Below are 144,179 nucleotides of genomic sequence, written 5' to 3' on the forward strand. Positions count from 1 at the left end.
CCACCGCTTTTCCTCAAGGTTGAGGGAATTGAAAATATTGTTAGCTGATCAGCCATAAAAGCTGATGTAAATCATATTTAAAATTTTGTTTTTCTGGTAACATAAGACTGTTATTTTTACAGGAAATATTTACTCTTTTATTCCTACTGTTCCTGAGTTACATATTCTGAAAATACCAGTAGGTCAAATTCATCTTTCTGACAGTTCAGATCAGTAATGGGATACACATTTCTTTGAAATTTTATTCTATACTGTCTTTCCTTGCTGTGTGTTATCTGCAGTTATTCTAAAGTTCAGAAAGTATGGCCTGTGTATATTCATGAAATTTTTATTTTATTTTTATTTTAATTCCATTTATATCCCGCCCTTCTCCGAAGACTCAGGGCGGCTTACATGTTTAGCAGTAGCCTTCATTCTATGTATATGCCTGCTTATTAGGGCTTTCACACACACCCCAAGCGGCATTATTACAAAGTCAGCTTAATTGCCCCCAACAATCTGGGTCCTCATTTTACCTACCTCGGAAGGATGGAAGGCTGAGTCAACCTTGAGCCTGGTGGGACTCGAACCTGCACTAATTGCAGGCAGCTGGTGTTACTTAAGGAGGCATTAGCCCACTGCTCCACCAAGGCTCAATGCTACTCTGGATACATTGTAACTCTGTAATGAAATTGTGGGTCCACAAGGTATGTTAGAAAGCTCAGCATTGTCACTTGTTAGGTTGTATTTTTGATATAAAACTTCATTTTAAGATACTGCAAGGGTATAATCTGCAAAGCTGTCTGCCTTGGGATATAGGAGGCAGGAGTATTAGTTATGCTTGCTGTTTTGAGTTCTGTACATATAAAAAAATAATGTTGGAATAAAATAATTCAAAATAACCACTGAAACAAATTGAGGAACTTAAATGTTAACCCAGCACATTAAAGTGTTAACTAGCAATGCTAATATCAGTAGGTAGATATCTACGTTAAATACAATCTCCATTTTGATGGTCTTAAATAAAGATGACAAAGATACAGCTAACTCTATACTGATTTTACACTTTTACATTCTGGGTAAATAGTAATTAGTAAATTTATGACTATTTATGGAGAGCCATTTTCAACAAATTGTACTTTCTACTATGATTTTTAGACCAATCCCATTAAAATCTGGTATGTGTTCTAATACCGTACAATGTTTGTTATAATAATTCTTAGTAAAAGTGTGACATCATTTTTATAGTAAAACTTTAATATCAAACAGATTTTCCATAGTTGCTAATTTGGTTACAAAACAAACTCCAAAATTTTTCAGTGTTAATCTGCTGAACACCATAAATTGGGTTCATTTGAGAAAAGAGCCATAACTTTGATATAAATTATCTACAAAACCCAGTATAAACATAAGCTCTATTCATATCAGCTCTACAAATATTAGGCATGTTTACAGTCTTATAAACATGGGTACTGTTGTCCTAAAGTTCATTTCCGTTTACAGATTTTTGCTGCTGTAATCTGGCTTTACGTAGTGCCTCCAATTGCTTTGCTCTTAGCCATCTCTCTCTTGATAGTGTTGTCTGCCCAGCACTGAGAGAAAGGAACCTGTGCACAAGAAACAGAGATAAACCTCTTTAGTATCTATATCAGACACGTCAAACACAAGGCCCGGGGGCCAGATCCGGCCCGCGAAGTGGTTTCATGCGGCCCGTGAAGCCATCCTGGAAACAGTGAGGGAACGCCCCCCACTGCCTTGGCCCTGGCCCAGAGACCCTCCTTCTGCCAGAGACCCTCAGATCTGTCCCACTCCTGCCCAGGCCCCCATAGGCACCCTTGATGTGAATGATCTATAGCTGGCCACGCCCACCCAGTAGGCCATACACACTCTAGCCACGCCCACCCAGTAGGCCACGCCCACCCTGGCCACACCCACCCGGCCCCCTGAGGGTAACCGCAATGCTGATGCGGCCCTCAATGAAATTGAGTTTGACACCATATAGTACTAAAACTCTTGATTCCTTTAACCTTTAACTGGGCAGAACAGTGCACCATAGGACAAAACTTTGAACCAAGGTACTTCAAATGAGCTAACTTACAGAATGCATTCCAAATCTAGGAGCCATGACTCCTGTGGAATTGAAATTTGACTAATTTTATAAGAGGTTCCCTAGGCGATTGTTTGACTATGCTGTAGAGTTCAACATGGGCCATTTTCAAGGCAGATAGATACATCTCTGAATGTATCCCAGATTTGCTGGTGAAGGCAGTATATCAGAAGGTTTGTCATTCTTGGACACGGAGGAATCTGATAAGGAAGTATCTCTGAAATGACCCAATGAGGAACAGGTTGTGTAGTACAAACGAAAACCTTTACTATAATCAAAATGAGGCAACTATAGGAAGCATATAAATAAAATCTGTGTACAGAGAAAGTCATACCCTGAAGCTCATTTAAGGATTGCCTCAAGTCCATTTCAACTTTTGGTGAGTACAGGAACACTTGTGTACACTTTTCTTGGCACCAAGTGGCTTACTGTTTATTCCTGGGACTGGTTCATGATTTCTTGCCTAGCCATCAGCCCTGGAATTCCCCGGTAATTCCTTCTAAGTCTAAGTCTGAAAATGTTTTAGCTAAGGTAACATTTGCTAGATGCTGCCGTTGGTTGAAACAAAGCTCCTTTGGGCTTTACAAATAAACTCATCTTGGAATCAGATACTTAATGGAGCCCTGAAAAACAACCTGATGAATTCATCTCATTGAGTCTCAACATAGCGTCTAAGAAGACTGCAACATGGAATGTTACAGGGATATATGGTGAAGAGTATGAATTAATAAAATAAAAATATATCCATTCCTTGTTTAGTGGCTACCAGGTTTAGCAATGGTATGCAAACATGAAAATTAAAAAAAAATCATTTTCTTGCCAATAGACACATTTAGACCAAATTTTTGCACCCGACAAAAACCTTCAGGGTGAAAGTGATTAAAGTCTGTTGAGTTTCAGGCAGTCCTGTGAGCAGCTGGGGGAGTTCTAATCTAATCAAGGTCACAAAGCCGAGCTTGTTAACTTGCAGTTAGCACTTTTAGGGAAGTGCTCTGCGGCAGAGAAAAACAGCTTAGAATCATTCCACTCTGCCAGAGGGCCAAAAAAAAAAGGTATACTGGCTAGACCTCTTATCTAAATGAGACAGCAGCAACATTTGTGGATCTCACTGAGGGGGAAAGAAGAAGGAAAGGGCTTGCTCTTTAAATCTCCAGGCTGATTTCCAGGAAACAACTGGAGGATGAGGAAAGGAATGTCTTTTCTCTCACTCTTCCTGTGGCATGGATGAGAAAAATTCATGGTGTTAGCCATAAAAGCCTGCTGGGTAAACTTGGGCCAGTTACTCACTCTCAATCCAACCCACCACACAGGATTGTTTTGGGAAAATAAGAGGAGGAAAGTGCATTGGATGTGTTCACTATTTTGAGTTATTTGTAAAAACAACAGTTGGAATAAAAAAACCCCACATCCTTTCCAAACCTTCTATAGATTTTTCTGTGCAATCATTCTTTAATGTTATCTCTCACGTTCAAAAAAATCAAAGTCTTGTTGGAGGAGGATTATTTGTCTTTCTACCTTCTTTCTGCTGTTCTAGTCTGTTTTATTTTCATGATTCCTGGGATGCATTTTCATTAGCCAAAGACAGCTTGGTTTCTGAATTTGGGATGATGCTTCTACATGCAAAACCTGACCGATCCAGATAATAACTGGGACAAATTGTCCTATTAACTATTTCATCCACACTGTGGTTGTACGGCTGGAACCATTGTCTATGTTGGTCCCATCACTTGGTCCATAAGCCCTTACTTCTACTTGTACATTATTATGCCTTTTCTTCCATTGAAAATCAAAGCTTGAGCTGTCATATCAGCATAAACACATGTCATTGTTTTACCAGGAGCAGGGAAGCAGAAAAGGGACAGAAGATTGTATTATCTCCAGAAAGTTTTTATAGCTTACTGAAGAGGAAAAGAAGGGAGTTTTGCTCTTTCTAAAAAAATCTCTACATCAGTTTCAGGGGGAAAAAAGCCACCTCCACCCCCATCCAAACAAAATCAAATAGGATAAAACAAAGGGCTTTTTTTGTCTTTTTGCTTGACTACAAAAATTAATGGAAAAGATGAGTTCCCATTTTCCAGACCTTTCCATGTGACCTTCCTTGATTATTTAATATATTCATGGGAAAATGTACAAGGAAATGAAAACAGAGTTGTTAGTTGGGAACATGGATGTTATTTCTTTTTCAGCTAATACATTGAATATTAGATGACATGATGTATCAAAAATAATTGATCTTAATGTACTGAAGGCCAAGATGTCGGACAGAAAAATGGAGTGAATGATCAAAAAAAATTAGATGATTTAAGGTACCTTGGCATGTTCATTCAAAACTAAAATGTGGATGCAGAAATTTTAAAATTTGCAAATGCTGGTTTTAAAGGAATGAATGCTTGTCAAAAGAAGTGAAAATGGCTGTGTATAAGATCACACGCTTTTGCAGAATATGATACATGGGAGTTCGATATGTCAAGAAATATATAAAATAACGTGAATATATTGGAAATGGCTTGCTCAGTATTAGGTTAGAGTTCAACTCTGTGCTAAACAAGAAACTCTGCAATTCAAAATTAGGAAAGAAAAGGAGTGATTACTTAAAAATAAATGAAAGAAAAGTAAATTAATGAAGTTCCAGGTGGAAAAATGCATGTGCTAAAGTGCTGAGTCCAAGTCTGTGATCGCTTTAGTAAGTGATAATTCAGCAAACTACTTAACATTTGTGCCCTTACCTTGCTACCAGCAGAGTTCTGTGAAGATCATCTGCTGTTATACTCTCAGGATCGTTTTTACGCATTTCTACAAAATCATCTTCTACTGCCTGTTGAAGAGATTGATTAAAAGCATTATCACTTAACTTAGATTTGCCTAATTTTCTCCCTTCAAATGCAGTGGTTTTGATGTGACAGTGCCATAGTAAAGCAATTTTCTACCATATGAACATACACTCTTCAGTCATAAAATATTTTCATATCCCACATATTTCCATTAAAAGAGGCAGAGTTTACTAATTTATATAGGGTCAAGATCCAGCTGTGATTTCACAATGGTCAGGGAAGAACCATACAATAAATTTCCATTACAACGCAAGGACCATATGAGGAACGCTTGCTTGATGATGATTAAAAATGCTAAGTTCATTTTTTTTAAAAAAAAAATCATTGTCAATGACAAGAACTAGTTTTTCAGATGGTGTGCCTTTTCTATCCAAAATTGGCAGTTTTTAAACATTTCAAGTGTTCCATGTTCCAATGGAGCAAAGCTAGCGTTTTAATGTTCTACCATAGAGTAACAGAAATTCAAAACAAGCTTCTTCCTCCTAGCAGTTTTGTTCCTACACTAGGCCATCATCCTAATCCTAAAAGAATTATTTGTCCCAATCTGAACACTTAACCAGGAAATGATGATTTCTATACCTTTGTGACTTCATCTGATATGCTATAATCCAGCAGTCTCAACAAGCTTAGATAGATGCGGAACTTGTTGAGGATTGATGGCAGCACAGCTGTGAGAAGGCTGTTCATGTGCTCCTCCATATTAGGGGGAATGAGCTCCGGCTGCAGATGAATTTGGCAATCTGACTGTGGAAATAAAGTTTAAATCATTATTTCACACTTCAGTTAGTAATACTAAGAAAGTAGCAATTTCACTGTGACTAAACACCAAAACTATTAAGGGTTTTTTTTTCATATTGTCTCTGAAATTGTCCTCATGCTAGGTAGAGTTGTGTCTGAGAAATTAGAAAAGAATTCAAAAGTCTTTTTAATCCAATCGGTTTAAGGTAAAGGTAAAGGTTCCCCCGCACATGCGTGCTAGTCGTTTCCGACTCTAGGGGCCGGTGCTCATCTCCGTTTCAAAGCCGAAGAGGACGTCTCTGTGGTCATGTGGCCGGCATGACTAGACGCCTTTGGCGCATGGAACGCTGTTACCTTCCCACCGGAGTGGTCCCTATTTTTCTACTTGCATTTTTACATGCTTTCGAACTGCTAGGTTGGCAGAAGCTGGGACGAGTAACAGGCGCTCACTCTGCTACGCGGCACTCAGAATTCGACCCGCCAAACTGCTGACCTTCTGATCGACAAGCTCAGCGTCCTAACCCACTGAGCCACCGCGTCCCTAATGCAATAGTATCCTAATGATTGAGGATTTTAAAAATAATATCCAAAGTCATACACTTTAATGTTAATTGATCTATATATGAATGTTGTTTAGATTATTTTTGTTCCTTCCAAAGTTTACAATGCCAAAGTTTCATAGAAGAGCAATGTATTGCTCAAGTACAGTATCTAGTATGAACCACTGATGTACAGCACGGTTATCTTTGTATCCTTTCATTCTTCTTTAAGAAATTACGAAGTAGGAAGGTCAGGGAAGCTTTGCTATACCGGTAGGAGCGATCTGCCCTCTGAAGTGATAAGGACATTAATGTTGCACGGGAATTCCATCTGATGGTAACTGAAGTCATAATCCACCTTCTGCCAAGTTATCAAATGGCCCAGTGCTTTCACATTGTGAACACCTAAAAAATACAACAGTGAAAAAAGAAAAAAAAAGATGGTCTATATAAAAAAATTCAGATATAAAATAAAATATAGCATTTTAATTGTTAGTCTTCAATCATTCTGCCCTATGAATTTATATGTAAACCTAGTTCCTAGGTAAAATTCCTTTAGGCGTTAGGAAGATGAGCAAATTATCATTGGGAACTAGGAAAAATTCTGCAAAAATGCATTTTTTGCTTGCACAATCAAGTACGCAACTGTAATATTAATCAAAGAGGAAATTATAAATTATTACAATAAATACAATGAACATTACAATGCAATACTCTTAATATGATGTTTTAGAAGTTAAAAAATTAAAAAGGGCTTCCCTCCCCCTAAAAAGTAAACCTTATTGTTAGATCTAGGGTTGCTGGTCTGAAAGGGAAACAGCAACCTGGGTTAAATATAATTTAAAGAGGAGAATATCTTTGCAGAAACCTTAGTAAATTGATGTTTGTTTTTCTTAACTTGCTTCCAGAGTAATTTGACATCAAAGTGACCAACATAAGATTATTCTTCTAACTGGGAACGTGGCTGGATGGTTTTCTGAAATCCTGTTTCACTTCCTTTCCCACCATAACTATGTATTGACTCAGGAAACCTGGACTGCTGACAAACTGATATTAAATGGATTTTTTGCATTCTTAATTAGGGGCAGAACCAGGTGTAAAACACAGAAGAGTGGAAGGAGGCCTGGGGGCTCTATTAACACCACTCCATGTGTCATATCAATATCTTCTGCACTACCTTTACCACATCATTACCCAGGCCACACAAGACAGTTCTAGAATTCCCAGCTGCTGACAGACACTAATCCTTTTACAAAATATATTGCCAGGTTCTGGCAGCAGTATTTAAATCTGTCAGATGATGACCTGTGCCACAAACCAGCTTTATTGTTTAATTTGTTAGTTAAGAGTCTTTTGGGCTGTGATAGATTTAATTAGCTATATATTAACTTTTATGCCTCCTCTGCATTTATTTAAAGTACTTATGTACTTTGTGCAACTTTTGTTTTTATATCTTTTAACTTTTTAAAAATTGCTTGTATCCCATTCATCTTATGCTAGCTTGTGACTATAATAAAATATTTGGTTGGATAAGACCGGAAGAACGCCATGTGTTGTTAAACCATTACGGTAATTTCTCTCTAAGGTTATATTTAGTATTTTTATCTATCAAAGACAGTAAAATCAAACCAAAACATTAAACATGGCTTTTAATGAGTGAGAAATAACTTTAGTTTTTCTTAAAATAATTTTTTCCCCAACTATCTAAAATAGATTCAATAGCTGAGAGCTGTATTGCAGAGAAAAGTTAGCAAGATGTGCGTAACTGTTCACACTTGTAATGCCTTACTTGCTAAAGACTGAATATTAGACTTTAAAATACATCGTATGTTCCTTTAATAGTCCTTTTCGTCTAACAAAGGGAAGATTTTTTCTTATTATTTTCTTATCCTAAAAAAATAAGAATAAGAAAAGAATATACCATTCGGTGTATTTTTGTTTTGGTTCACTGTATTTAACAAATTGTTTCAAGAACGTCTCTGTATGCTTGCCAGAATGTAAGTTAATAATTAATAAGCTATGGAAAGCATGCCAAAAGCAGTTTCTGGATCTTTTCCTATTACCTTTAGTATAGTACAGGGGTAGGCAACCTCGGCTTTTATGACTCATGGACTTCAACTCCCAGAATTCCTGAGTCAGCTATAGCCCAGTGGGAAAAATAAGGGAAATTCTATGCAGTCAGGTCTGGGAGGATGTGACTAGGAGAGAAAGCTTAGAATGGAACAGTTGCCAATATTCCTAACAGCTACCCAACTGTCTATCCACAGAGATGTGTTGTTGTTGTTGTTAGCTGCGAAGTCGTGTCCGACCCATCGCGACCCTATGGACAACATTCCTCCAGGCCTTCCTGTCCTCTACCATCTTCTGGAGTCCATTTAAGCTCACGCCTACTGCTTCAGTGACTCCATCCAGCCACCTCATTCTCTGTCGTCCCCTTCTTCTATTGCCCTCAATCTTTCCCAGCATTAGGCTCTTCTCCAGTGAGTCCTTCCTTCTCATTAGGTGGCCAAAGTATTTGAGTTTTAGCTTCAGGATCTGGCCTTCTAAAGAGCAGTCAGGATTGATCTCCTCTAGGACTGACCGGTTTGAACGCCTTGCAGTCCAAGGGACTCGCAGGAGTCTTCTCTAGCACCATATTTCAAAGGCCTCAATTCTTTGGCGCTCAGCCTTTCTTATGGTCCAACTTTCACTGCCATACATTGCAACTGGGAAGACCATAGCCTTGACTATACGCACTTTTGTTGACAGGGTGATGTCTCTGCTTTTTAGTGTGCTGTCTAGATTTGCCATGGCTTTCCTTCCGAGGAGCAAGCGTCTTTTAATTTCTTGGCTACAGTCCCCATCTGCAGTGATCTTGGAGCCCAGGAAAATAAAATCTGTCACTACCTCCATTTCTTCCCCATCTATTTGCCAGGAATTGAGAGGGCCAGATGCCATGATCTTGGTTTTCTTAATGTTAAGTTTCAACCCAAGTTTTGCACTCTCCTGCTTCACCCGCAACAAGAGGCTCTTTAGTTCTTCTTCACTTTCTGCCATTAGAGTGGTATCATCTGCGTATCTTAGGTTGTTGATATTTCTTCCGGCAATCTTAATTCCAACTTTTGAATCATCTAGCCCTGCCTTTCTCATGATGTGCTCTGCATATAAGTTAAATAGGCAGGGCGAAAGTATACAGCCTTGCCGGACTCCTTTCCCAATTTTGAACCAATCAGTGGTTCCATGTCCAGTTCTCACTGTTGCTTCTTGACCCGCATATAAGTTTTTCAAGAGACAAATAAGATGGTCTGGTACTCCCATCTCTTTAAGAACTTGCCACAGTTTGTTATGATCCACACAATCACAGGCTTTAGCATAGTCAATGAAGCAGAAGTAGATGTTTTTCTGGAACTCCCCAGCTTTCTCCATGATCCAGCGTATGTTGGCAATTTGATCTCTAGTTCCTCTGCCTCTTCGAAATCCTGCCTGTACTTCTGGTAGTTCTCGATCCACATACTGCTGAAGTCTAGCTTGTAGGATTTTAAGCATGACTTTTACTAGCATGAGAAATGAGTGCAATGGTGCGATAGTTTGAACATTCTTTGGCACTGCCCTTCTTTGGAATTGGGATGTAAACTGATCTTTTCCAATCCTGTGGCCACTGTTGAGTTTTCCAAATTTGCTGGCAGATTGAGTGTAGCACTTTTACTGCACTGTCTTTTAAGATTTTGAACAGCTCAGCTGGAATACTGTCACCTCCACTAGCTTTGTTGTTGCTCAGCTTTTCTAAGGCCCACTTCACTTCACATTCTAGGATGTCTGGCTCGAGGTCAGTGACCACCTCATTGTGATTATCTGGGACGTTAAGCTCATTCTTGTATAGTTCTTCTGTGTAATTTTGCCACCTCTTCTTAATCTCTTCTGCCTCTGTTAGGTCCCTGCCATTTTGGTCCTTTATCATGCCCATTTTTGCATTAAACGTTCCCTTCATCTCTCCAATTTTCTTGAAAAGATCTCTGGTCCTCCCTATTCTATTGTTTTCTTCTATTTCTTTGCACTGTTCATTTAAGAAGGCATTCTTATCTCTTCTAGCTATTCTCTGGAATTCTGCATTCAATTGGGCATATCTATGTTTTTCTCCCTTGCCTTTCGCTTCCCTCCTTTCCTCAGCTATTTGCAAAGATTCCTCAGACAGCCATTTTGCTTTCTTGCATTTCTTTTTCTTTGGGATGGTTTTGGTTGCTACCTGTTGTACAATGTCGCGAACCTCTGTCCATAGTTCTTCAGGCACTCTGTCTATCAGATCTAATTCCTTAAATCTATTTGTCACCTCTACTGTATATTCAACAGGGATATGATTTAATTCATACCTGAGTGGCCTAGTGCTTTTCCCTACTTTCTTCAGTTTAAGCCTAAACTTTGCAAGGAGAAGCTCATGGTCTGAGCTACAGTCAGCTCCTGGTCTTGTTTTTACTGACTGTATGGAGCTTCTCCATCTTTGGCTGCAGAGCATATAGTCAATCTGATTTCTGTGTTGACCGTCTGGTGATGTCCATGTGTAGAGCCGTCTCTTGGGTTGTTGGAAAAGAGTGTTTGCTATGACCATCGTATTCTCTTGACAAAATTCTATCAGCCTGTGCCCTGCTTCATTTTGTACTCCAAGGCCAAACTTGCCTGTTATTCCGCTTATCTTTTGGCTTCCTACTTTAGCATTCCAATCCCCCATGATGATAAGGACATCATTTTTGGGTGTTAGTTCTATAAGGTGCTGTAGGGCTTCATAGAACCGGTCAATTTCATCCTCTTCAGCACTGGTGGTTGGGGCATAGACTTGGACTACTGTGATATTGAATGGTTTGCCTTGGATTCGAACTGAGATCATTCTGTCATTTTGAGGATTGTATCCTAGTATTGCTTTTCCTACTCTTTTATTGACTATGAAGGCTACTCCATTTCTTCTGAGGGATTCTTGTCCGCAGTAGTATACCTGATGGTCATCTGAATTAAATTCACCCATTCCTGTCCATTTTAGTTCGCTGATACCTAAGATGTCGATGTTCAGTCTTGTCATCTCTTGTTTCACCACGTCCAGCTTTCCTTGATTCATGGATCTTACATTCCAGGTTCCTATGGAGAAAAAATCTTTACAGCATCGGACTTTCCTTTCACCACCAGACACATCCACAGCTGAGCGTCCTTTCGGCTTTGGCCCAGTCGCTTCATTCTTTCTGGCGCTACTAGTACTAGCCCTCTGCTCTTCCCCAGTAGCATATTGGACACCTTCCGACCTGAGGGGCTCATCTTCCAGCATCATATCGTTTTGCCTTTCGGTACTGTCCATAGGGTTTTCATGGCAAAGATACTGGAGTGGGTTGCCATTTCCTTCTCCAGTGGATCACGTTTTGTCAGAACTCTCGGCTATGACCTGTCCGTCTTGGGTGGCCCTGCACGGCATAGCTCATAGCTTCATTGAATTACGCAAGCCCCTTCGCCACGACAAGGCAGTAATCCATGAAGGGGCCACAGAGATGTATTAGGGATTTTTCTTCTGGAATATTTTCCTCTGCCATGATATAATGTAGTCCACTGTTGAATTTTTGCCAGTTTTCTTTCCTACACCAAGTTTTATCTTGCTCTTCCCTGTTTTCATTAATTCTGGCGAGTGACAGAGAGAGATGGGCATACAGTGTTCCAAGACTATTTACATAACTTCTGTCCAACATTCCATTTAAATGGAAATATTCAAAAAATATAAAAAAGAGATAAAAGCTGTTTAAATATAGACCTTTTAATTCTTATGAGCATGAATAGGGATCAGAATGTCCTGACTGACCAGTGACTCATGCCGTGAACACCACCCAGTTGCATAATTCCTACACACATTTCATGAGGCTGCCTTTGAAGATGATCCAGAAACTGAAGTTAGAAGGTCTTCTCTGCAGAAGGCCCCACCTTTTAAAATGTACCAAGAAGTAACTGCTTTATTAAAATTTGATGAATCAAACTGTTTTATTTCAACATTCTTTGGGTAGTCTCTATCTTGGTTTTCAGATGTTGGATTTTCTCTTGTGGTTGATTATGATGACTTTCATTGATTTGATGTTCTGCACTGTTGTGAATTATAAGCATAGTGAATCATCAGCATTAAGACACAAGTGGAAAAGCAGAAAAACAGCCTAAGAAAGGTTTAGGTCTCTGTTGATAGCAGGAGAAACTAGGAAGCAGCTAATCATCCTGCACCTATAGATGGATGAAGATACCACTTTTTTAGATAAAAAAAGAGTAACGTCTTGTGGGTAATTGAGCTAAAAAGCAAGATAGGTTTTATATGCCTACAGTATTATTCCTGTGAAGGTTCTGCTTTTCTGTGGTTGTAAGATAACTGGATTTCAGAAGATGAAATTGGTGTTAAATCTGCAAAGATGAAGGAAATTTTATCTGTGTATTAAATTGGGATTAGTTTATTTCCAATTAGATCAATTTCTTTTCCCTAAACTCACACAATACCCATAATAGTAACTACGTAAGCATACAAGACCTCCATCTAATCTTATTTCTTGCTGCACTTAGTTGCTTCAAATACTTACACTGTATATATTGTTTTGCTCCTGTGGCTTTTTTGGTTTTCTCAGTTTTTAATTACAGGTAAGCAGAAAGTGATTTATTTTATATAATGCATTTACAATTTTATTTAACATTTATAACTGACAGTCTCAGATGACAAGCACGTATATGCTTATATAATGTAAAATAAGCAGAATCAGGGAGGCAACTCTCTTTTTGCTTCAACCATGTTTTTTTAACATTTATTTACGCAAGATATTTGAACTGAAACTGTTATCCATGAATACTAACCTTTTGTGTCAAGCTGTCCTTGCTGCAACAGGGTTTCATCTATGACAAAAGAGGTACTGTTGGCCAGCTGTAGTATTCCACTGACTAAACGATTAGCTGTGTAGTCCTTGTGTGGGTTAAATGTTAAGCTGTTCATATTCTCTATGGTCATCTGTAGGCGATATGACTGCCAAAAAAAAATATGGCTATAATGAACTGTCATATGGAACATGTACCAAATGAAGAATTAAGCTACTACATTTCACTAAAAATGACATAAGAGGTTAACGTTTTAATAAAAATCAAGGAATCATGTAATTGCAGATATTCCAACTAAAGACATCTGATTCTTCCACAAGAAATAAACTCTTTCGAAACACTTAGGTATTTTCGAAAATCAGAAGTGTAATAAAATGTATGCAAATTGGCTTCAAAAGACAAGAATCTTAAAAATATTCCATTATCCTTGAAAGCATCAAACATATATGACATTTCCCTTAACTACACGACATTGCTTGAATATATATATATATGTAAATAAATCATTCAGCCCTTGCTCTGATGATGTCAACAGCTTGTTAACGAAAGCTCAGCAATAAAGAAGAATTTTCTCTTATATCTCGGAGTTCATCGTTTTTATTTTTACTAACTTCAAACGTCTACACCCGGGATTCCAGTTTTTAAATTTATTTTATATATACAGATATCCAAACACTGGGATAGTTTTAATAAAATCGAGCTTTCGTTGGCCAATTGCCAACGTCGTCAGGATGGAATTGCTGGAGGGGTGAAAACCACATTTATATCATTGGCGCTTTTGCGCTCCACTCATGGTCTGTTTGTTTCTATTAGCTGTATTCTCTCGGACTGCTTCGCACTCGTTTTAATGCAATGCGGTTGCATCTGGATGCTCGCTGTCAATGGGGGATTGCTGTTTGTTCTTCCAATCACGATTGATGCCCTTGTAATTGCACATGTCCTCATGCCAGAAGCTCTTGGGGATTGCTCCTCCCCCTTCCTGCTTTTTGTAATGTGGGATTGCTGTATAGCCGTACAATCTTGAACCTGGCTCAACGTTATACTCTGTGAGTATTCACGTTGTCTGTGCCGTTCCTCTTCCCAACTCCTGAGGGCTTTTACCTTGTTCCAGTGTTTGGATTTCTGTCTTAATTTCAATGCCTGGGATTCGTAGCAACACACACACACACACACACACACACACACACAGAAAGAATGTTTAATTACACTTTTCCCCTCTTGTCATTAAACATACTAGCAAATAAGCAAGGGCAGAAACTGTATCATTAAAATTATGGCATCTATATTCCCTTGAGTGATAGAGGAATTAGAAATAAATTATCTTGTTGGGTACAGATCCATCATTCTGGATATGTCATGGGAGCCTCACAGGAATATTCTTTTCTGTGAAGGATTTGGAGGGGGGATGAGGACGAGGTGAGCCTTTATACTGTTGTTTTTTGGCCCCGTGAGCCCTGAACTCTCCGTGGTTTGGTTTTTGTTTTTTTTTCCCATCTGAGCCCGGAAGAGTTTTAGAGGCCTCAGAGGATATGGAGGAGCTGAGCAGCGCTTTGTGCTGCATGATCAGCTGTTCGTCGGACCAGCTACTTGCGAACTTGAATGGAGGCTGCTGGAGTGCCTGGGAGTGCCTGATCAGCTGTTTGTCGGACCAGCTGTTTGTCGGAAGGCTTGCGGACTTGCGAACTTGAATGGAGGCTGCTGGAGTGCCTGGGAGACCAGATATTCTGCGGAGCTCTACTCTAAGCGGCGCCGACCAGCTGACTACGGATCCGGGAGGCATTCTCGAAGCCTGTGGAGCCTGGGACATCTTTTTAGAGCTTGGTGGTGTCCCGGAGCGCCCTTCAGCTGCTTGGGGGAGCCGCGTGTTGATTGATTAACTACGAATCGCGGCTTGGAGCAGCGCTGGCGTGGAAATGTTGAAGTGTTTGTCGGCTTTTTGGAGGGCCCCGGCTGCTCGGAGGAGGTTTGGGAGAGCCGTGTGGGTCCGGAAGATCTGACTGAGCCCCGTGTTGAATTTCTTGGTGCCGACCAGCTGACTGTGCTCTGCGGTGCCGACCAGCTGTCTCCAGTTGCTCAGGAGCCGGATGTTGGTTGAGTAACAACTCCCATTATGAACTACGGTTTGGAACAGCGTCAGCGTTTTAAGCTGGAGTGGTGGAGACGGCCCTGGTTGGCGTCTGAGACGGTTGGCGGTGAGGGGGTTGGAGTGCCGCGACCGTCTTGGTACAGTGACTATGGCTGGGTGGAGTATGGACTTTTATGCCTGGACATCTGGAGGCATGGACTATTATGCCTGGACATCTGGAGGCATGGACTATTATAGTTCACTGGACCATATCCTTGAGCCCCACTCCGTGACTTTATGGGTTTTTACCCTAATCCATCTCGCTGACTGGTTTCGCCTATTGTCCTCTCCTTTCCTTTCCCCCTGGGCTGTGGAAGGTGCCGGGTGTATAACCACTGTGAGAGAGTGGTTAAGAGTTAAGAGCTCCATCTTTTCCGTCCTAGAGGTGAGAGCTCTAGGCGGTATCTCTCTCCCCGGCTGTATATCTCAGGCTGCTCCCCGGTTCTGACCGTTGTGAGAGAACGGGGATTGTCCCGGGGTTACCCTGCTCTAGTGGCAGAAGAGCTGGGTTTGCAGTCTGGATATTCCCCTTCCATTTTTAAGATCCTCCCCTTTTTATTTATTCGATCTGGGTCTGTTTTTGCTGTATTACCCAATTTTACCATGGCTTTGAGATACTCCAGCACGGTTTTACTCGCTCTCAGAGGTGCCCCCCCATCCTGGGAGCGACCCGCCTTACCTTTTAATTTACCTCTTGATGACGGGTCCGACTGTTGGGACCCTGAGAGATGGCCGGGCAGAAACAGGGGCCTAAGATATAAATTTAACAAGAGGCCCCTGATTACTTTTTTAGCTAAATTTTTTGTAGGGTTAGGGAGGGGGGAGGGTTGTGGTTGGTTGGAGAGAGGGGGCACTCTGCCAACTGCTGTTCAGACCAGGCCTAGTAGAGATCGCGTTGAGAGGGAGCCGGGGTCGGTCATCTCTGGAGCTCTGGAGCGGGTCGTGGGAATGCCAATTCCCACGACGATAGGGAATGGCTGCAGGTGTAAGATCAGAGGGCTGTATCGACCTCCGGGAGGGCCTCTCCGCTATCTCCAAGCGGTGAGGCGCTCCGACCCTCTGCCTTTGACCCAAGGCTCTGGGAGCGGGGATGTGCAGCCACCTGAGCTCCGACTGGTGTACCTAAATGCCAGGTCCGTTGCTAATAAGGCTCCCCTCGTCCGGGATTTAGTCGAGGGTGAGCAAGCGGACCTGGCTTGCATTACGGAAACCTGGTTGGGCCCAGAGGGTGGTATCCCCCTGGTGGATCTCTGCCCACCAGGCTTCCGGGTGCTACACCGGCCTCGGACTCAGGGTAGGGGTGGGGGAGTGGCTGTAGTTATGAGGGAGACCTTATGTCCGCAGGAGGCCACCGTTCCTCAGATAGTCGGGTGTGAATCTCTCTTATTGAGGTTTGGTCCTAGGGCGCAGTTGGGCTTGCTGCTCGCGTACCTTTCGCCTAGTCGCGTAGCAGCAGCCCTGCCTGAGCTTCTCGATATCCTCTCAGGGCTGGTGATTGAGTTTCCTAAACTAATGGTTTTGGGAGACTTCAATCTACCATCCCTGGGAGGAGTATCTGAGTTAGCTCGGGAGTTCATGGCTTCCATGACGGCCATGGACCTGACGCAGGTAATTCATGGACCAACCCATGAGGGAGGCCACACCCTTGACTTGGTTTTCTTATCTGGTCGGTGGTTAGATGATCTTGGTGGGGGCTCCCCAATTGTTATGACCCTGTCATGGACCGATCATCATCTCCTGCGGCTGGTCTTCCGTTTTGCCACCCCCCACCGTGGGGTTGTTGAGCCAACTAGATGGTTCCGCCCCAGGCGCTTAATGGACCCTGAGAGGTTTCAGGCAGCACTGGGGGCCCCACCTGCCTCCCTTGCTCACAGCTCGGCGGATGCCTTAGTGGAGGCCTGGGAAAGGACGGCCACGGAGGCACTTGACCGAGTTGTACCCTTGCGGCCCCTGACCCGGCGCAGATCCCAATGGGCTCCATGGTTTTCCGCGGAGCTCCGGGAGATGAAGTGTCGGAGACGGGGCCTAGAGAGCGTCTGGAGGTCCACCCGATCTGAATCCGACCGATTGCGACTAAGAACCCATATTAGGTCTTATCTCGCTGCGATGAGGGTAGCGAGATCTAACTATTTCGCTGCCCTCATCGCGTCCGCAGATAATCGCCCGGCCGCCCTGTTTAGGGTGACCCGCTCCCTCCTCAACCAGGAGGTCAGTGAGGATCCCTTGCAGGGGCGTGCCGAGGAATTTAGTCAACATCTGTCGGACAAAATCGCTCGGATTCGGACCGGTTTGGACTCCGACTGGGCAGTATCGGACGATCAGGACACGAGTGATCTTGTCGATGTCATCTGGGAGGAGTTCGATCCTGTGACTCCGGAGGAAGTGGACAGGATCATGGGGAGGCTGAGCTCCACCACATGTTTATTGGACCCGTGCCCTTCCTGGCTGGTTTATGCAGCCCGGGAGGGGACACGAAGCTGGTTCCAGGCGGTTATAGCTGCTTCTTTGAGTGAGGGCAGTTTTCCCGCCGCCTTGAAGGAGGCGGTGGTGAGACCTCTCCTCAAGAAGCCTACCTTGGATCCGGCTGTTTTGAATAACTTTCGTCCGGTCTCCAACCTTCGCTTCCTTGCGAAGGTTGTTGAGAGTGTGGTGGCGCATCAGCTCCCTCTGGTCCTGGATGAAGCGGATTATCTAGACCCGTACCAATCGGGCTTCAGGCCTGGGTACAGCACGGAGACGGCATTGGTCGCGCTGGTGAATGATCTCTGGAGGGCTCGGGACAGAGGATACTCCTCTGTTCTAGTCCTATTAGACCTCTCAGCGGCTTTCGATACCATCGACCATGGTATCTTGCTGCGGCGTCTCAGGGGATTGGGAGGCACGGTTCTTCAGTGGTTCTCCTCCTATCTCCTGGGACGTTCGCAGTCGGTGTTGACGGGGGGGCAGAGGTCGACCGCGAGGCCTCTCGCTTGTGGAGTCCCTCAGGGGTCGGTCCTCTCGCCCCTTCTGTTCAACATCTACATGAAACCGCTGGGTGAGATCATTCGTGGTTTTGGAGTTGGGTATCATCAGTATGCTGATGATACCCAACTTTTCATTTCGACCCCAAACCACCCCAGTGATGCCCTCGACGTGATGTCCCGGTGCCTGGAGGCGGTCCGGGTCTGGATGGGGAGGAACAGGCTTCGTCTCAACCCTGACAAGACGGAGTGGCTGTGCGTACCGGCATCCCGGGATATTCAGGATATCCCACCCCTCATTATGGGGGGTGAGTCATTACCTCCTGTAGATAGGGCTCACAACTTGGGAGTCCTCCTAGATTCACAGCTCTCTTTAGAAGATCATATTGTAGCTGTAACTAGGGGGGCGTTCGCCCAGGTTCGCCTGGTGCGCCAGTTGCGGCCCTATCTAGACCGGGATGCCTTGCGCACGGTCACTCATGCACTCGTGACCTCTCGTCTTGATTACTGCAACGCTCTCTACATGGGGCTACCCTTGAAGACCACTCGGAGGCTCCAGCTGGCACAGAATGCAGCCGCGAGAGTTGTGTCGGGGGTCTCCCGATACTCCCGTGTTACACCTTTGCTCCGCGAGCTGCATTGGTTGCCAGTTGTCTTCCGGGTGAGGTTCAAGGTGTTGGTAATGACCTACAAAGCCCTCCATGGCATGGGTCCAGAATACCTTGGGGAGCACCTGCAGCCGGCGTCAACTTCCCTCCGCCCAGTACGCTCCCACAGAGAGGGCCTCCTCAGGGTGCCGCCGGTCAAAGAATGCCGACTGGTGGCCCCCAGGGGGAGAGCGTTCTCTGTGGGTGCACCGGACTTATGGAACCATCTTCTGGTAGAGCTCCGGATGGCGCCCGACCTCCGCTCCTTCCGGCGCGACCTTAAAACCCATCTCTTTAAGGAAGCGGGCCTGGCCTGATGGGATGGGGCGGGTTTGTTATTATGACTTTAATTTTAAATTTGTACTATGGGCATTGTTTAATCATGTTTTAATAATTTTAACTTTTGTATCTGTCTTTTACGTATTGCCCTGTTAACCGCCCTGAGTCTCTTGAGAGAAGGGCGGTATATAAATTAAATAAATAAAATAAATAAATAAATAATGCAAGCAGTCGTGCATTGGTGACAAACAGGTAGGCTTATGACAGCAATTGTGGGATCAGAATTTCCACTGCAATGCAATGTGCCTGTAAAATATGACTGCACTACAAAGCAATGGCAATCCCTGCAGTCTTGGTTGCCATTTAATTAAATCCCAGACAGTCCAGTAGATGGGGGAGGGCATGAGGAGGTGCAAGAGAGGCATGGTGTGGGTGTGCAAAGATATAGTGAGAGTTGAGGAGGGGGTCAGAGAGGTGTGATGAGAATGCAGTTCTGTGAGATGGAACAGTAAAGCTTGGGGAGGGTAAATAAGAATGGATAAGTGGTAAGAGAGGCGTGGGGAGGGTATGTGGGGATGTGTGAGTGATTGGTGCAGTGCAAGGACTGGGAGAGGATATGTAGGTGGAGAAGGTTTACTCCAGAGACTTGAGATCCTGCTGTCTTCCCAATGACTTTCTGGGGAAGCTGATAGGAAAGGTCACAAATGGCTATTACGTGGCTGTGGGGTACTTTTAAGTGCAAGACAGTTGCCAGCAGTGCACCCAAATCACAATCATGTGACTGCAAAGGTGATAGGATGGGAAGGATTCCAAGGACTGCTTGTAATCACTATACATTCAGCACCATCATAACTTTTTTCACTGAACAAATGGTCATAAGTTGAGGACTATCAACCCTACAAAGGACTATCTGTATACAATGAATACTAGTTATTCTCTCTCTGTCTCTTTCTCTCTCACACACACATACAAAAACACATACACACCATTTTGAATTGTCCATTTAGGACTCAATCAGAAGTATGGCAAATTGATTAAGCTATGAGTGAACAATTTTACACATAGCATTATGACATAAACAAAAGGCTGAAAGACAAATTCATTACAACTTAATGTGACAGGTACTGACGTGAACGAGCAGTTAAGGTACACAGCTTATAAATGTAATTCTTACTGCAGGAACAAGCTGCTGAATAATACGGTATACATGCTCTGTGAAGACACTGTTTCTTGGACAGCCACTTAAATTCAGGGCAAATTTTCCCAGAGGAAGGACATCTCTTCTTGCATAGCTAGATAACACAAAAGATAGAAAGGTAAGGTTAAGAGCAATATTGATACTTTGAAAGCATACATACAGTGAAATTACTAGAACAATTATGAACAAGCACCAACAAAGATATAGTATTTGAAGATAGCTTAAAACTGTAATAGGAATATAGTTTTGGAAATATATTCATGTCCATACTGGAAACTATTTTAAAATCTTGAGCTCCTTTCCATTGATATTTCAGGCAGCAGAGAATGTTGAAATGATTTAAAGTGTTGAATTGATTATTTTTTTTAAAGACCACAAAAAGACCATGGGGGAATGAATTAACTGCTATTTTAAATTGTTTAATTGTCTATGCTCTCATCAGTTGTCTGTTAAGGCAAATACAATGTGGATAAAATTGCTTGCTTCTGCACTGATGCAGTGCACAGAAGTGATAGTTCTTGTAACAACTTGTAATAACTTCTTGTAACAACTTGTAATTTTTGTGTGTGCAGAATTTCATGCACTTAATACTTAAAATACAATGCTAGTGTCTATTGGCCTTTGATCATATTCAGAAGATCATCATCCACATCAGCTGAAGAAAATTACCATATCTCACTTGAGTTGCTGCAAAAATAAATATATGGATATTTGTGAATTTCAACTCTTTAACTGTTTATTGCATTTGCCTCTTCTCCTGGCAAATATTCTTCTTACTTCCAACATGATACTTGTGTTAACATCTTAAGAATTGTTGATTTAGAATACTACCATTTTGTATTGTATAGATACTAAAATGCCAACAGCCGTTACATTAAAAAAAATAAAGATCCAAGAAAAAATTAAAAAACACACCTCTTTTTTTTGGCCTTACAAGCCTACTCTACATGTTTTGATTGAATACATTCTTATTTTTATGAATGTATAAATGCCATTTAATAATTTTTCAGTGTCATTTTTTAATTTTGAGAGGCCTTTAAAATTAAAGACCATAAAATTCCTTCATGGCATGGGTTCAGTTTATCTGAGGAACCATGTGAGTCGGATGAGATTAGTCTGTCCCACCAGCATTGGCAGAAGAAGCTTGCTGTAGTCCTGGTCAATCAAGGAATTTTGCCTGGCAGGGTCCAGAAAAGCCTTTTCTACCATGGCACCCATACTCTTGAACACGGTGCTTCCAGAGGCAAGATCTGCACCCACCCTGTTGGTCTTCTGGTTTGAAGATTAGGCTCTGCCAACTGGTCCAGGGCCTCAATGGGGGAGTGGCATCTTGGAGGTGGTTAATGGATTAGATGTCCAATCTGAGGCCCATGGCCTGCATGCAGCCTTGGATAACTAGTGATGTGGCCCCGTAAGATCGTAAACTTTTAACATTATTATCTGATTTATATACATTAACTACATTATATATTTTATATGCACGTCAATTCCCCTTCACTCAAAGTGGCCCAGACAGAGATTGGGCACCCATGGATTAGACCAGGGGTGTCAAACTCAATTTCATTGAGGGCCACATCAGCATTGAGGTTGCCCTTAGGGGGCCGGGTGGGTATGGCCTGGGTGGGTGTGGCTAGAGTGCGTATGGCCTACTGGGTGGGCGTGGCCAGCTCTACATCATTCGCATCAAGGGTGCGTATGGGGGCCTGGGTAGGAGTGGGACAGATCTGAGGGTCTCTGGCAGGAGGAGGGTCTCTGGGCCAGGGCCAAGGCAGTGGGGGCCGTTCCCTCACTGTTTCCAGGATGGCTTCGCGGGCCGGATCTGGCCCCCGGGCCTTGTGTTTGACATGTCTGGATTAGACAGACCACACGTCCTCCCTATGTGCACTTTGTTCCCTTCCTCTCCATCTTGGTCAATTTTAAATTTACGGTGTTTATTTATTGCTTTAATGTTTTATGTGATATTTTTTTATTGAATCACTGTAAATCACCTAGAGTTGCCTTGGCAAGATGGGCAGCCGACATCTAGAAAGTTTTTGGTTTAATTAGAAATAAACACACAGTTGCTTTCTAGGACAAGATTTATAACGGGCAAAATTGCCAGGAAAAGCACTGACGCTTTCCTTTGTGTTTCTGTCTGGATTGAATTAAAGGAGCAGGAAGACTAAAAGAGTGATTATCAGAAGAACGTAGATTCACTGGATTACCCCAGCAAGAAGGATGGATCCACAAAGTATATTTGATGGCGAAGGACTGAATCATGACTAGAAAGAAAAAGCCATGCTAGAAAATATGGGAATCACAACAGAGCAGACCAGGGAGCTGGTTCTCCAAAAGAGCTGAAAAAAAGGAGATTATTTTTTCTTTCTTCCCCTCCTTTCAATTTAGAACGGCTATGAACAGGAAACTAAAGATAAAGGAAAGCTGTCTAGAAGAAGTTAACATTTTTATATTAACAATTGTTATGTTAATTCCTTCTAGACAGGTGTTGTTTTTTTTTTACTTTCAGCTCAATGAATAAGTGTAGCAGTTCTATGGATAAGAAAATGATGCAAACTGTTAAGGAACGTCAAGGAGATGTACTTACCTTAGTAGACATAACATTACCACACATTGGAAAAACAAACACAAATTATTTACTTTAATTGCAGTATGAAAATTAAAATAATTTTCATTTTTAGGTTGCAGAATAATAGTGTATGTTTGTCTCAATTAAATACTTTCTCCCTTTTACCTCTTCTCCCGCGAGATAAGAAATGTTAAACAGACAAATTTGTTACTTACACTGTGGAAATGAGATGTAATATAACATATTCAGCAGCCAAGCTGTCTCCCAAAAAGGCGTGAGTGAGGAAGCCAAGAAGCTCTGCTCTAACAGGTGATAGTTCAGACATAAAACTAGAAACAACTAAAATAGACAGCATAGGCAAGAATCAGAAAATACAAATGAATTTTTCTATACAGGTAGTCCTCAACTTACAATCATTTGTTCAGTGACTGCTCAAAGTTACAACAACTCTGAAAAAAGTATTGTTATGACTGGTTTTCACAGTTATGACCACTGCAGAATACCCATGGTCACATGATCAAAATTCAGGTGATTGGCAACTGGCATGTATTTATGACAGTTCCACTGCCCTGGGGCCATGTGATCATTGTTTGTAACATTCTCAGCTGGCATACAACAAAGTCAATGGGGTAAGCCAGATTCAGTTAACCATATGATTCATTTAACAACTGCAGTGATTCATTCAACAACTGGTACAAAAAAATTGGGGTTCCATTGTGCTCGTAAGACTACCCGTACTGTGCAGATAGCTCTCAACTTACAACTGGTCGCTTAATGACCATTCGAAGTGACAATGAATCTCCCCAAAGCTACATACAATCTATTTTGATGGTTGTCCCCTTGGCAATCATGTGATCACATTTTGGGGACAGTTGATAACTGGATCTTTTACCAAAAAAGGTTGCTGTCAATCCTATTTGCAATTCATTTTCCTTGAATTCTAAAAGCAATTTGGATTATTGTAATAAATTATATTTGAATAATGTATTTGAAATAAATGTATTTGAAAATAAACTGTTCATTTTAGCTAAGAATTTTATAGTAAAACATTAATAAAATGGTATGGACATTAGCAAATGTTTGTTTAGATTTAAAATTATAGAGATCAATAATAATATCAATCTAGCTACGGACACATTATAAACATACATTAATACTGCCTGTACATTTCATCTGCCTCTCTTCATTAGGTAAAACTGCAAAATACATCAACTCATCTACTATTATTAGAGAAGTCAGTGGCTGTTATACACTGTGACAAACTTATGGTATGCATGAATTTAAAAATACTGATTTGGGAAATGTGTTTGTGAAATATTTCAACAATCTTTTAGTGAGGACGTTATTAAAATGTACAGGTTTAGACACTAAATCCAAAATTTAAAATATAAACTCTCACAAAAAGACAACAGAAATATAAAAGTCTTAAACGGTATTCACATATGGTATTCACTTTATATTTGCCATGAAAGAGAAAATAAAAAGTCTATGCCATATCATTTTTTTCTTATGGACCTCCCTGACTCAAAGGAGGAGAAAAATGGCTTATACAACATTTAGCAATGTACCTTTACGCTTAAGTATTAAGGATGCTAGGACCAAACTGACCTTTTTGTGTATAAATGGAAACAATAAAATCTAATACAGCAGAGGTGTCAAACTTGCAACATCACGTGACGTGTCACGACGTATCGTGACTTTTTTTCCATTGCCGGCAAATGGGGTGGGCGGGGTTTTGGCATGACGGATCCACCCCGTGAACTGGCAGTTTGACACCTCTGCAATACAGGCATTCAATAGTAACAAGGTAATCTTTCTCTAAATAGCTGAAATACTTACAGCTCTTGCTTTCTTCCTCATTAAGGCAAGCAGGTAACAATGGATTTATGTGCTGAAGTTTCTGTGCCAGAATTACATGGATTCTGGGAACTAATGATGCTGGAGGACTATGAACTCTCTGTTCCTCCACAGTATCCATACAATCCATAGACTCCACCGGAGAGGAGGAATTCTCCCTAAAATATAAAAGTTGCTCTATTTAGGCCCGTTTAATCTCTAAATTGCTCGCAAGATTTTTTTCCTGTCAAAGAAAAAGGTACTTTATTTAAACATAAAATGTCAGTATGATAAACAGTATAAATAAGGTTCTTGAATTTATTTCATACTTTTGCAGCAATCAAAGTAAACTTTGATCAGTTATCTCTTTTAAAAATGCTCCTGAATATAAAGAACGGACATCACCTTTTTATTCTTTATATGGTACAATGAAATAAGTACTGTTTAGAATTGGGACAAATCTAGATCTCTAAAATTTAGTTATAGATTCAACCAGGGCTTTTTTTGTCATAGAACACCCAGAACGGAGTTCCGGCACCTTTTTTGGATGGAAGGGAAGGCAAGTTGTATGATGTGTGTGAGTTCCGGCACTTTTTTTTTTTTACAAAAAAAAAAGCACTGGCTAGCATTATTCTTCCAAAAAAAGAAAGAAAAAAAGTATTATTTTTCAGTTTTTCTGAAACACACTGACAAAGAAGAAAATTAAATGTTGCTGCTAATGTTTTATAGAAACTTTACAAATTACCTATTATTTGTGGACCAAATATGTGAATTTCTTCAGTCACAATGATGGCAAACTTGCATTTTATCATCACTAAAATGTTACCTTTCTTCATTGTTCAGCATGTTCAGGACAGGATCGACAGACAAAATCCCATACACCTCAAGAATATCATTGACTTTGAAACTGTCCCCATTTTCATATATCTGCCACAAACAGAATATGTTTAAGAGGAGAAATTGCAGTAAGACAATATGAAGTACTGTAAAAGCAATAGCTACTTGAACATACTAATAAATTATAGTTTACTACTATGGGAGAAGGTTTGTATCATAACTGTCTCTCAAAACTGTCTGCTTCAATAAAAAAAGTAGCTGCGTTCCAAATCCTAACAATATACAGTGGCTCAATATACCCTTCAGTGACGGGCTTTGTGCAACTATCAGACTATTTTTACATCAATAAAGATTGAAGCAATGTGATATATAATTTAATATAGGTAGTCTTCAACTTCCGACCACAATTTAGCCCGGAATTTCCATTGCTGTGTGAAACAGTTAAGTTTATTTTGCCCCATTTTATCACCTTTCTTGTCACAATTAAGTGAATCACTGCAGCTATTCAGTTAATAAATTAATCTGTTAAGTGAATCCAGCTTCCCCATTGACTTTGCTTGTCAGAAGGTCGCAAAAGGTGACACCGGGACACCATCATAAATATGAGTCAGTTGCCAAGTGTCCGAACTTTGATCACATGGCCATGGGGATGCTGCAACGGTTGTAAGTGTGAAAAACAGCCATTAGCCCCCTTTTTCAGTGCCGTTGTAACTTAGAACGAATGAACTGTTGTAAGTCGAGGACTACCTGTATATTGTACACGGCTTTGGTTCATGTACCAGTTCTAAATGTAAATTTCAACACATCTCCACACTTCTAACACATGTCAAAGTGATTCTGTTTCAGGTGCTGCTCAAGACATTACCTTCACAAGACACGCAGGGCCCTTTTCTCCTGGGAGTGGAAAGTTCAGATCGAGCGGAGATGAACAGTTTAAGGAAAACATCTGATGTCTTGCAGAAGCTTCTGTTTCTAATCGCTTTGGCTCTCCACTCCCTTGGATATCAGGCACATTTCCTAGAATTAAAAAAACAAACAAGTTTCAACTACCTTAAAACTCATAATTTGAGATTAAAACTTATTGCTTTTTGAAAAATAAATGTATAACGTGCTGAATCAAAAGTGCAGTTGCAAAAACTTGAGCTTAGATTCCTTTCAGAATAGTAATTCCCCAAAAGTATTAATTTACAAAAGGGATACGGATCAAACCAAGCAAATGAGTACTCTCTTCAGAATACTATGAAGGGTAGGAAAAGAAGTGGAAATGACTAGGAACAAAGAAGAGGGAAGCCATTATTTTATTTGTTTCTTACACTTTTTCTCTCTCCCTGACCTCAACATCCGGCATCAGTGGACTAAAGTGCTTATTTGTGGACATTATATATGAAGTGTTTTTAAAATTATGTTAGAACTACAAAAATATAGAGGACTCTGCAAATGGCCCACCTCTGATCTAGCTTGCAATTTTTTTCCCAATAACTGCAAGCCAAATAATCACCAAGTTCGCAACCACCTTCATTATTTTTTTTGCTGCGTCTAGCATTCAGTTATATATTGTCCTATTTATTTTCATGGCTAACAATATATCATCTCTACATGAGTTTGCTCTTCCTATAAACCAGAATCATTTTCAAGAGTATACTATTTGCAAATACTGGTCTGTAAATCATATATCTGTAGCTACAAATTGACCTATGGGTAATACATCAAGAACTTCAGACCAATGGTACAGTCTTGCTCTTTTTGCAACTATCACTGAACTCATCTAATTATTTCCAAAAATGAGATAATGATATATAAGATCCTATTCTAAAAATATTCTAAGTCATCAAGGCATATATCACTTCAGTGCAAATGGATACACCACAATATTAATTAAGAATAGTAAGTGACTTTCAGGAGAAAGACAACATTATCTCAGCTGATACCCATATGTTGCTCTCTCTGTTTTGATGGATGCAACTCCATGTCTTCATCATCCTCATAACTCCTCTTATGGCGACTTGGTGTGTATGATGTTGATGGACAAACTCGAGCTTGACTTGCACTATTATAAGCGTAAGTTTTAAGTTAAGGACAGAATGAATGAATAAAATTATCTGGAAATTTAATTAAACATTTAATTTAAAATTAAGGCAATGCTATCCTTTCCCAAGCTGAATGAAAAGATAATAGCATTTTGTAAGTTTAGCATATAACTACATCGTGTAATGTTTCATAATCTTATATAATTTTAAATAGTTTTGTACAAATATTGAAGAATGAATGTAAAGAAATTAAAAAAGAATACTACACCAATACTAGCAGACTATATGGCAATAAGGAAGGAGCATGATTTGGCTTACAATAGCAGGTCATTCATCTGTAGATGTTATTGTATATACGTATTTATTTATTTAACTTCCTTTTGGCAACCCTATAATCCCTTAATTCAGGGTATGGCTGCCTATCTTAATATCTAACCTGGAGCAAAAAGCAATGCAGAAAATAATGCAATCTGTATAAAAAAATACAATAAACAAGGTACCACACTGATTGCAGCTTAGAGATGCTGCACTATAAAAATTTCATATTAGAAAAGTAATCAAAATGTTGCTAAATTGCTTAATACATGCTATTTCTCTATAAATTATCTCATTTCCTCCTTATTACAATTCTTTATCACTTGATATAGAAATATCTCGCTATCACAATCAGCTTGGAAGAGATGTTCTCTGTCTCAACATATATACATGATCCAAACAAAAATAAAAACCTGTCCCCAAATATGCTTTCTTTATTGTCAAGGATTCAGAAAAACCCGATTCTACTACAGTTTAAAAAAGCTCTTTAAAAAGTTACTTTTATTGACAAACAGACTTCTTCAAATAGCCATTTTGTTCAGCATCTATAGCAATTGTTGATGGAGTCAAAAGATAAATTCTGAAGATCATACTCTGATCTATCTACATCTACAAATATCAATGTTCTGCAGGCAATGATCTTCTCTGTAATACTCTGTGGAAGCAAACATTGAAGAAGCAGTATAGAAATCTGCTTGCTGCTGAAATATACCATAACCAGGAAAATAAATGAATGGATCATAGAACAAGTCAATCCAGAATTCTCACTTGAGATGATAACAATGCTGAAATGATTATATTTTGGATCTATGATGAAAATACTTAGCTGCCCCAAGACTTCTTATGGTGGGAAATCTGGAGAAGAGTCCAACCAGAAGCAAGGTGGCTGGATTTAATTACAACAGCAATGGTTGCATTACTGGAAGACATGAAGGATCAGGATGGGAATAGAGGAAGTCCATCTCAGTGGTCATTACAAGTTGATACAAATTGATGGCATGTAATCAATCAACCAATCAATTCTTTTCTATTAAGTATTAAAGGGTTTGCACTATTATCACTAGTTTTTTTATAGTTTTTATATATGAATGCACAATATTATAAGCTAGAAAGGATATTTCTTTTACCCATGCTGATTCTCCTGGCACTGGAACACAGTAAAAAGTCTGTCTATCTGCAGTCACAATTTGTTTAGGATTTAAATCTATTTCTTGATGAGGCTAGAAGAAGAAGTATTATACTTCATTAGCATACTGTAAAAATAAAAAAATAGTGTAAAGTTGTTATAAAAGTGAAATACATGTGATTTTTTCTCTCTAAAGGGAAGTAATCTTAAAATAAATTTACAATTAGTGTGCTAGAAGGCAATATCGGTATTTATTCTAAGGAATTATAGGGAAGGAACTCTAATCTCTGTGGATCAAAAGTTCCAGTAACAACTTTTTTTGACTTATATAAAATAATGAAAGCTGATTTTGTTTTTTTAATATCAACAATAGTACAGTGCTAGTTTGAACTTTATCATTTGAAGCATGACATTTCCTTGTTGGCAATATTGTATTCAAGTAGGAGCACTAGTGAAAATGTATGGAGCCAAATTTAAATTAAATCCTAGTCTACACAATATTTATTAATATATGCTAATAATCAATTCATTTTCCAAGTGTTTTAATGTTATCACTGCAGCACCAAATATCTATATGTAAGGGATATAAGCATATGAATTGCAAGGTGTGACCCCCCAAAACAAATTCTACAACAAAACTATATGGAAGAGATCCCAGAACACTCCTAGCAACAGTAGAATAAATACACAGTATGTTTGGAAAGGGGAGAAACAGACCATCCCCCAAAAAGGCAATAATTGGCATAGAGACCTTCTGCACAGGAATACATTATAAAATGTATTTACTATAACTTGTATGCTGCCTCCATCTTAAGATCTGTTATCCAATCTCAAATGTTCCAAGCATTGTTAAATCTTACAATGACAATGCTAAAAATACACATTCATACTCCTTAATAATTTATTTGTGTTTGCCTTAGTTTAAGTCTACTTCATGACTCTGATAAAGGTGAACTTTTCTTATGAAAGCAAAAATATAATATAAAATTATTTTTGTGGAAACAGACTAATGTTGTGCAGCTTCTCAAGTGTAGACCCAGACATACATTTGAGTGAAAAGTGAAAATATTAGAATGTGTGAAGGGCTAGTACTTTTAAAAAACACTGACACTGGCATTGTTGCCTTGTACATTCAAAATAGAATAGAGGCACATATTCTGCAAAAATACATTTAGGAGGACTAGTTTTGTCACTGATTCAATAAGTGAGGATATATCAGTGCAAATGAATGTTCAATTATATTAATTAAAAAAGAAGCACTAGAGAAGGCTCTGGGAGGTACATTCCATTCCATTCCATTCTATTGTATTCTATTCTACTCATTAAAAAACAAACTATATTTTGATGCTGTGTGATTTATTACTACAAAACTTGTATCTGTCTCCATTTCTTGATTGCTTATAGTATTAATTACGGAAGCTTTAAGGCAAAAATCAATTAATACAATTGTATCTAAAAACTCCAATGCACCACCATTTGGGCTTGCATGAAAAAAATAATAATCTCCAAATGTCTTTTTGAAAAGCCACGTTTTTCCAGTTCTCCAAAAATATATCCATAGAAAGATAAAATAGAAAGAAAATGATAAATATTATAGTAACTTAACTGCATTGCCATTATTTCTATAGCTGGACTTACCCCACATTCTGCTACATCTCTATATTTTCCAAAATGCATAACCTGTTAAAAACATAAAATCACAATTGTAATCTATACAATTTCTTACCATGCTCATTTTGGGGAGATTTGGGGGGATTTTTTAAATAGTTACTGTTACTTCCTCACAATTAACTTTTCTATGAACATAGTGGTTCTACTCGTCAAGCTCAATATTTTCTTTATAATGTTTCGTTCTGGAAAAGGTAAGGGTTGATTCATAATATTTTATTGGTTACAGGCAAAGCATCTGTTCCCTACAATATATATATGAGCAGAATTGCTAAGGAACTATTATCAGATGCGGATTGTTGGTATTTCACTTAAGAATACACATAGAAAAACCTTAAGATTACCTTTATTTCATGTGATACTCTTACAAAAGAAGTACTAGCAAGTCCTTTGTCACGTGGAATAAAAGGGAAATGATGGACCTAGCACAGTGATGGACAAACTTTTGTTGGGCAAGACCAAACTTAACTTGGAGGGAGGACAGACTCACGAAGGGGGTAAGGCCACAGCACAAATACAGTAGTCCTGGAATTGGTTTGATAAGAATTTGAGGTTTTGGAATTTGTTTTGTTCCTATTTTATACTACTGTTTTTTTTCAATGTAAGCATCAATTTATATAAAATTATTCTCAATTTTCAACAATTATATCAAGAGGAATAAGAACCATGAAAGAAACAACATGGCTGGGAATGAAAATAGGAAATAAGAACCCTAGTGAAGAAACTAACTTACACGTGATTTACTAACTGTGTCAACTGTTTCATAAATGTTCATATAAAATTCAGGATCAAACATATCTTGAACCATACAGCGAAATTTTACTAAGCTATTTGGCTTCAGATAATGTAGGGGGACATCATTCATTGATGGTACCTGTAAAACAAAATTCAATAATTATCAGCTTCATGAGGCAAACAGAATTGTATATCTTTATTTTCAATGTTATTAATTTAATTATATTTTAATTTATGTAAGTCTGAAGATCTAATACCTACACAGAAAGGCTGATAGAATTTACACTGATTTTATAGACATTTTCTTAGTAATCACTGAAATATGATTTAATTCAATCATGCATATTTCAGATTTAGTTAATTGACTAAATCCACTCTATACATTCCATTTTTTTGAACGCAACAATTCCAAATTCATTTATCTGACTCTATGCTTAATTTGTTAGAATCACAATTCAATGATATCACCACTGTAAAAATATTTTGCACCTAGATTTGGACCTGTAAGATGTTTGGCAAAAAATAAAATGTGTCAATAAAACTATATTTTTCAAGCAGCTGGTCAGTTACTGAAATAAAATGAATAAATGATTATATTCATACCATACAATTTCTAATGAGCCAAAATTCAATTTTCTGAATGCCTAAGTTTAATTTGTTCATCTCTTGAAATCAGGGCTGAATTACTAAAAATGTGCTGTATTCCATGCCTCTTTGGTATTCTTTTTCCTTATTCAAATTAAAATATCATTTTTTATCATAAAAATATGACAATGTATTCTGTAGTCAAAAATGCATCATCTTTAGGTTAGGGAAATTACTAAATAAACACTAATTAAATTATACTATCACATACTATTGAACGTGCAGGAAATTTGCTCAGAATCAAAAATTTAAAGACTATACATTTAGAGATCCTATATCCAATGCCAATAACAATGTCCCGTTTTATTTCTGTACTAATATCCTTAACTAAAAACTCAATTTATTTTATAATTCCTTTTAGCTCTACTGTATGCATTCAATGCCATGTTAGCAAAGTTGCCTAAAGATTCTGAAACTCATCATCAAACAGTTTAAGTTCTGATAACTAAACATAGTCTTACCCAGTTAGTTGCATTATTTTCTTTTAGTTTCTCTTTGAAGTATTCAGTTACTTTCCTCTCCCATTCAGGGTTTAGACTATTCTGAGCTAAACAAGACATAAATCAAATCACAATATTTAATTTGTGAAAACTATAGTCTACAAATGTAAAATGCAGTAAAGTACATTTAAAATTTTACTTTGCAAACACAGTATTATTCAATAATTAATGATCGACTAGTATTTTAGGCTTTTTTTCTAAAGCAAAAAGCAATTAAAAAAGCAAAATCTTCCTGGACTAAATAATTTTGATATGTGTAGGAGTATCTGCAATTCTGACTTTTTCAGATAACAAATATAGGTTAATAAAGGTTATAACTAGTGTGTTGCAAAGTTGCACAAAGCATTTAAAACAGATGCTTCAGGACCATTTTTGCATAAATGTCTTCTTCCTGGTTTCAAATACAGACACACACACTTATGATAATTAACAGTTTACTGACCCCCAAAGTGGTAACAGTAATCTAGGAATGAAAATCAAAACCAAGCCTCTGACAGATACTTGCTGGAATGGTTAGTTTTTAACAGGAGCATCCAAATCTAGTTCTGGGTTCCAAGAGCCAATCATAGCTGTCAGCTAATTCAAGGATCAGGCTTTTATAGACAGGAGCTGGATAACAGACAGGTGCTTGAAACAAGGGATCATGGATCAGGGCCCTCCTTAAATCAAATTGCAGCCAGCTGTAACTAATTAAGAAATTTACTCCCTTGCTTGGCGAGGAGCCTCAAAGAACATCTCTCTCTGTGTTCCCTTTCCTACTCCCCTGTTGCAGGAGCTGGGTGGCCTTATGTCATTCTCAACTGATTGCTCCAATTGCCCAGGTAGTTTTTTTTTGATTAGCCTCCTGTGATACTTGGCTTGGGGTCTCCTGAGGCTGACATTCTACAGCAGACATGTCAAACACAAGGCCCGGGCCGGATCCGGCCCGCGAAGTGGTTTCATGTGGCCCGCAAAGCCATCCTGGAAACAATGAGGGAACGGCCCCCACTGCCTTGGCCCTGGCCTAGAGACCCTCCTTCTGCCAGAGACCCTCAGATCTGTCCCACTCCTGCCCGGGCCCCCATAGGCACCATTGATGCGAACGATGTAGAGCTGGCCATGCCCACCCAGTAGGCCATACGCACTCTAGCCACGCCCACCCAGTAGGCCACGCCCACCCAGCCCCCTGAGGGCAACCACAATGCTGATGCGGCCCTCAATGAAATTGAGTTTGACACCCCTGTTCTACAGCTTCAGCTGAAACAGCTTATTCAGAATTAGATTCAGATTCTGAACCCTGGGCCTGGGCCCTAACACTGAGGAATCTTTACTTAACGCATTAAAGCAGACGTATTTTTAGAAGACTAAAACTGGAGCCGATGACTGCAGTAGAATGAGGAGCTGGTGAGTAGAACGGCTTTTCATAATTCTCCAAATGAGAAGACTTGGGATTGCCCACAAGTGCTCAAGACAATTTCCCCTTACAAGGCAACTACATGAGAATAGTTTGTGGCAGGTTTAGAGCTCTGGGAAATGAGGGGAATAGCCATTTTCCTCAAACCATCTTGTTTTTTTAGCTGTTAGGAACCTTTGAATCAAAAAATCAGGAGAGTTTCCTTCAACGCTTCGTGAAAGAAATTTGAAATACAGGTAGTCCTTGACTTACAACAGTTTATTTAATGGCCGTTCAAAGTTACAACAGCACTGAAAAAAGTGACTTCTGACCATTTTCACACGACTATTGACACATGATCAAATGCTTGGCAACTGACTCATATTTATGATGTTTGCCGTGCCTTGGGGTCATGTGAACAGCTCCTACAACCTTCTGACAAGCAAAGTCAATGGGGAAGCCAGATTCATTTAACAACCGTGTTATTAACTTAGCAACTGCAGTGTTTTAACTTAACAACTGTGGCAAGAAATGGGGCAGAATTCACTTAACAAATGTTTCACTTAGCAACAGAAATTTTGGGCTCAATTTGAGTGTAAGTCAAGGACTATCCTATACAAGTTTTAGCTGCAGGGTTTATTTTTAAATATACAGCAAAAGGTTCATTAAAACTTTGATTTTGGAAAGTTACAAACAGTCTAAGAGTCCAAATGTACTTGAAATAAGATTTTGGAATTAATTATAAAAATACTTCTTGTGGGAAAATGCTTTTTTAAAAAAGAACATAATAGGATGAGACTTTGAAGGAACCAGAAAGAATTAAAGATTACAGTCAAAAATATATACTTAAATTTGACTTATAAGAATAAAGCAAAACATTTTAACATGGAACAAACTGAAGATATTTTTGGACAATGGAAGTTACTTTTAAGAGCGTCTGCCTCCATAGATTGTGCTTAAAAGATTTTATGGTAAAGAAACAAGTTTTACCTAACAAGAATGAGATTGACCTGAAAGTGGATTTAAAAATGACCAGCTATAAGAATTATTAAAAATATGCAATACTGAATTAAAAAAAAAGAAACTGGGCGATGCCTTAATAATTAAAAGGGATATACACAAAAATAAACCAAGAGACTCACATGAATAATTTTCCTACATTGTATTTACAAAATAGATTTGTTGAAATTTTGAAGAATTTTGTGAGAAGGGACAAAGAAAAAATGAAAATAAATGAAGTTCTAGATCATAATTTGAATGGACTAAAGATCAAGACTATTAAAAGTAAATAATATATTATTTGTAAAACATAATACAGCTGTTAGCTTTGATTTTTAACAGATAACTACTTTCCTAGTAATAGAAATGTCAGGTTCTGTGCAGGATTAACAATGTCTCAAATTATGATATTGATAAAAAATCAAAATAAAACTATAAAAAGTCAATTTAGATAATGGTAATTTACTATAGTTTTATTCCCTCTTCTAACAGTACAGTATTTAGCATAAATCTTTAAACCATTATAGAGACTGTGGAAAATCTATGTTTACTGTTTTTAACTATGTTCCAGATCTCAACTATAATATCTGTTTTATATTAATAGATAAGGACTCTTAGCAAACATTTAGAGTACAGAATATGATGATTCCAAAAAGAAATAGGTCCATATACATTCTATATTATCCACTTTAATGAATCCGTATTTCAGACATAATTACTTTACGGTATAAGATTTGTTTCTTTTATACATTAGAGATTTAAAACTTTATAGATGAAAAAAAAAGTTAAAGGGCTTGTTTCAGAGATTTCTGATCTCAAACTTCCATCTCAGTAGTGGGAGATACATGCCAATTAATGTTTAGGGTAGAGTCTTGACTGAATTATCACTGAAGTGGCCCATTATGTAAGTAATAAATATTCTGTGGTTGTTACATTCAGATAGGTAGTTATCAGTGTATGTAGAATGCTTTTGTACCTATCCTTGCCAATTCTAGCTTCAGCATCTTAAATATGAGCCAGCAGCATGTAGCAGTGCAATCAATCCTAGGTTGTATAAGCAGAGGGATAGAATCAAAATCATGTGAAGTATTAGTACTTAGTAAGACCACACCTGGAATACTGCATCCAGTTTTGGTTACCATATTATAAAAAGATGTTGAGATTCTGGAAAGAGTCCAGAGAAAAGCAATAAAGATGATTAAGGGCCTGGAGACTAAAACATGAAGAACAGTTGCAGGAATTGGGTATAGCTAGTCTAGTGAAAAGGACTAGGTGTGATATGTTAACAGTGTGTCAATATTTGAGGGGCTGCCACAAAGAAGAGAGGATCAACCTATTTTCCAAAGCACCAGAATGCAAGACATGAAACAATGGCAGGAAACTAATCAAGGACAGAAGCAATTGAGAACCAAGAAGAAATTCTCCCAACGGTGAGAACAATTAACTAGTGGAAGGCTTGCCTTCAGAAGTTGTGGGTGCTCTATTACTAGGGGCTTTGAAGAAAAGACAGCTACTTATCTGAAATGGGATAGATCTGCTTGAGCAGGAGGTTGGATTAGATGACCTCCAAGGTCCCTTCCAACTCTGTGATTTTGTTACTGTTACGTGGTTGAGAGCCAGAGCAGTTAGGAATCAAGTTTTTTGTACCAGTATATATCAAGCTTGCACAAAACATTTATGAAACTGTTATCTTTGTAGTATGAAGATCTCCCAACTAGATTCCAGCTACTTAGGATTACTTTGTCCTAGGATTTCCCATATAGCATACACACACACACACACACACATATGAAGGAAGGACTATGACTCTTTTGGGGATCTCTCTGGTAGAGTATAATCCTCTTGTGATATACTGGGATCCTTCCGACCTTGTGATGTGGAACTTGTGTTTTTAGTGAAGATTTAAAATGTGAAGGCTTTCTCTCTGTTTCAGTTGTCAGGTTCCTTCAGATTTGTGGATAATTGTGTAATTATCATTGTGGATTGTTTTAAGAAGAATCACAGCATCTTTTTTATTGGAAACAGAATCTGAGATACAAATCTGAAAGGTGGACTGACAATTTTCTTCAAGTGTTATTATCAAACTGAATGTTTCAGTTATACTTTCTTCAAGTGTATTTCCAACTGAATGATTCAGTTATTCTTAAATTTAGATCCTCAACATAAAATAAGCCTTCAGAGTTTTGAAGGATTCAACAAAAGTATCAAGCAGTTGAGTTTATTGGTCAGCAAATCAATCTATTTCATTAAAAATCCTTAATAGTACATGGCTTTTAGTATGTAATTATCCATGAGTGATATCTGTCTGTATACAGCAATTCTATTTCACTATATTCTTATGAAAACTGATTTTTTAAAATCACGATTCTCCAACTTATTGGACACAAAAGATAACATTTTCCTGTACAAATTGCTGCTGTGTATTATTAATTCACATTTTAGTTATGACATGGACCTAATTATTCTACTACTACATTTTTAATCAGAACTGAGCCACAGTATTTCAGATATACTATTGTGACCACAAATAATCATAAAAAGTTACCATAGCTTTGTTAGCTCATGGAGAAAAAAAATCTAAATTACATAATTGGGAAGTAGCTTTATTAAAACTACCCAAAGGGACAAATTTATCCCTCTACTTTACTCAGATTCTTCTGCAAACAGTAATGTTCATATATACTACAATAGCCAATAAAGCAAAAGACATGGCAATCTGGTTTAAACATATTCACTTCCAATCTTAGTGATTTTTTCTAGTATTTTATCCTTCAAACTACTGAATTATTGAGACAAGATACATGTGCCCCAAAGTTACTATGAACTTGATTCCTAGTCAATCTCATTCCAACGTTCTGCTTTCCACTATCCAAAGGTTTTATATTATATACACAATTTAATTATATCCCCTTTAAAGTAGTATAAGATTACAATTCTTACAATGGAATGTCTTGGGGACAGAGCGATTTCGAAGTCCCTATTTTGTTTTGTTTGATTTATTCTGGTTTTGTTTTGGTATTTTGTACTTCCTGTTAGCTGTATTTTCCAAATGTTGGTTTTTCAGTTATATGAGCTAGCCACAGTCACTTGGGAGCCTGCCAATTAATTAATGTTTTGTTTTAAGGATTAACAAAAACCATTAAGCAATTATTCAGATGTGCTCAGAGATTTTAGGGTTACCTTTGGGTCACTTTTAAGCAAAAGTTGATAAAATTGCAAATAAATTTGTTAAAATTTATTTTAAGAGCCTTGGTGGAGCAGTGGGCTAATGCCTCCTTAAGTAACACCAGCTGCCTGCAATTATTGCAGGTTCGCATCCCACCAGGCTCAAGGTTGACTCAGCCTTCCATCCTTCCGAGGTAGGTAAAATGAGGACCCAGATTGTTGGGGGCAATAAGCTGACTTTGTACTAATGCCGCTTGGGAGGTGTGTGTGAAAGCCCTAATAAGCAAGTATATACATAGAATGAAGGCTATTGCTAAGCACATTTGATTTGTGCTTAGATTGTAAACCGCCCTGAGTCTTCGGAGAAGGGCGGGATATAAATGGGATTAAAATAAAATAAATAAATAAAAAGGATACAGCAAGCAGATTTGCTAAAAAAAACAAAAACAGAATAGAAAACAAATACATAACCACTTGGGTTTAGAAAGCCACTCATGAGATACAAACACGCCAATTGGCTACAATAGCCATTGATAGCCACTGAAAACAGAAGCCAGAAGATTCCTATTCAGTTTTCACACGCAGAAGCCTAACACCATGCCTTCTTCACCCTATTTTTAATTACAAAGCGCAGCAGCAAACTAGTAATTAAGGCGCTCAAAAGAAGGACGCCCGGCCTGACGTTTAGTACAGGGGTCGGCAACCTCGGCTCTTTTATGACTCGTGGACTTCAACTCCCAGAATTCCTGAGCCAGCATAGCTGGCTCAGGAATTCTGGGAGTTGAAGTCCACGAGTCATAAAAGAGCCGAGGTTGCCGACCCCTGGTTTAGTAGGAAAGTCCCCTTCAAGGCTTAGAAACCTTTTTTATTTTCTCTCTCAGCCTCCCAAACGGCAGAAGAAGTCGAAAAGACACAGCGCACACGCTCAGGACGCACACTCGCTACCTTCCCGTGGGGTTTGCAACTTTCGGCGTGCGGAACTGCCCTTCCCGCTGCCAAGTTTGCCTCACACGAACTGGCGAGGCTGCCTTTCGGCTCCGCTCGACCCAGCGGGGGTTCCGACTCACCAGGCCAAACTCGCTTATTAGCTTGGCCCGGCGGTCAGTTCTGTTCTGCTGGGATAGGCCTGCTTCTTCCTACCCTTCCCTCCGCTCCCTTTCCCACCCCGTTCCGCAAGGAGCCGCGAGTTGCCGCCGTCTCCTTCCTGGTCGTCCCCGACCCAGAACTATTCTCAGCAACGTGCCACCGCGTGTTTTTTTCTTTTTTCTTTTTCTGGATTCGGCCGAGTTCCCTTCTGCCTGTCCGCTTCGTAGCAGGGTAGCTCGCCGCCGCCGCCTTGACCCGCCTTACAGCTTTCCCACGTTTCCCTGCCCCTCGGCCCGCGCTCTCTCACCGAAAATACCCTGCACGATACTGAGCGGGCAGTTCAGCCAGTCCGCCACGCACGGCATCTTTTCGGTTCTTCTTCAAACGCGTGAAAAGGCCAGGAAGTCGGGCCCAACGTCTTCAGAGACCTGCTTCCCCGGAGGCTAGGCGCCGCGCGAGAGCGCTTTTCAGATAAGCGGGGCTGGCTTTCCAAGGCTGGGCTCGGGCGCAGCCAAGGCCGCCGTGCAGACTTCCAAGCCCCCTCACTTCGCTTCGCTTCTCAGCGCGGGCTCGGGCTGGCGGGAGAAGAGGGAAGAGAGCGGCGACGCCATCTTAGAGCCGGGCGGAAGGGGCAGGGCCGAGGCGGGCAGAGCTCCGGAGAAACGGAGACGTGGAAGTCCCTCCGTCATGGCTGCCCCCAAAACCTCCGCGACGGGCGGCATCTCCTCGACGAGCGGCGGCACCAACTTGCTTTTCTCCTCCTCAGCCACCGAGTTCAATTTCACCGTCCCCTTCATCCCCGTCAGCCAAACCCCACCCGTGGCCACTTCGGGACCTGGCCTCCTTCCCTCAGGTAATGGTCGGGAGCCGGTGTGTGTGTGTGTGTGTGTGTGTGTGTTTGTGTGTGGAGACACGGGAGTTGGGAATCCCCGCTTGGAATCCCATTTTCGCTCCTCCGACGCCTGGCCGCGCACCCGCAACCCTCCCCGCGCTTCCTTTTGATGGCTGAATCTCGCATTTAGGTGGATCGGGCCGCTCCGTGCCGGAGGTCTGCGATCACGACGCCTGCAAGCTCTTCCGTCTTGTAGATCGGGGGGATCTCGTCACCTCCAGGACCTACAATGGAGGGAAGGATGAACGAGGGGGTTTGCTTCAGAAGGTGGAATCTTCGATGGACGCGCCATGTATTGAGATAACGGGAAGCCGGATGTATTGTTGATCCCGGCCTGTGTTTCTTTATAAGCGGGTTGATTGGAAATCGAGTTATTTTACCGGTCAGGCTCTCGAGTTTCCTGGCTTGCTGGCCCTGTTCAATCCTCTTAACCAGGGGTCTTCAAGCTTGGCCCTTTTATGACTTGTGGACTTCAACTCCCAGAATTCCTCAGCCAGCTTTGCTGGCTGAGGAATTCTGGGAGTTGAAGTCCACAAGTCATAAAAGGGCCAAGTTTGAAGAGCCCTGCTCTTAACGGTCCCTTTTGACAATTCAGGGCAGCACTCCCTGCCCCTTGAAGGCTTTAGTGCACAAAAGTCTGTGGTTTCACAGCCTCGGTGCTGCCATCTTATTGCTGAAGAGGCAGAGAAAGTTCCTGAGACTTGTCCAATGAGTGGGTATAAATTTCCTTCCTGGCTCATGTGACTTGTTGCATTTCTTCTTCTTGAAATTAAGCTTCCCGGAAGTTTAGTTCTTTGGAAATAAGTAGTTAGGTGGAAGAACATAATGTTGGTGTGTTTCTTGGAAAGAAGCCATAGCAGGCGGGATTTGGAGGAATCTATTAGGATGGTGATTGGAGACAGGGGTAAAGCACCAGGATGGTAGGGAAAATGACATCAGATGGGGGAGAAGAAAATGTGTGGTTAAAGAGAGGTTTTGTAGCATTCACCTAATTCACACAGTCATATTTCTCTTAAAATTCCCAGATTTATTTATTCATTTGGCAAATTTATAAAGCTGCCCATCTCTAAACCGTAACTCTAAACAGTGTACAAAGTTAAAAATGCAAAATGATGGAACAAAGTAACCAAAAGAATCAGCAAAAATCATGTTAAAAACATTAAACATAACTTGCAGGAGGGCCCATTCAATGTCTCTAGCACAGGGGTGTCAAACTTAATTTCATTGAGGGCATTGCAGTTGCCCTTGGTGGGCCGGGTGGGCGTGGCCTACTGGGTGGGCGTGGCCAGCTCCATCATTTGCATCAAGGGCAGGAGTGGGACAGATCTGAGGGTCTCTGGCAGAAGAAGATGGGACCTGGGCAAGTGCCAAGGCACGGTCCACTGGAGGAGCCTCACTGTTCCTCTCAGGCCTTGGGGGGCAGTTTGGACAGTAGCGTGGAGGTCAAATGCCCAGCCCAGCCATCAAGCACCCGCGGCACTAAGCCCAGCCCACTTCCCCAAGGGGGCCCCCAGCTGCACTTACCTCCTCCTCAAGGTTGCTGCTGCTGTGCTCGTTCTCCTTAGCCAGGTTGCTCATGATGGGTACAAGGGCAAAGTCAAGAGGGAGGCCCACTCCCTCTCCATGTGAGCAGACCTGGCTCTGTATCCAAACCTTCCTTAGCAATAGGATTGGAGACCCCCCCCCAGGATAGGCCAGGAGGAGGGGGCAAGGGGATGGTGAAAGGGCAGCAGGGCAGGACTAAGGCAGGACTTCCCTCAGACCCTCCCTCTCCTTCCTTCCTTCCTTCCTTCCTTCCTTCCTTCCTTCCTTCCTTCCTTCCTTCCTTCCTTCTTTCCCTCCCTCCCTTCCTTCCTTCCTTCCTTCCTTCCTTCCTTCCTTCCTTCCTTCCTTCCTTCCTTCCTTCCTAGAACAGAGTGGTAGGAAAATATTTGAGATGAGGGAGGGAGAAAAACAGGCAAGAAACGCCGCTGGGGAAGTGTCATCCTTCATGAAGAACGAAGAAATGCACCATCGCCTGGAAGTGGCCAGCACATTGCCCTCGCCTACTTCATATATCCGGCTTGGTGGGCTCTGGGGGAGGGGATGCCATGAGCAGCATGAGAGTCGATGTTACCTGCACAATGCTGCCCAGCCCCCAGCCTGCCCAGTTTGGGCAGGCAGTGGGGCACTTTCTTGATAGTGCCGTGAGGCTGAGCTGGGTGGCACGAATCTGAAGAGAAGCGCAATGCTGCCCAGACCCTAGCTTGCCCACAGTAGGCAGGGTCATATGCTGGCCACTTCCACGTGATGGTGCATTTCTTAATTCCTCACAAAGGGTGATACCTCCCCAGCGTGTGCCCAGGGGACAGTGCCGACGCGGCATGGGCCAGTCCTTCACTGTTTCGAGATGGCCTTGTGGATCTAAGACTGAATGTATTTCAGCATAGATGACTACCACGAAATTGTACATTGGCTCCCGGCTGGCCTGGGCCGGGGCCAAGGTAGTGGGGGCCGTTCCCTCACTGTTTCCTGGATGGCTTCGCGGGCCACATGAAACCACTTCGTGGGCCGGATCCTGCCCCCGGGCCTTGTGTTTGACATGTCTGCTCTAGCAACAAAACTCTTTGAAGACTTCATATCCATGCTATTGGATGCCAGATGGCCAAGATATATTTTCAGATCTTTTTGGAAGGTCAGCAAAGTCAATTTGGCATTTGCTGCCTCTTTATATGCAATAGCTTAGTTCTTTTTATGGTGTTGAAGAACATCCTCAAAAATTAGGCAGAGTTAAGGGGAAAAAATGGTCTTACCACTAGGAGAAGCCACAATAAAAATGGTGGTGTTAATTTTAGCAAATAATCTGTGATTAATCAATAAACTGATTAGATAATATTCTTACCTGAAATAAGCCCTAAAATAGGATTCATACTATCAAAAATTTTCTCAATCATTCCCAAATCTGAAAGTTTCTGCCCCCATCCATGTCTATATTGTATAGAGTTTTCCTTGCATTTTGTCCAATTTTTGATGCTCCGCCCCCCCCCAATTCCCATGTTAAATGTAGCCTGTAGCCATCGAAGGAAAGGTCACCTTCTAGATTAATTAATGGCTCCTTAATAGTTTAAATATATAAATAATAATACACAGTTTAAAAACTATGTTACTATTCCAAGTTGGTACTGCAGGGGTCCCCAACTCCTGGTCCGTGGACTGGCACCGGTCCATGGTATGCCAGAAACCAGGCCATGCAAATAAGCGAAGCCCGATCATTGGGATGCAGTCACCTTATGAAAACACTTCCTCTCTGGTTCAGAGAAAACCCTCTCTCCACGGAACTAGTTCCTGGTGCCCAAAAGACTGGGGACCGCTGGGCTACTGCATTGAGTGAACACCTTTATTGGGATAATGAAACTTGCCAAAAAACCAAAAATCTTAACGATGTAATACAAATACTGTAGCTGAACAGAAAGGCTTGAAAATGGTAGAGATGTTTGTTGCTGAAATGCAATGGTGAACTATAGCATGGTTGACGTTATGGAGGAGATGCCATTCTTTCATATAACCCATCATATTTTTTATTGATCCTTACTATATTCTTTAATGCAGATGATAACACAGATGTTGGTGAAGAAGACAGCTTCCTAGGCCAGACATCAACAAATGTAAACCCTCCATCTACATTCAATTATTTCTCCCAAATTCCTAGCAGCAGCGATCCCTTTGGAAGCATTGGACAACCACCCTTAGGGGTGGCAACCTCAACCCAAGTTGGAACATCTGTTTTCTCTAAACCTCCAGTTTCTTTCCCTCTTCTGCCTTCATCACAAGATGGGCCAAATATATTTCCAGCTTCTGTTTCCAAATCACAGTGTTTTAATACTCCATCTACTTCAGGACAAGGAATTGGAACTTATCAAACATCTCAGCAAAGTGGTCCTCCACCAACAGTATTTTCAACACCACCTCAGGGAGCATCACAACAAGGTTATAACCCTTATCGTCACACTACCTTAAGTAGTAGAGCCAATCCTTACATCACTCCACCACAGCTGCAACAGACACAAGCACCTGCCCAGAGTCTGCAGCCTTCACCTTCTGTACCACCTATGCAGAAGTATCCTGCAGGACCAATGCCACCGGTAGGAAGATTTATCTTTCAGTATATTGCAATTGCTGTAAAAAAGTTACAGACTGAATATTGTAGTTTGTTGCTCTTCTAACAATTATCATTTCACTCATGTCTTCAAGCAGCTCAGTAATAATGATTAATGATTTGCTGGATATGTTTTGTAACTTGATTTAACTGAGAAATGAAAGTCTGTACATACATTAACAAAGCATTCGAGACAAATGTTGCCCTTAAAATAAAGTTATATGCATTTCCTATCTTGGCACTTGATTATTAATTTGCATGAAAACAAAAATGAAATGTTTTGATTTTAGGAATTTTTTGACAGTTTAATTATATCAAGTGAAGAGTTAACACTTGGCTTAGTTTATTGGTCATATCTGAATGTAAAATATTTGCAAAATTATGAAACTGATTAGTTTTTGTATTTAATTTGATAACTTTTGAAAGTTACATTGACTAAAGTTACATCAACTAGAGTTAATCAATTGTGAAACCTAATGTCTTCCACCTAGATAGATCAAGTTTGAAAATAATTGGCAATCAAATATACAAAATTAAGAGACAACTCCCATATTGCTTTTTCTTGCTATGCCAACATAGCATGGCAATGTTAATTTAAAATCTATAAAAATAATGTATTTTTGTAATTCAGAATGGAATTAATTGTATATAATAAAGTCCTGTATCTAAACATCAAGTAAAACTTGGAGAATATTAAGGAAACTTCTCCCCCTTCTCTTTTTGTTTCCACTTCAGCCAGCCCTGTCACCTCAGACACCAATGTCAGCAGGCCCACTTGTGAAGGCACCACCTGTCTTATTACAAAACCAGTATGAACCAGTTCAACCACATTGGTTTTACTGTAAGGAAGTAGAAAACAAGGAGCTATGGATGCCGTTCAGTGATCTAGATTCTACAGCTCTAGAGAAGGTTTATAATTCTGGTAAGACTTAAGGTTGCCTTTGTGTAATAATTTGTGCTTTTAGAATGGACAGGCATATTATATAACATGCAGATCATTTTAAAGTGAGATATTATTTGCATGCATATATATATATATATATATATATATATATATATATATATATATATATATATATATATATATATATATATATAAAGACTTTTTTTCATTGAAAATATGAGACTTGGCAGATCCTTGTTTGCAGACAAGCAGTGTTTCTTCAGAAACTCTTTACCTGCTGTTTTGCTTTTCCTGATATTTTCTGAGAGCTCTCCTGGAAATGATCAAGCTGAGCATTCCTCACAGATGCTATAGCTCAAGGAGCAATTAGAAAATACCAGCTTGTTAAATATAGGTATATTATATACGTTTTTTACCTGTCATGGTACTGTATTTGATTTATATTAATCATTTGATTATCTTGATGACAGTTAATAATGAAGTAATCAACACTAAGCCTCCAATTCTGTAAGAGAGATTGTTCAATTTTTCCCCTCTTCCTTTCAGCAAGTTTATTATGGAAGTTTCCATCAAGTCATACGATTGAGTAATGAGTAGAATTCTGTCAAGGTTCTTGAGAGAAAACTCTCTAATCATTTCAAAATAATAAAGATTGGATACTGAATACTTCATTACTCAAAGAGGGCTTCCCCCTAGTTTTCAGATTATTTCTCCTATTTCTTGTTCTTTTTCTATGGTATCTACTGAACTTTTCTGTTCAGTCCACGCTGGTGTTTTTCGCATATTGTCTGATTTTGACATCACCAATGAGCAAAGTGGAACATCTGTTGAAAGAAATGCAACAGTAAATCTAGAAAACTTTCCTCCTTGCCCTCATTTTCCAATAGAAACTTTAGAAATAGAAACTTTTCCAATAGAAACTTTTCCAATAGAAACTTCATTTTCCAATAGAAACAAAATACCACTGTTCAGTGTAAAATGTAAAGCTTTCTCATTTCCAATATTCAAACGTTGGACGAGAAAAGAAGAAAGGTTGGTAAAGTAATAACTTCCTTCTTAATCTTTAGTGCAACCTGATCCAGAGAGTGTAATTTTGAGTACTGATGGAGGACGTTATGATGTTTATTTATATGACCGTGTGAGGAAAGCTGTATATTGGGAAGAACAACAATCTAATGTAAGACGATGTACTTGGTTTTATAAGGGAGATAAGGACAGCAGATTTATTCCTTATACTGAGGATTTCAGTGAAAAACTAGAGGTGAGTATTTTTAAAATGAAGGCAACAATGTTAGCTGTAGATTTTTTAAAAAATACCAGATTCAAAAGTATTTTTTTTTAATAATAAAATAAAAGTGTTACCACATCCATATCATTATCATCAGTTCCTTTTGCATGAAGTTCATAGGGCAGCAAGCTTCCCAATGAATCTATTTTAAAAATCATTATTTTGTGGCCTTTAAGTTAGCTTTATAAAATGTTGCTGTGATATTAATTTTAAACCAAAATTTTAGTATAAATTAAAAAAATTGTTGAAAATTGTTTTTTTTTAAAAATGCAAAATTACTTTATACTGAATAGATTGTATGTGGCAAAACCTGGTATTAAACTGCCACATAAATGGTGGAGTAAATTAACTGTAATCATTTTTATTCAGTTGTCAAAATAAATTATTTTGGAGGTTAGTATATTAGATATGGTTCAGTTATATATTCTTAATATATAATCTAGATTATTTCATGATACAGCCAATATGTTTTGAAACTAGAGCACTCTATGCTGCATTAACTGAAAATAGAATTTCATATTGTTGGGATCTGACTTTCATTGTGGCTTCAAATCTGGGGGACAAGTGCCATTTAGAGCATCAGACATGAAACTGGCAAAAACATATTTGACTTCAAAGTTCTAATAATATTTAAATGGTAACTACCTTTACAAATTAAGTAATTGGTAGGAAATGCATAGTCTTTATCCACAAGTTGTAGGAACAATTTGTGGTTTAATATAATGTAAATGAATTTAAATTACCTTCTTATCACATTGTCCTTTGATGTGCTTTCTTGATATTCAAGATATATAATTGGTATTTGTTGTAGGCTGAGTATAAGAAAGCTGTTACCACAAATCAGTGGCATCGGCGATTAGAATTTCCAGGTGGAGAAACTTTCGTTATGCATAATCCTAAGGTAATGAGAATGTTGCTTAATTAGATACTCTGGAGGATATCAGTATTGTATTGGTATTATCACTTTGGAGGATGATCATAACTGAATATAGAAGCAGGAGCCTGTTTTGGGCAAAAGGGGAAGGTTGAAATGTCTCAAGATGTTTTGGGGTAGTTCTAAGGGTAAATTATGGAGGTTTAAGGAAGAGAATTTGAATGTTTTGACTGTCGGAGGCTTCCTATTACAATTCCCATTCTTAAAACCCTGAAAAGTACCAAAATTGGGAGGAAAAATATTCCAAACCCAATTAGTTTGAGGCGGTTGGAAAGCATGTTGCTAAAATTCCACTAGTTTTGATTTGGGGATGTGGGAAGTTGCTCCTATTTGGGGCCTAAAATGGTACCATTTTGCTTTTTAAAGAGCAGTTAATCATATCTGTCTTTCAATCACCCTACGTTAAGGGATAGCTGATTCATCTTAGAGCCCACCTTATCTATGTTTCCTGGTAAAATACATAGAAAATCACTTTGCATGTCATTAGGGTTAGGACTCAATGAATTTGGAGAATGAAATGGGTTCACCAACAGATTCATAACACGTTGCTACGTTTAGAAAGATGCTGAATTTTTGGGTAGGCCTTATCTATATTTCTTGATAAAATTCCTGGGAAAATCCCAGTGGGGAGTAAATTTACTCAGGGTTATGGTCAAGGTCTCCATGAATTCAGACAGCAAGATGATATTGTTAACATTTATAGTGCTTCAATATGCTTAGGAGGGCCCTGGTTTTTCCAGCCTGCCTTATCTGTGTTTCCTGGTAAAATAAATGGAGAAACCCTCTCGGTGGGCAAATACATTTAGGGTTAGAGTTAGGGCTCCACAAATTTAGATAGCAAAATGGACATCTCCAATGGATTTGTAGTTCGTTGGTATGCTTAGGATCATGCTGACTTTTCGAGCTGGCATTATCTACGGTAAAATACATGGGAAAATCCCATTGAGAGGACAAATCCACCTAAGGTTAGGGTTAGGTCTTCATAAATTATTACAAAGTCAGCTTATTGCCCCCAGATTATTGGGGGCAATAAGCTGACTTTGTAATAATGCCGCTTGGGGTGTGTGTGAAAGCCCTAATAAGTAGGCTTATACATAGAATGAAGGCTACTGCTAAGCTTTTAAGCCGCCCTGAGTCTTCGGAGAAGGGCGGGATATAAATGGAATTAAAATAAAAAAAATAAAAAAATAAATTCAGATATCAAAATGGACATTTCTAATGGATTTGTACTGCGTCGGTATGCTTAGGAGAGTGCTGAATTCTGAAATTCTCAGAGTCACTTGAAAAGCCCATATGTCGGAAACTTGACACATGCGTTATCTATATTTCTTAGTAAAATACATGGGAAAATCCCATTGGGAGGAAAATCCACTTAAGGTTAGGTCTACATCAATTTGGGCAGCAAAATGGATATCGCCAATGGATTTACATCATATCCAACATAATCTGATATTAGGAGGCATATTAAATGTTTCTTTCCAACAGTGCAGTTTAACATTTCGGATAATGTGCTGTCACAAATCATTATTTCAGGTGTTGAGAATCTTTTAAATGGAAATTGTAATAAATATAAACTTAATTTTTGTTTACCATATGGTGAACAATCATGCCATTTTTTTTCTTGGTGAAAAAAATGGTTGTATCCATGAATTTAATGCACCTAAGCTATAGTATATATGTTATTGCATAAAATTGCAATATGTTAAATTATGTATAAATGTGATGCATTGATTTTATCTCAGGTTATAGTTCAGTTTCAGCCTTCTTCAATACCAGATGAATGGGGCACCACGCAAGACGATCAGACGAGACCAAGAATAGTTAAACGTGGAATTGATGATGATCATGAGGATATTCCAGATGGTAAGTTGTATAGGATTTCATATAAAATGTTCCCCTACTTGTTTTCTCCTCACATGTCAGGATGATAAACGTATTTTGGCTAAAGAATATATTGACTCCCACCAAGCTTCTGAATGTTGACTGTACAGATGTTGGGAATGAGTAAGGTTGCTTTCCGGAATAGATAGAAACATTTTTCCTCTGGATATGTGATATTTATCCAGAGATGCCTGAGAGGCTATTGCCTCATTTTGAGACCACAAGTTAAGGAATGCCTTAAAATGCCTTCAAAGTTGAGTAGAAAAATATTGCAACTATACAGAGATATATAGAGATATTTAAATTGGAAAGTTTGCCTTGTATGTATTTATGAATGTAACTGATGGTATTTATCGTTATTTTTATAGGTGAAGTGTCTCAAATAGATCATTTGGTATTTATGGTCCATGGAATTGGCCCAGTCTGTGATCTGCGCTTCAGAAGCATTGTTGAATGTGGTAGGATTATTTGAGTATGGATGGAGAAATGCATATGAAGCATATTTGCTTGTTCCTTTTTTCAGCTACTACCTTACTATGTAGTTGTTCTTAGACCTTTATTTAGAGTTGTTTGTGAAGGCACTTAGTCACATACACTAAAGCATTTAGGCCGGTCTTTAAATTGGATTTAAAATCACAACAGTTACTGCATCAGAAATATAAACATACAAACTAATTTCAATGTGGTTAAGAAGATAATGGAAAGAATAAACTGCTCCAAAGGGATAATCCTCTTAAAAGGTGTTCAAATAAATGATATATTAGCTTTAAAAGCTATTAGTGAAAGAAAACAGAATTATGAACTATTATTGTTGATAATATTTAGAAGTCAAGCTTTCTCATTGGGAGAAGTGAAAGGTGGTAAATTGCTTCTGATGCTTTATCCAAGTCAACTACATACATATATTTAATGGCTTGGAAGGTGAACACTCTAGAACTTGCTGGGGTTTTAAAGTGAAAATATTTGGAGTATATTCAAAATTTTAGTTATGCTTTTACAAATCCACCTGCAGAGTTTAGTCTAGAAAATATTTATTTTCAGAAATTAGAAATTCTGTTACAGTCAATATGCGCATAATTACTATAACATTTGATATTAATCGTATGACACCATTGTTCCTTTTCTCCCTTTTTAAAAAGTTGATGACTTTCGGACAGTGTCCCTGAAATTGCTGCAAACACATTTTAGGAAATCGATAGAAGAACATAAAGTGAGTAGAGTCGAATTCCTGCCAGTTCATTGGCACAATGCTTTGCATGGAGATGCAACAGGGGTGGATAGGTAGGTCTACAGTACTCACATATCACTCTCATCCAATCAGTTTGTAATATGTTTTAACAAAGTAGAGTTGTTCTTTGATCATTGATTAGTATCTCAAAGTTGATCAGTTGTGACTTTTAAGTGTATACTTTTTGTGATTTTTTTAGTTTAGAATTGCTAAATGTTGTTACCCATGAATAAGTTATCATATTCTGAGAACTTATACTAAATTTTTCTTTAGAATAAAAAAATATTGATTTTCCCTAGCATTTTATTCCATTTTTCGCAATTGCATTTTATTGTACTGATTTGTCTGAAATAGGTTAAATTAATACCATAGTTTTGAAATTAACTTGATTCAACCAACTGTGTTTAAGGCTGATCATAGTTTAGAGTTTGCACAGGGATGGGTAAAATAGAAAACAGATTTAATAACTCTTGTTCTTGCCATACTAAATAATTGCTAATTTTAATATTTGAATGCAACCAGTGTAATTCCTTTAATATCTGAACCAGTCATTCTAGGATTTATTTATTTATTTATTTATTTATTTATTTATTTCTTTATTTATTTATTTATTTATTTATTTATTTATTTATTTATTTATATTTATATACCGCCCTTTCCCGAAGGACTCAGGGCGGTTTACAGGGCATTTAAAAAACAGTCAATACAAACGTTAAAACAAATTAAAAGAGATTAAATAGAACCCTGAGAAAATTAAAACCCAGTTAAAATTAAAATTAAAAATATTCTCAGCCTGGGCCAGAGAGCTCGAAGAGCCAGGTCTTCAGGTCCCGGCGGAATGAACGGAGGTTGGGGGCAGTCCTAAGCTCCGCAGCAGCTGGTTCCACAGGGCAGGCGCACCCACTGAGAAGGCCCTACCCCTGGGTGTTACCCGCCGGCAGTCTTTAACCGGCGGCACCCTGAGGAGACCCTCCCTGTGGGAGCACACTGGACGAAGGTGTTCCCTCAAATATCCCGGACCCTCACCATTTAGGATAACAGAGCTAAATGACTATTGCACTAATTAAGTGTTTTTAAATAATTCATCTGAGATCATGAAGGTGCAAAGTGTGGTACGACAAAGTGATATGTATACTGTGGCATACTTTATATCACTATGTTTAACATATGGCCCACGTTATAAATTGCAGGATCTTTAATGATCTTTATGGTGTATGAAGGGAACAGATCTGTTCCTGTCTGGTATATTGATTAGGTTCGTTCCTTTCTTTCCTTCCTTCCTTCCTTCCTTCCTTCCTTCCTTCCTTCCTTCCTTCCTGCGCAAAACGGAAGGCACCTGCACGGCGGCAGTGACGGGTCTCCCTGGTGACGGGCGCTGGGTTGCGGCGCCGCCTTCAGCCTGGGCGCCGCCGAAGCCACCCCCGGGACCTCCAAACTGCTGTCCGTCCGGAGAGGTGCGCGCACAGCTCTCCAAACCTTCCCACTGTCCGAATGGGCGGCGGCACCACCCGAAGGCGGCAGGTCTGCAAACTGGCCGTGGCAGCTTTCCAAACGGGCGGCGGCGCGTCCGCAGCTGTCCAAACCTTTGGAGAGGTGTGCGCGCACCTCCGCTCGAACGGGCGGCTGTGCCACCCATTTGCAGACCTGCCGCCACCGATTTGGAAAGCTGCCACGGCCAGTTTGCAGACCTGCCGCCTTCGGAGGAAGGTGGTAGCTCTGCCAATGGGCCGCAGCAGATTTCCAAACGGGCGGCACCACCGCCCGTTCCGAGAGGTGCGCGCGCAGCTCTCCAAACCTTTGGAGAGGTGCATGCGCACCTCCGCCCTAATGGGCGGCGGCGCCTCCTGTTTGTAAACCTGCCACCGGCGGTTTGGAAAGCTGCCATGGCCAGTTTGCAGACCTGCCGCCTTCGGAGAAAGGCGGCAGCTCTGTAAACGGGGCGCGGCAGCTTTGTAAATGGGTGGTGCCACCGCCTGTTCCGAGAGGTGCACGCGCAGCTCTCCAAACCTTTGGAGAGGTGCGCGCGCACCTCCGTCCGAACGGGCGGCATCGCCACCCGTTTGCAGACCTGCTGCCAGTTTCGAAAGCTGCCGCGGCCCGTTTGCACAGCTACCGCCTTTGGAGAAAGGCGGCAGCTCTGCAAATGGGCCGCAGCAGCTTTGCAAATGGGTGGCGCCACCGCCCGTTCCAAGAGGTGCGCGCACAGCTCTCCAAACCTTTGGAGAGGTGCGCGCGCACCTCCGAACGGGTGGTGGTGCCACCCATTTGCAGACCTGCTGCCACTGGTTTGGAAAGCTGCCGCGGCCCGTTTGCAGAGCTACCGCCTTCGGAGAAAGCGGTAGCTTTGGGTTGCCAACCCGTGCACTAGACCAAACTGGTGGATCACATACTGCACTCATGGTTTGCCTAACCATGGGTTATTGAATACAACATCACTAATTAGGCTCACACAAAGTGAAACAGTTTATTCAACCTTGATACAACAGACCAAATTTGTGTCAACTTAAGTAATGATATCATCAAACGAATGAAGTTAATGGTATAACTTTCAGTTTAACAGAGGATCATGAATAACAGACCTCTTTTTCCCAGATGATCTGTTAAATTTGGCCAAGGCTATTATGGAGTAGAGAGGCATAATGACCACGGTTGCTTTATAGATTTGAAAAATGATTTGTGAAAACTACTTTGGCAATTTTTACTCTCAAGATTTCTTTGTTTAGCAAAATTTATTTGAAATTACTTTTTAATAATCTGTGTAATTGTGTATTTCAAGGAATATTAAAAAGATAACATTGCCAACTATTGGACGCCTCCGTCACTTCACCAATGAAACTCTACTTGATATCCTGTTTTACAATAGTCCCACTTACTGCCAAACGGTTGTGGATAAAGTAACAGTAGAGATGAACCATCTTTATGCACTATTCATGAGCAGAAACCCTGATTTTAAAGGAGGAATCTCTGTTTCTGGCCACAGTTTAGGTAACGCAATGGTTTAATATGATGATTAGTTCAATATAACATTTTTATTGCATAATTCTTGAGAACTGTTTTCTAAATGGGTTTTTTAGTTGTAGTTATATTTTTATCCTAGAAACATGTCTAGTATTCTGACATTGTGAATATCTCTATTTTGTTAGGTAAAGGAAAGGTTGGGAAACGTATCTAAGACATCAGTGTGTAATTACTGTTTAAAGCCAGACTATTTAGATATCTCAAAATTCTATTTCTAACAATAGAGTTTGTATCTCCTAGGATCTTTGGTTCTATTTGACATACTGTCCAATCAAAAAGATTGGACATCTGCAGTTAATTCTACTACTGTTGCTTCCAATGGTGCTGTGAAAGAAGTGACAGATGACCAGCAGGTATTTTGTTTACTAAACAATCTTCTTTAATATTTGTGTGATTAGTAAAAAAAATTTCAAATGATCAGTGCAATATTCATAACATTAGAAATATGTAGCCTAATCAAATTAAAAAGTTCTGCTACCATAATTCACTGAATGTCTTCTTTCAAGTGTACATGAATTATTTTTTAACAAATAGGATCCTTTTCTGTCATAAATGATCAGTTCATAAGGATGGTTACACTGCATTAATCAAAGGAAAACATTTTCTATATGCCATCGTATGCATACATGGTGTATGCTAAGTAACCAGGTCCTCTGTCCATATTTTTATTTAGAATCTTAGCTTTTATTGTTAAAAAGTTCTGTCATAAATAGCTGTATTGTCATTAGAGGCTATTGCAGAATATATATTTTCTTCTGTGAGATTTTTTTTTGCTCCTTTATGCCTTTGAGAGTTAATTCTAATTAGTACTTAATCCTGATGTTTTTTTAGATCCAAACTAGATATTCTGCAATCTAGACTGGGCTTCTTTTTGTGATGGTGGATTGAAGTGAGCACCAAACATGCATACATTCACTCTACGAGATTTATTTTTGAGTTATCCACATTCATTAGTGAAACTTACTTATTTTGACTTTTCTTTGGTTTTAAATTTTCTAACCTAATGCAGATTTTTTTTTCCATTTCAAGGGGTCATTGAATTCTAATTCTGCTGGTGGTCTGCTTTCTCATTTAAATGATGAACATGGGGATCATGATGAGGAGGATGATATTCCAACCTTGCAAAGAACTTTGGAAATGCTTAGTTTGTCAGAGTATATCAGTACTTTTGAACAGGAGAAGATTGACATGGAATCTCTGGTATAGTAAAAATTCAAAAAATAAGATGGCTTGTTTGAATTCAAAACAACTTCATTCCCGTTTTATGCACATCCTGAAGTATCTGTTGAAGCCAGGAATCACTGTTAATCTGGAGGAATTTATAAGCATGCATTAATATGTGGCAATATAATGTTAGTGAACATGAGGTCATTACCACCCCTCCCCACTTCCTCTTGATCATTCAATGCCTGAGATATTTACACCCTCTGAAAATATTTTTAGGATAGCTCAAAAATGGTAAATCCCTGAGAAGAATAAGTATTATTTCAGGGTTTGCACAGAAGTTGTCATAGGTTAATTAATGACAAATTTACACATGTGCTTTTCAGTTCAATTGCCAGTTCTAGTGAATAAAAACAAGAAACACTTGCACAAAATATAGAACTGTACACATTTCTCATTGGGGGCATCACCACACTTCAGGGTATGTGTTATTAACAGAAAGCAGCTGTCTAATTTTTTAGTTTTACAATTCCATGTTTTTTTGGGAGGGAGGAGGTTGGCTTCCTGTGAAAAAGGATTTCATATTGTTCCAAAATACTAATGAAAGCTAGGATCCTCATATTTGGCATCTAACCAACAGTACTCCATGAGAGTAGCCATATGGCATCGTGTGTTGCCAAATGTCATTTGCTGGAGTTGGCATTGATGTTGACCTAGTGAAGGCCATAGCTCTTGTGACTGAAGGACAAGCCAATGATTGAAGTTGAACTGATCCCCAAAGACTATATGCTTGAATTAGAAAACTTGGAGTACATTCTTTAGTGCATGAAGAAGTCATTGGAATGAATATTGTTTAGGTCAACAGAATCTGTAGCTTTTACTTTGGTGAGAGTTGAACAGGAAGTAGGATATACTCATTGAAATTTCATGATCAGCGGCCAGGGATTTGAGAAAGAGTTGAGCTGCAACTGGTATAAGATGTTTACTGGTATGTTAGGGGCCAGTATCCTGGCAAGATGAAACAGAGAAATGAATTGCCTATTGTCATTGCCACTCGTTGAGTTAAATTATCCAAATTAAACTCTTGAGATTGGAAAGAACTTGTTTTAAATCATTGAGTTTTTTCAAAATAGTAACTTGTTCCTTTAGAGTTGAGAGGATGTAGAAACATAAAAGCTTAGTTTCTGGATATGAAACAAATTAAAAACTAAAATTAAAACAACAAGATAACTGCTGCAGCTATATTGCTATCACACCAGTAGCTGAATGAGTACGATTTATTGGTCACGATAAACCTACTTTACTTGGGATTTCTCTGTGATGACATTTGGGGAGTAATAGATACTCTAGGTTTATAGTATTGGTTTTTAACATGTATTTTGAGCTCTGGCTCCTATGGCTTTCAATCTACAAAACAAGGATAAATGTGGGGAAATAGCTGTTCTTTCAATTACACAGACTTGTTTATACTGGAGTATCATGATTTGCCTCCCAGGATTCATGGTAATTGTCAGCAACACATTTATGAGTTCTTGACTAGCGACTACAATTGAGCCGAAAATTTATGTTGTTAAGTGAGACATTTGTTAAGTAAAGCTTTGCCTCATTTTATAACATTTCTTGCCACAGTTGTTAAGTGAACCACTGCAGTTGTTAATTTAGTAACATGGTTGTTATAATCTGGCTTTGCCGTTGACTTTGCTTGTCAGATTTGTCAGAAGTTTGCAAAAGGTGATCGTATGACCCCAGGCCACTGCAACCATCATAAATACAAGTCAGTTGCCAAGTATTTGAATTTTGATCATGTGACCAAGGGGATGCTATAACAGTCATAGGGGTGAAAACAGCCATAGCTCACTTTTTCAGTGCTGTTGTAACTTCAAATCGTGACTAAACGAACTGTTGTAAATCAAGGACTACCTATACTACTAAAATGTTTATACTAACCAGCTGTAGGGTAATGTATTTGTATTAAAAGAAAAAAAATACAAAATTTGATTTCCCTCATTTTATTTTGAAAGTTGTTGTGTACAGTTGATGACCTGAAAGAAATGGGAATACCTCTTGGGCCTCGGAAGAAGATAGCAAACTTTGTAAAAGACAAAGCAGCCAAACAGGTGGGAATCAATAGTTTTGCTTTGGGAAGTAATCTCACTGAATCTGTCTTTGTTTCTGCTTGAGTGTTGACATTTCATCACAGAAATGTGATGAAATACAAAATAAGCAGGGCGATAACATATTTTACTGACCCTAGATGTGGAAGAAACACCCTTTTGTCCAAGTATTATGAACAATATTTAACATTCAGCTCCTAGTACAATTTTTGTATTTGTAACCCTGAGTGCCAGTTTGGGGTAGTGGCTAAGTGGAAAGCTGCAGAGGACTTAAAGCTTTAAAGATAAAGAGAGAATGACAGTAGGAAAGAAAAGAGAAGCCTGCTATTTACCTTCATCTTTGTAATTTTACTTTTGGATTATAAGTAATCCATCGAAGCAAAGCAAAATGAGGCAAGGAGAGGTTTATTAGATCAACTGGTAGAAAAAGGAATTAGCCAGCAATATTACAGAAAACATTTGAATAAATGGGGGAAAAATGAACATTCCATGGGGCATCTTAGGAGAGAAATTAAACAAATTAATGACAAAGTAGAAATTTTAGCAAGTAAAACAGAAATAATAAACAGATGAAAAAGAACTTAAAACAATTTGGCTTTCCTGGAATTGAAAGAAAAAAAAGAATTCTACCTGATATTTTGAGCAGTTCCAGAGGATCCTGAAGAACAGGTAGTTCAACTTTTAACAATGGGATGGGATGAAGCTGACCTGGAGAAGAAGATGATTGATATACAATTTGCAAAACTAAAAAAAATTAACCAAGGGGTATTCTTGTGCAACTTGAGTCAGAAAGAAAAGAGTTTTGCAGCAGAATTTTACTATCAGACTGAAAATCAATAATGCAGATATGAACTCAATACAGCAAAGCAAAAGAATTCTAGAAAAGTTTAAAGGGGAATTATAAGAAATGTAAATAGAAATGACAAAAGGCCTGTGGACTCTAAACTTCCTAAATTAAGGCCTGTGGACTCTAAATTATTTTTCCCAATTCTCAAATGTATTTGAGAATTGGGAAAAATAATTATCTAGAGAATACTTGCTTGAAACTTGAATCATCAGCAGTCATCACCAAGAGAATGGCAGAGGTGGAGATACGATTTTTTATTAACAATCCAAGGATCTAGCAGCAGAAAATTTCACTAGTTGGTCCCAATGTCAAACCTACTATCCAAATTTATTTATTTGTTTGTTTGTTTGTTTGTTTATTTATTTATTTATTTATTTAGATTTATATACCGCCCTTTTCCGAAGGACTCAGGGCGGTTTACAGGGCATTTAAAAGACAGTCAATACAAACGTTAAAACAAATTAAAAGAGATTAAATAGAACCCTGAGAAAATTAAAACCCAGTTAAAATTAAAATTAAAAATATTCTCAGCCTGGGCCAGAGAGCTCGAAGAGCCAGGTCTTCAGGTCCCGGCGGAATGAACGGAGGTTGGGGGCAGTCCTAAGCTCCGCAGGCAGCTGGTTCCACAGGGCAGGCGCACCCACTGAGAAGGCCCTACCCCTGGGTGTTACCCGCCGGCAGTCTTTAACCGGCGGCACCCTGAGGAGGCCCTCCCTGTGGGAGCGCACTGGACGAAGGGAACTTGATGCTGGTAGCAGGTGTTCCCTCAAATATCCCGGACCCTCGCCATTTAGGGCTTTATAGGTCATCACCAGCACCTTGAATCTCACCCGAAGGGCAACTGGAAGCCAATGCAGCTCGCGGAGTAGAGGTGTTACATGGGAGTATCGGGAGACCCCCATCACGACTCACACGGCTGCATTCTGCACCAGCTGAAGCCTCTGGGTGGTCCTCAAGGGCAGCCCCATGTAGAGAGCGTTGCAGTAGTCTAAACGGGAGGTCACGAGCGCATGAGTGACTGTGCGTAGGGCATCTCGGTCCAGGTAGGGTCGCAACTGGCGCACCAGGTGAACCTGGGCAAAAGCCCCCCTGGTCACGGCTCCTATATGGTCTTCAAAAGTGAGCTGCGAATCCAGGAGGACGCCCAAGTTGCGAGCCCTATCAACGGGGGGTAACACCTCACCCCCCATCGTTAGAGATGGAATAGTCTGGTTGACCCGAGTTGCCGGTATGCACAGCCACTCAGTCTTGGCAGGATTGAGACGAAGCCTGTTTATCCCCATCCAGACCCGGACCGCTTCCAGCCAACGGGACATCACGGCGAGGGCATCACTGGGTTGGTTTGGGGTGGAGAAAAAAAGTTGGGTATCATCAGCGTACTGATGATACCCCACCCCATAACCACGAATGATCTCGCCCAGCAGCTTCATATAGATGTTGAACAGGAGGGGCGAGAGAACCGACCCCTGAGGAACTCCACAAACAAGAGGCCTCGGGGTGGACCTCTGCCCTCCCGTCAACACCGACTGCGAGCGGCCCAGGAGATAGGAGAACCACCGCAAAACAGTGCCTCCCACTCCCAACAGTACCTCCACATCTCCCAAAAATGTGGAGACGTGGAGGTAGATAATTGTTTCCAATGAAGAAGAAAGGGTCTATGTTGTAGATCCAGGTGCTGGTATAGCTTAATTGGGCCACTGCTGTCCTCTTCTCGAAGGAGACATGTTTATTTTCATTGCTTTGCCATGCTCTGTATTCCTGGGCATCTAACCACAATCTGGAACCTCATCAAATGCACGGATAGCATGAGACTTGCTTCTCACATTTGGCAATAAGTATTACCAAAACAATGAACTGATACAGATATTACTGCTTTCACTAAAGCCGTGGTGGCGAACCTATGGTACTCGTACCACAGGTGGCACGCAGAGTGTGCCATCGCCCCAGTCCTAAGCCTTCAGCTGGATTTTATAAAACCTTTTCGCTTTAGGCCTCTGCCGCCGTGTAAAAAAAAAAGGTTCAATCAATCAATCAATTTCAACTTCTCATAAGGAAAAAAAAAGATCTCGCAAAGTTGGAATTGATTGATTGAACGTTTTAGTCCCACCCAGTCTGCCGTTACCACCGCAGCCACACCCACCCAATGGGCCACACCCAGCCAATGGGCCATACCCACCCGGCACCTGATAATACATAAGTGGGTTTGGGGTTGCAGTTTGGGCAATTGGTCTCTAAAAGGTTTGCCATCACTGCACTAAAGTGTCCATTCTTCTGTAAGACCACAAGAACAAAGAGAGTTTGGCTGCCATAAATCTTATATTGGTGCCTTGTTTGAAAGTAAAAAAAAACACAAACTTGCTGGAATTCTTTTGTTGTAACTTTCAAGTAAGTACTACTAATCAGTGCTTTGAGAGTCTTCAGGAGAGTTTTGTCCTTTGGATTAACTGGTTCCTGTTCAGACTGCTAGGAGGAAATATAGGATTATATGTGTTTTTTTTTTAAATGTACAGTAGGTTGCCTGTTTACTCTGAATATGCATTAGAATGTTCTTTCAATGTTAATATGCTAAGGGTATCTGAAGATTGTTAAGTTCCCAAGTGATATGATGTCGATATTAAGATCCAATTTGTTGACTGGATTTAATTTGTTTTGTAATCTTAAAAGAGATTTGTCTGATAATTTTGTTTTTATTACTTAGTTGAAGTGTGTGCGTGCATGTGTGTGTATATACAAATACAAATGCCCATATTTGTGTAATAGTAAACTCTTTCATTCTTCAGTTTTTAAAAAAAATCTTGATTTCAATAGGAACAAAAGAAAGCATTGCTAGATAAAAAGGCTGCAATGGAAGAACAAGTTGCTCAGACAGTTAAGTTTTCTTCGGCTACTGCATCTTCGGAACCTGCCATTCCTCAGGAGGCATCCAAACGAAAACTCCCATTTGGAGCATCTGTTTCATCTGCACACGTAGACTATGAATTTTTTGAAGTGGGAACAGGCCAGGTACGATTTGTTTCCAACTGGTATAATTGTCTCCTTTTGGACCACAGTTTTTCCTGCATAGCTGTTGTGATTCAGGGTCAGCCTGTGGGTTCGGCAGTTGGGTCGGACGATTCAGAGTAGGAGGAGGAGGGGGGTGTTGGAGAGGTTGCTGAGGGGGTTGGAGAGCTTGCTGATGAGAGCCCTCAGCCAGGCCCCTCCCATCTGGTCACGACGCAGACCCAGCTGTGTGAGCCTGACAGCGTAGATGAAGATGACCCACAGCTGGCCCTGTTCAAGGACGCCCGACGCAGGAGGCAGTCAATCAGGAGTAAACAGAGGAAGGCAATGGGGCACCTCGGAAGGAGGCAGAGAGAAGCCACGCCCTGAACTGTATAAAAGGGGAATGTGTGGGAGGGCTGGTTTGCTGAAGGCAACCGTTTGAACAGCTCCTGTTCGTGTTTGCTCTCTTTGCTCTCTTTGCTCTGTTTATGTTTTTATGTTAATAAATTTGGCAGGCTTAGTTCCAGCCTCTTGCCTTCTTGTAAAAGGGGTTGTCCCTGCCTTATCTGCAGGGCCGGTAGCAGGCTGGTACAGAACAATATCCTATGCAGTTGCAGATAAGGAATTGTGTATTAAAGAATAAAGTGAAACATAAAATATTCCTCAGAGGCTGGGGTACAGATGATATCATGTGCCCGTGCTTTGTTGTGAACCTACTCGTACAGCATCAGTTTCACATAAAACTGTTTCAGTGAGAAGCATTTTGCGCTTTGCTGTTTCCAAAATCAACTTTCTTATCTCCAGTCTGGGAATACATGTAATAGGCTGAAAGTGAAGTGGCTGAGATGCAAGCAGATTATTAATTTCTTTTCTTTTCTTTTTTTTTAAAAATACTTTTTGTCTTGCAGGTGTCTGTGGTATACAACACACTTGATTTTGAACCAGATATTTTCTTTGCTTTCGGTTCTCCAATTGGTGTATTTCTCACTGTTAGAGGAGTGGAAAAAATAGATGAAAGCTACAGGCTGCCAACCTGCAAGGGATTTTTTAACATATATCATCCGGTTAGTGAGAAGAGCAGGTTTTCAATTCTGTTTGATGAAAGCAATATTGTATCTTACCTGTTTACATTCTAAGTGTAACTTTTTGAAAACTAAGAAAATTAACTTCCATGGCATTCATTTCTGACATATCTATTTTATATTTTTAAATTGAATATTTGAAATCCTGAGTCATCAGGATTTTACACAGGTAGTCCTTGAGCCTCTTGTTGCGTGTGAAGAAGGAGAGTGCAAAAGTTGGGTTGAAACTTAACATTAAGAAAACCAAGATCATGGCATCCGGCCCTCTCAATTCCTGGCAAATAGATGGGGAAGAAATGGAGGTAGTGACAGATTTTATTTTCCTGGGCTCCAAGATCACTGCAGATGGGGACTGCAGGCAAGAAATTAAAAGACGCTTGCTCCTGGGGAGGAAAGCCGTGGCAAATCTAGACAGCACACTAAAAAGCAGAGACATCACCCTGTCAACAAAAGTGCGTATAGTCAAGGCTATGGTCTTCCCAGTTGAAATGTATGGCAGTGAAAGCTGGACCATAAAAAAGGCTGAGCGCCAAAGAATTGAGGCCTTTGAACTGTGGTGCTGGAGAAGACTCCTGCAAGTCGCTTGGACTGCAAGGCGATCAAACCGGTCAGTCCTAGAGGAGATCAACCCTGACTGCTCTTTAGAAGGCCAGATCCTGAAGCTAAAACTCAAATACTTTGGCCACCTAATGAGAAGGAAGGACTCACTGGAGAAGAGCCTAATGCTGGGAAAGGTTGAGGGCAAGAGAACAAGGGGACGACAGAGAATGAGGTGGCTGGATGGAGTCACTGAAGCAGTAGGCATGAGCTTAGATGGACTCCAGAAGATGGTAGAGGACAGGAAGGCCTGGAGGAACGTTGTCCATAGGGTCGCGATGGGTCGGACACGACTTCGCAGCTAACAACAGCAACAACAAGTCCTTGACTTATTTGTTTAGTTACCAATTCAAAGTTACAGGCACTGAAAAAAATGACTTATGATTGCTCCTTACAACCACAACCTTTATAGCATCCCCATAATCACTTGATTAAAAACTTGTGTGCTTGGGAAACTGATATGTATTTACAACGGTTGAAGTGTCCCAGGATCGTGTGACCGCCGTTTGTGACCTTCCCAGCCATTTTCCAGCAAACAAAATTCAGTGGGGGAAACCAAATTTACTTAATGGCCGCCTGTTTCATTTAACAGCGGCAGTGATGTGTTTAACAACCATTGCAAAAAAGATTGTAGAATTGGATGTGACTCACTTAACAACCACCTTGCTTAACAACAGAAATTCATATCCTAATTGTGGTCGTAAGTCAAGGACCACGTGTATTTCTACACTGGATTATCTACATTTTGATTTATTAAGTATTTTGGGGCAAATAAGTTTGTTTGTGGGGTATGTGAAAAAAGTCATGGTGGCACAGTGGTTAGAATGCAGTAGTGCTATTACTATTAATATCTCAGAATATTTTGTTATTGTTCTCTGTTTGTTGCAGCTGCCTTCTGTTTTTCAAATGACCAAGATCTATTTTATCTTCCTATTCTAGTTTTCTGAAATTACAGATCAAAACTTTAGGTCTCTTGTAAGCATGAACAGAGGATGCATTTCTGTATTCCATTTAACAATATACATATTATTAGGATTTACTGTCTTAATTATTATAGAGGCATTTCTTAAAACACTGAAAAAAAGGTGTAGTACTCTGTGTAGTATTCTGTTTGTACACTGGAATCATTACAGTATATGTGTGATTTCCTTCCTAAACTGAGTAGGCTATTCTGTAGCATAACTGAGTATTGAATGTTTAAGACCTGATATTTTATTATTTGTTTATCAATATGCTAATTATACATGACCTCATGCATCATGATGTAATAATAATAATAATAATAATAATAATAATAATAATAATAATAATAATAATAATAACAACAACAATAACAATAACAATAAGAAGAAGAAGAAGAAGAAGAAGAAGAAGAAGAAGAAGAAGAAGAAGAAGAAGAAGAAGAAGAAGAAGAAGAAGTTGGAAGGGACCTTGGAGGTCATCTAGTCCAACCCCCTGCTAAGGCAGGAAACCCTATACCATTTCAGACAAATGGCTGTCCAGTCTCTTATGTGTTTGCAAATAAATCAAATCTACAAATAAAGAACATGTGAACGAATAGAAATAGAAAAGCTTTGTTAAGGATAATACGTGATTTTAGATAATGCATCTGCAAGCTTTTGCATGTGCTTTCTTTCCCAACTATGTATTCTATGTTGGACTGAAACCAATCCAGTCTTTTTGTGTGAAACTAGTTGTGCAGTTCTGTAAGTAATGTGTTTTATGGTTAGACTTCAAATTATTTATGTTGTGTTTTTTATTATTTAGCTTGATCCAGTGGCATACAGGGTAGAACCTATGATTATTTCTGATTTTGATGTGAAACCAGTCCTCATTCCACACCACAAGGGCAGGAAAAGACTCCATCTTGGTAAGTAAAGTGTATTGAAATATTTTCTAATATCTGACTTGAATATACAGTAAAGCTAGTATGGATGTTATAAAGCAGAAAAAGAAGAAGCTTGCAGAGAGAAAGCAACAACATACCAAGATGTAAAACCTTCAGTAGCAATTGATTGTTGTATGAGAAAAATATTTTATAAAGCTTTCCCTCCAAACTGCTGTTTTCTCCACATTGGCAATTTTGGAATGACTAGGGGTAAGGAATGCTGCTATTTGTAAAAGTGTCTGCCATTGTAGTCTGTGTCTTTAACCTGACATCGCAGTGTGTGAAGGCAGGAAATGGGTTGTTGAAGTAGAGAATGAACAAGAAAACAAATAGGGCAGAATTAAAGTGGTCATATAAACAGTTTATTGCAACTGTAGTAAAATACATATGTATCTATGCAGCATTAGTAGGTGCCTAAGCATAAAAGGAAATAGGCAGAGCTGAAATACAGTGATGCTTTGTGAATCCTTTGGAAGTTTCAATATTTTTGCATAAATATGACCTAAACTGTGACCTGCTCTCCATACAAGTGCTAAAACTAAAGAAACCTAATTAAACAATGAATAAAAAACTGTAGTTTTTTATTGATTGTTTAATTAATTAGGGAAAATGATCCATATCCACATATCACAGTTATTTGAGGACCATTTTAGGACATCTACAGCAGGGGTCCCCAACCTGTGGACCATGGCCCACTACTGGTCCATAGCCTGCTGGCCAGTGGCTGGCCAGTGCATGCACATGTGTGCGCGCATTCCCCTGTTGTGCTAGCAATTGCATGGGCACTAGCATCCTGTTTGCGCATTTCCATGGGTGCTAGCAGCCCCGTTTGCACAGGTGTTAGCAGCCCTCTTCGCACATGCATGTTGGTGCTAGTGACTCTGCACATGGGCATGAGTGCTGCTGTGAGTGCCGCGCAGGAGCATGCGGCTCCATTTGCACATGCGTGTGCGCAAATTTGCCTCCCTTTCCTCTGGGCCACCGACCTGGAAAGGTTTGGAACCTCTCATCTACAGTACTCATCTGAAATTAAGAATCTTATAAAAATATTGTTTTTTACTCAAAGTAAAATAACAGTGGTCAGTACTCAAGGTTACAATTATATGTTTAGTATAGTGCAGCTACAGGTAGTCCTTGGTTAATAATAATAATTGGATATAGACTTTTGGTTGCTAAGGGTTGTAAAGCCCAGAGTCACTTTCTGTGAGATGGACAGCCACATAAATTTGATTAATAAATAAATATAGTGATTTGAGTCCAATCTTTAAGGAGCCTGCTTAGATTAATTAGGGCTGTGCAGTACTTCAGATTCAGTCTTCATTTAATTTATTTTACATATGAAGAATTCAAAGGATTCCAAAACCCTACTGTTAATATAAATGAGAAATGAAGCCAATTGATTGATTCAGGAGGATCTTCTAGCAGGTTAATAAATTTAAATATTTTTAAAGCCGTCACAGTGAACCAGAAAAGCAGTTCAGTCTAAATGCAGCTAACAATAAATGGTTGTCTAAAGAACAGAACAGATTTTTTGTTATTTAATGGAAGCTGTATTCTATATTTACTTTTAGGGAACTATTTAACATTTGTATTTAACAAAGTGATTGCTTTTTAAACTTGCAGTGGTTGGAACAAATTTATATATATATATTCCCATCTTTCTCTTTTATTAGAATTGAAAGATTCTCTCTCTCGAATGGGATCAGACTTGAAACAAGGCTTTCTCAGCTCTTTGAAAAGTGCTTGGCAAACCCTTAATGAATTTGCACGTGCCCATACCTCTTCTTCTCAACTCCAAGCAGAATTGGAGAAAGTGGCCCACCAGATTAAAGCAGAAGAGGAAAAAGATGAGGCAGAAGGTTACTTGATACAAGCATATGGTTTTCAGTAACTGCTCCAAGTGATAGAACTGAAATGTATCTCTGTCTCTTTGCTTGCAGCATTGAAGTCTAGAGTCTCGTGGCAGTAACTCACCTCTCATACTCTGAAACTTGATAAACTGTTGTTAGTTTCTCCAGTATGCAAACTTTCATTTTTATCCTGGAAGGGAGAAAAGTTACAAGTAGTCCTCAACTTTACAACCATTTGTTTAATTTATTTATTTATTTATTTATTTATTTATTTATTTATTTATTTATTTATTTTAATTCCATTTATATCCCGCCCTTCTCCAAAGACTCAGGGCGGCTTACAAGCTTAGCAGTAGCCTTCATTCTATGTATATGCCTGCTTATTAGGGCTTTCACACACACCCCAAGTGGCATTATTACAAAGTCAGCTTAATTGCCCCCAACAATCTGGGTCCTCATTTTACCTACCTCAGGAGGATGGAAGGCTGAGTCAACCTTGAGCCTGGTGGGATGACAGTTTAGGGTATGACGGCCTTGAAAAAAGTGACTTATGACCCATGTTTCAAGTTGTGACTGTCACAATATCTCTGAAAAGCACATGACTGCAATTTTGGTGCTTGGCAAGTGGCTCACATTTATGACAGTGGCAGCATCTTGTGTTCAGTGAACACAAACTCTGACCTTCCCAACCTGCTTCTGATAAACAGTTGGGGAAGCCAGGTTTGCTTAATGATTGTGTGATTTATTTAACAGTCACAGTAATTCACTTAATGACTACAGTTGAAATGGTTGTAAACCAAGTCCCAAATGTGGCTGTAAGTTGAGGACTACCTGGTTGCTTCTAGTAGAAACCTTATGTTGCACATTGTATATGCCTTGGTTTAATCAAACACCATGACAAACAGGGCAAGTTCTCTAAATGAAAACATTGTAATTGCCTGGATGTAATCAAACATTGACTTTCTAGACAGAATAGGTTTGTCTGTTTTATTCTCTCTGTGTTGAATTTCTTTTATTTAACTTTTCCTAAACGATAAAAACTAAAGCACTTCTATTGAAAAAAAAGAATCTGAAGTTATTGTTGCAATGAAATATAATTTGACATTATCTTTGAAGCGCTCACCTCTTTATCTGCCTTCTCATAACCCGCTGCTGGTTTTAAATTTCAGTGAATTTCAAGGTAAAATGAGTATTCCTATTGAGTTATGGACTAACTAAAATAAAACATATTCAAAGCCTAAGTGGTTACCATGCAAATCCAGGAAAAAACAGCCTCTTTAAGAAGCACCTAATTGAAAGCATCTATCCTGAAACTGAAACACACTTGGTCACTTTAGATCAATTATTGCACACATCACTGGGTGCTGTTTAGGAAATCCTGCAAATTATGTTGCATGTAAGCATGTGCGAAAGGATAGATTGTTTTCTGAAAGTTTCTGAATATGCAGTATAATAAAGTCCCTCAGATATTTGTTTTCTTCTTGTATTGTAACTGTGTTATAAATAGGCCTAATAATGAAATATTGTAGTAAAGAAAGAGAGAATAGCAAAATGAGGATTCAACTTATATTGTATTTTTCATACTCATTTTTTTCCCCTGAAGCAGAAAAGATAGTGGAAAGTCCAGAACTTTCAAAGGATGAAGATTTGAGTATAAAAATTGGTTCGCTTAATGGAGGCCGTCGTATTGATTATGTTCTTCAAGAAAAACCTATAGAAAGTTTTAATGAGTATCTTTTTGCTCTACAGAGTCACTTGTGCTACTGGTAAGAATTAAATTTTTTATAACAAACAGTACTGCAAAATTTTGTTTCTTTAGATATCTCTCTTTTGGGCTTTTTAAAAAAAAAACTTGTATTTTTCAGCTGTATTTTATCTTCTACATTTAGTATTTGCAGCAAAGGTATAAACTGCCACACCATAGTTCAGCGATTAAAAATGTATTTATAAAATCTGTATATAGGCGCCATGGTAGTGCAGTGGTTAGAATGCAGCATTACAGGTTGACTCTGCCCATTGCCAGGAGTTTGATCCTGACTGGCTCAAGGTTGTCTCAGCCTTCTATCCTTCTGAGGTTGGTAAGATGAGTACCTAGATTGTTGGGAGCAATATGCTGACGTAAACTGCCCAGAAAGTGCTGTAAAGCACTATGGAGCAGTAAAGCTATTGCTATTGCCATATATCACTAGCACCTTTTTGCATGTGGAGTCTTTGATACTCTCTGAGCTTGGTTGTTTCCCTGCAGATGTTTTATTAGCTACCTAGATAACAGCATCAGTGCTGATGTGTATGGGTTCTGCTCCCTGTCATTGTTAGTTGGGGTATGGTTTTCTCCTTGATAGTTTCTTGATTGGGGTGTTGTTTTCTGCTTGATTGTTTTTCTGGTGTTAATCCCTGCTTATCTGAATGTTGGTTGCTGGAGAGGATGTGGTTTGGTCTTTTTGTTTCTTTCTTAGCTTGTTATTGCCTCTTTTGAATGGCATGTAGTTGTGGTTTACCTGTATGTGTCTATTGATGGGAGTATGAAGAAAAAAGCATGACATATGGATAAAACCATCTACAGCTAGAAACTGTAAGACCAAACTACATCCAAAATACTAGGGAATTCTTGGAAGCTTGTCATTTGGGCAAATCAGCCACCAGTAGGCATATAGATATAAAACAAATTTACGCACTATTAAAAAGTGAGAGTAAAAAGCTAAGGAGAAAACAAAAAAAAAGACCAGTACACATCCTTTTCAGTAACCAACATCTAGATAAGCAAGAATTAATACCAGAAATCAAATCAAACATCTTTACTATGATCTTTGACCCACCTATACAATAAAAAGGAAAGTATGTAAATCAACAACTCAATGTTGTTGTTGATGTACGTTAATAAAATATACCATCCAGCTATTTCTTGTAAAATATTCTGCCACAGCATTTGCTAGCCTGATATCTGATATCTACTGGGAGAAAACATGAAATCAGTGGTCTTCTTTCCTTTAGTGTCCCAACAATTTTATCCTTTACGAGTTTAGTTTACTACGCTTTAAAAATTTCCAAGTTGATCACCATCACTATATCCTGAGATTGTAAAGAACATCATTTATTTTTCTTAAAAGGTAAAGGTAAAGGTTCCCCGGCACATGTGTGCTAGTCGTTTCCGACTCTAGGGGCCGGTGCTCATCTCCGTTTCAAAACCGAAGAGCCAGCGCTTGTCTGAGGACATCTCCGAGGTCATGTGGCCGGCATGACTAGACGCCAAAGGCGCACGGAACGCTGTTACCTTCCCACCGTAGTGGTCCCTATTTTTCTACTTGCATTTTTACGTGCTTTCGAACTGCTAGGTTGGCAGAAGCTGGGACGAGTAACAGGCGCTCACTCTGTTACGCGGCACTCGGGATTCGACCCGCCAAACTGCCGACCTTCCGATCGACAAGCTCAGCGTCCTAACCCACTGAGCCACCGCGTCCCTTATTTTTCTTACATGCCTTTAAAGAAAAAAAAGGGAGTTTGCCTGCTTATATTTTGCTTCAGAAATGTTCCAGTTTCCTTTGCTTGGTCTATGCTGTAAGGCAGCTGGATAGTATTTCCATAAGGTGGCACTCCTGGGTTAAAGAAAATTGTATCGACTAATAAGTTATACAATTGCTAGGCTCTTACCCAGGCTAAAGTCAAATACCTCACTGATTAATAAAATAAACCTTGAGGTAGTAGACAAACAATATTTTTTCTATTGGTAAGAAATAGTTTCTCTCTCTCTCTGGAATCAAATTTTGTTGTTTTTTGTTTTTGCTAAGAAGCTTGATATTAGGAGCAAAAGGATTTATTTACCGTTGCTTCCAAATGCATTTTATTCATACGATCAATTGGATGTCACATACAATGTTATGGGTAACTTACAATTATATAAAAAAACAATAATTAGGGAAACACAACTAAAATCTCAGTAGTCCTCTCTACCACTACATTTTCATGCACCACGTGCCTGTGTGAAAGAGTGCCATTTTAACAATCTTCTAAATTTTAGCATGATCGGGGTGGGGGTGGGGCTCTCCTGGTTTTGGGATTCAGAGTTTCAGAGTACGGGGGTTGCTACTAAGAGGCTATTTCGTCATTCACTCTATCTCTTACTTAACCGCTTCCTCCAAGCTTGAGCATGTTAGGCAGGCAGATTATACCTGAATATTAGATCCAAGAAGTAGAAAGATAGAACATAAATTTTAATAATATAACAGCAATAACAATATGTCCCCAGTTTTATTAGCAGTGGATTCTTCCTTGTAATATTGTTCAGGACAGCATTAATACCCGTTAATTAGAATTACAATCAAATTGAAGCTATAAATGTCACCTGATCAAAAAGGTAAAATAAAGATGAATTTTAGCAATAAAAATTACAGAATACATCCAAGAAGCCATTTTTTTCTATTGTAGCAGAGCTTAGAAACTGCTAATGTGATGTCATTTAAAAGACGTTTAATTTGCTGAGGAATTTGAGCTGCCGGCAATAGCATGCTTGTAGACCAATTGATTGAAAGGAGACATTGTAAGTGTAATCATGCGGAGATTAAAACGGAGCCTGAAACAGAACAAATAGAATTTAAACCAGAATTGTTTTTGTTAGGAATGATAGGACCTAGCTATGAAAAGGAAGCTGGATATTTAATATTACATGTATTAACAGCAGTGAGAATTGTATTTGCCCAATATTGGAAAAATGAAAATTTACTGACTGAAGAAGTACTAATTAAGAAAATACTACATTGTGCAGAAATTGATAGATTAACTTTAGAGATTAAAGAGAAAGAACACTCGGTTTACTATAGAACTTGGAATAGATTTTATCAATGGCTAGAAAAATGAATTAAAGAGAAACGATTGTGATATATAATTTTTGATTATATATTTCCAAGGAAAAGATTATGGATTGAAAAATTAATATTGTTTATGATTATTAACTATATTTACTATTATTATTATCCGTTAGACCTGTTATTGTTGTTATATTGTTATGTATATATACTTACCTAGACAATATGCTGTTTGCCAAATATTGGAAATTTTATTGGGGGAAACCCCTACCCCAACCCTGATTCCATCCTCCCGTTGACCCCAACCCCAAAACTTATCCTTCCACTCTATTCCCAACCCTATAAAAACCAATACAATCTTTTTTTATAAAAAACAGAGCCTGAAATCATGATAGAATAAAGTCTAAAATCAGAAGTTGTCTAAAGGAATAAAGAAAATGAGCAATGAAAAGAGATACAAGAATTGGAAGAAATATAGATGTAAATCATAGAGTAAATAAAGGGCAATTAATTATGTGTTAAGATGATTGAGATGCTGTGTTTTGCATGTTGATGTTAAAAGCATAGCTGAAGGGTTAAATGACCTAAATAAACTAGTATGATATTACAGAGAGACACGTGTTTGAGACATGGAGAAATTAATTTGAAAAGCAATCAAAAGCACCAGGATAACAATTCTTCAATCGGCAAGTTTGCGTAGTTTGGTGTTTGCCTCTTCTGCGTTAGAGAATAGAATAAGCTTGCTCAAATTAGGCAATTTGCTGGAAATTAGCATGTTTTTTTTTAATCTGCAGGGAATCAGAAGATACCTCTTTACTTCTTCTAAAAGAAATCTATAGAACTATGAATGTTTATCCTGAACAACCACAACATTGATATCAGAACACCTGTAATACAAAGTGTGTAAGTAACACCTCATATAAATGGAACACAAATTATTCCCTAAAAAGTTCAGATTCCCCTGGTATAGAGGTGCTAGTATGCTTGAAATATCATTTTGTGTACAGGTAGTACTTGGGTTACAACCATTCCTTCAGCAACCATTCAAAGGGGTGATGGCACTGAATAAGGGGTTATCATGTTATGAAGACAACTGGAAATGCTGGGATTGCCATCGTGAACCAATGGGGTCATATGGTCTATGACCACATTGCTAAGCAACATAAGTTCTGATCCCAACTGCTGTTGTAATTCAAGGACCAGCTGTGTGTGTTTCATTTTAGAACATTCGCCTGGGAAGATTTGAATTACTTTATGGTAATTTTTCTGACCTTAAATGTTAGAAAAGCCCTAATTTTTTAATTTTTTTTCCTTATTTCCTCCTTACCAGTTAATTTGATAAGCATGATAATGTAAGTCTTTTTTCTATTTTCTTCAATTCTGGCACAAAAAAACAATATCAGTATGCTGTCGGGCATAGTCCAAGTGGATTTTGGATAGTTGAGATATTTTATCTTTTTGATAACATTGAAATTGCAACTCTTATGCCTTCTTTTTGAGGTTAGCTTCATTAAAAATATCTAATGTCATGTTAAACTAATTTTTAATACTAATGATGTAATCCCTCTTCTGCTTATAAAAATATGTTATCAAATTTTGCATTTTTGAAATGTTTTTCGGCTTGATAGGCCCATGATTCTTATGAGGAAACTGACCAAATGAAACAATGCTGCTTATTAATATAAAGTATATAACTTGAGCATATAATGGTTAGGACTAATTTTATGTTCCTCATCTTTCAGCAGTTTGCAAACATCCTCCTGTTAGGAAATATAAGTACATGTTAGGAAAGAAATGATATTTTTCTCTTTTTAAATAACTTTATATTCAGGAAATCAAAAGGGAAACAAATATGTAGCTATCTCTACAGGATCAAATTCTGAAACACTGATCTATTTAATCTATTCAATGAATTGCCAACATTTTCAGCTGATCTACATTCAATTTTGATTAGAAAAATATGTACTGCAGAGTTTAGTTGAGGAATAAATGTGTTTTCTTTGGCTTAAATCATTTTAACTTGTATGAAGAATTTGTTATATGCTTCTGAATTAGGTACCTCTGACCATTTAACATATTTTGGGATCAGTATATGTGAAATATTTATCACTCTTAGCAATTTTTCTTATGCATACACAGACAACCTATTGCAATTAGAGTAAATAATACATAACAGTAGAAATTGTTCTAATTACTCCCAGATTTTGGTAAACAATTTATTCATATCATGCCGCTTCATGACATATTCATGCTTTGCTTGTTGAGAGAAGCTTTGTTTAAAATATATAAATAAATGATTCTAAACTTCAGAATTTATGCAGATTCTAACTTAAATGTAAACTTCCCAAATGAGCCATCTGCAGAAATAACAATGGAGAAAAATCTCCTGCAGTTGCCACTTGAACTATTGTAAAAAAAAAGTTTGTAGAAGCGCATTTGCCAATTTTTCTGTGATTTTATTGCATTGTTTCAACAATAATGATACACTCTATATGTTTATTATGCAGTAGGTTCTCCCTGAAAAATAATATATATTAACTTCCCTTTCTAATATGGTACATTACTCCAGCACTACATCAGAGTAGAATTTATATCTGGGGCATGATGCAGTCTACCCGAAGACCACAGTCTATGAACAATTCTTGAAGTTCTGTTTCCAAAGGTAGTTCATTTGGCCATTAGAAAGATGGGGTCTGTGCACATTTTTCATTTCCCAATACAGTTTTCCTTCTTTGCCTCAGTACATAGCATTTCTATCATTCAGCTATCACATGTATTGCATACATACACTAACATTTCTCTCAGGAGAAACATACCTACTTACTTATGCATGAAAAGGAAAAGGATTTCCTAGGAAAGTTTTTCTTGCAGTAAGTTCCTAACTGATACTCAACCGATGGGACTTTTCACATGTAAGAAAATTGAAATTCCAGAGAGAAAATTAGGTTGAAATTTTACTGGCTTCCATACCAAAACGGGAACAAGACTGTCATTGCCTCCAGATCTGTTTTAATACATTCTATAAATGACTTAATCCAACTTTAAGTGTTTGATTTTAATAGAAGCAAAAAGCAATAGGTCCTTTCTATGTACACCGAACTACACTATTGAATATTTGAATATTCTGTCAGAAGAGCATTTTAGAATATTTTGATATTTTGGGGGTAAGCAGGAGGTGTTATTCTTTTGATGTTTGCTTTGTTATAATTAGACCATAATTAGGGTAGAATTACTGTTTTTATGTTTTTAAAATTGTTTGCTGCCCACAGTGGATTGAAAGCATGATTATTAAAAATAAATAATTTGCACAAATGGCCACTGTTCTATGCTTAGTTCAAATTTGCATTGAGTTGTAAACCTTTGTAGCATCTAAATCTGACTAAAAATATTTTTGTATGTGTCCATTGTGCAAATGAAAAAATGCTAAAAGCAAGTTATTTGATGAGATGGCTTCAATCTTTTATAAAATCTTCTGGTAATAACATTAAAAACAATAAAAATAAGATTATGATAATTATTGCGAAAGAAATTGTAATTATGACAGGATTATATCTTACACAGATTTTTTTCCCTCACACTTTTTTCCATTAGCACTGGTATGGGCAGAAAATGTCCTAGTAAAAATTAAATAGAGACATTCCTCTGTATTTCTAATGATATTTTTTCATTTCTTGGCAAATGTGTTTGCAGTTAACAAAGTTTTCCATAGCTTACCATCTTATCTATTTATCTTTTTTCAGCAGTTCTCATCTTTGTTTTGGCTTGCTGACAGCCTTTGAAGAAAAAGACATGAATTCCCTATCCACAGATGACAGAAGTTATTTCAGTCTCCAACACTCGGTTTCTAAGCCACCTTTTTGTGTCATTTAGAAAAGAAAATATTGGGTGTAGAAATTTTTTTTTCTAAAAAAGAGTGTATATACGGTTTTCATAGCCTTGAATCACTTGTGGCATTTTTGCCAAATTGGAGTCATCTTTTTTAAAAAAAAAGATGCACGCAAATTAATAATTTCTAATCTGTCTTGGTTCTTAAGCTTATCAGGCCTGTGTTTTTGATCAGGATTCTATTTTTTAAAATAATATCTTCATGGTAAATAGCAATAATACTTTTATTTAATAAATCCATTCGGTCCGATTTCTTTAAAAATGTAAACTTAACATCAAATTTGTTTAATATACTTTTACATCAAGCCATTATATTTGCAAAATAAATAATTGGAATCAATTTCATACAACAGCAGACTTATCATTACATTTTTATAAAAAACTTCTGAGCCTCTGAAAGAGATGCATTTTTATTTTTGTGACATGAAGCTTTACTCTAAGTTATATATAAAATTGTTGTAAACTCAACATTTATACTTCTTGTTTATTTGTCTGCTTATTGAGTAGAGAACATTGATATGAACAAGCTAAGATACATGACTTTATATGTTATTTGAGGACTAGACAGAAAAATATTTGCATTAATGGCCCTGGGGGTGGAGAGTGCTTTAATGATAAAATTTAGTTAGTCCTTTGACATTGCCTAGTTTTCATAGCAAAATATCTGAGAGTTTCATAAATAAATTCAACACTAGACTTCTGAAGCTTATTTTTGTTTGTCACTTTTGATTTCCCCCCACCCCAGCATGTTAAGTGATGTTTCATTAAAGTGATATTGTAATGATATTGCTATGGATTAATTTACGGTAGGTTTCCCTCCCCCAAAAATATGATTCGCTGGGTGCAAGGGGTGGTAATATTTATCCTGAAGCAAACATATTGGTTCCTGAAAAGAAGGACCAACAGAGATGAGATCTGTAACTTGATAATCTTCTGCCTGTATGGTCTATGCAATTAAAAATGTATATTTTTAAAATTAACAGAAGCAAATTCATTGCAGTATATTATCACATATCTATTTTATCTTTAAGAACTATGATATTAGTGGGCCTTTTGGGAAGGTTTTATGGGTTTTTTGGTGATTCTGATACTTTTTCCCGAAAGCAAGATTTCCCCCCCCCCTTATTCTAAGCATTTGCTTATGCTCTTTGTCATAATGAAATTTAACATGCTTCTTGTTAAACCTGAGTAAATTCCAGCATAGCAATAGTGAATGAAGCAGCTTCTTGTCCCAGAATAACTGGAGAACTCCTTCAATATTATCCAGGTCAAACTTATCTTTGAACCAATGTTTCTCAACCTTAGCAGCTTTGAGGTGTGTAGATTTCATCTCCCAGCATGCTGGCTGGGAAATTCTGGGAATTGGAGTCCACTTAAGTTGGTGAGTTTGAGAAACACTGCTCTAAACAGGTTTGAAAATTATAAGTTTGGTATTCAGATTACATTCCCAGTCATTTGGTCACGTATAAAGGAAAGAAAGACATGCAAAGGTTTTCAAGAATCAGCAACAGTATTGTGTATATAGGGTATGTTGAAGTGAAAATGAAAAGTGAAGAAAAATAAATGTACTGATTTCCACGATGAAAAATGCAGAAGTATTTATTATCAAGTTTAATTTAAATGAGTTCATTTTGTTTTTGATTGAACATTGTTTATTACCATGGAAATAAATAGTGCAAACCTGATAACCTGTTTTTGGATGTTTGCATAGACTAAAGAACTTGTTTGGTTTTGAATATTTCAAATTCATCAAAACATTTCAATTTCTGCAAGTATGCCATATGCCTTATTCATTTCAATATATGGACAAATAGTTTGTTACAATTATACATTTAGTTTGGGGATGGAGATGGAGATATCTGAAGTATAAACTTAATATTGTTACGCTTCACGTTAATTAACCTACTTGCAGTGCACATTATCTGTTACTGCTATCCTTGCTTATATATTTTATTTAATAATTGGGTCTTAATCTGTGGCAGAAGTTTCAATAATTTATGAACAACGTGCATACAAAGTAAGATTACCGTTTTCAAAATTAGAAGCCAATGGTAAGTTTATAACTTACCACTAGCCAAACCTCTCTGCTGCATTTCACCAATCAGAGAAAAATGTGGAAATAACCGCTGTAAGCATTTTCTTTCCTCAGCTTGCTAAGATTGACATCAGTGCTGTGTCTATTGGTTTATACTGTTTTATATATTTTCTTGCAGAAAAGAGGAATAGATACAAAAAACAAAGAATCGGGAATGGTCAAACCAGCATCAGCACTGTTAAGTGGTTGCCAGCCTGTTATTAGTACTGTAGCCATAGGCTATCAGCTGGGACCTTATTTGCTTGCAGTAGCAATGGATTCTTATTTTCCACAAATCTTTGTAGCACCTTTATATTTGGACCATTTTTGGAAATTACAATGGTTGCTGCTGTGGCTAGATAAGCCTGAAGCTAAACTATTCCCTCAGAGCTGGAAGCAGACCTGTCATTTTCTCAAATGTATCTGCAATGATGTTTTATTTTTGTTTTCTGTTGAACTATGTACAGCTTTACTTTTGTGGAGTTTGTTAACCATACTGTCAACAAACTTCAATCCTTCATATTCTGTTTTGTAATTATATTTCTAGTTAATGTAAATATAAGACACAATGAAACATAGGTTCTTGAGGTTACGAAGAACCTGATTTACAATTTCATTCCCTCTTGAGGTATTTTAACTTAATTTTGCTTTCTCTGTCTATGCTATTTTTATCTCCCAGATGATTTACATTTTGGCAAGAGTTTCTATCACTAGAGCAAATTAATTCTTTAATGACTATATCAGTGGCTTATGATGAGTGTTTCTTATTATTTTTTTAAATGTTGGTATTGAAATTAAAATTTCTGGTCTGTTCACTTAAGCCTTTTTTCTTCATCTTCTTTCTGAAATTGGCATAGATTTACAAGGGGTCCTATATAACCATTTTGTGTAGTGAGTTACATGTGGTAATTGAGGACTTAGTGCTGCTGTCTTCTTCCCCTCCTTCTTCCCCCACATTTTATATAATTTAAGGTGATAAACATAACTAATGTTCCTGTTTTCTACTTCCTCCACAACAACAACCTTGTGGGTTGGACTTAGAGTTACTTAGCCAGCTTTCATGCCTAAGGGAGTCCTAGCAACTTTCTTAAGTTCTTTTTAGGGTGATGTAAAATATGTGACTGGATACGTGTGTCTTTCTATGGTAGTGTAGTATGTGAAATATTTGTTAATTTTACTGAGGAAAGTAAATCTTTTATTGTTATAGTGCGGAGCATGCTAGAAACATCAATCGATTACTAAAATTCTTGTCATGACTTTTACCTGGGTAAAATGGTGCAATAGGATAATAGCTTTTGAACCCAGATACTTACAGAATTTATCCAAAATCTGGGACCCATGATTCCCAAGGCAATGAAATTTGGGAAAGTTGTGGCTACTTCACTGCTACTGGCTGCTGCTGCTGCAGTCATGTGATCTGTGACAGTTTCCCAGTCAGTCTCACAATCCCTTGCTTTCTCTCCCACTCAGCAACAAGGAATTGGCTCATCATGTAGTTCTTAAGGAAGCAACACTTATGAGGTGCATGAACAAAGGCCTGGATATTTTTACTGCTTTATTGCATCTCTTCTTTGACACATAGACATGCACATGTATCTATAGCCTACCTTTGGTCAGGAACTCAAGCCATGTACACAGTACTCCATCTTCCTACATTTCTTCACAATTTCAGCCCAAATATGTGATAGGTGAAAGTCACTAAGTGGACTGCTGTGACTACAGATGGAGTAGAAACTGACTCTCTGGTCTCAGTCCAATACATTAGCCACTATAACTTAGTCCTTGTCATCTTTTTCATTTTTCAACTGCTTCTCTGAAACAGTGTATAGTGGTACTTTTTTCAGGCCCCATAGATCAGGAAGTCTGGTTCTGAAGCTATTCATGTAACCCTATTTTTAAACTGTCTGACAGCTCCCTGCAATTCAATGGACAAGCACACAGGGATTCTAAACTGTTCAGAGATGAGAATGGCAATGTACAGCATTGTGGTAAAAAATAATAAAAATTGTCAACATTATTATGCCACGTGGAAAGAGGGAGGGGACCTCGTGATTAACAGTTGACACAAAACAGTTGGTATGCAGCAAGAAAATAAAATAGGATGAAAGGGCTGCATGCCTCTAGAATCACAAGGTACAGAATGAGAAAAGAGAGGGAGAAAAGGAAAATATCAAAAAATATGTGGCAAACACTAATTGCTGTGAGAGTTTCTCAACCCAGCAATACCCACCTTTAACAACAACATTTCAACAGAGGATGAGGCAAAATGAGTGAGTTGCATGATGTAATATTTCTGCTGATATTGGTGCCATGGACAGTCTGTCCTCACTGTCATGTGTTCCAATTCCTTGGAGAAGCTCCAAATTTTGGCGGTAAGGAAAGATCAAGATAGGCAATTTGCAGTTTCTCAAATGAACTGCTTAATTTATATAGCAATGATGAACCTATTGTGAATGAGTTCAGGAAGAACATCAGACAATATAATTGCCTTATCCGAATGATACCCTTTGGTTCCAAAGAAGCCCTTCCAATGAGGAATAGATGAAATCCAGTGATTCTTCAAGAGCAAATTCATCATTACAACAGACGTTTAATGCAGCCAGCAAGCCAAATACATTCAAATTTACCTCATGGGGCCTCAAGACAGCATAAAATTGAGAATGAGTATACAATGATGGAATTCAACATGAGATAGTTGAATTATTGTAGAAACTATTACAATAATGAAACTTGTGCATTGCAGCCCTTCAATGTGCAAAAGTACAAATTCACGGCATGTCAGAAACTTCCATAATTATTGATCTTGAGTGAAAGATTTAATGCACAAATTGTCAACAAAGTTGTCGTTATACCAATACAGAAACTGAACCAACGTCATAACACATTGAAAGAACAAGAACATGGTTTGCAGGTTTTCCTTCAACCTAGTCAATTGGAAGAATCTGAGCTAGCATTTTTGAAGATTTAAAAATGGAAAAGGATGTTTTTTTTAATTTTGTCTTCTCTTGCTTAATTATCAGCTTGGAGAAGAATTTGGTGAATTCATGTTTATTGCTTTAATATTTTAATTGCAGCATCTCTACTCTGCTTTTAGGATATTTTTGTAGTGAGCCAATATATGGCTATCTAGTTTTGATGCTTTTATTGGATTCTGAATATTCCCCAACATGTCTTAATGTGTCTTTCAGATTTCTAGAAAATAAGTGTTTTAGAGGTTGTTTTTTTCCAGAGCCATCTTTCTGTCTGGCTCTCCAATAAACTACAACCTTTTTTTCTAAATAAAATAAGTATTTTAGAAATGCAGCAAAAATCTCTACTGTGTATTGAGGTTTTTACCATTTATTGACTAGTAATTTTTTAAAATTTCCTCAGCACAGTGTCAATTACCTTCTATTTATTCTCTGAAATAGGAATTATTTTTTCATTTTATTCTTTTAGCTTTATATGCTAAAATTAAAAATGATCATGAAATTGCCATTCTGATAAGGAACCTATGATACTTAGGGAAAACATTTCTTAAACTGTTCCAATTTATGTGATATACTGCTGACATTGGAAAATATTCTGATAAGCAACCCTATGGTCTTACTGAAATTTGAGAATATATTCTGTCTTCAAAAAATATTGTGAGCATCAAATGATTCTGTTGTACTGTATTGCACAAGTACTTTTATCTTATGAAATATGTAGGAGAATTATAACAGGCATTTGGGGGCATTTATTAAAGTCAGAATTTTCAGAGCACTCTCACAAAATGATTACCAGGGTAAATGAAGCCAACTTTTTTTTTAAAAAAAAATCCAAATAGTAAACGTGATGAAATTTGAAAGAAATGGAATGTTCCTAAAAATTACAAGTAATAGGGTTGCAGCCTTTTACAATAATACCCATCTAGGAGATGAGACATTGCTGAGACTTAAGAGCAAATATAACAAAAAAACTCAATATAAGGTGGAGGGGATATAAATGCTAAAATTTGTATTTGATGCTACCAGGTACAAGAACAAGTTGGGAAGTTAAAATGGCAGGAAAGAGTAGACATGTCATCTTGAGATTCAAATTGCTACAGAAAGAAATTGGGAGCCTCATCTTACATGGCTCTCAAAAGACCCAATTTCAAAGATCTTGGAAAAGAATTAGAAACTAATAGACTTAAATCTTCTGGTGAAAGTGAGCACAGGAGGGTTGAGAATCTCTCAAAAATAACTACAGTTACATACCATTTTGATGAGAAGAAAAAAATGGCACTTAGGAAAACATGGATACATATGGAAATTTTGATTGAGCTAAAATTTAACAGCGACAGGCACAGGAAATAGAAAATGGGTGTAACCATGAAGTATGTGTTCTAGCAGGTATATAATACTTGTAGAAAAAAAGTAGATAATACCTGCAGAAAGAAAGTAACACCCCAAATTGGCCAAAAGCTGAAATAGGAAAGGGTAAATAGATGTGCTGAAATGGACAGAAATGAGGGCCAGGGGAGAGCAGAATGTGAATTTAACAGCTATAAGCTTGTTTCAATCATTCACATTTAAGTTTAACACACTTTATGTTTCAGATGACATACTTAAAGATGGTTAATTTAACATGGAAGAAGGAGCCCCTGATCCCATAGTCCTCTTAGGGAGCAGGGGACACATAAGCTCAAGGCTTACACAGACACAGTTCTATAAAATTAAATTGTGCTTTGGTATATTGCTGGTTGCTATTTCTGTGGTACTTCAGGGAATTTGTATAGGAAGGGCAGGAATTAAAATTTTGGTGCTTGTGCTTGCATGAAACGTATCCTTGCATGTATCTGAAAAATCACAAGTCTGAAAAATGAGATTGTAAAATTTAGTTAGGCAATTGAAGAGCCCTTACAATCAAAGGACTCATTCAATACGAATTTTGATCATTATTTTGGGTTGAGTGAAGTCTTCTCATCCAATTATTCACCAGCTGTTCAGCAATCTACTCAATAGTATGGGATCAATAGGAAACCTACCACATGGGCCAAATAAAACTTGCATTCCAGATGGCTGAAGTGAGAGAGCAATGCACATATAAATTTAATCTTGTGATCAAGCATTTATAGAATGTTATTCGTTTGCTTGCTTTTAATAGGGACATAGTTTAAGAACATTTAATAGTATATGCTTAGTTGTTTAGATCTTTTTTTTGTAAATCATAATTAGATCAGATGATTCCTCTGAAGTTTTTTGAAAGATTTATTAAAAATATAATGAGATGAGCCTTCCTGAATCAGACCAAAGGTCTGGATACTAGAGCAGTAACCCAACCTTATTTTATACCTTAGCAGCTGGTAGAGACAAAGTGTTTCTAATTTCAAAGTATATTTTTCCTATCCAACAGTCAATTGGGTAGTTCTGTAGGAATGTTAGGCAATCTGTACTCATCATATATTTTAGATTATAAATCCAATGACCTCTGAATGCAGCAACTTAGTTGAGTTCTAGGGAGAAATCTCTGGAGAACATAAAGCTATGAACTGAGGTTCTACACCAGCAAAGCAAACTTCCATGAGGTCCATTTTAGGAAGCAGGCTGAAGGCTGCATGCTAAAAGGTGATGAAGCCTAGACCTCAGTTTTTCAACATTAGTTTCTGAAAAGCTTTAGGCATCCATTTCACTCCAAAATAACAAAAATGAAACAGGATGTATTTTTGGCGCCATCCTCTCTGGGTGAACTGTGCGCTTCAAAAAACAACAACAACTATGTTTTTAAAACATCTAGGCTCTAAAGGTAAAGGTAAAGGTTCCCCCGCACATGCGTGCTAGTCGTTTCTAACTCTAGGGGCCGGTGCTCATCTCCGTTTCAAAGCCGAAGAGCCAGCACTTGTCCAAGGATGTCTCTGTGGTCATGTGGCTGGCATGACTAGACGCCAAAGGTGCACGGAATGCTGTTACCTTCCCACCGTAGTGGTCCCTATTTTTCTACTTGCATTTTTACGTGCTTTCGAACTGCTAGGTTGGCAGAAGCTGGGACAAGTAACAGGCGCTCACTCTGTTACGCAGCACTCGGGATTCAACCCGCCAAACTGCCAACCTTCCGATCGACAAGCTCAGTATCCTAACCCACTGAGCCACCGCATCCCTATCTAGGCTCTATAGCAAGCCTAATACTGATTTTTCAGGATTGCTTAAAATGAATTGGAGCAAACCTTTGAATAGAACAAACATAGCTGGCCTTGTAAAAACAGCAGCTTATCTGATATCCATTTCTTGTTTACATTTTAGAGAGCTGTTACAATTCTAACAATTTACTAAGACATCAGTTTGAAAGTTGTGATTTTAAATGTACTAACCTCTGTAGTATACTTTATAAGGAAATCAATATCCAAGAGAGAAAAAGAAGACAGCTGAAAATAGCAGTGATGGACACTTAATTGGCACTAAACTTATTTTTCTTAGGCCTTCCTAGATAAATCATTTCTGGAGTGTGAAACAAAATATGACCAAATTAGAATTTCTTAGAAAGCACCATATAACAACAAGCCATTGGTCATGATGGCTTGTGTATCAAATAAACAAACAAACAAATAAAAAATAAATCTGCCGATCATTTCCCCATTCTGTTGTGAGGTTTCTGAAAATGTCCATTTTAATGTCATTATTGACAACTCTCCTTTGCCAGGCAGGAAAAAATCCAGCTTACATTTATTCCATTATTTTTTGGAGGAGACACAATAATGAAAAAGTGGGATATCATAGGTAGTGGGAAGAAGGACAACAGAGAGACTCTCTGGACCATACTGAGACATTATGGATGCCCAAGGAAATTCATGAAATTGATTCAACTGTTACATAATGGAATTTTAGGACAGATCCTTTGCAATGGTGATACCTGATACTGTGACATCTACCAAGGGAACTAGAAGTTTCAGCTGCAGGCAGAACCATCTGGTAAACCCTGTGCTATGAAGACTCTGAAGATCGGTGCTGCCAAAAACTGATAGAAAACCATGAGTGGCATCTGAATGACACCCACAGTTATTTCAACAATGGTGTCCCACTGCCCCCATTATGCTAGATTCTGTACTTCCACACTGGGACTGCAGAAACACTTCTGGCTCTACAGATCAACTGATGTTATGTCTTTTCTGAACCCAAAAGAATACCTATATGCTAAGTAAAAGCGGTAGCCTTGGAATTTATGGCCCTCCAAACATTGCTCTATTACAATTCCATCAGCCCAGCCAATCTGTCTGCAGTGAGAGTTGCTGGAAGTTGTCATTCAGCAAGATTTGAATGGCCATATACTTTAAATCCCTAGCGTATAAGGTTACATCTCCAAGACAGATAAAGTAATGTCTAAATCTGAATAGTATTTCAAAGCCAATCCAAAAGTCTTTTTGATGAAGATGAATGGCTTTCAGGAACTATGGGAGGATAGCAACTGAATAATGGAAGATTCTGTGTATTTCATGTGTGAATCAGCTTGTATGTTTTGTATGTGAAATGATCAGAGTTAAGTCTTACAGATCCTAGTCAACATAAAGGGGTGTGAGAACATAAGGGTATGCACGTGTCAAAATATGTAAGATGTTAGGTGTGACATCACAGTCCAAGCTCTGCTGCTTTTCCACATAGATAAATGGAAAGTAAAGATTATTTTCTAGATAATTTATTTTAACTATGCAAAGCTATTGACAAGGCCTCCAGTCATTAAGATGTGCCTCTCTTAAAATAAATAGAACAACTTATTGAATTCAGTCTATGCTACTCAATAATTTAAACTATTTCAGCTTATGTGGTATCAGATAATGCTCATAAATTGATACGAAAGTTGTTATTAATAATTGAATCTTCACCGCATACAGTACCAAGCAGAGCAAAACCAAATGAGATAATGTTTTCCCACTGTTACCAACAAGAATTGTAAGAATACCGTTTTTGAAACAAGCAAATACTTTCATGCAATTCTGTGCCCAGAAGATTTTTCTCTTGATTATTTATGAGGAAGTGGCATTTCAAGTGAAGAAGGCACTGTTTTAAAGAAAAGAGTAACATCAGATAAAACCTTGATTATTTAGGGGCTCCTGTTCCATTTCTTTAGCCACTGTGAGCATAATTTATAGAAAGGCAGGATATATATTCAGCAATAGTGACTGTGGGTTTCTGGACCACCAGTTCGAGTGACTTTCTGCCTTTGGTTTTGACTGTGCTACACTTTCCAATATGGGACTGCTAAGCAGTCTGGGGGGTCTTCCTGAATTTCATCTCCTGCCCAAGGAACAGGTGGCAGATCGCCGATAAGGCTTTTGCCCAGATCCATCTTGTGTGCTAGATGTATCCATTCCTGGACAGGATCTCCTTATTACAATCACTGTTCACCTTGTGTCTGGACTACTCAATGAGCTAGACATGGTATTGTCCTTATAGATCACTCAAAAGCTACAATTAATGCAGAATACATTATGTAGACCATAAATTTTGTTGTTGTTGTTAGCTGCAAGTCATGTCCAACCTGTTCTGAACCAGCCCTCTTCTGGCCTTGTAGTAAGGCAAACCCCTATTCAGAAAGAAGAGACTGGAGAGCGTCCAAGGCTAAAAGGCATCTGCCAAGATTTATTACGCAGTTAACAAAAACACTAGAGCTTGACTCCTCAAGCGGAAGAGTTGCTTTCAGCAACCAGCCCCTCCCCAAACACTCCTTTTATAGAGAGCTCAGGGCGTGGTCTCCCTGTGCCTCCTCCCGAGGAGTCCCACAGCCTTTCTTTGTTTGTTCCTGCTCGACTGCCTCCTGCGTCGGGCGTCCTTGAACAGGGCCAGCTGTGGGTCATCTTCCTCCGCACTCTCGGGCTCACGCAGCTGAGAAGAGGTTCCCGGCTGAGGGCTCTGCAAAGCCTCCAAACCATCATCAGCCGGTTCGTCACCCACACACACCTCCTCCCCCTCATCTGAGTCATCCGATACATCTGAGCCGGGTGCCGAACCCACAGGCTGACCCTGAGTCACAACACAACCCATCGCTACCCTATGGACAATGTTCCTCCAGGCCTTCCTGTCCTCTACCATCTTCTGGAGTCCATTTAAGCTCATGCCTACTGCTTCAGTGACTCCATCCAGCCACCTCATTCTCTGTCGTCCCCTTCTTCTATTGCCCTCAATCTTTCCCAGCATTAGGCTCTTCTCCAGTGAGTCCTTCCTTCTCATTAGGTGGCCAAAGTATTTGAGTTTTAGCTTCAGGATCTGGCCTATAGATAAATCTCATTATGTTGATGTAATATTTCTGCAGGGTGATATGTGCTGATTACCAATAGGCTTCTAGATCCATGATTTCTGCACATCCTATATGATCAGACAGAGTTGGCACATTCCAGATTCCATCCCTGAAACCATGTCTTCTAGTAGGTCCCTTCTTTGTCACAATGCCTGTTCTTCTGCCCCCCCTGCCCATAGTTCTTTGATAATATTTATTCTCTTTTTTAATTTGAAAACTACCCAGAATGGGTCTAGAATTGATCAACCCTAGAAATGTGTTTTAATCATACATAATAAAACAATGTACCTTTCAACAATTTTTGATGCCCTTTTTTGTCTTTCAAATATGAGATGGGGTTGATAGCCAAATTAAACCTAGGAAGAACTGGAAAGCATAATATTTAGTTCATCTAACAAGAGTATTAATTGCCTAATGCCTGTGAGCTTCCCAAAGAAATCAAGGATTTTCCATTCTGCAAAAAAAGTTGCGTAGACAGTCATTTATATTTGCATGTTCATTTTTTTTTGTTGTGCTAGTTTGGAGCTCTGGTTTCAAACTCAGTGACTGAAAATGAACTCCCTTATTGTGAGACTTCACACAGGCATTGCAATAAATCTTTTGTGATCCAGGTTGGACTGCAATAAAGCCTCCCTGGTTTATGATTTAATCATTGATGAGAGGGCTGATATGCCTTGTATTACTGAGACCTGACTGGGCTCAAAATGGGGAGTTGCACCTTTGGAAATGTGACCACTTGGGTTTTGAGCATGGCATCAGCTAAGATTTCAGGGCAGGGGTTGCTGTTGGTCAATTATCATCTGAGAGTCTCTTACAGCCTTCAGGGATGCTATGCCACAAGTTTCTGGAAATGAGACATTGTTCGTGAATTTGGATTCTAAGGACCAGTTGCAATTATTGCTGGATAGCAACTTCCCTCAGCACCTTGACTCTACATCTGGGTTGGCAGTGGAGCTCCCCAGACTTATGGTTCTGGGACACTTCAATCTACCTTCCCTAGGAATGAGGTTGGCAGTATCCCATTCCTAGAGAGCTCATGGCCACCATGATAGCCATGGAGCCTGTCTCAGGATGATGGTCACATACTGGATCTGGTATTGATGTTGGAGCAGTGGCTATGTGGCCTGAACTTGGGGGGAGCTTTTGGTGTCTTCCTGGTCACATCATGCCTTGATTTCCATGAGATTGTCTAGTGCAGGGGTGTCAAACTGCCGGCCCGTGGGCTGGACACGTCATCTGGAAGCCACACCTACTCCATTGCTGGCAATGGCAAAACCATCCTGATACATGGCACAACATCATGTGATGTTGCGAGTTTAACATGTCTGCTGTAGTGTCGCTATCCACTATAGGGATAGTGGATAGTGAACCTTAATTTGCTGGTCACAAATTTAAGATGAGGGTGGAGGAAGTATAAAAGCTACTTCCTCTTTTAACATCATGCCATGAATAGCAGTAATAACAAATCTTTTTTGATAATGTAATCATACAGGATTATATTTCAGTGATATAATCATGCTGATTATATAATTATTCTCTCCCTAGGGATGTTTGTTTGGCACTTACTTTGATGTCATTTTGCAGCAAGCAAAAACTTTTACTGCCCTAAACTTTATATTATAAATTGTTTTCCACTTGTGTAGGTTCTTATGCCTTTTGTGAGGGGAGGTGGAAAGGATTGAATTCTTTTGCATTTTAGGCATAATAAAATCATGGAGTTGCAATATTGGAAGGATCTATAAGGATCATCTACTCCTGCTGCCTGCAATGTGTAAGAACACAAATTACAACACCCAGAAAGATTAGCTGTCCAACCCCTTCTTTAAAAACCTCCCTAGTTAGAGAACTCACAACTTTCACTGATAGATTAATCCACTATTGTATACATTTTACCATTAGGAAGTGTTTCCTTCTGTTGAAATAAAATCTTACAATTCACGTACATTATTTCTGGTCCTCATCACTGTGACTATGAAAAATAGTTATTGACCGTTATAGCTGAATATAATTAAAATGTGAACCTTTTTTCCAGACTTAGAATTGCAGTTTGGCCTATGGCTTAAGTGTGGGGCAAAATTCAAAATAAAATGCTAGGGGGAAAAAATTAATGTAATTGCTGGCACAAACAAAAAATAAAGTTGCTTTGCTTTAATTATATGTAATTTAATGTATTTTATATTATTTCCCATATGTGTAGTACATATAGTCCTTACTTAACAGTGGTAGTTGGGACTGGAATTTTTATTGCTAAGTCATAAAATATGATATGATATGACTGTGTTGCTTAACAGTGCTAATTGTGGCACTTCCAAATGCCATTGTTAAGCAAATCCTACAACATAGATAAACATGACATCCCGTGATCATCATTTGCAACTTCCTGCTGCCTTCCCCATTGACTTTCCTTGTGGGAAGCCAGCACAGAAGGTCACAAAGGGCAATCCTGTGACCGCAGGATGATGCATCTGTTGTAAGTAGGAGAACTGGTCTAAGTACCACTTAAGTTTGAATGGTCACTGAACAACTGATTATTAAGAAGGGATCACTTGTATTTCCTTTCTAAATTACACATGGGGGTGGTCTGTAATACAAAACCAAAGGTTTCTAAGAGCCAGATGCGTACCTTTATTTTTAGTTAAACTTCAAATAAGTGTGAATCCTCCCTTTTAAAGCAGTTATTTTTTTTTACTTTCAAATGTATAAAAATATATAAATGTATAGAAGTATCAAAAATGTGCATTTCTATTAATTCCTTAATATGTTATTCTTCTATAAGTGACCGCAGTTGCAGCACACAAAATAAGATAAATTTAGATGGAACTAAGGAGCCTTAACATTAAGAGGAATCATTGAGGTGTTTCAAATTAATGTAAATGTGAGAAATATTTACAGAACTCTTTTTCTTACATTATGGTAAACGTTGCAATCAGTGCAAGGACCCAGCTGTAGTATTTTCTTCTACAACTTCCGACCCCCTATTTTCTTTGTCATTCAAGCACTAGCTTTTTAGTTTTTAAAAAAATATCCCCATACCCCAATAATGCTTCAGCGGCTGATTTCTGAGGTGAAATAAACAAGACCATAAAATTTCATGACATACAGTATGAGATTGCTTCTACTGTGAATATCATACAAGTTGCTGTGTTAAGAAAAACTGTTGAGACAGATGGACTTTATATGAAAAAAACCCTGAGGTGATTTGATAATTATTTGAACATTTCAGATTATATTCATAAAAGATTTGACCTCAGCTTCTCTCCATCTGCTCAACATTCAAATGATAAGTAAAATTATACTGAAAGAAATCTATGTTACTATATCATGTAAGAAATGGTTTTATCAGTTTAATAAGAGTACTCCCATACTTAGGAAATACATAGAATTATTATAATTTTATTCCCAATGAGAGTTGGTGTTTAGAAGTAGTAAGCTATTTTTCAAAGTTGAGAGAAATCAAAAGAAATAACATATTATTTTTGTCACAGAATAGTGCTTTTCTCCTTAGGAAAGAAAATCAACTTAGTAGAGTAGCATCTTACATAAGACTAGTATGACTAGAAAGTAGAATCAATTTTTCCATGGTAATGATTTATCATGTAAAGTACAGCTATGCCTACATTTCTGTTGATTTGGCTGCCAAATGGCAATTGCACAAATTGTCCTAATCTTACATTACTACTGAAACTGTTTGCCCATTGGCTGTTTTCCACTTCTCTGCCAGTGGAATTGGATAAAAATTGAAATCACTTTCCTGTAATGCAAGGCTGATGTAACATAGCTCAAAAATAGCAAACTGAGTCAATGATATAAAATTTGTATACTTCTATTTCAACTAAAACTGAATACGTGTTTATTCTCAATAAGTACTTCAGAGTCCTTTTAGAAGAAATTTATCTTTTGAAAGAAAAGAGTTTAATAACTATTAACATAAGGTATAGTTCAGGAAAAAAAAACTTTTAGTAATCAGCTGGACTGAAGACATAAAATTTGAAGTTCCAAGGCTATGTACGCTTTATGAAACCCTTGGTTATCATTAGATTAGATTTAGATTAGATTTATTGAATTTGTATGCCGCCCTTCTCCGTAAGGACTCAGGGCGGCTCACAACAAAAAAATTTAAGAAACATGGAATACAAAATTTAAAAAAGAATTAAACAATAAATGTAATAGATACATGACAATTTAACTCAATAAAAGCCAAATTTAAAAAACATAGTCAGTCCAGACCCGCTTGTTGGAATAACCAAGTCTTCAGGTCATGGTGGAAAGACCGAAGGTCAGGGGCCATCCGCAGCTCCGGAGGCAGTTCATTCCAGAGGGTTGGCATGCCCACAGAGAAGGCTCTCCCCTGGGGGTTGCCAGACGGCATTGCCTGGCCGACAGCATCCTGAGGAGGCTGACTCTGTGGGAGTGAACCGGGCGATGGGAGGTTGATAATGGCAGCAGGTGGTCTTGCAAGTACCCCGGGCCTAAGCCATATAGGGCTTTAAAGGTTATTACCAGCACCTTGAATCGCACCCGAGATACCCCAATTTTTCTTTCCAGTTGTAATTTTTGTTGATGATAGAGGGAAAATCATTAAATGTACAGCCATTATATACTTATGCAATCACAATGATTACATAATTATAATTAAATTAAAATGAAACCTAATGACAATTTATTTTTTTGCCATAGCTTGACCCACTGCTTTTGTCAATGTGGCCCCTGATAGACCATTCACAGAGCAAATACATCTTTAGGTCCATGAGAAATATACCTCTGCACCTTTCCTAGACATTAAAGCAAGCACTTCCTGTTCTTCAGCTACCATCCTAAATCCATTAACTCAAAGTTAGCTGTCTTATAGTGAATTCATAAATAAATAATATTCATAAATTCATAAAATTCATAAATAAATAAATAATAAATAAAATTCATAAATAAATAAATAATAATAAATAAATAAATAAATAATTCATAAATAAATAATAAGCAGGCATATACATAGAATGAAGGCTACTGCTAAGTTTGTAAAGCCGCCCTGAGTCTTCGGAGAAGGGCGAGATATAAATCGAATTAAAATAAATAAATAAAATAAATAAAATAAATGGCTGGGTTTTGTAAATGAACATATCTGACAAGTAATTTCCCTTCCCCCTATGATTAATTTAATTAAAAGCATTTTAGAATTTTAATGAATTGCCAGATTTGTGCTTTAATTTGGAAGATTCTCAAAATAAATATAGAACGGAAATCAGGACGTTTTCTTTTACGACTCTTGGATAAAGAAGTGGACAAAACATTTGGAACTTTGTTACTATGTATGTTGACTGCAGCGAGAAATTTGTATGTGCAAAGATGGAAAGAACCCATCAACTCCCATAATAGAAGAATGGATTGAAAAAGTGGTGGAACTGGCAGAGTCGGCAAAGTTAACTGTTTAATTAGGGAAAAGAACGTAATGAGCTTTGTTTTCACCTGGAACCTGCTTCTGGATTTTCTGCTCCAAAGAGATAAAAAATTAAATTTTGAGTTTGAGTTTGATGATTAAATAGGTTGTTGTTACAGAAACGGCTAGTATTGTTATATATGTAAAAATTTGAAATAATCATTTCACTATGAAATTTACTGCTCTGAAAAAAGTTGGAAGTCACTGCCTTCTTTTCCTTTCCCTTTCCCTCACTCTTTCCTCTTCCCCTTTCCCCTTTCCCTATTTTTCCTATTCTCTTTATTTTCATTTGTATTTTATATTAAGAATTTTTTTAAAATAAAAATTATCATTTGTTTGATAAATTAATAAAGTAATTAGATGACATAGTTGGTACTTTTGAAATAACTAAAAATCACTCAGCAGCTTCATTTGTGTACATTCATAAATACTCATGTACCCTTAGCATGCTTGGTTTGAAAGTAATTGCAATTTTCAATATCATTTGTTAGTTTAAAAAGCGCTAATGGGCTTTTAAAAATAGCAGACTGCCATCGTATGGAGCAAAATATTATAATATAAAATAATGTTGGATAAAGAAATCAAGCTCAACTCCTGCTGAGTTTTGGTACTGATAAAGTTTGCATATTTTGTCTACTTTCCAGTCTAGCCTACAGATCCTTGAAATTTTCTGGTGGCATTTTCTGGCAGAATGACCCTGATCATCTTTCTGAGTTTATTCTAAACTGCATCTCTAGTCTGTCACCCTAAATACAAAGCACATTGCATTGAACCCAGAGACATAAATATTCATTTCTTTATTATATTTATATAGCACAGTATATAAGGAATGCTTTGTAGGGACTAAATTTGGGGTGTCAGTTTAGAATCTCAAATGTTTTGTTTTAACCAGTTAAAAGTAACATTGACCAAACATCACAAAATATTTTTTCCAAATAGCCTCACAAATATCTGATATTTTAAATCTAACTGGATTTTCAGACAGCTTTTCAGAGGATGCTTGGATTGATAGTTACATTTTTTTTACATAAGTTGCAAAAACTGAGTTTAAAAAGTAACAGAAGTGTTAACATTCGCTGCAGCAACCACCACATTGTATTGTATGAACAAGAGAGGGCATTAAACAATCTTTGTTTCACACGGAGGGGATTTTGTGAGTGCATCTTTCTGCACTCAATAGATGAAGAGCACAACTATTTATAGGGTGGGATAACAAATCCAATATAGAGAGTTTCTATTGACAGTGGACAAGAGGAAGGGCAACATCAGAGGAAATATCTTGATGAAAGTGAAAGAAATCTACTGCACTGCTCATAAAATGCTTTTTATTGTATTTGTCTTCATTCTTCAAAATGAGCACTAGCACAGGTGAAACTCGAAAAATTAGAATTAGAATATCGTGCAAAAGATTGTGGATTTGGGGTTTTCATGAGCTGTAAGCCATAATCATCACAATTATGACAAATCACGGCTTGAACTATCTTGCTTTGCATGTAATGAGTCTATCTCATATATTACTTTCCCCTTTTAAGTTGCATTGCTGAAATAAATGAACTTTTGCACGATATTCTAATTTTTCGAGTTTCACCTGTATGTCCCAATATGAATCAGATTGTCAAGCCTCTGTGGGCTTGGCACTAAAGTGAGGGGGGAGGCCAGAAACGGTGGCGATAGCCCTTCCCTCCTCCAGGTGACCTGGTGGAGCATAGCCACGTGACCATCGGCCCCGCAGCCATCCTGCTGAACAGCTGATCGGTGCGGGGAAGCAACAAGGAGCTGGAAGCCTGCATCGCATTCTTGGCTGGGCACAGCTACATGGTCTTCAGCTCCACGGCCGTCCCGCTGAACAGCTGATCGGCACGGGGAAGTGGCAAGGAGCCAGAATAATAATAATAATAATAATAATAATAATAATAATAATAATAATAATAATAATAATAATAATTTTATTTGTATACCGCTTGACTGACTGCGTCCTTGACTGCCTGCTTTTACTGGCATGCATGCTGGATGCTGGTTAGGTGGGTGGGGGTTGGGGCCGGTCAGGAGGCGTAGATATAGACACTGGGAGGCGATTGCTCCCAGCAGTAACTTTGTTTGTTGTTCCTGTGATAATGCCAGAATGTTCTGTGAATAAACCAACCACTTGTGAACTCAACGGCTTGTTTCTTGTTGGAGCCAGGGGTGTGGCAAGGACTTCTGACACAGGTTTTAAGGGCTGCAGTACGGAAAAGGGGAAAAAAATGGGCATAAACCATTGTGAACTTTAGATTGTGTGCTCTTCCCAAAGTAGAACTGTTTCTCATTAATCACGGCGAGCTTGGCACATCATCAACATTCAACAGAGTGTGGTTAATGCCGATGATATTTTATTTGCAACTCATCCACTTCAAATCTTGGGGTCTGAAGCTAATTTTTAATTCCATTTATATCCCGCCCTTCTCCGAAGACTCAGGGTGGCTTACAAGCTTAGCAGTAGCCTTCATTCTATCATTATCATACCAAATCACATTTACAATTAACTAAAGCTTAAGGTTTCATATTGTGCTAGATTGACACAAAACAAAAGATGAAAAAAAAATAACATGCAGTGTCCTGGTAGTCACGACAATAAAGGAGAAAGAACTGGAGAAAGTGTTCAGGCTAAAAGCTTGCTGAAACTCTTTCATCACTGGTGATCCTTAGGAAAAGCTGCCCCTTGCTGTAGCGTTAGGAAAAGCTGCTGACATAATGATGCATTATTACTGCTCTCTTCCCTTTCCTTTGCATTTTTTTGCTGCTGTCAAGTATTTTGTGGTACATTAAACAATGTCAATGTCAATCATAGCTTGGAGACAAGATAAAGGCTGTATTGTGGGGACATGGGGTAATATTGGACTTGCTAAGACGTTCTGGTGATGTTGTAAATTAGTAATGAGGAAAAGCACTGGCAAAATAAGGCATAGTTTGTGATGCGCAGGCTCAACGTGAGTCTTTTAGAACATGCTTGAAACGATGTGCACACTTTTCTACCTGTTTTTCAAGCTAAACAAATCAAGTTTTGCTTATTTCAACCATTTCCAAGTTTACTATTTACTATTTACTATTTTGATTATCTCAACAGAATACTTTAAAAAACACAATGCTGAGCTGGTTGCATAATGTCTTTGGCACATTGTATTTTTTAACCAGCAAGCAAGGAATCTGAAAGTGTCAGAATCCATTTATATCACATTTCATAATTGTATAGGTAGAACAACGTGCTATTACTGGGGATTCTGCCATCTCTCCGAGGGGGGGGGAGAGGATGGTTACTAAAGCAATTTTCAAACAACAGGGGATGTTTTAACGGGGGAAGGGAGGGGGACAGACAGATATGGTTTGTGTCTTCATTTACAACTGGAAAAAGGGAAGCAATAACCATAAAACCAAGGAGAGTTCCCTTTCCCATGGAAGAACCTGACACCTAGCAACTGACGACAGCCTGACCAAATGGATGAGGGGAGGGGCTGGAATGGGAATGGTTTATATAGGATTGAAATGTAACTTTTCTCAGATTCCGTCTTGTATTCCCACAATCAATTCCTTCCTAGTAAACATTTTCCTTTTGGACTAAACTTGCATCCAAGAGTTCTTATTTCCTAAGATGTGGATTGAGGTGGGTCCTGACAGTAGACGGAATCTGCTTTAAGAGTCAACCTGGAAGGGAAAACCTTACCGGGGGACTTTGCAACAAATACAAATGTCTGGCGACGAAGCAAGAGAGGAGGGAAGCCCCATGGAGGGGGAGTCTTCCCCCCAAATGGAATCCCAGAGACAATGGGAAACTGAAGCAGCATATTCCCCCGGGGAAGAAGCGGTGGAGCAGTACGACCGAAAACCCCGGTGGTCGATGGGCGTTGGAAGGAAAAGTGAGTGGGAAAAGGCTTCGGGAGAAAAGACCCTGAGGCGTAGTAACCACCAACCGGAATGGAGGCAAGAGATGGAGAGTTCCCTGCACGCCAGCGAGGAGGAGCGGATCCTGGAAAAGGCCATTGATCTGATGAAAACAACCCTGAGTTCACTGAGGGAGGAGAGAGCTGAAAATCGCAACCGAGGCAGCGCCTGGGGACGCAACTGGAAAGGTAACGGAGGGGATCCAACACCTGAAACCCCGGGGCCATCCAATGGAACAGGAATTGCTGCCTCAGCAGTACCCACCCACCCCCCCAGAACCACAGATGGGGACCAGGATGAGGAGCGATACCGGCCACGGCGCAGACAACGCTCCAGCCAAAGACTCCCGCCCCTGGAAGTCAAATTCAAGGGGGAGCCATCACGACTGGGATTTTTCCTAACCCAAGTCCTCAGCTACATGGAAGAGTATGGACGGGACATCCCCAGTGACAAAACACGCATCCGAATTGTGCAATCTGCCCTGGACGGGATGGCTGCAGACTGGGTGGTGAACTTGCATGACTCCAACGCCCCAGAACTCAACGACTTCAACCGATTCATGTCATCTTTGAGGCGACGGTTCGAGGATCCTTTGGCTGACCGTAAGGCCCGGGAGAGAATCAAAACGGTGAGGCAGGGCAGGCGAGCAGTGGCTGATTATACCCAAGAATTCCGAGCCATTGCCAGCAAGCTGAACTGGCCAGAAGACATCCTCCTTAGCCATTTCAAAGACGGTCTGAACTACGACCTGTATGATGCTTGCCTGCCTCGAGGAGACCCACCCCACCTCGACGACTGGTACATCCTGGCGGAGGAAGTGGAAATAGACCTACTGAAGAGACACCGCAGAGGAAAACCATGGGGCCGCCTGCCACCCGAGCAAACACGCGAGGGGGAAAAACCACCAGCCACAGCCAAAAAATCAACAAGTTGTTTCAACTGCGGGAGAGAGGGCCACCGTGCTGCAGAATGTCGTTCAAAAGCCCCCCCCCGAAAACCAGAGGCATCATCCTCCAAGAAGCCGGGGAAGCCCCAAGGCAACACAAAAGAATCTTCCATGAAGGGGACAGAGGCTGTAGAGTCCACAATTCCTGCCAGGAACTGGGACTGGACTCCGGCCTGCACCGCAGGGACGGTGGACAACTCGGAAGACAGCTCAGAGGGAGAACCATTGGTAAGTGGACCCCTTCCACCCATGCTTAAGACAGTGACTATATTAGCTTCCCCTATGCCTGAAGCAGCCAAAATAAAAGCTCTGATAGACTCTGGGTGCATCCGCTGCCTTATCAGCCCAACGCTGGTGGAGAGATTGAGCATCCCAGTGAGGAGGCTAAAACATCCAATCTCTTTTAGTCAATTAGATGGGACAATAGCAGGGGGAGGACCAGCCACCCTAGCCACTTTACCAATCCACCTATCACTGGGGCCCCATGAGGAGGACATAACGTTTATAGTGGCCCCAGGCATGGAATGCCCAATGATCCTAGGACTGGAATGGCTGAAGAAATGGAACCCCGGGATAAACTGGAGGACAGCAGAACTCAACTTCCCAAAGGGGGGGCAGAAGAACGTAGACTCCAAAAGCACCCCCCCAACCCAGAGGGAGGAGACAGCAGCAGTGGGGAAAGAGAAGGGATTACCAGAGATACCAGAGGAATACAGGGACCTGGCTGAGGTTTTCAGTGAGGAAAGAGCAGATGAGCTTCCCCCCCACCGCCCCACAGACTGCACCATAGAATTCAAACCTGGGGCAAAACTCCCAAAACCCAGGATGTATGCCATGAGCCCAAGGGAAATGGCAGAAATGGAGAGATTCATAAAGAAAAACTTAGAAAGAGGATTTATTGAGCCTGCCAAACCCAAAGTGGCCGCCCCGGTTCTGTTCAGGGAGAAGAAGGATGGATCCTTTCGTTTGGTTGTGGACTATAGAAATTTGAACACAATTAGTGAATGTAATCTGTACCCCCTTCCCCTAATGAAGGATATGTTATCCCACCTATCGAAAGGAAAGATTTTTACCAAACTAGACCTGAGGGAAGCATACTACCGAATTAGGATTAAGGAAGGAGACGAATGGAAGACTGCATTCAACTGCCCAATGGGGTGCTATCAATTCAAAGTATTGCCATTCGGACTGCAAGGGGCCCCCGCAGTCTTTATGCAATTAATTAATGACGTGCTGAGAGAGCACCTATATAAGGGGGTCCTGGTTTACCTCGATGACATCCTTATCTTCACAGAAACTAAAGAGGAACATATCAAACTAGTCAGAGCAGTCCTGAAGAAGTTGCGAGCTGCCCACTTATATGCTAAATTATCGAAGTGTGAATTCCATCAGGAAAAAATCGACTACCTGGGATATCGCATATCTCCAGAGGGCATCGAAATGGACCCTGAGAAGGTCAGAGCAGTACTAGAGTGGGCACCCCCCCGCACACGGAAGCAATTGCAAAGTTTCCTGGGGTTTGCAAACTTCTACCGCCAATTCATCCCCGCATTTGGCCAAATAGCCATGCCCCTCACAAATTTGTTGAAAACGAAGGGGGGGTCACCCGTGAAACCCAGCCAGCCTCTGAAATGGTCAATGGAATGTCAAGCAGCATTTGAGAGGCTAAAGAGACTTTTTTCTGCTGAACCTGTCCTAAAACACCCAGATCCCGACAAACCTTTTGTAATACAGGCAGATGCGAGTGATGTAGCGGTAGGAGCCGTACTATTACAAGAAAATGATGGGGGGACATTGCAACCATGCGCATACACATCCAGAAAACTCACAGAAACAGAACAACGCTGGCCAATATGGGAAAAAGAGGCATTCTCGCTGAGGTGGGCATTACTAACATGGCGCCAATTTTTAGAAGGAAATAAAATACCTTTCCAGGTCTGGACAGACCACAAAAATTTGGAAGCACTAAAAACGCCCAGGAAGCTCACTCCTAAGCAAGCCCGCTGGTCCCAACACTTTCACCGATTCAATTTCACTCTCAAACACTTACCGGGGGGAAAGAACTTCCTGGCAGATGCATTATCCCGCATGCCCCAATATAACAGCACAAGAGTTACTGACTTTAAACCACTAGTACCGGAACAACAACTGGCAGCACCAGTCACCACCAGGGCACAAGAAAAAATGAAACCGAAGGTAGATAGCCAAACTGGAATAGAATTCAGGAAATCTTTGGAAAGTGATGAATGGTTCCAGAAAAATAAACATGTGTGCACAATTAAAGATGGACTGCCATGGGTGGGGGAGAAGCTATATATACCTGCCACACAGAGAATCAATTTCATGCAACTGTGCCATGATACAAAATCAGCAGGACACTTTGGGTTTGTAAAAACCTTACACTTAACTAAAAGGCAATTTTGGTGGCCATCTATGAAAAAGGACATAGAAAGCTATGTGGGTAGCTGTCAAATTTGCGCGATGGCCAAAAGACTGCAAGGGAAACCGCCAGGTCTGTTACAACCGGTGGCAAACCCCTCAGCCCCATGGAAAGAAATAGCCATGGATTTTATCGTAGAACTGCCTGAAAGTAATGGAAACACCGTAGTCTGGACTGTCACAGATCTGTTCTCTAAGCAAGTACACTTCATACCTTGCCAAAAAATCCCGACTGCAAAAGCATTAGCAAAACTTTTTGTACAGCATATTTACAGATTGCACGGGGTACCACAACGCATCATATCTGACAGAGGGGTGCAATTTACATCGGCATTTTGGAAAGAATTTTTATCCCTCTTAGGAACCACCCAAGGACTGTCATCTAGTCACCATCCTCAGACAGACGGAGCTTCTGAAAGACTTAATAATATACTTGAACAATATCTGAGATGCTATATTAATTTTCAGCAGTCCGACTGGACGGACCTACTGCCTTTTGCAGAAGTAGCATATAATAATGCAGTCCACTCAAGCACAGGTTACACTCCTTTTCAAGTAGCTACAGGCCAGAGTTTCAACCCAATACCAGAACTAACCCCAAAAGAACCGGTTATCCCTGACCTGAAGGAATGGATTGCTCAATTACAAAATACATGGCCAATCGTTAGGAAAGCGTTGGAAGATGCCAGAAAAGCATACAAGACACAGGCAGACAAAAAAAGAACCGATCCAACACCATTTAGGGTAGGAGAGATGGTATATTTATCCACAAAATACCTGAAATCACTCCAACCCTGTAAAAAACTAGGACCAAAATATATTGGACCCTTTCCAATTAAAAGAATCATAAACCCAGTAACAGTTGAATTAGAACTACCCAAAAATCTTAGACGAATACACCCAACCTTCCACTGCAGTCTATTAAAGAGAGAACAACAATCTCCACTACGAGAAAAAATCCCACCACCACCACCCCCCATCATGGTGGAAGGAGAACAACATTTTGAAGTGAAAGAAATCTTAGATTCCAGAAAACACCATGGAACGATACAATATTTAGTGGCATGGAAACACCTCCCCTCCTCAGAAAACGAATGGGTTAACAAACTCCATGTTAAAGCACCTAAGTTGCTTAAGAGGTTTCATACAGAATATCCAAACAAACCAGGCTAACAGTTATATGTTTTCTTTCCCCACAGATGGACTCATCTTTTTTCTGAAAGGAGAGCCGAATGTCAGAATCCATTTATATCACATTTCATAATTGTATAGGTAGAACAACGTGCTATTACTGGGGATTCTGCCATCTCTCCGAGGGGGGGGGAGAGGATGGTTACTAAAGCAATTTTCAAACAACAGGGGATGTTTTAACGGGGGAAGGGAGGGGGACAGACAGATATGGTTTGTGTCTTCATTTACAACTGGAAAAAGGGAAGCAATAACCATAAAACCAAGGAGAGTTCCCTTTCCCATGGAAGAACCTGACACCTAGCAACTGACGACAGCCTGACCAAATGGATGAGGGGAGGGGCTGGAATGGGAATGGTTTATATAGGATTGAAATGTAACTTTTCTCAGATTCCGTCTTGTATTCCCACAATCAATTCCTTCCTAGTAAACATTTTCCTTTTGGACTAAACTTGCATCCAAGAGTTCTTATTTCCTAAGATGTGGATTGAGGTGGGTCCTGACAGAAAGTTAAATTAATTTGGCATTCAGAACATTTTTTGGAGGAATAGAATTATTTTAACTCCCAGTATTTGTGCTCCATAGCTGAAGTTAAGTAATAAACTTTTATTTTTTAGCTTTTTTCTATTCCTCATTTAAAAGCATGATTTCTTGTTTTTTATGGGATTACCATTAGAGTATTTAAAAAGTAAATAATAAAAAAACAACAAACAAGAATATTTTACAGTTCAAAACTGTAAAAAAGTTTAACGGTTCAATATCTGCTTGCAAGGTCACCATCACATTTATTGTTCATTCAAGGATTGTATGCTCTTGTTCATAATTAATCTATTTTTGGTTCATCACCTTTTTCCTTCCAGAGATTAGGTGGGATTCAAATCTCTTCCAAATTCTTAAAGATAAGGATAACAGGAGGACTGCACTGAATTTCAACATGGTTCTTGCCTGATGTGCTTTTTGATAGCACTAGAATAATTCTCATGCCAAATAGGCAGAAAAGTATGAGGATTTTGTAAGTCCAGCAGGGGACAGAGATTGCCATTCTGGTAGAAGTTTATTTATTGAGTAGAACATTCATCCTGTATATGACCATAGACTCTTCTGATATGATTAAGTTTATTTTAATTTAAATTATATATATTCATTCTGAGTTAACAATGATACTCAGTAAGGCAATTTGGGAGAGTAGCTACTTTATTTTTATTTACACACACAGGAAAAGACCCGGATACGCCAAGACCTACATACCTGTACCCGTGAAAATCTACGAAAACAAATATCTCTCTCTCTCTCTCTCTCTCTCTCTCTCTCATATATATATATATATATATATATATATATATATATATATATATATATATATATATATGTATATATGTATATATGTATATATGTATATATGTATATATGTATATATGTGTGTATATATATATATATATATATATATATATATATATATATATATGTATATATATATATGTATATATATATATGTATATATATATATATATATGTAGCAACCCCTATACACACACACACACACACACACACACATACACACATACACACACACTTATATATTTATACACATTTATTTATTTATCTATTTATTTATATAATCCCACCTTTATTAGTTTTACAACAATGGCAAACTTATTCAAAATAACCTATTCCTCCTATTTTTCCTCAGAACAACCCTGTGAGGTGGGTTGGACTGAGAGACAGTGACTGGTGCAAAGTCACCCAACTGGCTTTCATAAGGCAGGACTTGAGCTCATTTTCTCTTGTTTTCTGGCCTGGTAGCTTAACTATTAGACTAAAAATGGCAACTTCTTGGGGCAGTTGAATTCTTGCTTTATCACCATGACAGTGTTAATGCAAGATACTTTGTTCTATTGAAAATTTGTAACGGTAATATATAGCAGACAACTAAGATAGCTTCAAACATCCTTGTACGAACTGAACTGAATAAGCCAGCTAAATTGTCTTCTAGCTGGGTGTGCAATTCCGATATTGCAGCAAATAAAGATTCACACCAATCTCTTGCTGTAGTCAGTGGGCATTTATCATCACACTTTTCACATTGTCTTCTAGTTAGTAATACATAGCTAATGTATAGCTAATGTATTATGTAGCATAGCTTCTTCTAGCTATAGTAATGAGATTTGCTTCAAATGGAAAATTTCCATTTGAGCAATAAGGCACCACTGCATGAAGTTGTGTTGAATAGAATGGAAAGGACTGCCTCCTTGCTCACCCTACTTTCCAACTCCCAATGGAGGAGTTGCAGGAGGAAATTGATACTGGATAATGTGCACAATGTACAGGATGGAGTTCACCTGCTGCCCTGACAAGCACTCAAAATATCTGTTTTTAAATACTGATGTAGAGGTTAAAAGAATTTATAATTTGGCATGGAAGTGAAAGGACTGATGAGGCACCTTTCCTGGCCAGCTCTTGTAGAATTAGTAGACTCACTCGCACACAAAAGATCTGTCCACTTCAGTAGAATTACGGCAGACATAAATCATCAGAACACCAGGATCCAACAGATTACATCCCAGAGTTCTGAAGGAGCTGGCAGATGTTATCTCAGAACCACCGCACCATATCTTTCAAAAATCCTGGAGCACAGTGGAAGTACCTGAGGATTGGAAAAGGGCTGATGTGGTTCCCATCTTCAAGAAAGGGGGGGGGGGAAACAAACCCAGGAAACTACAGACCAACCAGTATAACATCAATACCTGGGAAGATCCTAGAGAAGATAATCCAAAAACAGATTTGCGAACAACTAGAAGCAAACAAAGTTATAACTGGTAGCCAGCACGGGTTTGTTAAAAACAGATAAAACAACTGGCGAGGCATACAGTGGTCATCCATTCTAATGATTTCTCCCACCCACTCCATCTGGGTTCTGATAATCAGAGTGTCATTGCTGGTGAACTCTGTATCATCCAAGATCTCCAGGTTGGAGAAGTGATCTTGCTAATAAATACCAAGGATGGATGGAGCAGAAGACAACATATAAAATTCCTCCAGTTATTTAATGTGTCATCAGTACAATGTCTAGGACTCACATCTATATAGGAGAGAAGGGATAAGCACAATTCTCAGCGATAGCATACATAGGAATAATTCCCAGTTTGTGATCTGGAGACCACTGATCATCTACTAGGCAGATCATTGCATTTTTAGCATAAATATTTTGTAAAATGGTAAAAATCTCAAAAGATGTTGGTATTCTTGCCCATATTTTTAGACAGAAACATCATTGTCTCAGGGCATTGGGAGATCTTATCAGTTATTTTACACATTTCTTAATTTACAATTAATTTTGTAATCCTGCAGATGCTATTTTTGAGAGACCTATAAAGCATGGTGCATTGACTATCAACTCTTGGTTTATGGAGTGAGGCTCAAACATTTTTGATTATTCAAAAATGAACTACATGAAACAAAAGTCTTGGAATCTTGGAATCACTCTTCTAAGCACAGTTAAGTAATCTGAGAACAAAAGAGATAGTTCTTTAGTGTTTTACTTTTTAGAGTCATGACTTATCGATATTGGAATAGCAGTAGTATGCTCTATAAAATGAAAGCAGGTTATTTTATCTACTCTCTTGACTCTCTTTGCATTAGGTTGCATCAGATCAGCGAGTTGCTATATTCAGTGTTTTAGTTCTAATACAATCTGAGACAAAGCATCACATCAAGGAGAGATTAAACATTACTATCTGCAGGGAGATCTAATAGTCCCCTTGAATGCAATAAACATTTTCACTGCAAATATTTGTTAGGAGCAGGAGCTCATTGTTACACCAGCCAGAACAACAGGTTACAATATCAGCTGCATTTTGCTGTTCAATTTTTATCTTTCAGCTTTAATTAATAAGATCCTGTACTATTTATGCCAGCTTTGAACAGATGATTGAGCTCAGTGGCACTTGAGAGCCAAAATGCAGACAGTTCTCCTTCAGTTCCTATTTGAAGAATCAAATTGTTCAGCGAACTAGGATATAATTGGTTCCAGTTGTAACTTTCATTATGTATTCTCTGGATACAGGCAGCAGAGTTGTTAGCAGATTAAAAAGGAAAAAAAGCGACTCCTGTAACAATAACATTAGACTTTTATAAATCATTATAGAGAACTGGAATTTTATCAGTCATTTACCATATTATATACCCTTCCAGAGAGCCAATTTGGTGGACATCAGGGTAGAAATGGGAGATTGTAAGTTCTGGACCCATATAAGGCACAAATGGTGACCTTGGGCCAGTCACTTCTCTCAGGCCTAGGAAGCAGATCATGGCAACCATTTTGGAAATCTTGCCAAGAAAAACACAGGGACTTGTCCAGGTGCTCTCCAGGAGTCAAAGAAACCCCTTCAGGTATTTTAAACAAGTCAGTGCTGAAATTTAGGATAATTAAATCTCAACATTGAGCAATGTTAAGATCATTGTATGAAATCAAGACAGTTATATTGTCCAGTTTCTCAACTGCAGGATTTGTTAATTTATTTTAATTTTAATTTTAATTTATTGTACAGAGGCCTTTAATTTTAATTTTATCTTAACTTCTGTATTTATTGTATGTTATTGTTGTTAGCCGCCCTGAGTCCTTCGGGAGATAGGGCGGCATATAAGTCCCAATAATAAATAAATAAATAAATAAATAAATAAATAAATAAATAAATAAATAAATAGGAACCAATTGGAAATAGTTAAGTCTATTTCATCAAGTCCTCTACATGTATATTGAAAAATTCATTAGGGCAATCTTGGAACTTTAAAATGTTTGGTTTTAAGGCTATGGGGTACTCTTTCCCCATATATTTTACCAGGAAAAATAGATAGGGCAGCCTAGAAAAGTAAGTGCCCTCCTAACCATACACAAGCACTCCGAGATTGTTGGTGGTGTCCATTTTCCTGTATGAGTTCATGGTGACCTAACCCTAACCCTAAGTGGAATTTTCCTCCAATGGGATTTTCCCATGTATTTTACCAGGAAACATAAATAGAGCAGCCTAGAAAATTAGGTGCCCTCCTAACCATACCCAAGACCTAACCCTAACCCTAAGTGAAGTTGGTGAAAAGGTTTGTGCATTTTTTTAAAAAAATGATAACCCTACCCCCTACCCCCCTACCCCCTAGCTCCTATCCCTAACCCTTACCCCTACCCCTAACTCTAACTCTACCCCTAACCCTAACTCTAACTCTACCCCTAACCCTAACCCTCCCCCTCCCCCTCCCCCTTAACCTTAACCCCTAACCCTAACCTCTAACATCTAACACCTAACCATAACCCCTAACCCTTAACCCTAACACTAGGCTTGTTATTGTAAAAAATCAATAAAACATTTCTAAAAAAAATAAAAAATAAAATAAAAAATAACTGATAATCCTTATTTTTTAGGTCTTACTTTCACATTTATACTGTTCCTGTGTTATTACAAAACTGCATGAAACTACTTTAAATTTTCAGTGAACATGATTAGAGAATTTCTGAGGCATAAAAAGGGAATTATGACTATGGGAGATATCTGGGCCGTGGATTGCCTAGCTTTGATCTACCCAAAGACTTTTTATCTTGCCAGAGCCACCTCTTTTCTATAATAAGATAGCTTGTGTCAGATAAAGGCCACCTTTTATCAATACTAGAAGTCTCACTAATCACATTTTTTTAATCTTCATGACTTTTAAAATTAAAGCATCAATTTAATGTGATCGGGATGTGAAAAATAAACCAGGAACACAAATCAGAAGTCTTGTGCATTGTAGCTGCTCACAACAACTATTTTGCATTTTTTATAAACATGGGTGTTTTGCTTAAGCTTAGTGTTGCTATGTACGTCTTTGGAATGGCTTGTTTCTTTACTGCAAATTAAAATTCCAAAGATAAATTGCTTGAGAAAAAGCTCTAAAGGATATACTAGACAAGAAGGTATATCCTTAATGCAATGGATTGTTTCACATTTTTCCACTCTAAGGTGCATGTTAGAATTCGAATGGTATCTAGAAAGATTATCTGTTTTTCTCTCAACTCATATTTACATCACTAAATATTGTTGCAAGCACTGAGAGCCTAATTGCCAGCAGTTGTGACTGCTTTTGATGCTTTGACAAGGAATCCCAGGCAGCCTGGTAATTCTCCCTCAAAGGTTGCTTAATTGGCAGTTTAGGAAAATCACAGGGCAGATGGAAGTAGCTTAATATGGGGCGGGAAATAGGGAATGGGGACAGGCAAGACTATTGATGACCAACTGGAATGTAGCAACCCATTTATTTCCCTCAGTGTTTTGGTAGGGGATATGTTGAAGAGATATAGGAATAGGGCACAGAGTCCTGGCACAAATGGAAGCTGTTTGTATATTAAAGCCCAATATAAGATTAGCAGAAAGTGCTTGCCTAAGTTTTCTTCTAAAGCAGGGGTCTTCAAACTTGGCCCTTTTATGACTCATGGACTTCAACTCCCAGAATTCCTCAGCCAGGCATGCTGGCTGAGGAATTACGGGAGTTGAAGTCCATGAGTCATAAAAGGGCTGAGTTTGAAGACCCCTGTTCTAAAGTTTTTGTTTAGATTTTCTTCAAATGGAAATCCCATATTGTTCCCAACCTGGGAGCACCATTTCTGAACACTGTTAAGATTTTGCATAACTCTGTGTTTATTTTATTTCCTCCCTTAAGAATTGTAACCGATTCAACTTATTCCCATTTTTATAATGAAAAAGCTAGAACAATATTATAATAATTTGTCACAATAATAGTAACTTTCCCATATCATACAGTGCCACAAAACAATCCAAACAATCCATAAAGTTACAGTAGGAAGGAATTAAATCATGTCGGTCCCCAAAAGCTTTCTTAAATTTCCAACAGGGCTGATGACAGTCTGATCTCAAGAAGAATATTGCTATTAGCCACCCAGAGTTATGAATTTGAGATTGGTAGTCACTAAATTAAATTATATACCAAATTTTGGAATAAGGATGCAGAGTTAGAATGCTAACGGCTAACTGCTTTTCTTGATTTTCATTTGAATTGAGAAGCTGATTGAAATATCTCTTGCTTAGACTTAGTTGAGGCTTTTTTTCATGCTTGAGTAACTTTCTTAAAAGTAATGAATGAAATTTGAGAAAAATCTTGTGTTAATCTATTTTCCAATCACCAGCAGATGTTCTAGATGCTAAGAGGTTCCAATTCCAATGTACATTCACTGGACCTTATATGCTATTTAAAACAAAAACAAAAACAAACCCTTATTTCTACATTGCTCTGAATTACTATATAGGATTTTGGCACAATACTACTTGAGACCTATAGTTGAGGTGGGCAGGCAGCAATTATGTCTTGCTCTTATTTATTGGATGGCCTGGCTGGCTGCTTAAATACATGAAAAGTCCTTATACAAGAAGAGTGGCTTACAGTAAATGCTATTTCCAATATCTATTCCTTATTCTTCTCTAGCTAGGAAAATTCAGATTGTATGAGATAGCGGGAATTTCTGGTAGAATTGGGGAATCATGGGGATTGGCAGTGGATTTCTGTTTTTTAAAAAATCTGAAGTTGGGAAGTCACTACTTCATCATTGAAATTTTATAAATATATTGAAAAGTAGCTCCCAACTCTCTGAAAGAAAGGACCATTTCTTACTGGAACTGTATGTCAAAGTTAAAATAAAGACAAGATAGATTTGTTTGATGGGAGAAACAGAATTAACAATAACAAATTATGTGTGTGTGTGTGTGTGTGTGTGTGTAAATGATACAGCATTGCACATATTAGAACTAAAGTTCTTGGACAATTTCTAGCTAATTTTAAAAGGATACAAATAAAATTATTATGTAATTTTATTATAAAATTAAAATAATTTGATAATGTAAACCATCCTATAAAGCTTAAGAAAAATATCTAATTATAGATCCCAGATATAATTGTAAACAAAGAAATGGAGGAATAGTTGTTAACAGAAGTTTGAGTCTAATCTGCTGTTTTGCAAAACTTGGATATGTTATAGGTCCCAGGATTTTCTTATCTGATAGAAGAAAGTCAACATAATATACTCAGAATATTGTGCATATTCTCAACAGCAAAGGAAAGATTAAGTTTTTTGGTTATCATTGTAAAATGAACAATGAAACAGTATGTGAAGGATAGATTACCACAAAGATAGGTATGACTAGCAATTGGAAGTTTATTACATTTCCCATATATCAGGAGTGTCAAACTGCCGGCCCGCGAAACCACGTCCACCCCATTGCTGGCAATGGCAAAAAAGTCACGATATGTCGTGACACGTCACGTGACATTGCGAGTTTGACACCTGTGCCATATAGGAATGCTGAGTGCATGCTAAATCTGGCCCTAAAACCGAGCCTTAATTGTCATGGAGTTCTAGGTTCTCTAGCTTGGGAAAAAAATGATCTTGCAAATGATGGAATGTGTTGGATGAATCATTTAAACTCACTTTTCCCCCCCTCTTAAATGTTTTTAAGTAGCTAGTATAAGGATCATCAGGTAATCCCAGCTCTAGGCTAAATTGGGAAATTGAAAAATATTCTGAAAAAGGCAGTGGCAAATTGTAATTGCCAAAGAAATTACACAGATAGCCCTTTTGAAGTTATTAGGAGCTAAGCTTAAAGGAGAAATTACTGATTAACATTACATCAGTCACAAGGTTAATAATGAATGGTTGCTGCCTCAGTAATGCAGAAAGTTTAATCTGATCATTATTTCACTGCCTTGCCTCTTGAAAGAAAAAACGGTAATGATAAGCTCGTCTTCTTACTGACACAGAATAACATAATCTCCATGGGAGCAGAATTACCTTTTTTTTTTTAAAAAAAAAAAACTTTTTTAAAAGGTAGGTTTGGATATCAGCAGTGAGATAATGACCACTAGCAATAATGGAATGATTATAACTGGGAGGTGGAATTTTATCATTCTCTAATAAACCCTTGTCTGGATATTCTTGTCCAAAAACAGTCCAGTTTTTTTTAAAGAATTAAGTGTAAATATTCTAAGGGAAATTCAATTTACCGCACCATTTTGCAGCAGCATATAAGAATAGTTTGTTGCCATTTTATTCTATTTGTGATGATCACCAACTGTTACATATAAAATAGGGATAAACAAATGCATTGATTCAATTATGAACATCTTGAGAGACAGAATAACAACACATCTGGTAGAATGCAGGTGTCAAATTTGATCACGGCACATGGTGTATTGTGACATATCGCAACTTTTTGGCCTTTGTGGTGCCGGGGTGGGCGTGGTCTGCACGTAATGCATCCATCCCGAACAGGTGGTGGCTGTGACAAGCAGAGCTTTTGCACAGGTTTCTGTTGTTTCTGTTGTCATTCCTGGAAATGAAGACCTTCCAGTTGTCCACTCATTCCCCAGCTAGCTCACAAATGGATTATAGTAACACCGTCTACATGGTGTTGTCCTTGAATAGCACCAAAGTACAGGTAATTGGGAGTGCAGTGGCACAGACCAAGTGAGTGTGGGTTTTTCGGTTATCTCCGAGCTTCGTTATTTTATTTTCTTGCAAAAGTTGCATTAGCCATCAGTGCTAGAAGGCAGACGAGTTTGCTCTTTATTAATATATCAGTGGCTTGCCCTGTCATTGTTGGTGGGACTGTTCTTGGCAGATCCTTGATTAGTGAATGTACCTTAATATGCCAACTTGATATCACGTTCCATAGGTTGCATTGGTTGGCAGTTCCCTTTCAAGTATAATTCAAGATGCTGGTTCTCTCTTATAAATTCCCTCATGGCATAAGCTTAATTATTTGAGAAAATGTCTGATTTTGTTGACCCTGTAAGTTTGGGCAGAATGAGGATGCTCTGAAGCCATCCAATTAATCAACATCAACTAGTGAGATCCCCAAAGTCCATCTTCCTGTTTGTGATGCTTGCTCTCTGGAACTGCATTCCCCTCAGAGATTTGCCTGTCTCTCATGCTACAAGGATTTATAAAATGTCCTGTATTCCCAGGCCTGGGTTAGGTTGTTTGTAGAGCTCCTGACAGTCTTCGTAAAGTACTGTCAGCTGTGAGATGGGTTTTCTCCCAGGCATTTATATTTACAGTATTCTGCTTTTGTTTTTCTCTTTTTAATTAAGTACAGCAAGATGTCTAGAATCACTTTAGAATTAGGCATCCTTCTAATTAAACTTATAAATACATGTATAAATAATCCTTTATGAAAAGCGTATTGTACTTTTTAACTTGTTTTATATTAATTTTATAATATAGTTTTTTATGTATTGTTTGTTAGCCCACACACTTATTGTTGGTTTGTTAGCAGTCATATACAATAAACAAATAAATGTTAGAAGCATTACAGAATGTTTGGTTATTTCTGATTCTTTCACTGAAATCAGAAGTTTTACATTATAGTTTTATAGTTTTATAGTTTTACATTATACTATTATAGAGAACATTTTCAAATATTGATATAGGCAAAGCAAATATCCTCTAGTATTAGTTATCATTTTAAAACCTCCCAGCAGACATAGGGTTAGTTGCAAAGAGAAGTCAATATATTCTGGAAGCTTATGTGTATTCACAAAGCAAAGAAAAACAAGACTGAGTATTTGCGATTAGTCTGGCAAATATGAAAATTCATATAAATGAGTGAAGTCTGGAGTGAACTTTACTTATTTCCTAACATCAGATAATGTTAGCAGACATTTGTGCAGATGAGAGAACTATCTGTGTTTACATAAAACTACCAAAATGTGGCAGGCATTAGTAATGGTAATGGTAATGGTTCCCCTGCACATGCGTGCTAGTCGTTTCTGACTCTAGGGGCCGGTGCTCATCTCCGTTTCAAAGCTGAAGAGCCAGCACTTGTCCGAGGACTTCTCCGTGATCATGTGGCCGGCATGACTAGACGCCAAAGGTGCACAGAACGCTGTTACCTTCCCACTGTAGTGGTCCCTATTTTTCTACTTGCATTTTTACGTGCTTTCGAACTGCTAGGTTGGCAGAAGCTGGGACGAGTAACTCTGTTGTGTGGCACTCGGGATTTGACCTGCCAAACTGCTGACCTTCTGATCGACAAGCTCAGCGTCCTAACCCACTGAGCCACCACGTCCCTAGGCATTAGTAGTGGCTTTTAAACCATTATTTACTGTAATTTTCTACTATCTGTACACCTTTGAACATGTTAGTCCAATTAGAATTTGTGGCTTTTCAAAAGGAAAGCTTATATGATGCATGTAAAAATGCCATATAATAGCAAATCCATGTCAATATAGAACTCCAAAATGTGCCTTACAAAGAATATTGTACTGACCATAAAGGTGCCAGTTCAGGGGCAACTTCAACCATCATACCAATAAGATACCTATATCATGTCTCCTTTTCAACAAAGAAATGCAGTTTACAAATACAAAATATTGTACAGCTTCATAAAACCTTTCCATTAAAATAATGGGGATGGGAAACATATACTGTATACACAATCAAGCACTTATGGAACTCAAAGTCAGGATTTATGGTGACATGTAAAGAGTTTTAAAATGTGCTGTTCCCTCTTGAAAGCAATTTTGACATTCCTGTATTGTAATTTCAGACATATCCAACTGAGCTTTATTGGCGTTAAACAGAGGAATGCTGCATCTGGAAACTGATCTATTTTAATTCTTCAAGAATTGATGCAAAAATATATAATACAGGAAACAAATTTAGTAAAGGAGACATTCCAAATTGTAGAAGACAGGTGTTTATAAATTCAAAGACATTTCTCGCTGTTATTACAATGCTGTACTAAAATACTGGTTGATATTTTGGGGAATTGCAATTGTTTAATGGGGGGTGCATATAAATCCCTCAATAAATAAACAATGCTGGATGAGATGCCTTACAGTCTGCTGGGAGGGATAATGTTGCAGAATGTATTGTAACAGAAAATACATAATGACAGCCAAGAGGAAACTCATTGCTGACAATTCAGAATCTGCCATTGTTAGGTCCTTAAATTTTTGTTTTGACTCATGCAAGCTTCACAAAGTATATAAATGAGGGGAAAAGAATATTTACCTTATCTTTAGGATGTCTGTGTCAAATTTCTTTTTGACTGCTTAATAAACTGTATTCATCTTAAAAACAGTGGATTTATAATTCAGCCACAGATTCTTCATCTATTACATAATTTGTAAGATTTTCCTTGGGTCACAAAGAAATTTCATGTGAAATTACTCTTTTAGAAATAGGTCAAGGTGTCCTTCTTTCATCAATAAAAAGAACAATAGTTGTGTGGATTCTACTGCCAAATGGCATTGATTTGTGTCATATTAACAAAGGTACTGATAAATACATGTAGAATAGTTAAAAATCAACCTGTAATATGGGAAGAAAATGATCTATGTGTAGAAGAAATCTATAGAAGGAATTTGTGGAACCCTTTCTTTCTGTACCATAGACTCTCCACAAGTTAGAATAGAATAGACCTGGAAGGGACATTGGAGGTCTTATAGTCCAGCCCCCTGCTCAAGCATCTCAGACAAGTGACTGTCTAGCCCAGGGGTCGGCAACCGAAAAAAGGAAAGGAGCCACTCAGAACCGGTTCCGTTGCACAAACAAAAAAGTGGGAGCCGCAAAAAGTGCACATGCGTGCGTCCACTCACGCGCATGCGCAAAAAGGATTTTGCGCATGCGCAAAATGGGAGGCACCTGCGTGGCGACGGGTCTCCCCTTTGTAGAGGTGCGCGCCGTCCCGTCCGGAGACCTGCCGCGTTCATCAAACGGGGCCAGGCCGGCGCGCGCAGGGGGGAGGGGGCGACGGGGGCTTTTCTCCTAAGAACAGCGGCTTTTAAAAGTGGGAGGGTCAGAGCGCCGCGGGCAGGTCCGGAGAGGCGGGGGACGAAGCCCCGCTTGCCTGGAGGGGGGGCAGAGAAGCGAGTTGCTGCAGCCCACCTTGGGCGGCTCCTGCCCTTTGTTCAGGCGCCAGCATCCCAAGGAAGCCCGGCCAGCAAGCCCGCCCTCCGCCCGCTTTTCCGGAGGGGGCAGAAGGAGGGAGCACGTCCCTCCCTTCTTTGTCTGCTCCGCGGCTGCCCTGCGGGAGGGGAACAATGCCTCGCGTGCCCAGCCTGGCCCCTGGACCCGGCACAGGGGGTGAGAGAGGCGGCGTTTGGGCCAGGCCAGAGGACGAAGCCGGACCGTGCGAGCTGCGCTCCCCCTCCCTCCGAGCAGAAACCCGATCCTTGCCGCTCCCGAGGATCTGCGAGGCTGGGGGAGCCGCCCTTCCCCTCGTTTGCCCCAGCGGACGCTCCTGGCGCTGCTGCTAACGGGCGCTGCTGCTAATTTGTCCTTATCCTCCCAGGGCCAGGCGGAACGGAGAAGCGTGGTCGTTTTGCAGCTTTCCAGCCCAACTCACTTCGTCCCTCATAAAACCCAGGCAGAAAAGGCCAGTGCGCTTCCCAGAGCCGCGCTCTTGACTCGCCGAAGCTTGCCAGGCGCTGAGCTCGCTGGCGGAATAAAGAAATCGTCTCTCCCTGTCTCACGTGTAAATAAATCGTCACCCTCACTTACTTGACCACCGGCTTGCTTGTCATTCAGGGAAATAATGGTTAATCAATGGAGACGTGTAACGTGTTAGTTTGCAGTCCTTCATCATCCTATTTTCTTCAATTGCCCCGGGGTGTGTGTGTCGTGTGCGGTACTTACAGAATCGATGGCGGGGTTGGGCGGGGGGTGGGAACGGACAGAGACAACCATTCAACCCACGCGGAGAGCCCATCAAGCAGCGCTCTGAGGGAACAGGGGAGCGGGACGAGATCGGGCTTTTGCCCTTCGGCTGAAGGCGAGGCACTCGCCTCTAGTTGCAGACCTGGCAAATGGGGGATAGCCAGAAGTTGCACGGAGGGGGGGGGAAACGGGGCCCGCTACGAGTCACTTCAAGGGAGTCGCGGCACTTTGGGGAAAGGCAACTTTTTTCCCCCGGCTCCGCAAACGAAAAGTGCCGCACGCCTGAGTCTCAGAGCACGCCTGAAGGGGAAGTGAGAATCCAGGCAACGGGGAGGCCGAGTGTGTGTGTGTGTGTGTGTGTTCATTTTTACCCATTTCTCACAACCAGGTCGCAAGGGGTTTTGCCCTCGTTGCCTGTGGACGTGCAGGACAAGTCCTCCGTCCCAGCCACGCTCACAAAAAAAGTTCCTCCTTAGCCGAGCGCCTCGGGAAACAGCATTTTAAAGGAAATGTAAGCTTGTCATCAACATCTTCCCCTCACAAATCTTCCCTTCCCTTCCAAGCGGGAGCCCCGCAGCAAACGACCAGCGTCGCCATCCCCAAACAATGCAGTTCCTTGGAGCGATGCGGACAAGTGGGAAAGGAAGCCCGGCGGCCGGACCGCGCTCCCGCCCTGCCTCCCCAAGGGCTCGCGCGCGTTACCGCCCCGCGTGGTTGCCGCCCCTCGCGAGCCCGCTGGCTGGCTGGTGCTGGCTCCGTCTCTCTCTCTCTCTTCCTTCCTCCCTCCCTCCCTCCCTCGGTCTCCCCATCCCCCTTTTCCGGCTTAGCCCCACGTCACCAGGAGACCAAACGGGCACATCATGGCAGAGCGGAGGGGACACAGGAAGCGGATCCAGGTACCGGGCTGGCTTATCTCCTCCCTCTTTTTGCAACCGCTCTGCGGGATGAGTTTCCCTTTTCCTTCTGGCTTACCCCCCCTCCCACGGTCACCCTTCCCTCCCTCCCCCCCTCTGCCTCCTCCGAGGCCGCCGCCAGTCAGCATCTCTCCTGCCATTTCTGCGGCTTTTCCGTCGCCCCCGCTGCCGCTCCCCCTTCCCCACGGGGCCAACCGCATCCGGCGCCTTCTTCCTCTGGAGGGGAAATCGTGGCTTCTCTGGGCAGTTCCCGCTTCTCTGGGCAGAGCGCCGCCTTGAAGTTTTGGAGAGCTGCGCGCGCACCTCCACCCGTTCAGAGAGGTGCGCGCGCACCTGGCGACTGGGAGCCGCATGAGACGGCTCAAAGAGCCGCGGGTTGCCGACCCGTGGTCTAGCCTCTTCTTAAAAACCTCCAGTGATGGAGCGCCCACGATTTCTGGAGGCAAGCTGTTCCACTGGTTAATTGTCCTCACTGTCAGGAAGTGTCTCCTTCTCTCTCTGATCAGTTTCCAACCCATTGTTTCTCGTCCTGCCCTCTGGTACTTTGGAGAATAACATGACCCCCTCTTCTTTGTGGCAGCGCCTCAAATACTGGAACACTGATATCATGTCTCCCCTATGTCTTCTTTTCTTTAGACTAGCCAAACCCAAGTCCTGCAGCCATTGTTCATTATGTTTTAGTCTCCAGGCCTTTGATCATCTTAGTTGCTCTTCTCTGAATTTTTTCCAAACTCTCAATATCTTTTTTGTAGTACGGTGACCAAAATTGGTTGCAGTATTCCAGGTATGGTCTTACTAGAGTTTTATAAAGTGATACTAATACTTTGCATGATCTTGATTCTATGCCTCTGTTTATACAACCCAGGATTGTATTAGCTTTTTTGGTGGCTGCTGCACATTGCTGGCTCATAGTCAAGTGATCGTCCACTAGGGTCCTTTTATTTTGCCATCTTGCTCCATACTCCCCCTTCCATTAAAGTAATAAAAATATATGACCATAAAATGTCTGAGTTGGCATGTCCATTTAGTCATGGACCGTAGAATGTAGTATTGCAGGCTAACTCTGCTGACTGCCAGCAGTTCGATTCTCACCAGCTCAAAGTTGACTTAGCCTTCCATCTTTCTGAGGTCAGTAAAATGAGGACCCAGATTGTTGGGGAAAATATGCTGACTCTGTAAACTGCTTAGAGAGGGCTGTAAAGCGGTATATAAGTCTAAGTGCTATTTCTATTGCTAGACTCGGGAAATAGATATTTAAAGAGGAGATAATCATTGGTTAATTCATACTAATAGTTGTAGCATGCAACAGGACCTTTCTGTTGGGCTCCATAGAAGACTATTCTGCCAGTGAAAATGTGGAAAACAGGACTTGCCTTCAGTATATAATAATATTATGGTTTGACTTACCACGATTTCCCAACCCAGACTACAGATCAGATAACTAAGGAAAAGTAATTTAATTGCTTGTTGCAGATTAGTAGCTATAACCAAAGGCCAGCAGGTCATCTAAACAAGCATGGATGGTTTGCTTGGGATTAATTAATAATTACTTTCCCAAGAAATTGCAACAACTGCTGTTATATCTCGGCTGTTTCAGCATTATTTTTTACCCACTTTGGGTGATGAGTACTTGAGGGGAAATACAAGTGTTTTAAATGTGATATTTGTAAGACAAGGCCAATTTACAAGGGGAAACATTTTAATCAATATGGACAATCAGTAGTGACAAAATTTCATTGAATTTGTGTTGCAGAGTAGAATTTTTCAAAGCACTTTTAAATACTACCTAATAAAATACCGTATGTACTTTAGTTTTCTGGTGTTTTGCAATAAAAAAACCTAGCCCCTGAATTCCTTTCACACGTTGCTTTAATTTACAAGCATTAAAAAATTCAGAATAAACCAACTACAAACTCATTGTGAAGATTAATTGGGTGATTTCTTCAAAACCTTTCAGCAAAAAGGACTGACTAATTGATCACTGCAGGAAAGATGGCACTACATACTAATCTGTTTACACTCCCAGATGAGAAAGATTGCAATTTATGTAGTGCAATTTTAACAGAGTATAATAACACCTAACCTTATTGTTAATTCTTGATGACTTGTTAAAATAAGTTTGCTCATTCTTTCAAGAGATGTTTGTCAAGTTCACAATCTGGATAATTTCTCCAGAGGTGTTTTTAAAAAGATGTTCAGGAAAAAAATGTACTTTATATAAGAGTTTTACATGACACTGATGAAATTCCCTTGCTGTTAAATGAGGTAGATATCTATTCTTCAGATGTTGTTAAAGTTTAATGATTTGCTGTATTCTAAATATTTTACAAAGAAATGATTGAACTAAATTCACTGGAAACCAGGTGGTACTTCCATCCATGCCTTTTCAAAAAAAAAAAAATTCAGAGCTCATAGGATTGTCATCTATAATTAAAATATCTTGTTCTATAAAATCATCTTTCTTGCCATTCTTAATATTGAGCAAATTTAAGCTCATGGTTAAAAAGAATGCTTAGGAAAGGATAGGAAAAAAATGATGGAACAGGTTTTCCAATGTGTAAAAGAATTTTTATATATGGATTTGAGGAGACTAATTTACATATTTACTGTTAGTAAGGATTGATATTGCTCTTATTGATAAGGAACGTAATGCTCACTCAGTTCATCCTGGGGAACCTTGTGTTGTACTTTTTGCCCAAGGCAAAGAGACTTCACAGTGGATATGGGAATGCAGTCTGTAACCACTGGTGCATCCTAAAGAAGTTGTGTTTTTTTCTGGGCCCATAAAGTAAGCACATGACAGCAGGAAAAATATATTTGAATTAAGGAGGAATTATGGAATACCACCACTTGTTTTGAAATCCCTTCTCATACCTCATACATTGTACTGTTCAATATTAAGGCAAAGGTAATGCAAACCAGCTTATTTGGGAAACTTTTTATTGATAGCAAAGAAGTTGGCAGATTTGTTTTCTCAGCTTCAAGGATAGATAGTAGACAATGTGTTGGAAAGAAAAGAATAGATTAATCCTATATATAGGATTAAAATTGTGGCTGCTAAAGTAGCATGTACTCAACAAAAGTGAGTCAGTTGATCTTGGATGAACATTACAAGATCAATTGGAAGAGATTAATCTGCTTTGGGCGTGAGATATGAGCAAATTATGGGCTACAGAAAATAACCTTAGGTAGCTAGTTGAGGGAAATAGAAGGGAAGGACGGTGTATAAATGGATGAATGGAATCAGGATTATACTTGGAAGAACTACAGGTTATCAACATGGATACATAAAGAGGGCAGGCATTTGCCATATACTTGCCCATTCAATGCCACTGGCATGGGCAGAGTCAGGCGATCAGGACACGGGCGGTCTTGTCAATGTTATCTGGGAAGAGTTTGATTCTGTGACCCCTGATGAAGTGGACAGGATTATGGGGAGGCTGAGCTCCTCCACATGTTTGTTGGACCCGTGCCCTTCCTGGCTGGTTTATGCAGCTAGGGAGAGGACACGAGGCTGGTTCCAGGCGGTTATATCTGCTTCTTTGAGTGAGGGTTATTTTCCCGCCGTCTTGAAGGAGGCGGTGGTGAGACCTCTCCTCAAGAAGCCTGTCCTGGACCCAGCCGTTTTGAACAACTTTCGTCCAGTCTCCAACCTTCGCTTTCTTGCGAAGGTTGTTGAGAGTGTGGTGGCGCATCAGCTCCCTCTGGTCCTGGATGAAGCGGATTATCTGGACCCCTACCAATCGGGTTTCAGGCCCGGGTACAGCACGGAGACGGCATTGGTCGCTCTGGTGAATGATCTCTGGAGGGCGCGGGATAGGGGACATTCCTCTATCCTAGTCCTATTAGACCTCTCAGCGGCTTTCGATACCATCGACCATGGTATCTTGCTGCGGCGTCTCAGGGGATTGGGAGTGGGAGGCACAGTTCTTCAGTGGTTCTCCTCCTATCTCCTGGGACGCTCGGAGTCGGTGTTGGCAGGGGGGCAGAGATCGGCCCCTAGGTCTCTCGTTTGTGGAGTTCCTCAGGGGTCGGTTCTCTCGCCTCTCCTGTTCAACATCTATATGAAACCGCTGGGTGAGATCATTCGTGGTTTTGGAGTTGGGTATCATCAGTATGCCGATGATACCCAACTTTTCTTTTCGACCCCAAACCACCCCAGTGATGCCCTCGCCGTGATGTCCCGTTGCCTGGAGGCGGTTCGGGTCTGGATGGGGAGGAACAGACTTCAGCTCAACCCTGACAAGACTGAGTGGCTGTGCATTCCGGCATCCCGGGACATTCCAAATGTTCCATCTCTTTCTATGGGGGGTGAGCTCTTACCCCCCGTGGATAGGGCTCGCAACTTGGGAGTCCTTCTAGATTCGCGGCTTACTTTGGAAGAGCATATAGTGGCCGTGACTAGGGGGGCTTTCGCCCAGGTTCGCCTGGTGCGCCAGTTGCGGCCCTATCTAAACCGGGATGCCCTGTGTACAGTCACTCATGCGCTCGTGACCTCTCGCCTTGACTACTGTAATGCTCTCTACATGGGGCTTCCCTTGAAGACCACCCGGAGGCTCCAACTGGTACAGAATGCGGCCGCGAGAGTTGTCTTGGGAGTTTCCCGGTACTCCCATGTTACACCTTTGCTCCGCGAGCTGCATTGGTTACCAGTTGTCTTTCGGGTGAGGTTCAAGGTGTTGGTTACGATCTTTAAGGCCCTACATGGCATGGGTCCGGGTTACCTCAGGGACCACCTGCTGCCGGCATCGACTCCCCTCCGCCCTGTGCGTTCCCACAGAGAGGGCCTCCTCAGGGTGCCGCCAGTCAGGGAATGTCGACTGGTGGCCCCCAGGGGGAGGGCCTTCTCTGTGGGGGCCCCGGCTTTATGGAATCAGTTGCCGGTGGAGCTCCGGATGGCACCAGACCTTCGAACTTTCCGTCGGGGCCTGAAGACCCATCTGTTCGAATTAGCTGGTCTGGCCTGATGGGGATTATGGGTTTTTTAATTGTTTTTAATCTGTATTACTGTTTTATTGGGCAAGGGTTTAATTCTTTTTAATTTTTGTATAGTGTTTTTTGTTTTTTATATGTGCCCTGTGAACCGCCCTGAGTCCTACCAAGGAGAAGGGCGGTATATAAATCAAATAAATAATAATAATAATAATAATAAAGAAATAAGTCCTTGGCAAATGTCATTTGCAAAAAATGAAATTGATTGCAGGATAAATTCAAACAACCTTGTGAGGTCTTGAGCAGTGGAAATAAAAGTGTTGTGGAAGAGCCATTGGAGAGATATTTTTGCAGGGACAGTAAAAGCTGTAGTGATTCCCTGTTTCATTCTTATTGGAAGCAGATTCATATGTAGTCAACTAGATCGATCAAACAGCTGAATAATTTGACCTTAGAATATTATTATGGGATTTTCCCCTCCCCTTTTGTAATGCATAACTTATTTTTTGCAACAAGATAGCACCCTTTTCAGGGGCGGGGAGAGTACAAAAAGCATTTTTATTTTATTCTCAGTTTATAATTTATCATCTGCTAATCTGAAGACTAAATCTATTTGTTCAGTCAAGAGTTCTATTGTATCACAGTTCTTGTCCACAATGTATTTCAACAGGCCAAGGATAAGTGATCGATGGACTACACATTTCACAGCTTTTTGTAAATAACCTTGCTGGTGGAGGCTGACAGAAGTTAAATATCTTGAAGGCTTCTATTTGGCTACTCTTCTTTAAATTCTTTTTCTATTCCAGATACTGGATGTCCTCCAGTTTTGTTGGCTACAACTTGCAAATTCTAGCTGTCTCCCAACTGTCTTAGATTGAAAAGGGGCCATAAGGAACAGTAGGAAATTCATTCTTTGTAATGTTTAAACATGGGAAAAAGAGAGAAGGAAAGTCTAATTAGAATCAACCTTAATTCTTGGTTACTTCTTATCCATGTAATTTTCCTGGAAACAATAAGGAAAAAGCTTCTTCTAGATCCTTAATGAAATAAAAAAATGTTCAGTGTTGCTCTCAGCCCTGGGATTCAGCCCTAATTCTAATTAGATCTGACTTCTCTCACCTTTTCAAGTTCAACCAAGGTCATATGTCCAAATCCTTGTTTAGCAAATTCACCAAGCAGCTTCTCAGATGAGGCTGATAGAGCCCCTTCTTTTACTCACTGGGTGGCTCTGAGGTTAAATGAACTGAATAATGGGAAGTAATGCATATAATGATAAATAGAGTCAACAGCTGTGACAATAAAAAAACTGTTAAAAGTATTTGGCACTTGCATATATCTGGTGGCGTTAGATTAATTAGATCAGGCCTGTACATCATGGGATCCACTGAGCAAAATAACTTCATCTGTCATGTATCCTCAGACTACCAGGGGATTAACAAATGTCCTACTTTATTGCCTGACTAGAACAGCAAAAACAAGGCAATTACAGGCCAGATAATATATGTCTGTTAATCTGTTTCACTCAGTGGCTCATAGATTTTGCAAGCCAGAGAAACATGCCTTTTCAAAACGGTTTTATCACATCATATCAATTCTTCATCTGATCCAATCTTTTCTGGGCCCAGGCATGCATTCTCACTTCATCGCCAGTCTCTTTTTAAGGAATTTCTCAATCCAAAACTTCCGTTCAAGGACCAGGTCTAGGACAACTCGCCACACCCAAATTGCCACAGGACCCCTCGCTGCGGGACAATTCAACGCTGTATTAATAGTTTCATTCAGTTACTTTTATTATAGGTGACCGCATTTTTGTCAATTATTGTAAATCTGGATTGAAGGGTCTGCCAATGTGATATTTCAGTTTTTTAAAAATAAATTTACAGACATTTCTAAAATTATGTTTTCACTTTGTCATTATGAGGTACTATGTGTAGATTAATGAGAAAAAAACCCCGGCAACTGTAGAATCAGACTGCAGCATAACAAAATTGACAAAAGTAAAGGGGGTCTGAATGTTTTATGAATACAATGTAGACCTTTATTTATTAAGCTGCAAGGTCTAATTATTACAGCAATGCACCTATGCCAGACTCCTTTATTACAAGCTGGGAAGATTGTTAATATGAACTGAAGGCATTTTATTTAGCTAAAAATCTATACAGTTTTCATTTCTACTATCCATATTATTATGGTATAATTAGCTGTTTCTTTTTCTAGAAGGTAGCATTTTTCATGATACAACTGGCTGTGATAGCAAACAGTTAGGAAGTAAAATGGGGTCACACAAAATTAAAATATGGTTTATTCATATATGAAGCATGCAGAAAAACCAGATTGTTAAATAGCGGGTTCTTTGGTGCAGGAATGAAGACGCAATGCTGAGTACAAGGTAACTCATAGTTTATTTCGTGCAGAAACTGTACTGGGAAAAAGGCTGCAACTAGCCGCAATATATAGTTTAGCCCAGGGGTCAGCAACCTGAAACAGTGAAAGAGCCACTCGGAACCGGTTCCCTCACAAAAGGAAAAACTGGGAGCCGCAAAAAATGTGTGCGCATGTGTGTACATGCGCACATGTGCAGAACAGGGTTTGACTGAAGAGTGGAGCCAAGGCGAGATATGCACCTACCCTGCATATTTGAATTGATTGGTTGAACTTTTTTAGTCCCACTTTTTTTTTTTTGGACTGTACATGGCAGAGGACTGGGAGCCGCAGGAGACGCCTGAAAGAGCCGCATGCGGCTCCGGAGCCGCGGGTTGCAGACCTGTGTTCTAGCCCCTAGGCGGCAGCCAATAGGTTTGAATCAACCATTGCTGCCTGGAGATAGCCAACTGCAGCACAGGAGACTTGTAGTCTGGGTTGGTGGAGAGCCGTTAGCTGCTCCAGCAACCCACGTGGTATTCTTTAAGAGCCCAGTACATAACACAGATATTTGCAAGTTAGTAGAAAAAGAGAAAGATCTAAGAAAAACCTTGTGAGTTTTCATGATGTACAAATTCACCACAATATCCAAAGCAGCCCAAACCACCGTTTCCATCTTGAGCATTATCATCCAGTACACAGACAAGGAAGTTTTAAGTTGCCTCTGCATGATCTCGATAGAGGTAAAAAAAAAGGAGAGAAAATAACTGCTTTCTAGACCCCAGTTGGATTGCTGTGGATCAGAGTGTTCTGGGACTTGTGCAGATGTGTATCACTGCTGCACAGTGACACACTGTTAAAGAGGTTCAAAAAGGATAGTCTCTCTGTCTCTACAAAGCGTCAGAGGTCAGCATTGTTCACTGCTTTGCTTTGACACGAATAGCTACTGCACTTAGGGAAGCTAGTTTTGATTAGTGGAAACATCAAGGTCTCTGCACCACCAGATAGCATCAGAACACTGTGGTGCTTCATTGAACTATCACTAAAACAAAACACTCCTTGAGGACCTACTCAGCCCTGTCCTTTATAGCAGTAGAGAAACAGCTCATTAAGAAAACTGGAAGGTGCTTCACCCCCTCGTTTTGCAGCCGCCATTCCATCTGGCTGCAAGAATGGCAAAGATGAGATGGGTAGTAAGATTACGCCATCAGTTTGACAAAGCAAGGAGTCCCCTGGCTCCTCTTCACTCTACATTTCCTTCTGCTCCTGCTAGTCATTGTAATAACCCTGTGACTTTCAGAGTTGGTTCCTCTGCTCGCTTCTCACTTACTTTTCCTCACAGCGCTTAAGCTGCTGGCCGAACATCAGAGCACTATACAAAAGTGGATGGAAGCATGGAGTAGCTATACCTCCCAAGATATTTCTGAGCATATTAATCCTAATAGTATACCTCCAGGATTTAATCTACCCCGACACATATGGGTGACATACAATAGAATTAGAACGACTCATGGGGTGTGTGCCGATTCTCTGTATAAATGGGGAAAGACACCTTCAGCACAATGTGATTGCGGGGCTCCCCGACAGACTATCCAACATATAGTGAGGGAATGCACTAATAGAAGATACCCAGGAGATTTTAAGGACTTCCTCGGCGTAACAACGGCAGCTACTGACTGGATCTCCAAACTCGACATTAAACTCTGAAATGTTATTTCTGTTTTCCTCTTAGGTTTTATAATTGTTTCTTTTTTTAAAAAAATGTTTTAACTGTTTTAAATATGAAGTGCTTTTAATTCTGTGTGTGACCAGCCATACGCTAAATAAATAAACTTACTTTTCTCTCTCCCTGTACCTTTTCTCTGTTGGAGGGCCTTTTGGAGTTGCCAATCTGAGGGCCGGGGTTGTCTTGATTGTTGTTGATTCATAAGAGATATTTTGCTGGCAGAGGAGAGTAAAAAGTGATTCATATTTCACATTTACCAATAGAAATATGAGGTATTTTCTCTCCTCCCCCATGTGAGGCCAAAAGAAACTGCTGAAAACCAAGGAGTTAGCATGAAATAGAAATGGCTGCTGAAGCAAAGCGCGCGTGCTTTGGAAGATTAGCTGAATCGGTATTTTGGAGGGGGCTCTTTGCTTTGCAAATTTAATCCTTTTTCTATTGGCCAAGCAGGATTTTTCTTTTCTAATTATTTCCCTGTTCAGTAATTTCTTTCCCTGACATCATTTCCAGTTAAATCTTCCTGTCTCCTCCCAGTTTGGTTTCTCCTTCTCCTTAAAGGATCTCCATCTTGTTTTCTTCTTTTTTGTTATTTCTGCTGAAAGGAGAGTGCTGTGTGTATAAGTATAGACCTGTATATGTATGTGAGAAAGAGTGATAGATACTGTATATAGAGGCCAGGATCAATTAATTTATTTTACAGAAATTAACTAGTCATTATTAATTCAAATAATACAAACATATTCTTTCAGCTTTGGGTTATTTTTGGAAAGGAGAAATCACCAAGATGAATTTTGCTTGTTTAAGAATGTGGGAAGCTGGGAATTGAACAGGATTTTTATTTGTGCATATATATTTTTTGTGCTTACTCCTTGGGGTATGTGAGTCTATATCAGGGGTGTCAAACTCAATTTCATTGAGGGCCGCATCAGCATTGTGGTTGCCCTCAAGGGGCCGGGTGGGTGTGGCCAGGGTGGGCGTGGCCTACTGGGTGGGCGTGGCTAGAGTGCTTATGGCCTACTGGGTGAGCATGGCCAGCTCTACATCGTTCGCATCAAGGGTGCCTATGGGGGCCTGGGTAGGAGTGGGACAGATCTGAGGATCTCTGGCAGAAGGAGGGTCTCTGGGCCAGGGCCAAGGCAGTGGGGGCCGTTCCCTCACTGTTTCCAGGATGGCTTCGCGGGCCGCATGAAATCACTTTGCGGGCCGGATCTGGCCCCCGGGCCTTGTGTTTGACATGTCTGGTCTATATGTACTGTATATATGTGTGAGGAATCACTCCATTCTGTACAGTATGGAAAATACATATAAAAAAATAATAATCGCTGCTTTATGACAAAGATGATTTTCATCTGAATTATTGATTGGATGACACTAAACATGTTTTGAATGCTTAATGAAATCTCCTGAGATGAGGGTTTCATGATTATTTTGTTAAAATTCAATGTTACAACTCATAAAAGTTTATAAGGATTGAAAGTCTTACATAAAACTGAAGGACAGATGTTCCATAATCTACTTATCACAACTTTCTTTCCTATAATCTCTTATCTAATTGGAATCTGTTTTATTATCCTGATTTCAGTATTCTGGGTTAATACCAAACTACCACATCTCAGCAGCTTACAATAAAAACAATAAAAATCAAACACTAACACAGTTAAAACAGCAAGTAAAACAAATAAAAATGAGTAACATGTGCAAATTGATAATTAACATTGACCATTAAATCAGCTGTTTAAAAAGCTTGTTTAAAACCTCTTTTCAAAATGAATGACAAGGCTCAGCCCCTCATCTCTGTAGAAGAGATATTCCAAATAGTGAGGGAGCCAGCAGAGAATTGTAATTGTAATTGTAATTGACCTTCTTGGATATCCAACTGCGGTAAGTGTACAGATTCATAAAGAAAGGAGTAACACTTTAAGATCATGTGAAGTGTTAACACTACTTTATAATGCTTTGGTAAGACCACACTTGGAATATTGCATCCAGTTTTGGTTGCTACAATATAAAAAAGATGTTGAGAGTCTCAAAAGAATGCAGAGAAAAGCAACAAAGATGATTAGGGGACAGACGGCTAAAACATATGAAGAATGGTTGCTGGAATTGGTTGTATCTAGTCTAGTAAAAAGAAGGACTATGGGTGACATGATACCATTATTCCAATATCTAAGAGGCTCCCACAAAGAAGGCGGGGTCAACCTATTCTCCAAAGCACCAGAAGGAAAGACAAGAAACAATGGATGGAAACTAATCAAGGAGAGAGACAACCTGGAATTAAGGAGAAACTTCCAACAGTGAGAACAACCAATGGAACAACTTGCCTTCAGAAGCTGTGAGTGTTCCAACACTGGAGTTTTTAAAGAAGAGACTGGACAATCACTTGGCATAGGGTTTTCTGCTTGAACAAGAGGTTGGACTAGAAAACCTCCAAGGTTCCTTCCATCTCTGTTATTATATTATTCAGCTGTTTATCAAGCTGGCTTCCCACTTCTTTGATATTATAGGCTTTACATCAAGCATTTCCATCTAATTTGACTTCAGTCTATTATTTGTCATCTAGCTCATACTGATTGCAAGCTGGCATTCAGGGACACACCATTATCCCTAGAGGTAGCAAAATGAAGTATCATCAGCACACTGATAGCACTCAGTTCCATATCATCTGATTATCTTCCCTAGTGGGTCTAATGTTGATACTTAAAAGCATTAGACTGAATAAAGTCTCAGGGGACACCATATAATTGTTCCTTTTTCAATGAGAAGATGTCTCCAAGCCATAGTAGCTGAAATCGACTTGCAAAACAGGAACAAAACTGGATGACTAAAAATTCCAGAAAGGTATCCAAAAGACACTGAAAAATGATGAGAGAATTTAAAGTGCAAGAATATCAAAACCACCTGTTTATTCACAAGCATACTTTATCCATTTGGTCAGCCAAGATAGTCTTAGTGATGTAAGCCATTCTAAAGCCAACTTGAAATGGTTAAAAATATTACATTTCCTAGCCAGTTTGGTATAATGGTAAATACACCAGGCTAGAAACAGGAGACAATGACATCTAGTCCCAGTTTAGCATTCTCGCTTGCACAGTGCCATGCGTTTCCATTGGCCGTCCTGTAAAGCAAGTACAAAAAGACACCACTGTCTGAAAGACTCTGCTCCTGTGGCTCAGGAGAGGTGGAGGCCATTGGACACATACTCCTTTGATGTTCCTTCTACAGAGCCATTCGGAAAAACCATATCTTCCCCATAATTAATAGGTATCCTGGTCATTTGGAAAGTATTTATCTCCAGTGGCTGTTTAAGGATGAGCAAGCAGTGATCATGGTGCAGGTGGCCAGATTCTGTGCAGCAGCATTGGGAATTTGCAAGAAACATAATCATTGTAAATCTTTTTAATAATCTTTTATAATTGATTTTATTACATGTTTTATCCAGTTTTAGCCTATACTCATTGTATTTCTATTGTCAGGTTAGTATGATTCAGGTTTTTGAAGATAGCATGCTTTTGATATACTGCCTGTAAAAATAGGCAGATCTTGGTCGCCCATTGATTGCATCATTGATTGTGATCTATTGCTATGTCCTCTTGTGATGGTTCTGCTTAGTTTTGTTTTATTTGGATGTTTGATTTATGTGTGGCCTTTGGCTGTAATAATAAATTGACGATGATGATGATGATGATGGTGATGATGATGATGATATGAAGCCAGCTGGGTGACCTTGGGCTAGTCACTCTCTTTCAGATCTAGGAAGAAGGCAGTGGTAAACCACTTCTGAAAATCTTGCCAGGAAAACTGCAGAGACTGGTCCAAGTTGTTTTTAGGAGTTAACAAAGGTATTGTTAGGAGTCAACAAAGACTGACAAAGGTGCAAATAACATATAGGACATGTGTCAGGTTGTCCAGACAAAGACGTAGATATTTCTTATCAGACTATTTTTTTTTTAGGTTGTAGTTCTTTCTGCTGTTTCCCAAATTATTCTCATGGCCTATTCAACATCTGTGTTGAACGACAAATATTGGTGACAAACTCAAGTCTTTAGCTAAAGCAACTATTCCCATTCTGAGATATTTTGGCTAATTCCTATAATGGTCCCTGCCCCAAAATGACCTTTTTCTTGTCTCCTCAGAATTTTTTTTTTACACTTCTTGGATTAATGCTAAAGTAGCCTCTGAATCATTTCTCAGAAATGAACTGAATTATCCACTTTTTTTTTTTAGCAGTACAAGTCTTTCCAAAGGTAAAGTTCTTAGCGATTTGGCACATAAATTTATTGCCAATCAGGACTTAATCTAAATTTTAATCCATCAAAATTGCAAACCAGTAAACTGCTTCCAGAAGATATGAAGAAATATCAGGAAGATATGAAGAAATCACATCAGGTCATCACATAAAATAAGATCAATCGTAGGACATAAATATGATAGTCGAATAAAAAGAACTCGCTGAAAAGAACATTTCATTATTTCATTTATCAATTACTGTATATAAAGCTTATGGGAAAACCTCTTTAAGTAATGTCAGTGTTACTGCAGTGGTGTAAACATTCCTGTCACATAGTTTTTTGAGATTCTCTGTGGGTGTCAACTTACAGAAAAAGGTAAAGGATAAGCTGTTCTACTGAGGGTGCCAAACAGCTGGTCAAGATTTAGCTCATCTGGCAAGTGTTTCATTTGTGAAAGCCAGTTCAGATTCAAAACTCATGGAAAGCCTCCTGACTATTGAGCTGAATGTGTCTTGGCACAAAATAAACCAAATGATTGCTGATTTTGGAGCAAAATAATGGCATGAAATACTAATGGCAATTTGAGGGTGCATAAAAGAGTGTACAGAAAACTGGCATAAAACTCCAAATTAAAATTAATTTTTCCCTATGTGTCTAGAAATTCAAAGAGTTCCATCTTCAAGCATTTGATTTTGAAAGTGCAACTTTGGTATTCACTCAATGTGCAGCTTAAAAATGAATGGATAAAATACAGCTTTTCCAAGATTTGGAGTAATTTATTGTAAAACAATTCAGTATCTCAAAATGACAAGGCATTCTGTGAACTTTTTTTAAAATTTGGAACTGGTTTAATCTGGAACTTATACTATCATGTTATAGAGAAAAGGATGTGTGCTTACTGATGTTTGTGCAATAGTGTACAAGTGATTTATTGCCAATACATACATAAAATGTATACATGTATATGCATTTATATCTACTGGTATGTATATGTATATATAAATATATACTCTGTGTAAATGCATGTGTGTTTAGATGTGTGTATGCATATATATCTATACATATATATTAACACAGAGACATACACACCTGCATACACACAGTCTAATCTCAATAAAGTAATGAGAGATGGTAATTCACTTATATATGACCAGGGGGGCTTTTGCCCAGGTTCGCCTGGTGCGCCAGTTGTGGCCCTATCTTGACCGGGATGCCCTATGTACAGTCACTACTGCAATGCTCTCTACATGGGGCTGCCCTTGAGGACCACTCAAAGGCTTCAGCTGGTGCAGAAAGCAGCTGCGCGAGTAGTAATGGGAGTTTCCCGATACTCTCATGTAACACCTCTTCTCCGCGAGCTGCATTGGCTTCCAGTTGCCCTCCGGGTGAGATTCAAGGTGCTGGTGATGACCTATAAAGCCCTAAATGGCATGGGTCCGGATTACCTTAGGGAGCACCTGCTGCCAGCATCAGCTTCCCATTGTCCTGTGTGCGCCCACAGGGAGGGCCTCCTTAGGGTTCCGCCGGTTAGAGACTGCCGGCAGGTGATCCCCAGGTGGAGGGCGTTCTCTGTGAGTGCGCCCGCCCTTTGGAATGAACTGCCGATGGAGCTTCGAACTGCCCCCGACCTTCGCTCATTTCGCCGGGACTTAAAAACCTGGTTGTTTGAATTGTCTGGCCTGGACTGAGGGATTTTAAATTATATTAATTAAATTAAATTAAATTAATTTTAAATTTTAATTTTTAATGTTATCTTAATTGTGGGCTTGGATTAATTTAATTTAATTTAATTCTCTCTTTTGTATTGTTTTTAACTTGCCCTGTGAACCGCCCTGAGTCCTTCGGGAATAGGGTGGTATATAAATTCAACTAATAAATATAAACATTCCTTGTGACAATACATGCAATTCATTTGAACTAAAAATGTTGATACTTGAAGAAAACAACAGAAGTTCATTTTTATATCATTTCACCTATGCATCAAATACTTACAATTGAATTACAAGATAATCCAACAAGTCCAGATACATTAGAAGAACATTTTCTGGGTGTATGGGGCAATGGGTGTGAAGATTTCATTAATAACAAAGCTTGTTACACTTAGATACCACTAAAATGCATCAGATAGAAATCATGCCTTTCTTATCTTCCATATCATCTTTATTTCAAAGGCATCTATGGTCAATCCATATACTTTATGTAAGATCCACTCTCTTTTGACTATTACATTTCTAGGTCAAAAATACTTCTGGATTCTTAATTTTTTTAAAATAAATCATGGACATTTCTGGACAGAAATTGAATGGAGGACTCCAGAAAATTCCAGGGCTTAGGGCACACAAGGAAATCAAAGAACAAGAATTCCCGTTTCTAAAAAGAATGGAACAGTACTATTTGGAATTGCCACTTCCAGGTGAACTGAAATATTTGTATTCTGTCTGGGCTTTGATCCAAAGGACATGGGTCTTGATCTGGACACAGCCAGTAATGAGTCATGCAGAGCTAGTTTCAGATAGAAAAGTATGAAAAAATAAAAGCCCTTGGTGGCAGCGTACAGCTACGGGAAAGTAATGGGAGGGAAGCACTAAGATAATTTGAGGAAAGTCTGGAGGAATTAGTTGAATTCACCATGCTTAGTGGTCCATAGCAAAGGCAACTGATTATCTATCTTACAGAAAGTGACCAGCAAATTCAACAGCTGACCTCATAAAGGAATAAAAATTAAAATGTGGGAAGGTATAGCATAGGGAAGAAAATATTAATATTACCTAGAAAGTACAATTAAATGCCTAAAATCTGAAACATTTCCAAGATATCAACCGGACCACATATGACATTTGCTGCAGTACAATAAATATGGATAGCAGAATATTAAAAGTCGAAGTTAGGTGCTAAAAACTGCTGTATTACAACTCTCGCTTTGGGAAGCCCCAGGGCTAGGAGGCTGTTACCTCACTAACCATACTGATGTGAGTCACGTTGAATTCTGCTGACAAGCCACTATTCCAGAACTAAAATCATGATCTTTTCAAATTGACCCAGACATTGTAAACATCGATGGCAGACAAATAATCATAGTGTGGACCAAATTTCATCTTTTAAGTACCTCAGCATAACATTCCAACAGTCAGGCATTGAGTGGGAATAAGCTACAATAATCACTAAGGGAAGGTCAGGGAAAGGAAGTCACAGTGAAGATTAGAGGAAATGCAGGCAGGACACTTGTATTCAAGCGTTGGCAGCTAAGGATAAGGAAAGGAAAGCAAGGTGATGGGAAGACTGTTGGGTGAGCTGGCACAGATGCGACACACATGGATGGAAGGAGACATATACCAGCCTTGTCCTATATTTCTTCTAAGGCCACTTTTGAATTTTGTTGGGACTAAAACTTGAATCAATCATGATGCTCTAGCTTTAAGTTCAGCCAAATGTTTGAGCAACCATTTGCTTGTTCTGCTTTGAAACAAAATACCTTTCCTATTTCATGCATACCTCTAATAGGTTGCTTTTGAAGCTAGTTTGTGGTATATGAAAGCCAAGTGGAGGAATGATAATATTCATCTATCATAGCCTTGAATTAATTGTGATTCCCATAATTATCACAATATAGTGTATCACTAGTCTAATAAAACTGGTGGCTCTGGTTTGATTTTGAAATGATTTAATACCTGAGCTTGTAAGATCTTTTATTCTTGTTCATAACAGTTCTTAACAACACTGCAGCTATTATAAAGGAGTAACTTCTCTTTGTTTGAAAAACATTTGCACAAACTCCATGAAACCTCAGTGGGATTTCAAAAGGTTCATGTTGCAGCTTGAACTATATATGCATTGTTTCTGAAAAAAGTAATGACCAAGCTGTGCACTTGCAATTATTATACTGATTGTCCAAATGAAATTTTCCTTGTGCAATATTTATTTATTTATTTATTATTTAAATTTATATACCGCCCTATTCCCGTAGGACTCAGGGCGGTTTACAGGGAAATTAAAATACATAGTATACAAAATTAAAATCAATTAAAACTATTAATTAAATTACAGTCCCTGAAATTAAACTAAAACCCAATTAAATTAAATTAAATTAAAACCCCTCAGTCTGGGCCAAACAGCTCGAAGAACCAGGTTTTCAAGTCCCGGCGAAATGAGCGAAGGTCGGGGGGCAGTCCTGAGTTCCGTGGGAAGTTGGTTCCATAGGGCCGGTGCGCCCACAGAGAATGCCCTTCCCCTGGGAATAACCCGCCGGCATTCCTTAACCGGCGGTACCCTGAGAAGGCCCTCCCTGTGGGAGCGCACAGGACGATGGGAAGTTGATGCCGGCAGCAGGTGTTCCCTTAGATAATCCGGACCCAAGCCATTTAGGGCTTTATAGGTCATTACCAGCACCTTGAATCTCACCCGGAGGGCAACTCACGGAGAAGAGGTGTTACACGGGAGTATCGGGAAACTCCCATAACAACTCGCACGGCTGCATTCTGCACCAGTTGAAGCCTCTGAGTGGTCCTCAAGGGTAGCCCCATGTAGAGAGTGTTGCAGTAGTCTAGCTGGGAGGTCACGAATGCATGGGTGACTGTGCATAGGGCATCTCAGTCCAGACAGGGCCGCAACTGGCACACCAGGCGAAGCTGGGCAAAAGCCCCCCTGGTCACGGCTCCTATATGGTCTTCAAAATTGAGCTGTGAATCCAAGAGGACTCCCAAGTTGCGAGCCCTATCGACAGGGGGTAACACCTCACCCCCCATCATTAATGATGGAATGGCCTGGCTAACCCGAGATGCCGGTATGCACAGCCACTCAGTCTTGGCAGGATTGAGACGAAGCCTGTTTCTCCCCATCCAAATCCGAACTGCCTCCAGGCAACGGGACATCACGTCAAGTGCATCACTGGGTTGGTTTGAGGTGGAAAGAAAAAGTTGGGTATCATCAGTGTACTGATGATATCCCACCCAGAAACCATGAATGAGCTCGCCCAGAGGTTTCTTGTAGATGTTGAACAGGAGAGAGAGGACCGACCCCTGAGGAACTCCACAAACGAGAGACCTCGGGGAGGACCTCTGCCCTCCTGCCAACACCGACTGCGAGCGGCCCAGAAGGTAGGAGGAGAACCACCGTAAAACAGTGCCTCCCACTCCCAACCCCCTGAGATGCCGCAGTAGGATACCATGGTCAATGGTATCGAAAGCCGCTGAGAGGTCTAAAAGGACTAGGACAGAGGAACATCCCCTGTCCCGAGCCTGCCAGAGATCATTCACCAGTGCGACCAATGCCGTCTCCGTGCTGTACCCGGGCCTGAAACCCGATTGGTACGGCTCAAGATAATCAGTTTTCTCCAGGAACAGAGGAAGCTGATGCACCACCACACTCTCAACAACCTTCGCCAAGAAGCGAAGGTTGGAGACCGGACGGTAGTTATTTAAAACAGCCGGGTCCAGGGCAGGCTTCTTGAGGACGGGTCTCACCACCACCTCCTTCAAGGCGGTGGGAAAGATACCGTCCTTCAGGGAAGCATTTATTACTGCCTGGAACCAGCCTCGTGTCTCCTCCCAGGCCGCATAAACCAGCCAGGAGGGGCACGGGTCCAGTAAACAAGTGGTGGAGCTCAGTCTCCTCATGATCCTGTCCATGTCATCGGGGGAAACAGGGTCGAACTCAGTCCAGATAACATGCTCAAGACCACTCGATTCCTCCACGTCAGACTCTGCCCAGTCAGAGTCCAAACCGGTCCGGATCTGAGCGATTTTGTCCACCAGATGATGACTAACCTCCTCAGCCCGCCCCTGTAAGGGTTCCTCCCTCGTCTCCCGATCAAGGAAAGAGTGAGTCACCCTAAACAGGCCGGCTGGGCGATTATCTGTGGACGTGATGAGGGCAGCGAAGTAATTAGACTTCGCCGTCCTCATCGCAGCGAGGTAAGACCTTGTAAAGGCTCTTAGCCACAATTGGTCAGATTCAGACCGGGTGGACCTCCAACCGCTATCTAGACCCTGTCTCTGACGCTTCATCTCCCGGAGCTCCACAGAAAACCATGGGGCCCAACGGGATCTGTGCCGGGTCTGGGGTTGCAATGGTACAACACAGTCAAGTGCCTCGGTGGCCGCCCTTTCCCAGGCATCCACCAAGGCATCGACCAGGCTGTGAGTGAGGGAGATAGGTAAAAACCCAAGCACCATCTGGAACCGTTCTGGGTCCATTAGGAGCCTGTGACGGAACCACCTGGTCGTTCCACAGCCCAGTGGCAGGGGGTGACGTAGCGGAAGACCAGCCAGAGGAGATAATGATCAGACCATGACAGGGGGACAATAGTTGGCAAGCCCCCTCCCAAATCATCCAACCATTGCCTGGATAGAAAAATCAGGTCGAGAGTGTGACCCGTCCCATGAGTCGGGCCCTGAATAACTTGGGTCAGGTCCATGGCCGTCATGGAAGCCATGAACTCCCGAGCTAACTCTGACGACTCTCCCAGGGAAGGCAGGTTGAAGTCGCCCAGAACTATAAGTCTGGGAAACTCCACCGTCAACCCTGAGAGGGTGTCGAGCAGCTCGGGCAGGGCCATTGCCACACAGCTGGGCACCAGGTATGTTAGCAACAGGCCTAACTGAGCCCGAGGGCCACATCTCATGAGGAGGGACTCACTCCCGCCTATCTGGACAATGGTGGTCTCCCGCGGACATAAGGTCTCCCGTATAACCACCGCCACCCCACTGCCCCTGCCCTGAGCCCGAGGCTGGTGTAGCACACAGAAACCCGGAGGGCACAATTCAACCAGAGGGACACCATCCACTGGGCCCAACCAGGTCTCCGTAATGCATGCCAGATCCGCGTGTTCCTCCTCGATCAGTTCCAGGACGAGGGGAGCCTTGTTCACAATGGATCTGGCATTAAAATACACAAGCCTGAGCCCAGGGTCCTGATCCCCTCACCCCCAGATAAAAGGGTACTAACCGGAGGGTCGGAACATGCCACTGCTCGAAGACAGCGGGGGCGCGGTCCCAGATATTGATGCGGCCTTCCATGTAACCGCCTGCTGCCATTCCCAATCATCGTGGGGATTTGCAACCCCACCCCAATACCAACGGAACCAAAAGCCCATGCCCCCAACCCCATCTCACCGAGAACTATTGTAGGCCCAGACTGACAGCCGGTTGATGAAACACACCCCGATTACCCCCCCTCCTTCCGCTTCCCCCCTCCCTAACCCTTTAAAACAACTAGCTAAAAACATACCAGGGGCCTCTTAATGCATTTCCACCAGAGGCCCCTATCTAAGCCCAGCCACCTCTCAGGGTCCCAACAACTGGGCCCGTCCTTAAGGGAAGTAAGGGACATGGTGAGAGCCCTGTTTCATTCAAAGATGTTTTTGGATGGGGGGGTTTAATCCAGATGACCTCTTCCATCTGTACCTATTGTTCCATCTTTTAAAGTTTTGGAACAAGTTCATTAAAAGGGGAAGGCAGAATAGCTGCAGATTGTTGATTTGTCATTCTGGGAGATTTCTATATTAATCCTGAAATATTGATGGGCTAAAACTGCTTTTATTACCTTTCTCATAGTCCCTGTGATACAAACATATAGACTCTCATTAAACATGTGCAAGCAATGTAAAATATGTATTGCTTTATTAACAGCACCCATTCATTAACATTTGAGATATTTTTTTAAAAAAGCTTCACATATTTCCCACGGTGAAGAATCAGCACATGTTCATAGAATACACATATTCATCATTTTCATAAATGCCTGATCATGGGTTTGCAGCCAAAAGCTTGGTAGAGAGAGGAATCAGATTGCACAATAACTTCTGCTCTCATCAGAGAAAGCAATCACTGTACTAGAGACAAGCAGAAATGTTTGTGTAAACATTATTTTAAAGTTTGTAAGTGATGACAAAGCTGGGCACATGCACTTCTAGATAGTTCTTACAACATTGGTGTGATTAGGTTTTCAGTCTAAAAATTCATACCAAAAGCAAGAACCAGATTTCATTTACAGTTGATAAATATGCTGAGAAAGCGTTAGAAACGATTATATGTTAGTGAGAAAGCCATAAAAAAGGTCCATAGTAGCAGATCTGAATCACATCCATTTATTCTGTGTGTAGGGAATCCATCGAAAAGAATACAAAAGAGAGATAGAAGGAAGAAACTTGGAAAAAAATGAGTGGAATTTTTATTTGAAGGGAAAGTAAGAACCCTTAATTCAAAATACAGATTACTAATTTTTAGCCCCAAATAAATCCAACTTTATCCACCTTGGACATGGTGAAAAATAGGTAATAATGCATGTTGGTATGAAACATATTCTTGTGGGATGTCAGAGCTCAAAGGTTGGAAGAAGCTGTTCATAAGCAGATGGCGAAAACCTTGGCTAAATTTATTGGCATAAGAATTGATAGGAATGTAGCTGAATGTATAAAAATGCTGATGCTTAGAGCTCCGTAGTAATTTATGGATTAAGCCAATTATGTTGAGTGAACGTGATTGAGACTATGGGAGAGGCATTTACAAATGCACTTATAGAAACATGTTCTGAGCTCACTTTACCTCAGATACTGAATGAAGCTGGAATGGTGGGATTCCTGACTTCCAAACTGTTAAGAAAACCCAGCACAAGTTTACTGAGCTTGATTTTCATCTAACCATAATGTGAAGATGACCCAGCAATCTTTTTTTTTCCCTATCATGACTTCATGATGCTGTCATTTCATTACCAACCCACACCAGAGGCAGGATACAGATAGTTCTCAACTTTTGACCATTCATTTAACAACAGCTGAAATTACCACAGCCTGGGAAAAAAATGACTTAAAAGCCATTCCCGAAGTTATGACCAGTACACCACCCCCACAGTCATGTGACTGTAATTTGGCTGCTTGGCAATCGGCTTACATTTATCTCAGTCACTGTGTCTGGCAATCTCATGGTCTTCTGACAAACAAAATCAATAGGGGAAGCTGAATTCACATAATGACTATAATAAAAATGGTCATAAAAATCATCCAGTCAAATGATGACCTGTTTATGGCTGCATAGACCTACGACAGAAATTTTGGTCTCAATTGTGGTTGTAAGCTGAGGATCATCTCCAAAGTCATTAGAACTTGTCCTGCATTTGATACCTTTTTGAACCTCTATATTTGTACTGGAATGATTACTGCATTATTGCTCAGCTAATTCTGGATTTCTGTCTGATGCTTTAATTCTGTTGGAGGATCCAGGTTTGGACCTCTTTCTGTTTTGGAACTAGAAATCTAGTCTTCTGAATGTTCATGTTCCTTTGATTTGACTCAGTTCTTTATCTTCATAATAACAACTTTGTTTTTTCCATTCAAAAATGGATAGGCGGAACTTTAAACACACCCTTGTAACATAATTAGAGAAAAAAGATATGTAGAAAATGGTATAATAAATGAATACTGGTGGTATTCAATGAAAACAGGGGTTTAATTCAATCAGCTAAATTTAAATATATTCATATTCATGTCTTCCAATATTGTGCCTCTTGTTTACAGTAGTAAACAATATGTAGCAATGTGAAAAATTGTCAAAATATTTGGCTGGATTCACTATGGGCAGATGCTGATTTTATAACAGTTAAGAGACTAATTTTCCAATTTTTATCCTCCATAGAGTTACATTGAAAATGAAGAGGAATGCAAAATAGATAATTAATTCATAGTTTTGTAGAATATTATCTTTGTATACTGTACATGTTATATTTTACTCAATATGTTTTAAGTCTTTAGGTTTTAATCTGAAAAAGTAGTCTTTTTACTTTTTTTAATCTGAAAAAAGTAAAAGTAACATTACTGACTACAGTATACTTGTAAATTATATTAATACTGATAACATGGTCAACTCAAGTGAATTAACCACAGTTAAAATGATGTATGGACTAATCAGAAGAGTTTGCTACAAAGCATTGATCTTTAATAGTAACAATGCAAGAAAATAGTTTTTAAACATGGTTTGATGAAACAACTTAGCTGTTGTCACTGTGAAACTCAGTAAGAATATGTGGTTTCCTGCTGAAATGAGAGTAAATGTAAGAAGTAAAAACCCCTACAAAGATAAATGTCCAGCACCAGTTTAATTGTTTTAGTGCAAAGAATATGTTAAAAGCTCTGAAACGTAGGGTTTGGAATCTAAATCTAAATCCTGTTGGCCAATGTGCACATATAAACAAACACACACATTATCATCTTTCACTGCAATATTGGTTAATCTTCAGAATAACAGAGTTGAATGGGACCTTGGAGGTCTTCTAGTCCAACCCCGTGCTCAGGCAGGAAGCCCTATATCATTTCAAACAAATGGTTGTCCAATATCTTCTTAAAAACTTTCAGTCTTCAAGGGTAAAACAAACCATTACTTTACAATATTTACAATACTTTTTAAAAAACCCTATTGTAAAGCGTAAAGGAATAAAATGGATGATGTGTCTCAAAACGAAAAACAATGAAGTCTTAATCAGATCACGGGACTCTAGACCACAGGTCTGCAACCCGCGGCCCTGGAGTCGCATGCGGCTCTTTCAGCCGTCTCCTGCGGCTCCCAGTCCTCTGCCATGTGCCAGTGGCGTAGCGTGGGTTGTCAGCACCCGGGGCAAGGCAAGTAATTTGCGCCCCCTAACCGCACGCCTGGCACCCCCCCCTCCACAGTGGGCGGCGACCCGGCGGCTCGGATCGGATTCGCACAGCCAGCACTGCAGTGAGAGAGAGTGAGTGAGCCAGGCAGGGGCAGAGAGCTGCGAGTGTGAGCGCATCCCCCCAATGTTGCACCCGGTGCGGCTGGCCCCCCTGCACCCCCCACGCTACGCCACTGCCATGTGCAGTCCCAAAAAAAAAGTGGGACTAAAAAGGTTCAACCAATCAATTCAAATATGCAGGGTAGGTGCATATCTCGCCTTGGCTCCACTCTTCAGTCAAAACCTGTTCTGCGCATGCGCGCATGTACGCGCATGTGCACACATTTTTTGCAGCTCCCAGTTTTTCCTTTTGTGAGGGAACCAGTTCCGAGTGGCTCTTTCACTGTTTCAGGTTGCTGACCCCTGCTCTAGACCATTGTTTCTGCATCTGAATGGAAAGCATCCTTTACATTGTATCTGTTTAGCTGCTTTGCATATCATACTCATCTGTAATTTGGACAAATATGTTTCTGAACAAAGTCATCCCTCTCACCTATGAACTAATAGATGTCCCTCCTGTGATTTTAAAAATGTGCATTTAAAAACTTATTGCTGTTAGGAACATGAGTTTCTAATGTTTGTGGTTATGATACTTTTGAAAGTAATCAACATCCAGATGGAAGGTGGTGAAATCTGAAAGCTTGGACATTTCCAGGCTATTAATTTTTATAGGCAGTTAATTGGACACATTGGAAAGATATGATATCTTCTCATTTTTTTATTGCTAGGGAAAATAACTCTGGTTCAAGCTGCACTGCTGCTTAAAAGAGCCTTTTTCAATCTCATCTAGTTGACCCCTAAGTCAAAGGCAAAATATGAGTAGAAAAGTGTAACACACACACACACACACACACACACACAGAGAGAGAGAGAGAGAGAGAGAGAGAGAGAGAGAGAGAGAGAGAGATATGGAACAGAAACTGTAATAATGCTAAAAAATGTGTAACTGATACATAGATATTTTTAGTCAGCTTAAATGCTGAACATCTAAGTTTCCAGCATCATTTTTAAAACCACTTCTTTGAAACTCTGGCAAGCAGTGAGACACAGAGGAACAATAAAGCATTTGAGACTTATCAAATTCTTAATAAGAGTTCCAAACATCTTTCCTTGTGTGTCATTCTCTTAAAAAGCAAATAAATTAGATTCATACCTGCAGGGGATGCTGTGTTGGTAATAGTTGTAAAGAAAGTGGCAAAATAACACTATTTCATTTTGCCTTAGAGTCATAAGCAATGAGAAATTCAACTGACTAGTTCTAGACAGAAAAAGGTTACTCTAAAGAAATATTAATGACATAATCTAAAATTGTCACGAACACTATATTATATGAGTTTAAATGAATTCATTTCCAATTTCCAATTGGTAAAGAGTTGTTTAACTCTAGTTTTCCTGATACAATTGTCTCCTCAAGATCCATCTTTTCTTTGTAAGTGATTCTGAGGGAAAGAAAGAAAGAAAGAAAGAAAGAAAGAAAGAAAGAAAGAAAGAAAGAAAGAAAGAAAGAAAGAAAGAAAGAAAGAACTGGCAGATGATGCATCTCATTACAGGCTTTTTTAATAAATGGACTCTTGGTACATTATGCAAACATTTTGGGAGAATATGACTCCTAGCTTAATGAAATGTAAAAAAAAAGAGATCTGGCGTTTTCCCTATCTCAGTTTTCAAGATTCTGTACTCTAAACCAGGGCTTTTCAACCTTTTCACCCATTGTACCACTTTTAGGATATAGCAGCATCCGAGTACCACCAGTCGCCTAGCAAGGTGTCAAAAATTTGATGACAAAAAAAGAGGAAAAAAGTGATGAAGTACAGGTAGTCCTCGACTTACAACAGCTTGCTTAGTGACTGTTCGAAGTTACAATGGCACTGAAAAAAGTGCCCCCCAAGCCACAGCCGAGCAAGACACCTACCTGCCTGCCTGCCTGGCGGCCCTCTTCCTCCTGTCCGAGGCTTTCATTGTTGTGAGCATTTCTGTTGAGGATTGGCAGTGGGGGTGGGGTGGGGGTTGTTTGGTTTTTATTCCCCCGTCTGCTGGGTGGTTGCAGCAGATTTTGGTCACTTCACATGACCCTGGGACACTGTGACCATCATAAATATGAATCAGTTGCCAAGCATCTGAGTGTAAATCATAAGACCCTGGTATTTGAACAAGATGTTAAATTCCATTTTACCTTTGGATCAGTTAATTATAAAATTGGGGAGTGAGCTGAAGGTAGTGCCATGAGGACATCTTTAAAGTGCAGATGACTCCTTTGCTGGTGAACTCCAAAGAACTCCAGCCAACTGCTCTTTCTTTTCCACCTTTGATATCTTCTAGACAATAGGAGATACAGTAATATTCAGGGAACAAGTTCAAAGCAGTTACTTTGGCTATGTTAAAAGAAAGAAAGAAAGAAAGAAAGAAAGAAAGAAAGAAAGAAAGAAAGAAAGAAAGAAAGAAAGAAAGAAAGAGAAAGAAAGAAAGTCTGTCTGTCTGTCTGTCTGTCTGTCTGTCTGCCTGCCTGCCTGCCTGCCTGCCTGCCTATCTATCTATCTATCTATCTATCTATCTATCTATCTATCTATCTATCTATCTATCTATCTATCTATCTATCTATCTATCTATCCAGCTTCCCCTGTGGCTGTTATTTTTTGCACAAATAATATAGAAGGCTTACCTTCTTTCCTCAGCAAATTAACAACTGTGTGTTAAATGAAAGGGAATTTTAGAAATGTTATTTTGCCTTAGATGAATTGCAGTGTCTTGGGATCAATTTAAGCCTCATTTTTAAAGTTTTCTCTTTAACTTCTTTGATAAAGAACCTCATTATCATTGGTCAGTACAGATCTATCTGTGCTTTTTTAAACCAATAAATCTACTTGCTTGTGCTGTTTTTTGGGGGGTTGTCTACCAAATCACCTGTTATGTTTTCAAATCCCTATTTCACATGCCTAAATGCATCATTGCATCACACCTGCCATGCCAACTTCTCTTTCTTTTGAGTTAATATATTCATACAGAATGATTTGCATACTCATTTCCCCTTTTTCACATGGCTGGTGCTTCTTCCTTGCTGACTGCATTCTGATATTTTGATTAAAGGCTCTGACTATTAAAATGGATGCTAATGGAATGCTGCTATTGGTTTGGAGCATCAGAAGTGCTGATATTTGTGGCTGAGCTAAATGGACTTTGCTTATTTATTAAAATATGTAGAAAATTGCTGCATGATCTCTAGGACATAATACCCAGCAACTGGGTTAGAAAAAGCTGTATTAAACTATCATATAGTAATTATAATATATTGTGGCTATTAAAGGGTTACATAACCAGAAAGACATTCACAAAGTTTTGTCTGTTTCTTCCCACCACAGACAAAATAACATTCAGCATGGAAGGAACAGAAAAATACATATTGTAATCATAAAAATCACTGAAGCTAAATAGATACTTCTGTTTAAAACAGCTGTGGGGAAAGTCTCATTTCCAGAGCTAATGATCTTCATTTCTCAATTGTTACCCAAGATCTCATTAAAAAATTATATTTATTCTGCTGTAAAATATTACATTTGGCTCTTATCTCTTAATCTAACCTTTATAAACCAATGGTTATAGATCAGTGTTTGAAAAGGAAATCTAATTATTTTACCTGTCTTTTTCCTGCTGTATTTCTTGCTTTGAGAATTTAATAGAAGTAATTTGGCTAAACTAAATCTTATCAATATTTTTTTAAAAAAATATGCTATAAAGTATATATGGGGAAAATGGGCTTGAACAATAAGATTCAAAAATATCTATGCTTGACAATAAAAACAATAAGAATCAACAATATCTAAAGTCATGTCTGTTGGTATCATCAGAAACAAACTGTTTGAAGTTCTAAAAAAGTTTCTTAACATATGGCTTGAAAAAAGACTCACAAAAAATCCTAACAGGTGATGCATAAAGATTTGTAACCTTTGACCTGAGATAATGATCACGGACATTTTTTCTAAGTATTAATTCCTATAAATGCAGTTTAAATCTGAAGTGTATCAAATTTTAATCTTACACAGAGAAAAGCAACCTCAGCTTTAAACCAGAATGGCTTATTTTTATTAAACATAATAAAGATTAAAGACAATAAGGAAAATTTGGGATCAAGAAGATTTACTAAACTAAATTAATGCAAAATGCGAATAAAAACACCCAATTTCTACCCCCTCTCTATATTAAAATATTGGAATAAATGAACCCAAAAGAGGCTGGTTCTATTCCGTTAATGCAGAACTATGGCTCAATATTGTATCCATGTTACATCTTTTTCTTTTAATGACCCTGTAATTCCTTGCATCGGGATGGAGTCAGGGTGACTGAATGGAGCTGAGTGTTTACTGGCTGGATGCCCTTCCTGATGCCTATGTGGAGTACACAACAGATATTTTCTCTTATTGCCCAGAGAGAGAAACATCTGCTGCTACCTAGGATCGAAGTCTCCTGATTGTGAGGCAAAAGCTCCACCTCTAGGCCACCATGCCACTCATTGTATCTATATTACATTTAAGAGGGTGTGATTATGTTTAGTATTTTGACCACATGCAACTATTCTGCTGATTGTAGTGGACTGTAATTTGGATTTGGGAGACTAATTTGAGGAGCCTAAGGTTGCCCCAAAAGGACTATATAGTTGTCAAAATTTGTCTTGACTTGTCATTCTAAATTGTCTTTTTAAAATATGTAAAGTGGATGTTAAGTTGAAGCCTTAAGAACTAGAAAATATGGACATGTATTTTGTGATGGTAGGCTGAAGGGCATGGGACTGATATGAACCATCTTCAGTATACCCTGAGGTATTAACTGTGCAGTAAGCAGATTATTGAAAGGGAAAATACTAGGTCAAATGCTTAAAATGTTCTTGCTTAATATGTGCAGTAATATAAATATTACTGTATGTACTGAATGTAAGTGAAGATCTGGCCTTAAAGGGAATCACTGTTATGATGTATTTTATGCACTGGGATTAAACAGTCTCTTGGACCACAAATACCACTATCTAGAAGTCTCTAGGCATTATAAAAAAAAGTTTGACTACTTGAAATATATATACATTCAATTTCAAACAGTTAACTATATATTGATTCAGCCTTATCATAATTGTTACTTATTGTGTAAAAAGGTAAAGGTAAAGGTTCCCCCGCACATGCATGCTAGTCATTTCCAACTCTAGGGCCCAGTGCTCATCCCGTTTCAAAGCCGAAGAGCCAGCGCTTGTCCGAGGACGTCTCCGTGGTCATGTGGCCGGCATGACTAGACGCCAAAGGCGCACGGAATGCTGTTAATTTCCCACCGTAGTGGTCCCTATTTTTCTACTTGCATTTTTACGTGCTTTCGAACTGCTAGGTTGGCAGAAACTGGGACGAGTAACAGGCGCTCACTCTGTTACGCGGCACTCGGGATTCGATCTGCCAAACTGCCGACCATCTGATTGACAAGCTCAGTGTCCTAACCCACTGAGCCACCACATACATGTACCTTATCTGCTTGTAATGCATTCCTTGGCAAATTGATTTGTTTTTTTGCTATATTTTTCCTTCATGGCTGATATTTTTTAGATTATCAATTTATACAGCTAGATGTATTCATATTCCTCCAACCAGAAGTTTTGGAATTGAGAGAATGGCCATGCATTTCTTTATACAGTTCATTAATTTCTATTTAGGCACAGAAAGCTTAAACCATTAAACACCATGACGTATAGTCTTTCCTTTTATGAGATCATCCATCACCTTACATAACAAATTACATTAATATTGACAGCTTGAAAATCTGTCAAGAAAAA

At 39.5% G+C, this 144,179-nt stretch overlaps 2 protein-coding genes across 7 annotated transcripts; one reads left to right on the top strand and one right to left on the bottom strand.

Annotated features, from left to right (window-relative positions):
• Positions 1-1,215: 1,215 nt before the first annotated feature.
• Positions 1,216-39,655, bottom strand: MCMBP (minichromosome maintenance complex binding protein). Of its 5 annotated transcripts, none has more exons than XM_083363835.1 (16): positions 39,437-39,655; positions 32,469-32,554; positions 31,361-31,501; positions 30,598-30,639; positions 28,952-29,053; positions 27,420-27,549; positions 26,357-26,508; positions 25,481-25,581; positions 24,658-24,833; positions 23,034-23,157; positions 20,229-20,346; positions 13,026-13,191; positions 6,466-6,599; positions 5,497-5,661; positions 4,813-4,901; positions 1,216-1,586 (listed from the first exon to the last, which is right to left on the bottom strand). In XM_083363835.1, exons 1-16 carry the CDS (start codon positions 39,492-39,494, stop codon positions 1,460-1,462), a joined length of 1,911 nt encoding a protein of 636 aa, XP_083219961.1. In that variant the 5' UTR covers positions 39,495-39,655; the 3' UTR covers positions 1,216-1,459. The 5 variants fall into 5 exon arrangements, with proteins under 5 accessions (XP_083219961.1, XP_083219963.1, XP_083219962.1 ...); XM_083363837.1 differs by lacking the exon at positions 39,437-39,655 and adding an exon at positions 39,111-39,204; XM_083363836.1 differs by lacking the exon at positions 39,437-39,655 and adding an exon at positions 38,989-39,098.
• Positions 39,656-39,796: 141 nt separating this feature from the next.
• SEC23IP (SEC23 interacting protein) lies at positions 39,797-77,506 on the top strand. Of its 2 annotated transcripts, none has more exons than XM_083363833.1 (19): positions 39,797-39,982; positions 43,610-44,142; positions 44,892-45,078; positions 46,128-46,321; positions 47,160-47,249; positions 49,025-49,145; positions 49,532-49,621; positions 50,303-50,444; positions 53,168-53,376; positions 53,650-53,762; positions 54,439-54,609; positions 56,595-56,690; positions 60,343-60,537; positions 61,425-61,580; positions 63,963-64,065; positions 65,757-65,942; positions 67,537-67,699; positions 71,527-71,635; positions 74,473-77,506. In XM_083363833.1, exons 1-18 carry the CDS (start codon positions 39,817-39,819, stop codon positions 71,606-71,608), a joined length of 2,997 nt encoding a protein of 998 aa, XP_083219959.1. In that variant the 5' UTR covers positions 39,797-39,816; the 3' UTR covers positions 71,609-71,635; positions 74,473-77,506. The 2 variants fall into 2 exon arrangements, with proteins under 2 accessions (XP_083219959.1, XP_083219960.1); XM_083363834.1 differs by having other exon boundaries at positions 67,540-67,699.
• Positions 77,507-144,179: the final 66,673 nt, after the last annotated feature.

Source organism: Vipera ursinii (genome assembly GCF_947247035.1).
Source record: "Vipera ursinii genome assembly, chromosome: 5".
NCBI classification, from domain to species: Eukaryota; Metazoa; Chordata; class Lepidosauria; order Squamata; family Viperidae; genus Vipera; species Vipera ursinii.

Bases quoted from the DNA above. Each gene is read 5' to 3' on its own strand.
- MCMBP (XM_083363835.1), bottom strand. From the start codon at position 39,494: ATGCCGTGCGTGGCGGACTGGCTGAACTGCCCGCTCAGTATCGTGCAG. The intron at 24,834-25,480 runs GTAACATTTTAG...TTTATATTTTAG, and splicing joins ATGCTGAACAATGAAGAAAG to GGAGAATTCCTCCTCTCCGG. The intron at 23,158-24,657 runs GTAAGTATTTCA...TGTCTATTTTAG, and splicing joins TGAGGAAGAAAGCAAGAGCT to TTGTTTCTAGTTTTATGTCT.
- SEC23IP (XM_083363833.1), top strand. From the start codon at position 39,817: ATGGCTGCCCCCAAAACCTCCGCGACGGGCGGCATCTCCTCGACGAGC. The intron at 46,322-47,159 runs GTGAGTATTTTT...TATTTGTTGTAG, and splicing joins ATTTCAGTGAAAAACTAGAG to GCTGAGTATAAGAAAGCTGT. The intron at 53,763-54,438 runs GTATTTTGTTTA...TTCCATTTCAAG, and splicing joins AAGTGACAGATGACCAGCAG to GGGTCATTGAATTCTAATTC.